The sequence below is a fragment of the Phascolarctos cinereus genome, unplaced genomic scaffold (assembly GCF_003287225.1).
Source record: "Phascolarctos cinereus isolate Bilbo 61053 unplaced genomic scaffold, phaCin_HiC Scaffold_1;HRSCAF=81, whole genome shotgun sequence".
In the NCBI taxonomy this organism is placed as follows: Eukaryota; Metazoa; Chordata; class Mammalia; order Diprotodontia; family Phascolarctidae; genus Phascolarctos; species Phascolarctos cinereus.
In genome coordinates, this window is record NW_027555514.1 from 190,688,252 (window position 1) to 190,791,756 (window position 103,505).

The 103,505-nt window shown below is 38.7% G+C and overlaps 2 protein-coding genes across 3 annotated transcripts; both read left to right on the top strand.

The window, feature by feature from the left end:
- The first annotated feature begins 26,734 nt into the window (after positions 1 to 26,734).
- On the top strand, positions 26,735 to 57,747 carry STYK1 (serine/threonine/tyrosine kinase 1). Of its 2 annotated transcripts, none has more exons than XM_021001612.2 (10): positions 26,735 to 27,121; positions 40,336 to 40,486; positions 41,263 to 41,397; positions 43,107 to 43,373; positions 44,484 to 44,665; positions 48,409 to 48,492; positions 50,145 to 50,353; positions 51,296 to 51,336; positions 53,659 to 53,755; positions 56,423 to 57,747. In XM_021001612.2, exons 2-10 carry the CDS (start codon positions 40,423 to 40,425, stop codon positions 56,625 to 56,627), a joined length of 1,284 nt encoding a protein of 427 aa, XP_020857271.1. In that variant the 5' UTR covers positions 26,735 to 27,121; positions 40,336 to 40,422; the 3' UTR covers positions 56,628 to 57,747. The 2 variants fall into 2 exon arrangements, with proteins under 2 accessions (XP_020857271.1, XP_020857272.1); XM_021001613.2 differs by lacking the exon at positions 26,735 to 27,121 and adding an exon at positions 29,854 to 30,087.
- A 15,986-nt stretch (positions 57,748 to 73,733) lies between these two features.
- LOC110218673 (killer cell lectin-like receptor 3) lies at positions 73,734 to 82,186 on the top strand. Its single transcript, XM_021001473.1, is given in 8 exon segments — positions 73,734 to 73,890; positions 74,962 to 75,066; positions 77,256 to 77,354; positions 78,012 to 78,125; positions 79,432 to 79,503; positions 79,713 to 79,864; positions 80,788 to 80,891; positions 82,054 to 82,186. Coding segments are annotated over 8 exon segments (936 nt in total).
- Positions 82,187 to 103,505: the final 21,319 nt, after the last annotated feature.

Below are 103,505 nucleotides of genomic sequence, written 5' to 3' on the forward strand. Positions count from 1 at the left end.
TCTGCTCCTATAAGATTGGCAGCAAGGAAGACCCATATCTAAATCCTGATATCATTTGGGTAGGGATTTGCCTGGAAGGCAATATGTAATTGTCCCTTTCAAAGGCATGGCAAGGCATTTGGGAAATGAGTACCACACAGCAACATTTGATTAAACCCATTTCCTTTAGGAATATCACACACACATACCACTTGCAGAGCCCTAATAGAAAACCAGCTGCAACATAAATTCATCTTTTGGGGGCCAGGAATGCATAATTTCCCATCTTAGTCATCTATACAGAGATTACAGGATGTCTCCATCCAAAGTCTCTATCTGATTTAACTGGCTCTGGAAAAGAAAATTTTTTTTTCATTTTTAAATTTATTTTTAGTTTTCAACATTTACTTTCACAAGATTTTGAGTTCCAAATTTTCACCCCATCTTGCCCCTCCCCCCACCCCAAGATGGCATGCATTCTGAACATCTCTTCCCCTAGTCTGCCCTCCCTTCTATCTCTCCCCTCCTTCTCTTATCTCCTTCCCCTTCTACTTTCCTTTAGGGCAGAACAGATTTCTGTACCCCCATTTCCTGTATTTCTCATTTCCCAGTTGCATGTGAAAACATTTTTTTAAACATGTATTTTTAAAACTTTGGGTTCCAAATTTTCTCCTTTCCTCCCTCCGTCCCCACCCATCCTCATTGAAAAGGCAAGCAACTCAATATAGGTTATACATGTGCAGTTATGCAAAACACTTCCATAGTAGTTAAGTTGTGAAAAACTAACTGTAGTTCCCTTAATCCTATCCTGCCCCTCCCCTTTATTCTATTCTTTCTTTTGACCCTGTCCCTCCTCAGAAGTGTTTGCTTCTGATTACCCCCTCCCACAACACGCCCTCCCCTCTATCATCTCCCTGCTCTCTTGTCCCCTTTCCCCCCTATTTTCCTGTAGGATAACACGTATTTCCATACCCAATTGAGTGTGTATGTTATTCCCTCCTTAAGCCAAATCCTATGAGAATAAGATTCACTCATTCCTTCTCACCTTCCCCCATTTCCCCTCCACTGTAAAAGCCTTTTCTTTTCTGTTTTTTTTTGTGAGATAAATTACCCAGTTCTACCTCTCCCTTTCTCCTTCTCCCAGTATAATCCTCTCTCACCCCTTAATTTTATTTTCCAGATATGACCACTTCATCTTCAACTCACCCTGTGCCCTCTATCTACCTGTTTATATCTATCTATCTATCTATCTATCTATCTATCTATCTATCTATCTATCTATAATTTTTCCCCTCTAACCACCTAATACTGACAAAGGTCTCATGAGTTATAAATATCATCTTTCCATGCAGGAATGGAAACAGTTCAACCTTAATAAGTCTCTTATGATTTCTCTTTCCTGTTTACCTCTTTCATGTTCCACTTGAGTCTTGTATTTGAAAGTCACAATTCCTATTCACTCTGGCTCTTTTCATTCATGCTTGGTCCTCTATTCATTCAATGACCATTGAAACCTTTGAAAGTCCTCTATTTCACTGAATGACCATTTTTCCCCTGAAGGATTATACTCAGTTTTGCTGGGTAGGTGATTCTTGGTTGTAATCCTATCTCCTTTGCCCTCCAGAATACTATATGCCAAGCCCTGTGGTCCCTTAATGTAGAAGCTGCTAAATCTTGTGTTATCCTGATTGTGCTTCCACAATACTTGAATTGTTTCTTTCTGGCTGTTTGCAATATTTTCTCCTTGACCTGGGAACTCTGGAATTTGGCTACAATATTCCTAGGAGTTTTCCTTTGGGGATCTCTTTCAGGGGAGATCTGTGGATTCTTTCAATTTCTATTTTGCCCTCTGGTTCTAAAATATCGGGAGTTTTCCTTGATAATTTCTTGAAAGATGATGTCTAGGCTCTTTTTTTGATCATGGCTTTCAGATAGTCCAATAATTTTTAAATTCTCTCTCCTGGATCTATTTTCCAGGTCAGTTGTTTTTTAATGAGATATTTCACATTGTTTTCTATTTTTTCATTCTTTTGGATTTGTTTACACTGTTTTGATTTCTCATAAAGCCACTAGCTTCCAATTGCTCCATTCTAATTTTTAAGGAAGTATTTTCTTCAGTAAGCTCTTTGACTTCCTTTTCCATTTGGCCAATTTTGCTTTTTAAGGCATTATTCTCCTCATTGGCTTTTTGGATCTCTTTTGCCATTTGGGTTAGGCTATTTTTTAAGGTGTTATTTCTTCAGTATTTTTTGGGTCTCCTTTAGCAAGCTGTTGACTTGTTTTTCACGATTTTCTTGCATCACTCTCAGTTTTTCCTCTACTTCTCTTACTTGCTTCTCAAAATCCTTCTTGAGCTCTTCCATGGCCTGGGACCAATTCATATTTTTCTTGGAGGTTGGATGGATGTAGGAGCTTTGACTTTGTTGTCTTTTCTGGTTGTATGTTTTGATCTTCTTTGTTACCAAAAAAGATACTGGTCTGACTGACACTTCTTGCGAGGTTTGCTCATGATCCCAGCCAATTACTTGAGTTATAAACTCTTTTTTAAGGTAGGGGTCTGCTTCCAATGTGGAGAATGTACTGTCCCAAGCTTCAGGGGGTTGTACAGCTGTTTTCAGAGATACTTCTAGGGACCTGTAAATTTTCAGTTCTTCTAAGGTGCTATGATCAATGGTGAGGTGTTTACTCCTTTCCTGGCCTCTGCTCTGGTCTATGAGTGACCACAAGCCCTCTTTTCTGTCTTGGAACTGTGAGGAGGATTTTCTCTAACCACCACTACAAGCTCTACCATGCCAGCGTTCCTTTTTGCCGCAGGACCACCACCCAGAACTGTGACCAAGATCCAAGTGCTGGCACCAGCAGACAGATCCCTGCAATCCCCCTCTGATCAGCCACTAAATTCCCCCTCAGTCTGTGGGCTGGAAGCTCTGGAAGCATCCATCAACCTGGGGCTGAGCTTGGGAACTGGGGCTGGGATGCTGCTTCTCTCTTACAGTAGTTACAGACTTCCTACTGATCTTGTAAGTTGTCTTTGGCATTCATGGGTTGAGCAGTCTGGAAACCACCACAGCTGCCCATGATTCAGTCCTCTGAGGCCTGCTTGAGGTTTGCTGCAGCCTGCACGCCCACACTGAACTGTGCTCCTCTCTCAGTGTGGCGCAATAGACCTTTCTGATCAACCATCCAGGTTGTCTTGGGCTAGAAATTTGTTTCACTCTGTCTTTTTGTGGGTTCTGCTGCTTTAGAATTTGTTTAGAGCCATTTTTTACAGATTTTTGGAGGGATTTGGAGGAGAGCTCAAGCCAGTCACTGCTTTTACTCTGCCATATTGACCCTGCCCCACCCCACATTGTTCTTCAAACAAGGCACTCTGTCTTCACACTCTGGACATTTTCACTGGCTATTTCCCATTCCTAGAATACTCTCCCCTCTCCCCTCAACCTCCTAGGTTCCCTGGCTTTCTTCAAATCCTGGCTAAATCCTATCTTCTATGAGTATTTTTTGATTCTCCTTAACATTAGTGCCTCCTCCTTTTTGATTATCTTTAATTTATCCTGTATTTAGACTGCTTACACATGTCTGTTTCCATGTTGTCTCTTCCATCAGAATGTGAATTCCTGGAGAGTAGGTGTTGTCTTTTGCCTTTCTTGGTATCCCCAGTCCTTAGTACAGTTCCTGGAGCATAATGGGTGTATTGACTGACTAATGGAAAGTTAAACATAGCTTACCAGGTACTGCATTTTTCACAATACAGTTCTCTTTCTATTTTCACTCCTCTTGGATTAAAATTAGTATGTATTCCCCAAGATAATGTAGAATAAAAAGTGACAGCAGTTGGGGGGTTATGGAACCTTGGCTAATCTTCAGGCAGATTGAGTAATCCAAAGTTGATGGGTAATCAAAAGAAGTTGATACAAGGTTGTGGCCTTGGTGATAGGCTATGACTGTATATGAAGATAGTGCATTAGATAAGCCTCCGTGAAAATGTAATGCTAGCTAATGTGGGGAGTAATAAAGATGTCCCAGATAGAAAAGGACTGGGTGACAATCTGGCTGTGGGCACTAACACGAGGAGGGCCCTGAATTTGGGAATTGAACTTGGTGGTTTTTCCCTTCAGCCTCTGATTAGTCCTGACCGGTAAGTGGATCAATTCACAAATAAGTATGGTATTGATAATTGATTTTGATTATATGATATTGATAATTAATCAACAAGTATGGCACATGTACATGGCTCCCAAACAGTGGCCCCAGTGATAGATCAGGAGAAACTTAGGGAGTTTACATGTTTGAGGGGACTGAGAATGGGGTTCTTTGGTCAGCTTGACTAATTACACCATTCTTTGGTCAGTACAACAGCTTAGAAGAGGTGGGAGGAGAGTAGATGGAGAGGATGGGCAGGGGTCTAATTACCTCAGCAGAACAATATGACATTTGGTAGTAGGAAACTACACTTACTTTGTATGCTGCTCTAAAATGAAGAAGGACTAGTAATGACCTGATACTCTTAGAAATATTGCCCAGGGCCTTGGCATCATGGCAATGTATTTAGCCTTGCTTTGTAAGGGATGTTTGACCCTGCTTAGGACACTTTCCCAGAGGACAGAGTATTATGTGTTCACAGTACCCAGAACTCCCAACCGACTATTTCTGAGCTTTCATTTATGATGTGTCCATTCATTCATCTTCTTGCCCCATCCATTCCATCCCTAATATTTAGTCCCCTACTTAAGATTGAAGATTTTGCAAAACAAAACAAAACAAAAACTGCTTTCAATTAAGCAATAAAAGGCTTAGAATACAAGCCTGGCCATCTTACAAAAACCTTCTAATATATTTCACTAATGATTGCAGCAGCCCTCCATCATGACTCTCAGTTCCTGTAGGGATTTCGGCAGTTCTTGATATTCTCAGAGTTTTTAGAGATTCCTCTAGTAGGCTATTCTTCAAAGAAACCTACTAGGGCTACTCAGCCCAGCTCCCATGGACACATGACAAATGAAGTAAAGAAAATGAACTGAGAAGAGGTAAGCTAGAACCCAGGACTCTGTTAACTTGTCTTATATCTTTGTAAGCCTTATTGTGTCTTCACAGGGTAGGAATAGCTGACTTGGGAGAGCAGAAAAGATCTTATTCACAAGGGAAAACTTTAAAATTCTCTGTCAGTTCATTCCTAAAGGCACAACCAGCATCTATTTTTGTTTTCCCCAAGGGACAATGTGGATAGGGTGGGAGGATTATCAGCAGTAGCATAAAAAAAAACCATTTGTTGAGACCCTACTGTGTGTAAGAGACTAGGTAGTAGCGGGAGAGAAATCAGTGTTGGGAGAGGCTGGTCTGAGAACAAACGTTTTTATGTCTGTGAACTTTAGGATCAGAGCAGGGTGGAGTCCAAGGCAGATTGTGAAAGCTTGCTTTAAAAGGCTGGACTCTGATCCCTAGAAATGAGGAAGAAAAGGGAGAGACCAAAAGGGAGAGGGAGGGAAAAAGTTTTCATCTTCCTTGATCTACTGGAAGCCCCTTTCCACTCTCTCCTTTTGCATCTTGCTGGTCCACATAGTCTAGAGGTATAGAAGTGGCAATCACAGTCGTAATTTTAGGTGAGGTTTGTTCCACGTTATCAAAACACAAGCATATTAGCTACCTAATCATCTTTTGCTCCAGATTCTTGACTCTGGGGTATTTACTGGGGCCTGAAAGATGTTCAGCATTTGGGAGGAGACAGTTTCCCAGAAATGAGTGACCTCACCTTAACTAAGACTTTTCTGCACCAGGGGAAGAACTTTCTAATTTTAGAGTGGCTGCGAGCATTTCCTTAATGTCATCATACCTTCCTAAGGTAGCCCTGTGCACAACTTTGTTAGAAGAATGAAAACATTGACAGTGACCCCTTTCTGCCACACTAATGGCTATAGAGTGAGTACAGACTACTGTCATCCATACTCAGCTCTATTTCAGGGTTCTTCCTGACTTTTCTAATTGTTTCTGTGTCTCTTTTGTTAAATTCTTGACCTCCTTCTGATCCTTTAATTGAGGTTTCCCCCTCCCAATGAGGGGGAGCTCATTGCCTAGAGAAGCAGTTCATTTCACTTTTAGTTAGAAACTCTTTCCTGACAATAAGCCTACTTTTTTCTCTTTATATTTTATACTAATTGTTCTTAGTATTGCCCTCTGGAGCCCTCCAAATACTTGAAAGCTATCATGCCCCCACTGAGTCTTCTGCTGTTCAAGCTAAACATCATCAGTTTCTCCAGCTGGTCCTTGGATGGTATGGACTTAAGAAATTTCGCCATTCTGGTTGCCTTCCTCTCAACATTCTCCAACATAGTAATATCCTTCAAAACACCCTAAATTGATACTCTGGTTGTGGGTTTGAGCAGAGCAGAGTGTACCCAAAAGGATTATTACCAATTTATTTCTGAAAGCTTTGTCTTTCTTAATGAAACCCAAGATTTCATTGACTTTTTTTTTGGCTGCCACACCACACAATTAGCTATCACTTGAAGTCCACTAAAACCCCCAGGTCATTTTTCCAGACAATCTGCTATCCAACCATAACTTCCCTATCTTTTACTTATGAAGATGAATTTTTGCAACCCAAGTGTCAGACTGTAACATTTATCTCAATGAAATTTTATCTTATTAGATTGGGCCCAATTATCTAGGTTGAAAAGATTTTTCACTTTGGATTCTGGCTGTAATCCAGGTTTTTGTCATCTGTGAATTTGACAGGCATACCATCTATGCCTTTTTCCCAGTCACTGATATGTTGAGATAGCACAGGGTAAGTACAGATCCCTGAGGTACACCAGTAGAGAGTGCTCCTTCTAAGGTGAGATGAAATTATTAAGGATTATCTGTAATCCAGCTATTCAATCAGTTTAAAATCCATTTAACTGCTCTATCATCTAGAGTTCAGCTCTCAATACTTTCTATAAGAATAGTATGCATAATCAAATACTCTGCTAAAATTTAGGTAAAGAACACAGCATTTACCTGCTCTTAGTAACCCTGACCAAAAAAAAAAAGCACATAAGGTTAGTCTCATCTGACCTATTTTTGCTGAAGCCATGTTAACTTATAATGGTCTCTCTTTCCGTTTATGGATGATCACTAACTATCCTAATAATGTGGAGCAAAGCTCACATTAGAGCATTTCCCCATGGAGATGGCAATGCACACTTTTACTCTGTGGGGGTGGACCAACCAGAATCCTCTCCTCATGCTTTAAAAAAAGACCAGATCAATATACGTCCCTCCCATGGTGTCAAAGTTTGCATGTCCAGCTTCATGGGAAGTGTTCCCATCCAACTTTCCCTCTCCTCCACCATATTTATGTTCCAGATCTTTGCCAAAGAATTGAAATCAAACTCACTGGTCTATAGCATGCAACCAAAGCAATCTTTTTATACTTCCCTGACTAACTCATTATTCAACTCAACACAGTTCTTCCAAACCTTTTCATCTGCTACTTGCTCAGCTGAGAACCTTGCCTCATATATTATTGAAAAAATTGAGGCCTTTTACTGATATCTCCCTATTCTCCCCTCCTCATCTCACATCGCCCAGAAGCCTTCTGTTCTATATCCTCTATCCTTATTTCCCATGAAGAAGTGACCATTTTCCACAGCAAGGCAAACCTCTCTACATGCACAAATGATTCATTTTATCCCACCTTTTCCAGATGGGTGCCCATTTCCTCACTTCTCCCTCTCACTTGTCTTCAGTTTCTCTTTGATGTCAAGATATTAGGAGATACTCTGTTTTTCCAGAGTTAAGGCCCAGCAAGCAGGCTGTTCCCTGAGCTTGGTATAACAACAATCCTTTGCGCTCACCCGTGGATGGTCTCGCTCTCTGGCAGAATGTATTGCTTTGATCAGCACCAGGTGTTCTCCCTATTTCCCAGGGATTTGAGAAGCAGCTGACATGCTGAAGTACAAGGTGATCAATCACACCTCCTGACACCTGTGCTTGGGCTAAGTGAACCAAACCAGAGGCTGCACTTCTGTTTCTGCCACACTAACTCTGGTTCTCTACCCTGCTAAACAATTACAATGCTCAGTGACCTTTATGCAGTGATTAAGGACTGTTCCCACAGGACTCAAGAATACATGTATTGTCCCCCAAATGCCTGCCTATATGGGCCTGCTGTGAAAACTGTTTACTTAAGCCCTGTTGGGTTCTACTTTTTTATGGTTTTCAGGTTATAAGCCCTACCCCTGCCCCAGCATGTTACATCCTCCTACTTGGGGGGTTTGGTTTGCAAACCTGTTTTCCTCACTTTGAAATCAATTAAACTGCTATTTGATCCCTGACTCTCCTATCTCTAGTCTGCTTTCTTTTGCTCTGGCCACCTACAGGTTGGAGACCACTCCAGTCCAGACTACATTTAAAATTCTTTTGTCATTATCTACTAGCTGCTTCCCTGCTGTCTTCCCACATGCCCATGTCTTCCCCATCCTCAGGAACCCATTTGATCCATGAATTTCCAATAACTCTCTTCCTATATGTCTTCTTCCTTTTGTGAATAAACTCCTTGAAAAGGTTGTCTACAATAGATTAATAGCTGACATTTATGTACGGTACTATTTACTATGTGCCAGATACTGTGCTAAGTGCTTTACAATTATTATCTCATTTGATCTTCACAACAACACTGGGAGGTAGGTACCACTATTATATGCATTTTATGGATGAGGAAACTGAGACAAACAGAGGTTAAATGAGTTGCCCAGTGTCACACAGTTAGTTAATGTCTGAGACCAAATTTGGATTCAGGTCTACCTGCTGTACCACCTAGGTGTCTCTATTTCTTTTCTCTTTTTAACTCTCTGTAGTCTGCCTTCCAACTTTATCATTCAGCTGAAACTTTTCTCTAAAATTACCAATGATGTCCTTCCTTCTGTGTGTTAAAAAAATGATGATACTCAAATGACCCTCTTTTCTTTTATGTCCTCTTCTTCTTGCTACAATATCCCTATCGCCCCTTCTTTTCTTCCACAGTCATTGAGAAAAAAAATGCATAGTAAAGCATAAACAAATTCTGAAAATGTGTCTTATTCTGCTTCTAGAACTTATAATCTCTCTGTTAAGAGGTTAGTAGCATGCTTCATCATCAGCTCTCTGGAATCATGGTTGGTTATTTCTTTGATCAAAGTTCTCAAGTCTCTCAAAGTCATTTTTCTCTATAACTTTTTTTTTTTGGTATAAATTTCAGGATAAAATTGTTCTCCTGGTTCTGTTCACCTCACTGTTGCATCAGTTCATACAAATCTTCATCTCCAGTTTCTTCTTTATCTGTTTCTTCCCTTGATATCTCTTTCTTGTTTATTGTTATAAATAACAGTTAAGTAACATTAAGCACTATGGTTAATAGTAGTGGTGATAATGGCCATGCTTGCTTTACTTCTGATTTTATTGGAAAGGCCTCTAATATTTCTCCATTACATGTAATATTTGCTCTTAGTTTTACATAGATACACTTAAAGAAAAGCCTATTTATTAATTTCTTTTCTAATGCATTTAAAAGGTACAGGTTGGATTTTGTCAAAAAGTCTTTTTAACATCCATTGATATAATCATATTGGTTTTATCATTTAGTTTGTCAAAGTAGTTTATTATTTTTATAGTCTTCCTTGTATTAAGCCAACTCTGTATTGCTGGTATAAATCCAAACTGTTTACAGAGTTAAATCTTTTTATTATGTTGTTGTAACCTGTCAATATTTTGTTGGACAATTTTGAATTCAATAGGGATAGTGGTCTATAGCTTTCTTTTTCTTCTTTGCTTCCAGTTTAGGTACCAATGGAATATTTGTATCAAAGAGATGAGAAGAGTCTCTTTTAATTCTATTTTTGCTAACATTTCATGTAATATTAAAATTATTATTCTTTGAATCTTTGAGAAAATTCATTTGTAAATCCATCTTGTCTTTTTTTTTTCTTTATGGCTTCCGCAATCTCTTTTTCTGATATTGGGTTATTTACTTTATCTATTATTTTTTTTGCTAATCTGTGTAGTTTAAGAATTTTGTTTTTTAGGTATTCATCCATTGCTCAAAGTTATCACTTTTGTTGACATAGAATTTATAAAATGGTTTTTAAAAAAACATATTTTTTTTGAACATTCATTTCCATATGATTTTGAGTTCCAAATTTTCTCTCTCTTGGTCCCCCCACCACAAGATAGCATGCAATCTGATATAGGCTCTACATATACATTCATATTAAACAAAATAAAATAGTTTTTGATCAACATATTTTCTCTTCATTTGTTGTGAATTCACCTTTTTAATTTTTTGATATGAAAATTCAGTTTTCTTCATCTTAAAATCAGATTAGTTTACTGCTTACTATTTCATAAAATTTTTAAAAAACAAGTTCCAGAGTTATTTATTAGTTCAGTAGTGTTTATGCTTTCAATTTTGTTAAATCTCTTTTTTGATTTTCAGAATTTCTAATTTTTTGCTTAGTTAGGGGTTTTTGATTTGTTGTTTTCATTTTTTAGTTTCATTCTCAATTCATTGATTTGTTCTTTTTCTCTTTTGTTGATGAAAACATTTACAGGTATAAATTTCCCCTTGTCATTGTTCAGTCATGTCTGTCCCTTCATGACCCCATGGACAATATTACACTAGTACTGTCAATATGGTTTTCTTGGCAAGATACTGGAATGGTTTGCTATTTTCTTCTCCAGTGTATTAAGGCAAACAGAAGGTAAGTGACTTGCCCAGGATAACACACCTAGTAAATGTCTGAGGCAAGATCTCAACTCAGGTCTTCTTGACTTCTTGACTTTAGGCCCACTGAGCTTAGCTGCCTCCAAATTTTCCCTAAAATCAGTTTTGCCTGCATCACATAAGTTTTGCTACATTGTTTCATTTTCACCATTTTCTTTGATTGGTTTTGCTATTCTTTTTTTACAATTTGTTATTTGACACACTGGCTCTTTAGAATTAAATTTCTTACACCAGTTTATTTTTAATTATTTCCTCTATGGCCCTTTAGTAAATATAATTTTTTATTGCATTATGATTAATAAATGATGTGTTTGATATTTCTGCTTTTCTGCATTTTTTTGGGTGAGGTTTTCATTCCTGAACATGTGGTCAGTTTATGTAATGGTGCTATGGACAGCTGAGAGTATTTAAACTCCTTTCTGCTCCTTTTTGGTAGGCCTCAGAGAATCATCATATGTAACGTTCCTAAAGTTATATTCAGGTCCTTAGTTTTTTTTGGTTAAACTTGTCTAGGTTTGAAATGGGTGCACTGCAGTTTTTCTGTTTATTTCTCCTCGACATTCTATTAACTTTTCCTTTAAGTATCAAATGTCATGCTATTTACTGAATATATATTAAGTATTAATATTAAATCTTTACCTATGGTGGCTTTAAGTATAATGTAGTTTCTCTGCATATCTCTTTTTATTGTGCCTATTTTTTATCTTAGCCTAGTCTAAAAATGTAATTACTATCCCTGCCTTTTCAAAGCATAATATAATCTGCTCCACTACTTCATCTTAATTCAATGTGAATGTTTATGTTTTGAGCATGTTTCTTATAAACAACATATTATTGGATTCTGCTTTCTGCTCTGTTCTGTTATACCATTTTATTTTATGGGTGAGTTCATCCCATTCACTTTCACCATGATGATTGTTAGTTATGTATTTCCATCTTCTGGTCTTGTCCATTTTCATCTCTTTGTCCCCACCTCCCCTCTATATAAATAAAAATAAGGTTGTAATAGAGATGGAGTTTGCTTAATGCTTGTGATCTATAAATGAAGCCATCTTTCTTCTTTTTCTTACTTAATACTTAATAGTATTTTATTTTTTCCAGTTACATGTAAAGATAGTATTCAACATTCATTTTTATAAGATTTTAAGTTCTGAATTTTTTTCTTTCCTCCCCTCCTCCCCCCTCCCCAAGATGGCAAGCAATCTGATATAGTCTATACATATACAATCATATTAAACATATTTCCAAATTAGTCATGTGAAAGAATCAGAACAAAAGGGAAAAACCATGAGAAAGAAAAAAAGACAGAATGTAATATGCTTCCATCTGCATTCAGACTCCATAGTTCTTTCTCTGGATGTGGATGGCATTTTCCATCGTGAGTCTTTTGGAATTGTCTTATATCATGGTATAATCAATCTCTTTCTACGCTGTTACTTGTCTCCTCTTCCTCTTGGCTGGCTCCTGATCCCAGGTTTTTACTCTTTGTTCCTTTCCTTTTAATCTTCCCTTTCATTCTTTCCTCTCTAACATTAGAATTTGTGTTGCTTATGATTGTTCTCTTACTTATCCTTTCCTATTGTGCCGTTTATGTTTATATTATACCCTTCTCCCCCTCCTTCTCCTTGCCCTTTCCTATTTCCCTGTGGAGTTTAACATATTTCTATACTACACTCTGACAATATATATGTTGGTGAGTGTATGTAATTATGTTCAACCTTTCTTTAGCCAGTGAAGATGAAAGTGAAGTTCATGGGATGCCTCTTTCTCTAACCTTTTCCTTCATGTTTTTACACTCTTCCTCTCATGTACCCCTATTATGCAAAATGATTCCCCTCACTTTCCTCATACTTTCTTCCCCAGCATAGTTCCCTATTCTTCTCATTTCTGTCTTCTTCTAAGTCTAACAAAACAGAATAATAACTGTCCTTGTACCTCTATCTCCCTTATTTAACTCTCTCTATGACACTTGAATACAATAAGGTTCTAAGATGAAATCCGTTTCTTGTCCCTCTATTAGTAGGTAAATAATATCCCCATGTTGTCCCTTCCAATTGAACAAATGTATATGTCTTTCCATGTTTCTCTTGACTTCTGTATTTCTATTTCAAAGTGTTAACTTTGCTCTGGCCTTTTGATCAGAAAGTCTTGAGAATCCTCTATTTTATTAAAGATTCATTTTTCTCCCGTGAAGTTATGCAGAGTTTTGTCAGATAGGTTGCTCTTGGTTTTATAAGCTTTTTTATCTTTGGCCTTTTGGAATATCACATTCTAAATTCTCTTTTCCTTTTTTAGTGGTAACTGCCAAGTCTTATGTAATTTGAATATAGTTTGTTGCTAGTCAACAAACATTAAGTGCTTTCTGTGAGCCAGGCACTGTGCTAAGCCCTGGAAATGCAAATACGAGCAGAAAGAAAGATAACTCCTGACCCGAAGGAACTTAGATTTTAATGGAGAGGGGAAAACACATAAAAGGAAACTGAAAAGTGGGGAGGAGGGTGGTGTAAGGTAAAGAGGAGCTACCAACATGGGGGGAAAATAGAGAAAATCTGGAAAGCCAGGAGTTGAATCCAGAGAGGAATGAAGACATGGCTGACATGAGCATTTTCCTTAAAATGGAATTTCTGGGAACTTACCAGTTAGAGTGAGGGCCTTCAGGGGCAGAGTGTACATCCATTGACAAGGCCAATCATCTCTTCTCCAACTTTCTTTTAGCTCTATTCCTGTGACTCCTTATTTTGCTCTAGAAATATATTTTTATGACTCATTGCTCTGCTTTCTGAGAGGGTGGGGTTGGTAACAACATTTTACTTATTAACAAATAACAATAACAAACAAACAACAACAAAAATAATGACTACATGTTTCCAAAATGCTTTCACAAGCATTATCTCATTAAACAATTGCCCTTGAGAGGTATCTTCATATATATGTAAATTGGGACATAGAGAAGTTAGGTACTTACCCCAAAGGTCCCACCAAGAGTTAATTACATATTCAAAACTAGAACCTACATCTACTATGAAAATGGTTGACAGGCTGTTGTCAGTGGAAGCAGGACTACAGGAGGGTCAGGCTGATTTATCTCAGGAGCTGGAGGAAAGGGAGACTTGGGAGAAAGCCAGACAAATGTTAGAGACCGAGACCTGAATCCTCAGGGCTTGGATGGTTAATGCTCTCTCTGCTCCCAAGGCAGATTCCCTGAAGTACGAAGAGGAGGATCTGGATTTATTGTAGTGGAGGAAGAGGAAAAGCCTTTTCTGAATTTTCCTGCACTAAAGGGAAGACCTGTGGTGCAGCAAAAGATAAAGACTCAGAAGTCACAGTTCCCTGAGGGGCAGCCATAACCCCCTACCCCTACAAGTGGTAGACCATTCTTTGTTTAGGCCTTATACTCAGGCAGAACTGGTGGATTTAGGCACCTGCTTTCACTAGTGGAGCTCTGAGCCAATGGCTGCATGGTTGTTGAGACTGTGGGATATGGGGGTGGATGGGTTTTGTTGTCTGGAATGGAGATGGCTAAGTTAGTCTTCGTAACTACCCATTCTGCCTTGCGCCAGTGTTTACAGGTACCTCAAACACACCCAAGGGAATCATTCTCTTCTGGAATGGATGATGGCAGGTCTGGGCAAATCAGGGGGACCTGTCCTCGTCCTCTAGCTAATGGTAGAGTCATGCTGACCTACAGCAGATGTTAAGGGAATTGAACATGAAGAACGCCATATATAATTTAAACACCAGAGGGCCTGATGTGAAGAGTTTTACAGCAGGCACAAGGGACCTAGTGCTGCAAACAGCCCCCTCCCAACATTTTGGGTCTGGCCCCGTATGTGGGACAGCTCATCAATGTGGTGACCTGCACTGTTGTGGATCTAGGAAAAGCTGAAAACATAAACAGTAAAAAGGGAGTCTGTACTGTAGTCACTAAGGAAAAGAAAGGGAAAGGAGTCCCAAAGGGACCTGTCAGGGTTATCTGTAATCAGATGTGGGCAGACCTGATGGAGGTTGGGGTGGACAGGAACAAGTTAGATGGGCAGACAAATAAAGTGTTGTTGGAACTGTGGCAACAGTTGAGACCTAAATAGTGGTTCAGGCCATGGAGTAAAAAGTGCCCTGAGGTGCCAGTCTGAGAGAGCTCATGATCAAGGGTGAGGGCAGTGTCATTACAGGATTTCATGAAGGACTCAACACGTTTGAGAAGACTCTCAGGAGGAAGATTGGAACCTCTGCTTCTACTGAGGGGAAGGCTGAGGGACCCGTCTTGTGGGATCAGGTGGGGACAACTTACCTGGCTTTATGTGGAGCTTGCAATCTATTGATCTCCCAAAAATGAACAAAGGGTGTTATGTTAGCATTGGTGGATACTGGGGCAGAATGTTCTTTGTTGTGTGGTAACCCTGAGTGGTTTCCTGGGGAAGCCACTGTGGTAGATGGATATGGGGAATGATCAATTCGGGTTAAGAGAACAGCCATTTCACTGGGAATAGGAAGGCTGCCTTCTAGACAATATGAGATGTATATCCCTCCAGTTCCCAAATACATCCTAGATATTTTTTCTTTTTAAAAAATTAATTATTTAATTAATGTTTAGCTTTCAACATTGACTTCCACAAGATTCTGAGTTCCAAATTTTCTTCCCATCTCTCCCTTCCCCCACCCTAAGACAGTATGCATTCTGATTATGCCTTCCCCTAATCTGCCCTCCCTTCTATCACCCCTCCCCCCCTTCTCTTATCCTCTTCCCCTTCTATTTTCCTGCAGGGCAAGATAGATTACTATACCCCATTGCCTGTATATCTTATTTCCCAGTTGCATGTAAAAACAATTTTTAACATTTGTTTTTAAAACTTTGAGTTCCAAACTCTCTCCCTTCCTCTCTCCCCACCCACCCTCATTGAGAAGGCAAGCAACTCAACACAGGTTATACGTGTGTAATCTTGCAAAACACTTCCATTATAATCACGTTGTGAAAGATTAACTGTATTTCCCTCCATCCTATCCCACTCCCATCCCTCTGTTTAATCCTATTCCCTCCTTTGACCCTGTCCCTCTTCAAAAATGTTTGCTTCTGATTACCCCCTCCATTATGATTACCCCTTCCTCTAATCTGCCCTCCTTTTTATCACCTCTCCCCTTATCCCCTTCCCTTCTACTTTCCTGTGGGATAAGATAGATTTCCATACCCAATTGAGTTGTGTATGTTATTTCCTCCTTAAGCCAAATCTGATGATAGTAAGGTTCACTCATTCCCTCTCACATCCCCCTGTTCCCCTCTACTGTAAAAGCTTTTTTCTTGCCTCTTTTAGTTGAAATAATTTACCCCATTCTACCTCTCCCTTTCTCCTTCTCCCAGTATATTCCTCTCTCACCCCTTAATTTTATTTTTTTAGATACCATCTCTTCATCTTCAACTCACCCTGTGCCCTCTGTCTATTTATATGCCCTAGAACTACCCTAATACTGAGAAAGGTCTCATGAGTTACAAATATCATCTTTCCACATAGGAATGTAAATAGTTCAACTTTAGTAAGTCCCTTATGATTTCTCTTTCCTGTTTACCTTTTCATGCTGCTCTTGAATCTTGTATTTAAAAGTAAAATTTTCTATTCAGCTCTGGCTTCTCAAGAATGCATTAAATTCCTGTACATCATTGAATGTCAATCTCCCCCCCTCAACCCCCGCCACCAGCTGATTACACTCAGTTTTGCTGGGTGGGTGATTCTTGATTTTAATCCTAGCTCTTTTGGCCTCCAGAATATCATATTCCAAGCTCTCCAATCCCTTAATGTAGAAGCTGCTAAATCTTGTGTTATCCTGATTGTGTTTCCACAGTACTTGAATTGTTTCTTTCTGGCTGCTTGCAATATTTTCTCCTTGACCTGGGAACTCTGGAATTTGGCTATAATATTCCTTTGGGAATCTCTTTCAGGAGGTGATAGGTGGATTCTTTCAATTTCTCTTTTACTCTCTGGTTCTAGAATATAAGGGCAGTTTTCCTTGATAATTTCTTGAAAGATGATGTCTAGGCTCTTTTTTTGATCATGGTTTTCAGGTAGTCCAATAATTTTTAAATTATCTCTCCTGGATCTATTTTCCAGGTCAGTTGTTTTTCCAATGAGATATTTCACATTATCTTATATATATATTTTTTCATTCTTTTGGTCTTGTTTTATAATTTCTTGATTTCTCATAGAGTCATTAGCTTCCATTTGCTCCATTCTAATTTTTAAAGAATTATTTTCTTTAGTGAGCTGTTGGCCTCCTTTTCCATTTGGCCAATTCTGCTTTTGAAAGCATTCTTTTTGGACCTCTTTTGTCATTTGGTTTAGTCTATTTTTTAAGGTGTTATTTTCTTCAATATTTTTTGGGTCTCCTTTAGTAAGCTGTTGACTAGTTTTTCATGGTTTTCTTGCATCACTCTCATTTCACTTCCCAATTTTTTCTCCACTTCTCTTACTTGATTTTCAAAATCCTTTTTGAGCTCTTCCATTGCCTGACACCAATTCATATTTTTCTTAGAGGCTTTGGATGTAGAAGCCTTGACTTTTGTTGTCTTCTTCTGGTTGTATGTTTTGATCTTCTTTGTCACCATAGTAAGAATCTGAGTTTTTTCCCATTCTTTGCTCATGTTCATAGGAAATTACTTGACTTTTTAACTCTTTGTTAAAGTAGGGGGTCTTCTTCCAGTGTGGAGAATGTAGTGTCCCAAGCTTCAGGGGTTTTGTGCAGCTGTTTTCAGAGATACTTCTAGGGACCTGTTCAGTTTTTCCAACATGGTATGATCAAAGGAGAGGTGTTTACTCCTTTCCTGGCCTGTGCTCTGGTCTATGAGTGATCACAAGCACTCTTTTCTGCCTTGGAACTGTGAGGAGGATTCCCTTTCCATCACTGCCACAAGCTCTACCAGGCCAGTGCTCCTCCTCATGCCAGGACCACCTCTCAGGACTGTGACCCAGATTTAAGCATGGGGAAAGCAAGAGAATCCTGCTTCAGAGCCAGCAAAGAGATCCCTGCAATCCCTCTCCAATCTGCCACTCGATTCCCCCACCATCTATGTCCGAGAACTCTGGAAGCAGCAGCTGCTGCCCTGGGGTTGTGCTAGGGATAAGGCTGGACCAAGCTCCTCTCTCACCCAGGTCTGACAGATCTTTCCAACTGATCTTCCAAGTTGTCTTTGGTGTTTGTGGATTGAGAAGTCTGGAAACCTCCACAGCTGCCAGTGATTCAGTCCTCTGAGGCCTGCTCTGGGTTTGCTAGGGCCTGATCTGTGCTGGCATGGCCTGTGTGGATTGCGCTCATTTTTCAGCTTTGTACAACAGACCTTTCCTGTTGACCTTCTAGGTTGTCTTGGGCTGGTAATTTGTTTCAGTCTGTTTTTTTGTGGGTTGTTCTGCTGTATAATTTGTTTAGAGTAATTTTTTACAGGTATTTGGAGGGGTTTGGGGGAGAGCTCAAGAGAGTCCCTGCGTCTTGGCTTCATATCCCCCCTCCCCATCCTAGGTATTGATATACTGCAAGGATTGTGGTTGCGGACTTCCACGGGTAAGTTTTGCCTGCATATCCATGTGGTAAAAGTGGGTTACTAATACAAAGCAGTATCATTTACCAGGAGGGCATAAGGAAATTGGAGAGACAATTTTGGAACTTGAGAAGATTGGCGTAGTTTGGCTAACACATAGTCCTTATAACTCCCCAGAATAGCCAGTGCAAAAGCCTAATGGTTCGTGGCATATGACTGTAGATTATAAGGAATTGAATAAGGTTGTACCTCCCTTGTATCAGTGGTACCTTCTGTAACAGCCCTCATGCACCAATTAAGCCATGAGCTAGGGATTTATCATGTTTTGGATTTGGCAAATGCTTTTTTCTCCATCCCTATTGCCCCAGAAAGTCAAGAACAGTTTGCCTTTTCATGGAAAGGGCTCCAATGGACATTTCAAGTGTTACTTCAGGGCTATTTGCATAGCCCCACTTTGTGTCATGGCCTCCTGGCCACTGACTTGGCCGAATGGACCAAGTAACACAACCTGTCAGAAAGTATCACTATACTGATGATATCATGTTAACCAGTAACTCTCTTGCAGACTTGGAAGCCACTGTCCCTTCCTCAGTGGCTCATCTACACGAGAAAGGATGTGCAGTTGATTAAGACAAGGTCCAAGGGCCTGGCTTATCTGTCAAATTCTTGGGTGTTGTTTGGTCAGGTAAGACAAGGTTATGCCTTCTGAGGTTATTGATAAGATATAAGCCTATCCCACCCCCACAACTGTAAAGCAATTGCAGGAATTTTTAAGTTTATTGGGATATTGGAGGGTGTTCATTCCTCACTTGGCTCAGATCCTGAAGCCTCTGTATGGTCTGAAATGCAAAGGGAGCAGTGGGACTGGGATAAGGGGTGTTTCTGAGCCTTTAGTGCTGCTGAGGTATCCATCACGGCTGTGCAGTCTTTAGCTGTCTTTGATCCTTCTCAAGCTTGTGAATTGGATATTCACATGATCCGAGAGGGATATGGATGGGGACTTTGGCAACAAAATGAAGAGAACTTGACAGCCAATAGGATTCTGGTGATTGAAAAGCAGTTGTTGGGGCAAGTAAGTGGCGTAGTGGATAGAGCACCGGCCCTGGAGTCAGGAGGACCTGAGTGCAAATTCCGCCTCAGACACATAACACTCACTAGCTGTGTGACTCTGGGAAGTCACCTAACCCCAAATGCCTCATCAAAAAAAGAAAAGAAAGAAAAGCAGTAGTCTGCTGTGTACTATGCCCTCCTCGTAACAGAACTTATCACAGAAGGGGCACTGGTAACCATGTGTGCCACTTACCCCATAGCTGGCTGGGTGTGTGATTGGACTCAAAGCCAAGAAGTGGTGTAGCACAGACCCCAACTTTGGCTAAATGGGGTTCCTACCTCCAACAGTGAAGCTCAATGTCCATCTGCTAGTCTACTGAGTGCTGAGCTTCAGGCAATTTTGGGACCTGTTACATATGTGTCTGATAAAGTGGAGGAGGTTATTGATTTGACTGTTATAAAGCCCCCATAAAGAGGATAAGGGCCCAAGATCCCCTGCCACCTGGTAAACAGATGGCTCCAGCTTGAGGCAACCCCCAAAGTGGAGGGCTGTGGCCTTCCATCCAGAGACTGAAACCATATGGATGGAGGCAGGAGAAGGACAAAGCAGTCAATGGATTAAGTTACAAGCCGCATGGCTTGCAACCATGTAACCCCTGAGAAAAGCACTTAAGCCATCTGTACTGGCAGATCGGTCTTATTCTGTGGCCTAACAGTATGGTTACCCAGCTAGTATTCTTCCCAATTGTTGGTGAGCCATTGATCACTGTGGGGCATGGACATGTGGTGGGACTTGTGGTCCATAGGACAGCAGAAGGTGGTAACCATGTATCATGTGACTGGGCATGCTCCCCTGGCTTCACCAGGGAATGATGAGGCTGATGCATTAGTTCAAGGATGATGGCTTGAAGATGCCTCAACCTCAGGTGTGGCACAATGGTTGTATTATAGATTGCAACATGATGGGCCTCACACAATGTGGGAGGCTGTTAAAAATCAATGGGGTTCACCTCTGACCTATGAAGAAGTTGTGGCTAAATGCTGTGTGGCCTGTTCCAAACAGGACCCTCAGCACATACTGCAGGAAGATGGAACCATGACACTGGGATTCCGACCCCTGGCAAGATGTCAAATTGCCTATATTGGGCCACTCTCACTTTCACAGGGGTATTGGTATGTTTTGACGTGTGTTGACATGGCTACTGGACTGTTAATGGGGTTTCCCACGCGGCATACTGACCATGCCCATACCAAGAGAGGACTTGAGTAATTATTGGCTACATATGGGCACCCCAAAGTTGTGGAAAGTGATCAGGGCGCTCACTTTTCTGATTGCACTATACGATCCTGGGTAAAAGACCAGGGCATAGACTGGTGCTTCCACATAGTCTACAACCTGCAAGGGACTGGCTTCATAGAAAGATACAATGGGCTGCTGAAGTGGACCTTGAATGTGGAACAAGGGACTATGAAAGGGTGGGTTACTCATTTGTGGTCTGTTACTTGAGCCCTTAATAAATGGCCTTGGCGAGGACAGGAGGACCCACTAGATGCGCTTTTGCAGTATGCTGCCTCCCCAATACAGCTAGAAGTATAGAATAAAGATGAGTTGTTGAAACTGGGTTTGGGACACCAAAACAATTATTGTATTAAGTATTAAAATGGGTGCCCATGTGATTCCTTGGGGTTTCCCGTGGGTTTGTGGTTTTGTGGTTAATATGGTTGGCTATACCTCCCATTTAATTGGACTGGTTGTTGCACCTGGGGAAAGCTGTATATACTAGGACTCATTTTGAAAACATTGCTGCATACATCCACTAATTGGACATATCCAGGCATTGGCACTGTGCCCCATGTACTGTATGGTGGTACTATCCTTTGGCTCTTTTTTCCCCATAAGCAACTTCCATTGTGACCCAAAATGAGCTTACTGCTGTAGAGTTACACTGCTAAGGCATTGAATTCTACCTATTGGGAGCTCTCATTACTTAATAATGAGGTTGGACAGCTGCTTACTGTAGTCTTGCAAAATCATATGGCCCTAGCCCTCCTTATTGCCTCCCAAGTAGGTTCATGTGCTACATACTGAATGTTGTGTTTATATACCTGGTGCCCAATACAATATCTCCATAGCCCTTCAAGAACTGCAACAGGAAGCCTTTTAGATCATTGCCTTTTCTCGGGATCCTGTTGCTGAGTGGGGGGCCAATACTTCTTGGGGGTGGAAAGCTACCCTTGAGTTTTCTAGGTTTTGTGGCTGCTTTGGTAGTTTGTTGCTATACTCTCTCTATTTTTTTTGGGGGGGGGCTAGGCAATGGGGTTAAGTGACTTGCCCAGGGTCATACAACTAGTAAGTATGTATCTGAGGGCGAATTTGAACTCAGGTCCTCCTGAATCCAGGGCCAGTGCTCTATCCACTGTGCCACCTAGCTGACCCATTATAGTCTATATTGTTGTTGTGGATTGTGGATGCAGTGTTCTGCATCCAGTTTCCTGGCCCAAAGATCCCAAAAGGTGTCACCTGCTTAGATTGTAAGGGCCAGGAGCATGGAAGGGTAGAGTGTATGTAACCTGACCCCTTCCTATCTTTCCAGTCTTCTTACACCTTATTCCCTACACTATGATCCAAGAATACTAGCCTCTGCTATTCCCATCACAGGAAATAACATCTCCCATCTCAGTGCCTTTTCACTGACTGTCCCCTGTGCCTGGCCTCTGCCTCCTGGATTCCCTAGCTTTTGAAAGTTTCAGCTAAAATCTCACTTTCTCCAAGAAGCCTTTCTGGATGATCCCTTTTAACATGAATGCCTTATTTCTGAGATTATCTGAAATTCATCTTGCATATACAGTCAGTCTTCTATTTGCACAGGTAACATTCCTAGAAAACACCAAGAAAGTAAAAAACACAAGTGTTGATACAATGAACCTATGGGAAAGAGGGTGTTAAGTTCCCATGACCACCGCAGACTGTAATCTTTCACTAAGAGATCGCTGAAAATACACTTCTCTGTATACAATTCTTTTTTAACAAAATATTGATTCTGATAACATGCAATTTTCTTCACACAGTAACCTTGAATTAACCCATAAAATGCATTACACAAAATGAAATTGTTAACATGCAAAACCTTTTTTCTCACTAGTAATTTCCTAGAATTCTGTAACCTTTTGTGCTAACATCCCAACACAAAACACATCGATTTCAGACAATATTCACTTTTCATAACACATGAAATCTATAGTACCATAAATACTGTACAAGTAAAATTCTTAAAACTGAAGCAATTTTTAACCTGAATCATAACTCTTACTGTGTCAGATGGTGGTGTTAGGGTATTGTACTGTACATCATATTGCTAGAAATCTTTTTTATCTTGATTTCCATCTGGAAACCAAGGGAGAGGTTGCTGGGACTTTAGTCACTGCTGTCAGAAGTTGCTGAGACTGGATGAAGTCTTGACATCACCTCTGACACCCTGTCCTTCACTGCTGGTCGATGGCATTGGAGATTTTAAAGGACACACTAGCTTGAAATAATACATCAGCGACATCTGTTTCATGTGCAGCTTGGGCTTCTTAAGGGTCTTGCAGTATGGAAACATAGCAGAAGAGACCTGACATTTAACTTTGAGTCTGCAGTCAATGATAGGATTGGCAAACAATGAAAACATGCAACAAATGCATAGGAAGCTCTTTACAATTATACTGGCATAGCTGGTGAATAAGATCAGTGAAGTGACTAGTAGAATACCAGCCACTCCACAAACTTGTGTGTATCACGCCTTTCATTTTCTCTTTATTGTACATAGCTGTGAGTGGCCAATGCAAAACTGAAAATAATAAAAATAAATAACAAAAATAACTACTAAAATCGTGGGAACTCTTGATTTCACTTTGGTTAAATGCTGGAATATTAAGGATTGACTGTATCTTGTTTATATATAGTTATTTGCATATAGTTCCTTTAGATTTTGTGCTCCTTGAGGGCAGGGACTATTTTTTCCCTTTCTTTGTCATCACAGTTGCTTGAACTTAGTGGTTGCCTAATAAATGCCTGTTGTTGATATGCCTTAAGGCTCTTATTACCCCTTACCTGGACTATATAAATCATCTCCCCATTGATGTTTCTAGTCCTTTCCATCTTCAATTCAACTTCCACAAGATGCCAAAATAATCCCCCTAAGGCACAGATCTAACCACATCACTCCCCTTCTCAAAAATCTCCAGAGACTACCTAGGTCCAGTAAGATAAAATACCTATTCCTCAGCCTTGAACTCCATAACCTGGCTCCTCCCCTTCATATTATTTCCCTTCACTCTATGTTCTGGCCAATTGGTCTACCAGCTGCTACATGAATTTGACATTCCATTTCCTGTCTCCCATCTCTTATCTTCATACTTTCATACAGACTGTCTTCTAACCCTGGAATGCTTGTCCTTCTCACCTCTGCCCCTTAGAATCTTAAGTTCATCTCAGGTGTCACCACCACCCACACAAAGCCTTTCCCTATTTACTCCTCTTACTCCACTATTTACCCTTCAATTACCTTGTATTTACTTAACAGTGGGCATGTTGTATCCTCTGCACCCCCTTGCAGAATGTAAGTTTCTTGAGGCAGGAGCTGTTCAGAAGATTATTTCTCTTTCTTTTTTGCTCAACTCTACTATTTCTCTCTCTCTCTCTCTCTCTCTCTCTCTCTCTCTCTCTCTCTCTCTCTCTCTCTCTCTCTCTCAACTTGTTACTTCTATTGTTTTATTTACCTCCAAATCTTTGTGAGTAGGTAGCACAGGGATAACTATACTTTTAAAAAAAAAAATGGGGCAAATGAGGCCCATAAAAGTGACAAGCTCTGCCCCAAATCTCCCACGTTAGAGACAGAACTAAGACTGGAAGCCAGGTCTTTTGGCTACTAGTCTAAAGCTTTGTCATGGAGTCAGGAACTGTTTTTGCTTTTTTCCCCTCACTTTGCATAAACAGTGTTTAATATGGAGCCTGGTTTGTTGATTGGTGTGATAATGGAAAAAGCATAGGATTTGGAAGGTCTGGTTTTAGCTTTGCTGTTCACCACATGCAAGGTTTGGGGAAAATTACTTCCCGTTTCTGGGTCTCCGTTTCCTCAGTTGTAAAATTCTATGGTTCTAGATGCTGCTACTTTAATAGATAATAAGAAATCGCTAATGATTAACCAATGAGGAGAGATAAGATGAAGATTTAAATTTTAGGGGGAAAAAATACAAAGTCTGCCTTCTCTACACTATGGCTTCATTTTATACCTGACTTGAGGGGAAGAAAAGCATTTGTAAGGACTCAGATATAAGCATGCCTTTTTGGTTAACATTTTTTGTTACTAAGTTTTAATTTTTCCCTCCTACCTTGGCAGATAATTAGGCAGATAATACAGGGAACAGTCAGTGAAAAGGCACTGAGATGGGAGATATTATTTCCTGTGAACTCCTAATTATATTAGGAGTTCTTTTAGAAGCTTTTAACATCCCCACCTTTCTTTCATCTGTCTTTTCCTAGAGAAATCCCCCCATTCCTTTTCCTTCTTGATAATTGTATTCAGTTGCCCTCCATGACCTCTCTGCAAAGCCAGTGGCACCAAAGGTAAATGGAAGGCCTGAAGCAAGAAGGACGAGTTCTTTTTCTCTCCTTAAAGCAAAGAGTCTTGTTTTACTGAGGGTCCAAAAAAATCTCCCCATGGAGAGAGAAAAGCTGGCTTGGCTAGGTCTAGCTGTTTCACTGGGGTTCCATCGCTGTTGATCACTTGCCTCAAAGCTCATCTCTGGCAGACTCTGCCATGCAGGTATTTCCTCTTTTGGTCAAGCATTTTTATTGAAGGCATCAGCAAAACGTACAAGTACACTGTGAGAAAAAGGAAGTGTTGTGGTCTGAGAGCTTCAGAGATCCCTCAGGGACCAAAGTACAGGATAGGGTGTCTGGAATGAATTCACAGACTCAAGCATTCTTTAAGTCAAGTTGGCAAAGATTTATTGTTACCCTTTTCAGTGGACAAAAGTTCTCAAGGAACCTGGGACCTTAGGCAGGTTCAGTTAAAGTTTATATAGGATAAACTACAGTAAAACACGTGCCAAATATGCTAACTAGGTGATTGAGGGTGGGATTAGGGTGTGGTTAAGGAGTGGTCAGTTCTTAAAGGAACGTGCACTTTTTGTATCTACTGCCCAGGCATTTTACCCAGAGTGCACCAGGAAAGGCCTAAGGGGGGACTACAAGGAGGTATGGTTTTAGGCCTGCAATGTCATCAAGTTAACTAGCGGTCAGGGCCAACTGAGGGTTGCCCAGTCTGCCACCAATCAATGTCTTGTTTGACGAGATAGATGTAGGGAGTATGTCTATGTCTTAAGTCAAGAACATACATAATGAGGAGTCCAGGATGCAAATAATGAGGTAGGGAGTTGGTATAGATAGTCCAGTGGGTACGAATATCTTTATGAGCCAGGACAAAGCCAGTTCAAACTAATAATTCCTACAGGTGTGGTTTGTAACAGCACCAGGAAGAGAGATAAGTGTGTTGCTGGGGTCCACTCATGAGTAACTTTTGGGCTGGGGAGAAACTGCTAGGCATAGTGTTTCTGACGCTAGGGAGAAACATAATCTTAGAACTGGGGTCCCAGTACAAACACCCAAGCACCCCATCATTAGCACAATGTCAAAGTTGTTTTCTCTGTAGTTGCTGTGATCCAGACTTAGTGTTTTATTATCTCTTGGGTAGATAGTTTCTGTTGACCTGTACAAATTCCCCTCAGTAGCTGTCTTTCAAGTTTTTCCTAGCGACTTAGCCTTGGTGAATTTTTTTCCCCCAGTTGCTGTTCAGTTGTTCAGTCGTGTCCAATTCTTCGTTACCCCACGGACCACAGCACGCCAGGCCCTATTATCCTCCACTATCTCTCAAAGCCTGGCCAAGTTCATGTTCATTGTTTCTGCATTACTATCTATCTTAATCCTTTCCTACTGTACCTGTGGCTCTCCTACCTGCATTAAATTATTCTGTTGTCTGATTCAGCTTCTGCCTGACAGAAATGGTCCTGGTTACTCAGAAGAGGAAGGGAAGGTATGATCAGGTCAGGTGCTGTGCCCTTGGGTGCTTATCCAGTCACCCACAAAACGAGAATTGGGAGTTAGATCTGGCAAGATGGCTGGAGTTAATGCCATCTCCTCCCATTCCCCTCAGATCTGGCTCTCCTTTGGTCACTCACACTGTCTCCAATTTGTTCTGTTTGCTCTAGGGTAAAGACCTATACTCCCATAAATGTCTCATCATCTCTCCCATACCCTAGGTGTCAGCCTTTACTGTGCAGCTGAGACCAATTTGTCCTAGGTGTAGATTCTTTGCAGTGACACACCCAGCATGACGCAGCACTCAGGTGAATGGCAGTAGCAGTAGCTTCCTGATTGCACAATCATGCTTCTGCCTTAGGGACGGAGAGGCTGTATTAGGAGAGAGACAGAGAGAAAGAGAGAGAGAGAGAGAGAGAGACAGACAGACAGACAGACAGACAGAGACACAGAGAGAGATGGAAGGAGAGAAAGGAGGGTACCTTACCTCCTGATCTTTTGCTTTGAGAGAGGGTAATTTGCATAATTATGCTAGAAAGGTAGCAAGAATTAAAATCCCTACAGAATGGAAGAAAGCTGCTGAGGATCCTTTTATGGAGCCAAAGGACAGAAGCCAAGAAGGATGAGCATCAGAGAAGGATTGATTCTTTGGAAAACTAAGGTGACTGAAGACTTCAGGTCACACAATAGTGGACAATAGGTTTGAAAGGAACTCCAAGCAGTTGGTGCTGCTGAACCTTGCCAGATCACTCAGGTAGGAAAGATAAAGTGTTGATGGATTAGCAGTATTTCTGTGTATGTGCCTGTCTCAAGTGGTGACTGGTTGTTCAGTTCTTTCCATTTCTTGTTCAAGTGGAAATGTTCTCTCTCCTTTCTTCTCCCCCCCCACTTAATGACTGGGGGGAAAAAACCCCAAAAAAGTAATGATGTTTATTAGAGGACACAATAAGAATGCATAGCAATAGAAAACAGAAAATGAGCCTTGAAGGCAGGTAAAGCTGGGCTCAAGTCTAGCTTCTGACACATATTGGCTACGTGATCCAAACCCCCAGGGAAATCATCACTTCTCAGTGCCCCAGATAATTCTCTAGTGCTGTAACTTGCAGAGGAGGTGCCAACTTGCATTGATAGCAGGAGTTCCCTTACTGGAGAGTTCCCTATACAAGTGAAATCCCTGTCCCTTAAGCAGATAAATGTCCCATTTCAGGAAAATGCCAGGTTTTTTGTATTTGAACATGGTAAGTGTGTTACATGGAATCTAGGAATGGGACAAGTAGGACTTGGTGTGTATATTTTCTATGCTGTTTGGAAAGTGTATCTTGAAAGCCTCTATCTCAGGACATGCCAATAAGCATTTATTAAGCACCTACTATGTGTTGGGTAGTGTGCTAAGCAGTGGGGTTAAGAAAAAAGGCAAAAATTAGGCCATGCTCTCAAGGAACCCACATTCTGCTGGAGGAGAGAATATATAAAGAACTATGTGTTAACAAGATAAATCCAAGATAAATTGGAGATAATAAATAATAAATAAAATAAACTTCTTTGTCTGGAAGGCATTAACATTAAGGAAGAGATGGAAAGGCTTCTAAATGTCACTGAGTTTGTCTGCCTGGCAATTGTGTTACTTCTTTGTTCAAAGTGCGCTTTCCTATGGAGTTGACAGGATACATATTAAGCATTTTCAGTATATACAACTTTGGCCATAGCGACTATGAAGACGGGCAGAGTTAAGGAACTGGAAAATTAATAAGCTTCAGTTCTACTGTCAATGGACCAGTTTTTAATCCTGGGCAGGTGTCTGCTTTCTAGTAGTCCTAAAGTACTTTTGAAACCCTGACATTCCAGAAAGGTCAAGATGATCATAATCTCTGAATAACTGCTAAGAGGGAGAGGATAAAGAACTCACTCAGGATCATTTGGACTTAGGCTATCATCTGGCTAATCCACTGACCCTGGGGAATATCACAAAATCTTAGATGTTTCAAGATCCCTGAGGCTATCCAGTTCAAACTTCACCTGAACTAGAATTCCCTCCACGACATGCTTAGTAAGTAATCATTTCACATTTACTTGAAGACTTTCAGTAAGAGGCAATTCACTATCTCAGGGTCTGTGAACTTATTTTAAAAAAATTGATAACTATTTAAATTTAATTGTTTTCATTTGGAATTTTATTTTACATATTTAAAATTTTCATTTTGGTGAAGCCCATAAGCTGCATTAGACTACCAAAGGAATCTATGACACAAAAAAGGTTAAGAACCTCTGCACTAAGGGGATAATACCCCTCAGAACATAATATAGTTATCCCTTCCACAATCATGGGGGTTTGGAGTGTGGCATTCCTATGATCTAGAAAATCCACATAAAATTTTTTGGCCCTCTCTTTGTACCAGAGAAGAGGTCTGAATTATTATGGTATTAAAAGATAAAATATGTTGATGTTATAGAATACTATACATATGTTTTATGCATTTCTGAGTTTCTAAATTTTTTCTGTATCATCTGCTGGCCTTCGCATGTCATCTGCGGCTCATGTTGACCCACTAAACAATGTGGAAAGGATAGCTGTACTGGCTAACTGCATGACAATGCATTGGATTATCAAAGATAGATGTTCAATTAATTGTGTATTTCTACCTGTATTATATTATACCTTGATGAGGATAGGGACAGTGTCTTATTCAAACTTGGTATTTCCCCCAGTGGCAAGTATAGTACTCTGTACATATAAGGTCTTTAAAAATATTTGTTGAAGTCTATGCCTACTTTCCTAGCTCTGCAAAACTTTAATGAGAATAATCAACATATGTGAAGGCTTTTTGCTTACTCAGAACTCTTACATTCAATATCCAATCCCAATTCTTTCCTATAGAAGGGAGCAATGAGGACTATTACCATCATTTCACTGTTGTTGTTACAACTGTAGTCCCAGTAATAGCTTGTGTCTGTTTTCTTAGGACCAGCCCAGCAAAATAAGGAGAGGCTTACACTAATGGGTTGTCCAGTAGGTGATGAATTCTCTGGCCTTGGCAATTCAAAAAATGAAGAAAAATACAGAGTAGCTATCAATCCTGTGCAGCACCTTTCCATTTCTGTCATTACAGTCTCAAAGACTGCTAATAATTGTAGTGGTGGGTTTTTTTTTTATTATCTACAAACATTAACTTTGCTGTTAGTACTATGGTCTCCGATGACCAGAGGGTTGACATACTATTGGAGGGAATGAATCATAACAATCTTGACTTTCTCACTATAAATGAAACCAGAAGACAAAACGAAGTTACAACTAAATAGAAAATGGCGTGCACACGTTCTCCTTGGAGTGGAACATAAAAGAGTTAATGCAGGCGCTTTTATTGTGTGTCTCAGGGTAATAAGAACATTTCCTGGATATTGGGCTCTGTCATATTGTAGGGTTCATGGTAAGCATTTGCAAAAAGATTACATTACTTTCAGTTTCTGTGCCAGAGTCTGTTGCAGAGGATAAGGAGGTGGAGAAATTCTACAAAGGATATGATAAGACCATGTAAATTCAATAAATATACTTTATCACTTAGTAACTTTAGCACAAAGGTAGCTACATAGAACAAAGACCAAAGTTATGGTTTACGATAAAGAAAGGAAGGAGGCCAAAGACTTGCAGACTTCAAAAAACATCGCATGCTTACATATTACGTGTGCTTTCTTCAAAAAGAGAGTCTGGAGTCCTTATTTATGGTGAGTAACAGATAACTTCACAAAAATAAAATCAATTATTCTTAACAGATGGGAAACTGCTAGTAGATACCAGGGGGATCATTTGCGAATCAGTTGTCAGTATATAGTCAGAATACTAACTTAATGTAAAAATAAAACCAACATCAAGTTTTAAGAATAAAAATAGGAATATATGCCACAAAATTAAGACAACTCCAATCTGACTTCTGTAAATAGTCAGCTGATGTTGAAAAAAGGGAAATGGGTTAAAAAAAACCCACAGACATCAATGTAATTTCTCAAGGACATTTGATAGGTATAAATCAATTACCACCACAGGGAAGCCAAAGGAGTCTATAAATGAACTTATATAGCATATACTTGACTACTTTGTCAAGTGAGGGCAAAAGAAGTTTAGAATATAAAATCATTTATAAAATATGATGGGGGAGGATGGAATAAGATATGAGTAGCCTGGCCTTTTAAAGAGCAAGAAATGGAGGGAAAAGAGTAAAATTCTAGAAGTTTAACTCAATTCAGATCATCTCAAAAGTATTGATGGATGGACCTGGAAAGAGAATAACAAACAGAAAATTGGAGGGGAGGAGGGAGATGGTCAAGATTTCTGTTTCTATATCAGTTTCACTGAAGTCATCACATCTATACTCTAATGTAGTCCCTGCTATTCTTCATAAGGAAGTAGAAATGACACTAAAAAACAGACAGGAAGAACAGCAGCTACACATGTTAAAATTTGTATACACAGAGGAAGTCTGTAAGGGAAGCAGCACAATATTGAGGGAATTGAGGGATTGATTTCCATGATATCTGATAGAGGGGATAATATAAATGCTTGAAAAAATAATGGAAGTTATTAATATCAAAGGCAAAAAAATAATTACTATTGGCTCATATACCTTATTTCCTATTTCTGTATTTTAAAAAATGATCATAATCTGCATATAAGAGAAAAAAAACAGATCATTTAAATAGTCCAATATCAGAAAAAGGAATTGAGCAAGCCACAAATGAACTCCCAAAGCAGAAAACTCTAGGGCCACATGGATGGATTTCCTGAGTGAATTTTATTAAATATTCAAAGAACAATTAATTCTAATACTATATAAACTGTTTGCAAAAATAAGAAATAAAGGGAGGCTTTCAATGTCTTTCTATGATACAAATATGGTCTTGACACCTAACTAGAGAAAGACAAAGCAGAGAAGAAAACTACCAATATTCCTAATGAGTACTGACGCAACTTTTTAAAATGAACAGATAGCCTACAGCAACATATTTGAAAGATTGTGTTCTATGACCAGGCTTCATTTATATCAGAAATGTAGGATTGGTTCAATATAAGAAAAAAAAACTATAAGCACAATAGACCATATTAGTACATACTATACTATAATGTAAAATAAAACCTATGTGATTATATTGATAAATACTTAAAAGGCTTCTGACAAATTCATACTCCAGTTTCTGTTAAAAACACCAGAAAGCATAAGAAGAAATAAGCTTTTCTTCAGTATGGTAAATAGTATCCATCTAAAACAGAGAGAAAACATTTTATATAATGGAGAAAAGTTAGAGACTTTCCTAATAAGTTCAGGGGTAAAGTAAGCATGCCCATTATCATTATTACTATGTAGTATAGTGCTAAAAATCCTAGCTATAGCAATAAGGGGGGAAAAAAAGAGAAATTGAGGGAAAAACATGGGCACAAAACTATCACTTTTTGTAGATGACATAACAATCTGTCTGTCTAACCCTAAGGAAAAGTCAACTAAAAGCTAAAATGAAATGAAACCATTACTTCAATTTAGCCAATTTTCAGGATAAAACTATATGTCATCAGTTTTCCTGTATGTTACCAATAAAACCTAATAGGAAGATATAGAAAAGGAAATTTAATTCAAAATAATTACAGAATGCGTAAGATATTTGGGAGGCCATCTAAAACACACCTAAGAACAACTATAAAACACTTTAAAGAAATAAAGCTGGATTTAAATAATTGGAGAAATATTTATTACTCATGGAAAGGCTGTGCTAATATAGCAAAAATGACAATAATATCTAAATTAGTTTACTTATTCAGTGCCAAACAACTAAAGGATTATTTCATAGAGGCAGAGAAAAAATAATAACAAATTTTATCTGGAAGAACAAACAAAAGGTCAAGAATTCCAAGGAATCAATGAAAAAAAAAGTGGAAAATAAGGGGGCCTAGCAGTACTGCATCTCAAACTATATTGTAAAGCAGCAATCATCAAAATGAATTGGGACTGTTTTAAAAATAGCGGGTTAATCAGTGGAACAGATTAGGTACACAATATACAGAAGCAAATAAAAAGTGGCGACCAGCCTAAAGATTCTAGTTTAAGAAAATTGGAAAACAATATGGTAGAAATTAAGGATGGACCAATGTCTCATTCCATAGATCAAGATAAATTTCAAATGGGTACGTGAAATAGACATAAAAGGTAGTACCATAAGCAAATTAGAGGAACAAGAATGAAATTACCTTTCAAATTTATGATGGAGGAAGAGTTCATGATCTAATTAGGGAAAGAAAGGATCACAGAAGATAAAAAGGACTGTTTTTGCTGATAAATAAACAAAACCAATGTAGTTAAAATTAGTAGAGGGAATGGTTCCTGGGGAACAGTGTTTGCAGCAACCTTTTGTGAGAATACTGTTTTCCAAGATAAAAAAAAAACCCAATTCAATTATATAAGAATGTCAGCCACACTCCAACAGAGAAATGATCAAAGGATATGAACAGACAGTTTAAAAAAAAAGAGTTAAAGTTACAAATAGCCTTATGAAAAAAATATTCCAAATCACCAGTAATTACAGCAGTGAAAATCGAAGCAACTCTGAGGTTCTATCTCATAGCCAGCAGATGGGTAAACATGACAAAAAGGAAAATGGCAAATGAGTGCTGGAGGGCTGTAGTTAAAATACCATAACTAATGTATTATTGGTGAAACTGTGAATTGGTCCAGCCATTCTGGAAAGTAAATTGAATAGTAGGATTGCTATCTATTTTTCTCTTCTCATTTTTCAACATTTAATTTCTTTGCTCATGTTGATAGCCAGAAGGTTCAGCAATGATCATGAACAGGTACGATCCCAGTTATTCTATTCTATTCTATTCTCAGCAGTGGATAGAGTGAGTGCTGGATCTGGGTCAGGAAGTCCTGAGTTCAAATCTAGCCTCAGACACTCACTAGTTGCAGGAACCTGGGCAGTTCATTTAACCTGTGTTGGACTTAGTTTACTCATTTGTGAAATGAGGAGAATAACAGCACCTACCTCCAAGGGTTGTTGGGAGGACCAAACAAGATAATAATTTTATAGCACAGTGCTTGGTACGTACTAAGTTCTATGTAAATGTTAGCTATCACCATCATCATCCTCATCATTATTATCTATCTCTCCATCTATTTATCCATCTCTATCCCTATCTATGGATAGGGATATGTAGATACACAGCCACACATGCACACATACTCACACATACAAACATACGCATATATGTGTTTTGTTGCTGTTGAGTCATTTCAGTTGTGTCTGATTTGGTTTGAGTTTTCTTCGCAAAGATACTGGAGTGGTTTGCCACTTCCTTCCTCATTTCATTTTACAGATGAGGAACTGAGGCAAGATTAAGTGACTTGCTCAGGGTGACACAGCTACTAAGTGTCTGAGGCCAGATTTGAACTCATGAAGATGAGTCTTCCTGATTCCAAGCGCAGTGCACTACCCACTGAGACACCTAGCTGCCCTAGCTTATATGTATATACACACATATATACATGTACAAATATATACACATCACATGCAAATGTATATAATGTGTATATAAACATATGTATTTATTTACACACATATGTGTATAGCTTTCCACGTGTGTAAATGGACTTTCACATATAGAGGAAGTAGAAGCTACCACTTATAAAGAAAGCTCTTGAGAGGATAGACACCCCCGCAAAAAGAAGCTTGGGATGAACCTCACCTATGTATAGTCTTACATGTAAAAGGGTGCTCGTCTATCATAATGATGTTCTGGTTATTAGTTGTCCTTTTTTCTCGAAGAGGACCAAAATGACATCACTTTCTTGGGGTCAAGGTACAGTGTGTTGGACTGTGACTGATCAGACCAACATGAATTCGGAAGGCTTTACCACAGGTCAGGCACAAATAGTCTGTATAACAATATGCTGGATATAATAATAATGTATAGCCTCAATGATTTCTCTTATTAGATCTAGGGGATGACAATGAAATGATCTCTCTCTCTTGGGGATTCAGAGCCTATCCTTCCCCCTTCCCTATCTCGGCTTTGTTGGGTGGGGGTGGGAGGAGAGAAAGGTTTGAATTTCGTTAGGTGCAAAACACCTCCCAGTCTTATCCTGAGCCAATATCAATAAATCGTGTCATTCGGTGTAAGCAACCATCAACTTGTCTTTCATACCAATAGTAATAAGTTTATAAGCAATAGTAAATAATCTAGGAATAAGACTACCTGCCACTTTCACTTACACTGCTTACAGCTCTGCCCCTGTATCATGCCTTGGGAAATCTGTCCTCTCTTCAGGTCTTGTGGCCTGGTGATGGTCCTAACCATTTGTTCTTTTTTTTTGGACAACCCTGGAGCATGATGGCCAGATGCTCAGCATGATAACCATACCTTTCACTCTTTCACCACCCCATGTTGTCTGTCCAATTTGGATTTTCCATGCATTGCTTCTTTTTCCCAATGTCTTCAACCAATGCCAAATTCAACACATCATGGAGCCTGTGAACTCTGGGTAAAAATATTGGCATGCCAGGCACCGTCTATAAAGCCTATGGCCAAGTCTTGCCTCTGACATATGTCAACTGTGCAAGCATGGTGCCGCTCTACCTTTTGGTGTTCAAGACAATTCTCTGAGACTGTAAAAAGGATATGAGTAGTCCATTTGCAGTGGCAGAGGTCGTTTCCATATCACGAGTTCCCTAAACTAATACGTTTGTGGTTTCAGACAAAAACAAAACCAAACAAAAAGGAACCCAGGTCTCAGCATTCAATGTAGGGTAGACAAGGGGAAGCCGGGGGGAGAGTTAGTCAAAATTCTCTGAAATGAGGCTAAGTAATATCAGAGCAAGTAGGGTTTTTCTGTTTGGGGTTTATGTCTGGGCAAGAGGGTTGGGTCTGTGGGTACCTCCTGGCTCTTGTCCTCACTGCTGAGGATCTATGGGTAAGATGCAGAGGTAAACATGTGTGTGTGAATTAAGTGTCCCTCATTGTATTCATGGGTATGTGTGTCACCATAGATGGGGGGGTAGATACAGATAGGGTGTTAAGCTTATTCTGTGAACGTGAATGTCAAAGTCGATTCCAATATTTAGCTTATGTCTATTCATGTTCATTGGTTGGATCTCCAGACAGTAGTCTAGATAAAATTTTGGTAGCCCTTTGTCATCATTCTTCACCCCAATTTTCCCCATCTTATTACATCCTTCTCATCTTGGGAGAACTGGTTCAATGAATGAATGAAGAGAATGTGAGAACAAATACAGAGCCAGAGAATCCCAGAATGGGAAGGAACCTCAGAAATCATCCAGTCCAAGCTGGACTTGAGCAGGAATTGCTTCAACTGAATGCCTTCAAACTCCCACTTGAAGTGAGAGAGAACTCATAGCTTTCCAAGGCAACACATATCACTTTTGTAAGGAAGGTTTTTTTTCCTTACATGGAAGTAAAATGAAAAAAAATCAAGAAATGACAATTGGGATAAGAACTCACTGTTTGACAAAAACTATTGGGAAAACTGTATAATAGTATGGCAGAAACTAGGCATAGGCCAACATCTTACACTGTATGTCAAAATAAAGTCAAAATGGGTACACAATTTAGAGATTATATATACATGCACACTGGGAGAGGAGGGAATAGTTTACCTGTCAGATTTATAGGGAATGGAAGAATTATGACCAAACAAGAGAAAGAGAGCATTATGAAATGCAAATGGGTAATTTTGATTGCATTAAATTGAAAAGTTTTTGGGCAAACAAAGCCAATGCAACCAGGATTAGGAGGGAAGCAGAAAACTGAGAAAGAATTTTTACAACCAGTTTCTCTGATAAGGGCCTCATTTCTAAAACATGTAGAGAACTAAGACAAATTTACAAGAATACAATTTATTCCTCAATTGATAAATGGTCAAAGGATATGAACAGGCAGTTTTCAGAGGAAGAAATCAAAGCAATCTATAGTCATATGAAAAAATGCTCTAAATCATTACTGATTAAAGAAACGCAAATAAAAACAACTCTGAGGTACCACATCACACCTATCAGATTGGCTAACATGACAAAATAGGAAGATGATGAATGCTGGAGAAGATGTGGGGAAATTAGAACACTAATGCATTGTTGGTGGAGTTGTGAACTGATCCAACCATTCTGGAGAGCAATTTGGAACTATGCCCAAAGGGCTATAAGAAATGTGCATACCCTTTGACCCAGCAATAGAACTTCTAGGGCTATATCCCAAAGAGATCATAAAAGTGGGAAAAGGACACACATGTACAAAAATATTTATAGCAGCTCTTTTTGTGATGGCAAAGAATTGGAAATTGAGGGGATGCCTATCAGTTGGGGAATGGCTGAACAAGTTGTGGTATATGAATGTAACAGAATGCTATTGTGCTATAAGAAATGATGAGCAGGTGGTCTTCAGAAAAACCTGGAAAGATTTATATGAATTGATGCTGAATGAAGTAAGCAGAACCAGGAGAACATTGTACATGGTAACAGCCACATTACGTGATGACTGATTTTGATAGACTTATCGATTCTTAGCAATGGAACTCAAAATCTTATGGAAGTGAATGCTGAAAACTAAAAATAAATAAATTAATTTTTAAAACAATCTAGGTAGGAAAAGAGATAAAATAGAAAGTATCATTAAACTGTTATGGGGAATGAAGGGAATATTGACCTATGCAAATGTACGAAATGTGTTTCGGATTTACCTACCAGAAGCTTCCTTCTGACTAGCCAGAGCTAGGATGCCAAAATAGGTAGGCTTTGAATCATCATCAAAAGACAGCTTGTTGAAGACTACTAGGCAGGATCTCGAAGGAATTGTATTAACAAGCATATGAGAAAAGGGTCCAGATACAGGAAAAAAAAAAACCCAAACACCTCTTTTTTCTGTAATGTAACCATGCATGTCTTTGAATGTCCAGGGGGTTTGATAGAGGGGTTTACATGAGCTCTGAAATGGAAGAGTTTTTACATATTTATGGTGTTCATTTCTCTTTGTACGGATAATCTTGAAACCCCAGAATCCTAGATTTGAGAAGGGACTGAGCTAGACATACAGTTCATCCCTTTACCTCCAGGCTAAATTGTCCTTAACTGTATAAACCAGCATTGTACAACTTATTTGTGGGAATATCTGTAGAAACACGTCCGGATCATGAGCTCATGGAAAGCTCTCTATCATGACATCCCCTCCGCCAATTTGCTCCCTCACTCCAGACCCTTTCCTCATTCAAGGCATTACTGCCAAAGTGAGGTTATAGGTATAGTACATAGCTAGGCACTCTACCTGGCACCACCTCATAAAAAGTCCAACTAATAGCGTGAGCTAGGATTTAGGAAGTGCTCCTCCTGATCCATTCTTAACTTTATGTTTGGATTTTGAGAGTAAGAACCTAGGTGTGAGTGTGGGAGCATATGTCTCAGAATCCTTGACATCATCATCATTATCTATAAAGTGCTTTAAGGTTTACAAATCACTTTACAAATATTATCTCATTTTATTCTCACAAGACTCCTGGAAGGTAAATACTATTATTGTCCCATTTTATGGGATGTTTGCTCATATGCATGCATTCAAATGTGGCTCCCCATACCAGTTTTGTCGGGACACATGTGACTCCAGGGCTTTTTGGTACTTATTTGGGTGTGTGTCTGTGGGTGTTTCATTTGGTTTCTGTGCAGAGTTTGAAGAGATGAGCTTCCTGTTGAATGACCCTTGGCTCCATTTGTCTTGTGAAGCAGTTGCTGGTAAGGGAAAGGGCACTGGATTTGTAGTTAGAGGACCTGGTTCAACCTTCAACTGCCCCTCGCCTTCTCCCTATTGTATATTACTTGTGTACCACTGAGAAAATCCTTGGGCCTCAGTTTCCTCATTTGCAAAGTGAGGAGGATGAATTAGATGATGACTACATCTATGAACCTTTGTCCCTCTTGTGCTCCAAGGTTTGGTCTCTAAAGGCTCAAATTCATTAAGCTGGTTATTTGAATGAACACAACTGCTTTTGGTAATAGGTTGAAAAGGAGGACTAAAGGACGTATAGGAATAAGAAAACTGACTGATATGTAGAATGATATCTCAGTAACTCCTAGGAAGTCCTTTGAATTTACATTCAAGATTCTTTCCCCCTCTGCTTCACCTTTAATTTTTCACTGACTCCCAAATGCTCTCCCTGCCTTCCCTTCTTCCTCATGCAAAGCTTCCCCTACCCACAGTCGTTTTCATCTCCAGGTCCTCTGTTAAGTCTAAAGCCCTTCAAGTTGTCTTTTTTTTATGTTTTTTTTTTTTTAATTTTAGGCTATTGGGGTTAAGTGACTTGCCCAGGGTCACACAGCTAGTACGTGTCAAATGTTTGGTCTGAGGCCGAATTTGAACTCAGGTACTCCTGACTTTAGGGGCAGTGCTCTATCCACTGCGCCACCTAGCTGCCCCCCCTTTAAGTTAAGTCTTAACTCTCCCTGCTGTCTGTATTCCTTTTCTATATTTCAGTTTGGCTGCTCTTTTTACCTGTGCCTTTGTCAACAAGCCACACACCTGAACCTCCTTTAAGATACGTGGGAATAAGCTCTATTCAATATCATAACCATTTACCAGTTCTATGCAGACCCAGAAAAATTAGTATAGGACTAGAAACTGGAGTTAGGAGCTGGTAGATTCTTTGTACTGATGATGTCTATTCTTGAGCCCTGGAAAAACTGGGTCTCAAAGTGTCACGACGGTTATTAGAATGAATAAATGAACACAACACAAAAGTATAATGTATACACTACATACAATGTATACATAACATAAAATGTTACAAGGCAAGACTATATAACTATTGTATCATCTTGATGATACAATACAATATGTTGTATAATTCAGTTGAAGGAAGCACTGTTAACTGGAAACTCCCACCAAAATAGCAATAAAATAGGTTGTGAAATCTGATATCAGTTAAAGGCAAGTGAACTGCATAATTATATTCCAGATCAGTAAGAAGTATAGCCCTTAATAGAGTAGACTTTCGTGACCTCACAGGAATGGAGATTGTACTAAGTAATCAGAGAAAGAATGTAAAATATGTTGAAATACAGACCAGAGGGCAAGCAACTCTGGATTAATTTCAATGTGGACTTTGAGGCCACACCCACTACAGGAAGAAAGATTGGAGTCGATGTATTTCATGTGAGAGGCAGGTTATATAGTATTAAGTATGACAAAGAGTAGAGAAAGTCTGGTACACTCAAGGATAATAGGGGAGAGATGTCATGTTCAGACAGCTTAAGGACAGCCTAAGCTGGGTGGGTACCTGAATGTTGGAGTAAAGACTTTGGGGAAAATGACCTTAATGTGGCATGTTACATTTAGCCCAGGGCTACAGTGATGTGGGCAGTGTGTAGCTTGATAATAAAGATGTTTGGGTATCTCTAGTGTATACCTGGATGGTGGGTAGAATACCCAGACCTGGACATTGATTGCAATGAATGCAATGAAACCCATATGATGCTTGGAATTATGGTTTGACTTATGGTCTACTTCTGCAACACTTTCTCATTGACTTAAGGATATATCTGTAAAACAGAGGTTTTAGGGTGGATAACATAGATTTTAAGTTGCTTAACGGGAAGAAGCAAAAACCTTTGGTAATACTGGTTACCGTCTTGCTAGACTGGTGGTGCACATGTTAACTTGGTCACATTTCTGTGCTTGAACGAGAATGTCTAGAACTCATTAAAAAAAAAGCTCCATATCCTCTCCACAGTGGAGAATCTTCTAAATGAGAACATATCCTCCCCACAGTGGAAAATATGAAGGGCATTGGTTACATGTCAGGCAAGAGCCTGGTAAGGAAATGTATGCTTCAAGGTTAGAGAGAGGATGATCCCGAGAAATATAGCAGACATTGATTTCATGACTACTGATCTGATTACAAAAAAAAAACCTAATCACACTCTCCTATGTTTCAGAGTCATCAAGCTCTGTGGGATTGTTCACAGATGTGAACATTCTATGCATCGTGTAGAACAGGCACTGGAGGTGGCAGCCTGATTACAATGGGAGACTCAAGGAGGATGAGAAGGATGCTACTGGAATGCAAACTCACTGACAAGCTATGCAGTAAGTTTAGGCTATCACATCACCTGATTCAACTTGAGGTTCTCAAGGACAAACAGGCTCAGGCTGGTTGGAATCATATGTTGGAAATGCAGAGGGAATGAAGGTGGTTTCTAGAAAAAGGGTCCTTGCAGTGATGTACTGGTAAATGCTTAACAATGGGCTCTCTGAGAAAAAAAATATACTCAAAAATTTTTTTGAGGCAATTGAGGTTAAGTGACTTGCCCAGGGTCACACAGCCAGTAGGTGTCTGAGGCTGGATTTGAGCTCAGATTCTCCTGACTCTGATCTGGTGCTCTCTCCACTAAGCCATCTAGCTGTCACTGCCCTCCTCCCCTTTTTTTGGATCAGAATATGTTTAATTTTAATCTATGCTGTTAACATTTTCCCCATCTCTTTATTAAATCTAGATAATCAACAAAACAGTAAATAAACCTCTGAGTTGTAGCCATGCTGATTTCTAAGGTGTAAATGCCCACAGTGAAAATTTAACAATTATTTCTTGATAGCCAGTTCTACCTGGCTCTAGCACATCCCTGATATTCTCTCTAGATGGAAAAGTGCCAATCAGAGTTTCAAACTCTGCCTCTTCTTTATCTCTGTCAATAGCTTTAACTTTCATATGGAGCAGAAGTCCAACCAGAGTGGAATTTTTGTTCATTCAATAGAAAGATTAAAGAGCAAAGCCATGGTTAGGAAAGGAGTCAAGTTGGTTATGAGATTTCTGGGCCATATTCCTTTTATGCTTCCTTTCCTTTCTCTACTACTTGCCTCTTCAGTTATACGGGAGAACCAGTACGAAGTTGTCATCGTTCCCACACTCCTCGTTGCAACCTTCCTTATCCTTCTGGGGGTGATCTTATGGCTCCATTTTCGAGGACAAAGGGTCCAGAGACAGCCACCTGGACTCCAAGGTAAAGGCCAGGGGGAAGGGACTTCAGAGCCCAGTAAAGTTTCTTCAGAAGGAATGGGAAAGTGAGATAAGATGGGCTTGTGTCTAAAGGCTCAAGGGCCTTCCCACGCTGTACTCCAAAGGTGGAAGTTGGGATGAGGATGATTTCAACTCCCAGGATTTCAAAGAAGCACAGTGTTGTGTATAATAGTAGGTGTTCAAGGCAGAGGAGGCGTTCAGTGCTATATTCCCTTTTTGTTCCATCAGAATATCAGAAAATATTCTAGAGCTGAGAAGGGAGAACTCAGACTATGCCAGCTCTATGTGTTTCCATCCTGGTATGTAGGACAGCCCAATTCCACCTTTTCTTATAAAGAGTATATAGCTGAGGTTGTGTAGATTTAATTACAGCATATGAATCTGTGAAAGGTTATTAAGCCAGAGGTGGTAGGTGACCAGCTGGTTTTTAGCTTCACTGAAGATGTAATAAGAGGAAATGAACTTACTAGAGATGTTTGAGTTAAATATATTGAATACTTTTCTGATTAGAGGCAGTGTGATGTAATGGATAGGAAGCCAGCCATGGAGTGAGGAAGACTAGGGTTCAAGTCCTGGCTCTGACACCTACCTTCTGTAAGAATGTCATCTCTTAGTGCCCCAAGCAATTCTTTAAAGCTCTAAGTTGCAGAGAGTTGTTCAGCATTGGTAGAGGGAGTTTTCTCATATAGATTTCCTATGCCAATGACATCACAGGTCTAGTCTCCCCACCCACAAAATACTTCCTGGAAAGGATGCGAGACTCCAGGGAAAGAAAAATGACAACAACCTTCCCTGGCGGTATTTAAAAATAAGGAAAAACTCAACATTTTATCTAAGTAGGACAGAGATTATCCTGCCTAGAAATAATAAGACAGCATAGAGCAGAGGTGTGTCAACACTGGCTCAGGTCCGCAACGCTCCCAAGTGTGCCTGAACCAGATTAAAATGTCATTGGAAATATTTGACAAAATAAATACAAATACAATAAGACATAAATAATATGCAGTTTTCTAAGTCATTATATGGCCCACAGAGATCCTTATGGTTTAGTGGCCTCTGTTTCACTTTGAGTTTGACATCACTGGTGTAGAGGGTCTTTATAGACTGAGGACCCTAGGGAAAGGGCATAGGTTGGAGGGTTGAAACTGGTCAGAGGGGAGAAACTGATTAAAGAGTAATTTTCTCCCCCTGATTAGAAGTCACTTAGTTTGACTTGGTTGAAGTCATTTCATTTCCTTTTGTCTCCATAATAGTTACCATGAGTACTTGGGTAACTGAGGCTCTGGGGAGATTGTTTAAGTGCGATGTCCTCATTACCCTGAAACCAAACTCCTGAAAAATTATCCTGCAATTCTAGGGAGAGCAAGTAGAAGGAGAAGAAAAGCCAGTACACTAATTAAACCAAGGATGGTGGATGACCAGGCATTCTTCATCTTCTTTCAAGACCAAATAAGAAGGAACAAGCTTGGCATTTTATTGGGGGACCCTCATGTTGGTGCAGACATTGGAGGTAGCGCCTGGCCAGGTCCTTGGAAAACAGGAGCAAGACTGGGTCTTAAGGGACATTACTGGTCAGAGGAAAAAGAATTGCAGGGATCTCTTTGACATATTCCTCCTGGACCTTCTTTTTCTGGCATCCTAGTTCAGCAAAGTCCTGAATCTCAGTTGAGGTGTTTCCTCTCTTTGCCTTAGGAATTGCCCCTATGCCTCCGTCTCGGGGCCTCAGCTGGGAAGCAGCAGGGCTTGGAGGAAACATCTTTGTGCTACAGAAGCAGACGTCAGTGGACAGCCTCTTACAGGCCACTGCACCCACCCTGGCTAAGCTGCAGGTGCCCCGAGAGCAAATCACAGAAGTCCTGGAGGAGATCCACAATGGAACTTGTGGAGCCATCTACCGGACCAAGATGAACACTGGGGACTCTACTAAGCCTAAGAGTGTTGTCCTTAAGGCTTTGCGAGGTAAGCTAAGGAGCCTCCCCTGCTCCCTCCTCTTTTTATTTCCATATCCTGTTACTTAGTTAACTTGGGAGGGGTCCCTAGACAGAACCTGTCTTTTAGATATCAGCTCAGCCTCTCTCAATCAGATAGTAGAGCCATTCTATCTATACTATGGTACATCTAATGGCCTAATTAAGTTTTCTGGTGTGACCATTGCTCTTCCTTTCCTAAATATGGCCTCATCCTAATTATGTCTCTCTCACTGGCAGTCCAAAATGGTGGGAGGAGTATAGGAAAATAGGAAAAGAAAACAAAGCAAAAATGGCAACTGAAGGGCATATGTGGTAATTACATTCTAGTGTGATAATCTCTGTCTGAAAAGCCATATGTAAACATTCCCATTTAATATAAAAACATGCATGGCTTTCCACTTTCATACTCATCCATGAAAAAAAAATGATGTAGTAAAAGGAACGCTTCACTAAGAGATAGGAAAGCAGGATTCTAGTGCTTCCTTCGTCACTTGACTAGCTTGGACCTTGGTTTCCCCATTTGTAAAAAGTCAGTTTTTAATAAAAAGAGCACGGCACTTAAAGTCTAAAGGATGTATGTTCAAGTCCCTGATCTATGAAAATGGACTAGATGACTTCTAAGTTTCCCTATAGCTTTCAATCTATGATCCTGTGAATAACACATTCACCTGAAGCAGGAGGCCATATTATCTTCCACATTTTTTACAGATGAGGAAACTGAAGGTCGGAGATGTTAAGAGACTTGCCCAAGTACATACAGCTAGCTAATGGCATAGCCAGTCCTCCAATCTGAGTCTCCTGGCTCCCCATTCAGTATTCTTTCAATATGATGATCTCTTGCAGTACCTTTCAGCTCTGAGACCTATGATTTAGTGTTTCCTTTGAGAAAATGTCAGTGAAGACCTCAGCACTATGAGTATCAGCTTCTACAAAACAACTTTTTAACTACCCAGTTCTTATCTACCTTGACCACCAACTATGGATATCCTCTTCATGGGGCCTCAGCAGAATCTTAGTCAATATTATTCTTTGCCCCATGAATTCCTCCACAGCTACAGTATTCTCTCTGCTTGCCATCTCTGTCTCCTATCTTCTACAGAACCAGCAGGATTTCATGAGATAGAAGATTTTTTGGGACGTATTCAGTTCCACCATTTTCTAGGAAAGCATAAAAACTTGGTCCAGCTTGAAGGCTGTTGCACACAGAAGCTGCCCCTCTATATGGTATTGGAAGATATGACTCACGGTGATCTGCTCAACTTTCTTTGGACTTGCCGTCGGGTAAGCTCTGTGTGTGTGTGTGTGTGTGTGTGTGTGTGTGTGTGTGTGTGTGTGTTTGTGTGTGTGTGTGAGAGAGAAGAAGTTTGGGTTTAAGGACAAAAGAAATGTGGAACTTGCATTTTCCTGATTATTTCCTAAGGCATCAAACCAAAACTGTCTTCCTTTTTCAGTTCTACCTTTAGCTTCTAGAGATGTTAATTCAGAAGAGGTGCATTTATTCCTCTATCAATTCTTCAATCTCAGTCAATGCTTCAATATTTCCATGGATTCATGATCTTAATGATGTGGGTCCTAGTGTGAATTGTAACACATCCAAGCCTTCTTATCAATTCTCTTCCATGACCTTAAATGAATCCTCTACAGGAAATCAACCCAAAAAGCTGGATGCCTTTTTCTATATTAAGTGATACTAGCTTAGCAATTAGGTTGTACCTCTATTGTCATTCTTTCTTGTTATTTGGCTGTCCTATGAAAATTTTCTGCCATACATTTATAGACTGAAACATTTTATGTCCTTTCTGAAATGCAAGCCATCGTTAGTAATATGTGGTCACCCACTTACAGCTCTCCTGGGTCCCTCCCTCTCTCTTTGAGTCACTCTTTATTTTGGTTCTTTAGAGATTCTGGTGGTCCCATGATAACAATCACCAGAAGGATACTAACGTTAAGACGTCTTTTTGGGTATCAAGAGGCAGCTTAGGATTATTGAAAGTACTACACAATTTCAAAAATGCAAGCAATGTAATTTTCTTCATTCCATTCAATTTTAGGAGCAGCTCATGGTCCATTTGTAGTGCCTGTCCAAACTATATAAAATTATAGATGGATTGCCTCACAAAACTGCATATCGGTATAAACAAAAGGCATTCTTCATTCATTTAGCTTTTCCTATGCAGACTGCTAAATCCGTCTCCCTTGAGTCATCCTAGATTACACTGAGGAGAGTGTTCTAGAGCTTGAAACACTTTGTCAGTCATGAACATGAGCATAGAGAGGGTCTGAGCATCTACGAAGAATTAATTTTTTCATTTAGATATTGTGACAGTAGTGAGCACCTTTGGTAAGCATATGTCTATCTGGTTTATGCATTGCTCGATCCTGATAAGAGAGAATTGTTGAACAAAGTTATTGCTCTTGTCTCTATCAAGAAATTTTGTGCGATCTTAACATTATCATGGAATACAGTTGGTTAGAGGGGGCTTTATTGAGTCAAATACTTTTTTTTCTTCTTGTGAAATCAACAAACAATAAACAGCATTATCTGCTATTCTGAGATGTGGTCTCTAGAAGAAAAAAAAGTTTGTATAAACCCACCTATTCTTTTCTAACATTTTCATCAAAGATACCCTTGACACACAGTTCATCATTATTAAATTTTTGCAAAGATGAGAAAGTTCAATTGGCATTTTTTAATCACTGAGTATGTGCCAGATACTGCTAAGGATGGGGGCTACTCAAATCAATATGGAAGTTTCCTCCACAATGCAAATCCAAATGCAACCTTGCCTGACCATTCCGTGTGACTTTTATCCATATCCATATGTTCACCACAGGAGGTACACCCAACGTTCTGGAGGCCTTCCTCACTATCTCCCAACACCAGTGGAATATTCTATTATTCACCTGTCATCTCTTATTCTCGCGACATGACATCTCTTTCCAGCATACAGTTCTTTGATATCTTTTTTCTTGTTCGTCTTAGTGCCTCATTGGTTATATATACAGCCTGTTTATACCCATCATTTGGATCTCCACTACCGTGTGTGTGACATTCATTTTTAATTCTTCAGAGACTGTTGGATTTCCTGTCTTACTGCCATAGAACTATACCAGAAGAATGTCAGTATTAAGAGAGAGATCTATGCTTCACGGAAAATTCTAGGTCATTACAATTTCCTTTAGGAAATTGCACTTTCTCTGTTCAACTCTGGGCTGAACTTATTACCCCTTCATACTGTCTGTATTAGACATAAAGATGGACAAGTTCCACAGGTTGTCCATCCAAAGCATACAGCAATCTGAGCAACAGATATTTTTCAATTGCTTAATCTTCCCTGTGTGGATGGTCAAGTCAAACTCTTTTGAACTGTTACACATCTCTTGTAGAAGACTCTATGCTGCTCTAGGGAAGCTAGAGGCACCCCCCCCCCATAGAAGCATCACTATTCACAGAGAAAAACTCTCTTCAATTTATATACTTTGCATTCCCTAGGGCCAAACAGAAAACATTCAACAAATCCCTTTTTCATAGGGGGGCCACTTAAAATACATCACTTAGTAGCCACCCTACTGGTGAGATCTCTTTATATGATTACCTAAGTTGATCCTCCAAGAGAAGCAGTGAGCACTTTGTACTCACCATTGTGTTGGAAGCCTTTCCAGCATTGTAGATTCTGTCAGAGTTGCGTTGTATCGGTTTAGCCTTCCTGGTCATTATATATAGGACTTTTGGGGAGAATTTCATATTATTCAGTTAAAATATCCAGACACTCTTGCTCTTCTATCTTTGATTCTTTTTTTTTCTGAAATTTCTCAAACCTCTACCTTCTTCCTTTTCAAGATTCTGCTAATTTCTTTGGTCCTCTGGTCTACCCATTCAGCTATAAAACTGAAAGAATATTTATTGATCTCCCACAATTTGCTTTTGCCCCATGATGAAAATATTCATCTCCCCTTGAGTGAGATTGCAAGCTCCTTGAAGACAGGGGATGTTTTACTTATTTATTTGTATTTCTAGTGCATCACACAGTACCTAGCACATAATAATCACTTAATGAGTCTGTGTGGATTGACTGATTAGTCCTTGTGGTCTGGGATCTAATAATCCAAAGATGCAAAATGAACAACATGTATATTTTATTTAAATACTTCTATTTATTTATTTATTTATTTGATACATCTTCACATATTCCTTGGCTTATCTGCCATAATCACTCATGCCCTTGATTTCATTTGTCTGGAGTCAGAGAGGCAACATTACATAGTCCCAGAGTCCAGGAGGACCTGAATTCAAGTTCTGCCACTGATACATGTTGGCTAAGAGCTTGGTTAAGTAACTTAATTTCTCCATACCCTAACCAATTTTCTAAGACTAGTAGTTATAATTGAGTTGCTGACCTGTATGGACAGAGAGTTTTCTTACCAGGGAGTTCCCTATGCTGATAAAATCACAGGCCTGAGTACAAAATAATCTGAGGACAGGTGGAGAATGAATGGCAAGCTAGGTGGAGGTCAGGATGATGAAGATAAGTACTTGGGCAGCTCATCCTCCTCTAATTCTCCCCCACTGACTCCCAAACTAGGTCTTATGCACTGCTTATCACCTAGACCCAAACACAAGTGTTAAAAGAAATTGCTAACCAATGGGGTAATTAAATGTACATATGATTTTTGCATGTGTTTTACTATCATTGTGATTATTTGTGTTTTTTAATCTGATTCCATCATTATCCCAATTTGTTTCCCCTAACCATTTATTTCTTCAGTGCCCTGTGTTCCATTGTCCTCTTCCTCTGTGTATATCTATCTGAAAGTCTATACTTCTATATCTCTTAATCTCTGCTCCTATTACTATATTTTTCACTTGGCCTTTATCTCTCTACTTCTAGTTTTCAATGTCTCATACCTTCCGTGTATCTTAAATTTTTTTTTCTGTATTTCCTTCTGCTGCCATGCATGGCCAGCTTGTTTTAGACCATCCTTAATGAAATGTTTTTTTCCCCTCTCTTCTTTACTCTCTTTAGGATGTGATGACAATGGATGGCCTCCTCTATGACCTTACCGAGAAGCAAGTCTATCATATTGCACAGCAGGTTCTCATGGCTTTGGTGAGACTTGGCAGACCTACTCATGGGTTTTGGAAGGGAGGGGAGAGCTATAATTAGAATGAGATGATCAAGTCAGTGCCCCAAATTTAGAGGCTTCTGACCATTTGTAGTTCTTTAGGATTGCAGAAGCAACAGAGCTTTTGCAGGCAGTCAGCAAGACTACTTAGTTAAAACAAGTTACCTGCCATGGGTATGAGGAAGCTGTTTCCACACTTGGACCTGTTCCTTCCACCTCCAACTGAGAGTTGTTGGTGCAAAAATTCCTACTTATGGATCTTGTTGCCATGCTCTTAGCCCTACATTTAACTACACAGATTTTACCTGTGTGCTCTGAAAAGAAAGAGGGTAAGAAGAAGAAAAAGATACATTGTCCATTGGAAATAAATAATATTTGCTCTATGTAACAAAGAAAGATATAGTCTTATAAACTTTATTTCATAGACTAGTCCAGTTAAGGTTCTTCAGAGGCAACAGCAGGGATTTAGAAAGGTCCCTCAGTCCTAAGAAAACAGATGGTATATAGGGGAGGCAGTCCTACTGAAGGACTAAGGTGTCCCCTTAGTATTTATGAATGGATGGGGGATAAATCAGGCAGTAAGATGAGAGAGGATATTTAGAGAGGGACTGAGTGGATGAAAGGGCACAGGAGCTGATGAAAGTATGTATTCTTAACCACTTGAAAAACAAACAAATTCCTGAAGTTCATAGTTGGCCTCCCAATGAGATTTTGTCTCTTCTTTGATGGAAGGCTAGTTATGGCCCTTTTAAAGAAATAGAGGGAGAATATAGAGTTAATGAACAACAAAAAGTGAGGAAGAATGGAGAAAAGGGCATCAGTGTACTTTGGGTCTCCACAAAAGCAGAGAAATTGAAGAAACAATTGAGAAACAAATATATACTTTTGCCTGATTTATTCAAGAAATCCTTCTGGTTTCTTTAGCCTAAATTATCTTGATAATTGTATTTGCTCTGACTGACTGATGGTTCCCTATGGATAGTCTCAAATGTCTTACTCTAACCTTGCCTTTAAATTTCTTAGAAATACCCACAATTCTGTTAGAGCTAGATAGGACCTTACAGATGACACAGTTTAACCTCATTTTACAGATGAACTCTAGGTGGCTAGCTGAGACAGACCTGGAGTCTAGGAAAACTTTTGATAGCAAAAGAGAAGAGGGAGTGAATGCTGAGACCACTAAAGGGAAATAGACACAGTTTGTTAACCATGGCATTTTGCTGGCAAGGTTGTTTTCCTACGTCAGCTCCAACATTTATCACTTTCCTTTTTTGTCATATTAGCCTAAGACTATTGTTCCTGCAGCATTTTTTTCAGGTTCAATGTTCCTAATTGCTGTAAAGTTGCTTCATCTCCAGCCCTTTAGTCATCTCATGCCAAGAGAGGAACAGGGATGAATCAACATCTAGTATATGGTTTCTGACTGCATTTCAAAACAAAACATAAATGCCTTTGGAGATTATTCATGATATTTTGTGATACACGCCATGTTTCCCTTCCCGTTAGCTTAGATAATTGGGCCATAAGTTTATTATTAGTGTAGTCGAATGGCCCAGACTGACTCAGGTGTTGTTCTCTGTGCTCTGAGTCAGTGGTCTCCAAAGCCCTGATCTCCTCTCCATTTTTATCCCAACAGGAATTTCTCCAGGGGAAGCGACTATTCCATGGAGATATAGCAGCCAGGAACGTTCTGATCCAGAATGACCTCACTGCCAAGCTCTGTGGGCTGGGTCTGGCATATGAAGTCCACGCTCGAGGTGCCATCTCCTCCAAACGAATAGTACCCCTAAAGTGGCAAGCCCCTGAGAGGCTCCTGCTGAAGCCTACAGGAATCAGAGGAGATGTGTATGGTTTGTTTCTGCTCAGTAGTCTTTTTCCTGCTGAACTAAACCCAGTGGAAGGTTTCCAAAGACCATACATGGGGCTTTAGTCTATAAAACGATAATCAAGTAACACTGAATTAGTGATGAGAATCAAACCTAAAGAAATCTGAGAAGGTGAAAAGTTTGTCTTCAGCCTCTTCTCTTTCCTTGTTCCTTCCCCCATTTTCCAGTGTCTGGTTCCCTTTTAGACACTCAGAACTCTAGCTCATATCTCTTCCACAGGAGAAAACAATCTGATAAATTAATTAACATTAAATTAAGGTGTTCAGGACTTAAGTATGTGTTGTTCTCCCTGCCTTCTTCCACTGAGGAAATTTAGAGCACTGGCAAGATTAGGTAATGCTTAACTGAATCACTAATTGTAAAATGTCCAGCATCAGTAGGAGTGGTAGCCCTTTAATTTCACCAAAAAGACTGGTTCCTCTTGTCTATAAAGTTGACTCTGCTCTCAGTTTTTCTGGGTTGGGCCAGTTGAATCTAACAAAGCAGGAAAGAGAAGTAACTAAATGGGGGTAGAAGTAGAAGAGAGACAATAAGTCGTATGGCCTCTGGAAGAAAGTGAGAGTTGGGAGAGAAGGCAAGGAAGAACAGGGGGGAAAACTGAAGAATAAATCACAATGGGAAATTTCTGCCCTTTTCTGTATTTAGAACTAAGTGGACAAACTGGGAATCCACTGGTGATGGATATAGACAAGACAGCCACTAGACTCCAAGAGCTTGAAATTGAATGGAGGAGACAAGTCAGCTCTTTCCCCCGATAGGCTATAGCTCTGGCAGGACTTACCCTTAATCCTCTTCTCTTATTCTCAGTGTTCCCCTCCATTGGATGTCTATTAATTTTGTGACATCTCTTCAAGACAGAAAAAAGTAGAGAATGAGCAGGCTTATTTTGTTTGATTTACAGATGGTCTTTTGGAATCTTGCTGTATGAGATGGTGACTTTAGGTAAGGATGAACCCTAGAAGAACCTAGAAGGTGGGGATAAACCAAAAACTTTCAGCTAAGCCAATGGGGTATGAATTCAAATTTAATTTCTAGGGAAAGGCAGCTTTGGCTATTAATCAGCTGAATCTATTGTAGTTTGCTGGTTTTTCTTTTGGGGGGATTATACACATTGTGGTATAGATCAGTGGTGTCAAACTCAAATAGAGACAAGAGCCACTAAACCCCACATAAAGATCCCTGCCTGGGGCTTACTGACTGAGAAAACCACGTGTTTAAATTATCCATATTCTACTCTATTTTTTATTTATTTTGTTAAATATTTCCCAATTACATTTTAATCTGGTTCAGTTTCACTGGAAGTGTTGCTGGCAGCAATGCTGCTCTTTTGGGCTGAGTATTTGACATATCTATTATAACTGAGACCAGTTATCACACTGATGGTAAATTCTTCAACTTGAAAAGGCTACACAAGACCAAAGTGGAGGGAATGTTGGTGGAGATTTTTTGTTTGCAGGTGATTCTGCACTCAATGCAGCCTCTGAAGCTGAGATGCAAAAAAAAAAATATGGATTGATTCTCTCCTTCTTGTGTTAGTTTTGGTCTAACAATTAACACCAAGAAATCACAGGCACTCCATCAGCTAGCACCACATTATCCATATGTGGAACTGTTGATTACAGCAAATGGAGAAGTTTTGAATACTTTGGATAAGTCCACTTACAATGGCAGTATACTTTCTAGGGAGTACACATTGACAGTGAGGTTTACACAGGCGTTGCCAGAGCTAGCTCAGTGTTGGTGAGGCTCCAAAGGCAAGTGTGGGAGAGAAGAGGTATTAAATTGACTACCAAACTGAAGATCTACAGAGCCATTGTGCTGACTTCATCAACACTGAGGTCCTTTCTTAAACTAACCTGCCAAGCATTCAAACTTTACTGCAGAGTGTAACTCCCACGGGTTGGCCATATTGTTTGAATGCCAAATGTGCACTTGCCAAAAAGACTGTTTTGTGGAGAACTCACACAGGGCGAGTGTTTACATGGTGGTCAAAAAAAGCAATACAAGGACATTTTCAAGGTCTCTCTTAAGAACTTTGGAATTGGGGCATCTAGGTGGCACAGTGGATAGAACACTGGCCCTGGATTCAGGAGGACCTGAGTTCAAATCCAGGTTTAGACACATAACACTTACTGGCTGTGTGACCCTGGGCAAGTCACTTAACCCCATTGTCCAGCCAAAAAAAAAAACTTTGGAATTGATTGTGTGACATGGGAGACACTGGCACAGAACTTCCCAGCATGCTGTGCCCTCAATGGAGAAGGTGCTATGCTTTATAAGCAAAGCAGAATTGAAGCAGCTCAAAAGAAATGCCAGATGCGCAAGTTGAGAAAATCCACCCCAAATGTTCACATGAACTATTTGTGCCAACCTGTGGTAGTGCATTCCAAGCTCATATTGATCTTATCAGCCACGGCAGGACACACCATAACTTGACTCTAACACAGTGATGTCATTTTGGTCGCCTTTGAGAATGAAGGACAGTGACCAGCCAGCCCATAGTTGATAGACAGCCCATACTGCCTCACATTCCCTCCCACCCACCCCCATCTCGAGATATGTTTTCAGACCACAGGCCTCTATAAGATAAAAGGATCAAACTTCAGGAGTTCGTAACCTTTTTTTTTACATCATGGACCCCTTTGGCAATCTTGGTAAAGACTATGGACTACTTCTCAGTATAATGCATGTAAATGTATAAAAGAAAATACACAAGATTACAAATTAATTAAATTATATTGAAATATGGTTATGCAAATATAATAAATAAATTTACTGACTTCAGATTAAGAGTCACAGGGAAACCATGTCTAAAGTTTTTCCTCATCCTACCACTCTCTGGGCCCATCCTGACTAGAGACAATGGTTATGGCCGAGTGTAGTCTTCAACCTAGGTGATTCATTTGCCTGAGGGTCCATGGCATCTGTTCCCTTTTCGGTCTTAGTTCTGACTTTGCTTGCACAGTTGCTTGGTACGGACTCATTATTATCTTTGGTTCCTAGTGTCTTCAACATGTTTCCCATCTTTTGCATGTGATACTTGCACTTGGCCATCAGGTGGCAAACAAAATCTTTTAAAAAAATTCTTACACATTGACTTTTTTTTTCTGTTTGTTTGTTTTGTTTTGTTTTTGTTTTTTAAATTAACCCAGCTAGATGGAGTGAGGTGGATGAAAATTACTACCATTGGAGAGTTCTTATTAGAGAGAAATCAGGATTCTTCCTGAAGAATCACCACTATGTTGCTTTTCCCTTCCTTTGCAGGGGCTCCACCATATCCAGAAGTCCCTCCTACTAGCATTCTACAGTATCTCCAGAGGAGAAAAATCATGAAAAGACCCTCCAGTTGCACATCCACCATGTAAGCAATTCCTTTGGTACATACTTCTCTTTCTACTCCCTCCTCCCCCAAACCCCTTGTTAGCTGCATCTCCCTCAAAGAGGACAGAGTGTTAATTTATTACTCTCTTTGTACTAACAAGTACAATCTCAGATCAGACCTTAGCAGGAATATAAATGTATCTTGTATACAGTGCAGTAATGTGTGTAAGCTCTTATCATTGTATTCATGTGAGAAATGAGAAAATAATTATGTAAGTAATATAATTGATAACAAGTAGCATTTCAACTATGTATCATGATTCTATTGCTGTAAAGGAGTGTCAGGGAAATTTAGGGTAATGAGGGAAGGGTTTGTGAAGGCAAACTTTAAATTAGATCTTGACAGAAGAGGGGGTTATGGAATGGTGGAAAGGAAGGAGAAGACATATCAGGTGTTAGAAATGGCATGACATATATAACTGATGTCATGTTGCTTGCCTTCTCAATGGGTGGGGAAAGGGCTTGAGGGAGGGAGAGAAAACTCAAAATTTTTTAAAAATGAATGTTAAAAATAAAGTAATATTACAAAAGAAAAATGTTTGTTGAATTAAATTAATTATTAATATCTGTGAGCTATTTATTACATTAAGTTGAACTCAAAGACATTAAGGTCCCCTCAAAATCCATTTTTACAAGAACTCATAACCAGTTCAAAGAAATATACAAGACAGCCTTGTTATTGAAGAATAATTTGTACTAGATAAAGGTTACTTCATGTGAATCCACTTAAAATGGGGATCAATATGTCATAGCAAATAATAAAAAAGCACTTCATGGGAATTTTATTTCAAAAAATGAAATGAAAATTATGTAAATAAGTCTGTTTTCTATTTGACAAAATTACAAAATACAGTCACAACTATGTGCTTAGAATTAAAGAAAAAAGGTTTTTTTGTATTTTTCCAACAAAATTATATGATGGAAAAGTCATAATAAAGACAGTGATCATTACAAAAAAAAAAGAAATAGCATGAAGAAAGTCATGGATATGTGAATTAGCAAATTTAAGTAAAATTAACCAGATTCACTTGATTGGAGGGGTGGGGCCAAAATAAGTTATATATGATAGAAAAATAAATACTTCTTACGTGTGAATGTCTTTAAGATTGACAAAGCAATTTCCTCACAACCACTCTATGAAATATGTAATATATTCCCCATGTTACAAATGAAGAGACAGGGGTTCAGAGAGGAGAATGGACTTATCCATGGTCTCCTGACAAGTTGCATCATAAGCTAAGATCTAGGTCTGTTCAGCCTTGTTTTCTTGAGAGTGAAGGGCAACATCTTTTGTATTCTATGCTCTGCCAGATTTAAAAGTCAGTGGAAGTGGTGCTGTTTTTCAAGAAGTTGCAAGGTATGAGTCAAAAGAATTCTGCTCTGTCCAGTGACCAAAAGTTACTCCATCTATCCTGTCAATATGACTCACCGGAGACTCCAGTTTCGAATTAAAGGAGTCCTGCCCTGTTAATAGGCAGGAAACTACCTCCTTAAATCTTGAAAACCTAAAATTCTGTAGACCATGTTTTTCCCCCTGAGGATGGAAGGGGTGGCTTATTTGTTCTACCTCAGAAACTCCCTGCCTTCCTTCCCCCCAATTTCAAGTAGCTAAAAGGTAACCTGGTGTCCAATGGTAATCTGCAATATTATTAAGGGTGGTCAAACAGGCAGATTCCTCACAGGTGAAATCTAAACTTCTTAATTACCATATTTCACTACACAATTGTTGACACTGCATAATTGTCGCACCTCATTTTTTCAGTCCAAAAATTTGTTTATTACCTTTCATCGCGTAATTGTGGCATGACATAATTCTGTTTATCACGCCACTTAAAAGGTAAACAGAGCGGCAATGTATTCACCGGTGGCATATGGATATGTATTTATCTCTTGAGCTGTGAGCCTAGAATTCTCAGCATAGGCACATTGTCAGCATTCAATTTTAAACATGTATTCATAAGTATTCTGTGCATTCTAATCTTGCACCAAAGACAGTTTAGTAACAAATGGTTTTTGTAAGTAATACTGGCACAATGTTTTAAAATCTTCACATAATGGTCACACCCCACTTCTTTTGCAAAAAAAATTTTGTCATAAAATCTGTGACAATTATGTGATGAAACAGGGTAAACTTTCCTGGAAACCTGGACATTTCATAAGATTTCAAACTAGAATCTTAGAAATCCTCTATCTAATTCCCTCATTTTAGAGATGAGGGGAAGTGACTTGCCTAAGATTTCAGGGGTGGTAAGTAGCAGAGCCGGTTTCTAATTTTCTCACTACTCTGGTTTTCAAAACTGGTTTTTATTTTTACCACTACTTTAACCCAGAAGTAACTGACAATTGACAAGACAACATAAATCCCCCTAGTCTTGCCGTCTGGGGTATTCTGTGAGACCTTTTAGAAAAGACTATCCCTATTGAGAAGGAGATGATAAAGAGAGAATCAAAAGAGAGAGAGAGAGAGGTGACAGTTGTTAACTGGCCATGCATGGCAAAAGCATAGCAAGCAGGGAGGAGATGAGAATCTGAGAGGAATGATATTTTTAGTGTTATAAGAAGGAAATGATTCAGGGAGAGGAAAAGCAGTCCGCTGATGGGTGCTGCTACTAAAGAACTAAGCTTTTCACGTTCCCCCTTCTTCCAGGTACAGCATCATGAAATCCTGCTGGAGATGGAGTGAGGATAACCGACCCTCCCCAACACAATTACGCCTTCGCCTAGAGGCTGCCAGCCAGGGTGCAGATGATAAAACTGTGCTGCGGGTACCTGAGCTGGTGGTGCCTGAGCTGTACGCAGCTGTAGCAGGCATCAGGGTAGAGAGTATTTCCTCCAGCTACACCATCCTCTGAAGCACCACTGAACTGAAAAGACACAAGTGATATGCTCGGGGCAATACAATTAGGAATTGTATTGGACATCGGGATGTTATGGGGGAAGAAAAGGGAGGGAGAGGGCATGAAGCTCTTAAGAGCTGGAAGGAACCTCAAAGGTCATTTAGTCCAATCCCCTCATTTTACAGGTGAGGGAGCTGAGCCTGGGAAAGTTAAGTAACTTGCCCAATATCAAACAGGTAGTAAGTGCTGGAGGCAGGATTTGAGTCCTGGTCAGAACCAGTGATCTTACCGCTATATTATGCTGCCTTCCAGACTTCAGACCTAGAGATTTCTTTGCATATATTCTCTGGACGTAGCTGGGTATGAATTCCTGAATCACCACTTGGGAGCTGGAGTTGGGTTTTGGGGTCATCCGGGTTGAAATTAATGGATAATATTTCAATGGAGATTTTTACAAATCCACAATGCTTCTGGGGTCAGGGGAAGTAGTTTGTCTCCCTTCAGTTGCGGCTTCCAGACAAGTTCCCTTCTGGAACATTTTCTGTCTGAATTCTGATTGTGAGACCCATGGAGATGAGAATCAAGTGAGAGTCAATATGAGAGAAATAGAGAGAAGGAGGAAATTATGGGCAATATTTGATCCGAGTAAGAATTCACTAAGGAATTCTCCTTCCAAGAGAATTAGGAGTAATCATGTGAAAATTCTTGTTTCTTAATGTGAGGCTATAAGAAGAATAGAAAAAGAAGATTCCCACTTGTCCAGTGGAGTGAGAAGGTAGAGATTTAGAAGGAGGAAGACATGGTCCTTTTATTTCTTATCAGTCCTCTTTACACTGATAGTGATGGGGAGATGGAAAAGGCTATTCTCTTTTGAGAATGCCTAGTTCCATCTGTTCACCATTGTGAAGGGTTCTCAGACCCTACAAAGCAATTAGAAAATCTTGAGCTTTACTTCCATTATTAAAACAGGCAAAAGTAGAGCTCAAGAGGAGGACTGTGTTGCTCAGAGGCACAAAGACATACACAAAGAAAATAAAATGGAATGACTGAGAAATTGAACAATGGCAATTTCTAATATTGAAGACACCATTGATTTATTATAAAACTTTCCATTAAATTAATTTTTTAATATTTATTGAGGTACTGTGATCTTTTTGTTATCTTTCTTGACACAGCGCATGCCAGTTCTATTTACTTTGCTTGACATTTTTCCTCCCACAAAAGTACTAATGCACCTTTTAGAAACAACCAGTGTATAACATTTAGATAGAGGGGTGGCACACCGTAGCCTTGAGGCCCCCTAGTCCCCTGAATCACTGGATTCAGTCAAAGGGCCACACTTGAGGACCTAGACAGCCACATGTGGCCTGGAGGCCATGGGTTCCTCACCCCTGTTCTAGAATGAAAATTATGTATTTGAAGTAGAACTTTCTTTCCCTAATAGGCAGTTTGTTCTCCTGATCTACCTAATGTTACTCAAAATCCAGTGATGACCTTCACCCACAAAGGGCCCTTAGTTCTGCATTCCTACACACCAGGTTCAGCTTGAATTTAAAGAACACAGATCAGTATTTTTCTTATCCTTTATGATTCATTATACTTCAGGGAATATATCTTAAATGATACTTAGGTATACTCATGTCTAGGGTCTTCCTAAAAGGGATTGACAGGGTCTCCCCTATAAAAGTTTATTCAGTGTAAAATTTGTAGATATTACGTAAAGGACAGCTATTCATTTCCTCCCATAAAAGAAATGCCTAAAACACGAAAGACTCATAACCACTTATTAACATACACCTAAAACACAAACTATATCTCATACTCCTCTATTACATTTTCCTGGAAGTCTGATGCTTACAACACAAAACTTTGGAGACTGCTGAGTTTCACTTTCACCTTGGATCTGAGCAGTTCATTCAGGGTCCCCATCTTCTAGCTAGCTAAGCATGCATGACTTATCCTCTTATCTGTGGTCATCTTCTCTTCTGAGATGGGTGTATTTGCACTTCCTGCTGGGCAATCAGCAGCCAGAGTTCTTAATGACCTCCAAACCTCTAGAATTTTTGAGGTAACTACCGTGGCTGAAAGTTTCCATTTTTTGGTCTTGCTGTTTGGTATTGTATACAGGGAAAGAAACACAAATTAGAAAAGGCAGCCAGAGACTTAAGATCCATTTTCAGTCTCATCTAGGTAAGCAAACACTGACTGTGCTATGCATCTAGCTACCATTTCTGTTTCTTGAAATGGGTAGAGAGGAGGGAGATTCCCTCTCTTTCCCCCTACTGGAAGTCTGAGGAAGAGCTGTCAGAGTCCCAGAGAGAACTATCCGCAGAGTCCCAAGCCACATGTTCAAAAGATAGTGAGGGAGCTAAAATAGAATTCTCCTATCATCTTTGATATATCTTTGAGTTATCCAAACAGGGAATATTGGGGATCAACCAGGAGCTACAGTTGTCCATGTCCTTTAGTATGGGGCCTAAACAGAGGGCCTACTGGAAAGGGCTAGGGCACAGACTCAGATCCATGGGAAGAGTCCGAATATAGGAGATTGGAGGTGATGGGCTCCTAGTTACACAAGGATATAAAGAAATAAAAAATTTGCGAAATTCAGTTCTGCGCTACAATACTTCAGAGAAGAGTGTTCATATCCTAGTTTGACATGGAATCATAGGCCATTAGATCTACAATTCATTTAGTTTATTCTTCCCTCTCCATCTCCCTCCTCATACCTTTTGACAGATGAAGAAACTGAGACTAGGAGAGATTAAATAACTTGCCTAAAGTCATTTGTAAAACAAAGTAGTGGCAAAATAGAAACTAGTCCCCTGAATCTCAGTCCAATGTTTTTGGCTACAACGATTATGTCTTGTCTAGGAAAATGGCATCTAGTTGTCATATGCCATACTTAGAATAGATTCTCTCATCTCTATCTTCGGACATTCTTCTTTCCAGGTCCATTTTAGGTGCTAACTTGGATAGCACCTAACTTGGATAGCAAAAACTTGGATGTTTTTGTTTTACTTCTTTTATTATTTTTTCAGCTAGAAGCAATTTATGCCTTTCTGAATCAGTATTTTTTAAGTCCCTGCCATGAGTAAGGTGCTATGCTATGTATCCCTGAGGATACAAGTACAATGAAAGAAACAATTCATACTCATAAGACACACTCTAATGGATGAGACAACAAATTCCTGTATAAATTTAAGGTGCAAAAACATAAATATATAAAAAATAATTAAACTCAAGGTAGTTTGGAAGGGAGAATCATAAGAGAGTTAGGAAAGGTGTCATGCAGAAGATGTCATTCTGACCTTTCCCATTGTCTAACTTGCATGATAATTATTTGTGTCTATGTCTCATCAGCCTACTAGTATGTAAGCTCCTTGAAGGAGCTATAATATTTTTCACTTTTGTATCCCCAGCACTCAGTACAATGCTTTCTTTTTTTTTCTTTAATCATAGCAGGCATTTAATAATGTTCAATTGAGCTATGGACAACAAGGCAATTGACCTTTTTTAGGCTATTGCCACCTTTCTGTATATAGTACGTGTAAGCTCTGAGGATCTTTATCCCAATTCCCACTCTCAAAAATGAATCTCGGGTCACAGAAAGACCTTCCCTTTGCCTTCAAGATTCAAGATTTACCCCGGGACAGTGAGGAGTAGCGAGTCTAATGCCTGTGGTTTGAGCCCCCACTGGTATGCTTACTCCCAACATAGTCAGTCAGGCAGCCTTAAAGTAGATTTTAGAAAGCTGATTGAGATTGCTTTATTGTTTTCACCTGGTTAAGGTATGTGCCTATCGTATTATATTGCATATCTTATCACTTACTTTTAATGAGGTAAGTTGACTTCATTGAGTAAATCAACCAACCCTGTTCTGACACATAAAACGGTAGAATATCGTTGCCAACCTCAGCAGCAGAGAAAGAACATGCAAGAAGAATTTACTGCTAGTGAGGATACAGAACCCTCGTGGAAGAAGGTCATACAAAGTGTCTATCATTCATCCCTCTTCTATTTTGCAATTCTCTCTCCTCCTTTGATCTCCCAAAATGGGGTATCTTATCCTTAGCTGAGGATATTTTGCTCAAAATAAGGCAAATTTTGATGGCTGAAACCTACCTAGTTGTCTTGGGGTTTACTGGCTAGATTTCTTTCTCAAACACCATGCCTTAAACCCAATTCACTCTGGATCTTATTGATAGGATAACAATAGGTCCCTACCCATGCACCACTTAATGGTTACATTTTGGGCCCTTCTGGCTCAGAATGAATGTAAATAGTAGTTGTTTCTCTTTTGTCCAGCAAGCCTGAGGGCCTTCCCTGTCCAGTTTGTTTTTTTTTTTTATTAAAGGGGTCATCCCTTGACTCACTTCTTCCACAGGCCTATTCACTGAATGGGAGTTGCCTCACTCAAAATGAGAACTGGGAAAGACCTTAGCTGAAAAAGACCAACGTCTCCCACTGCATCCTGGGCCATCTCCAGTCATCCTGATCCATATCTGGCCACTGGACCCAGATGGTTCTGGAGGAGAAAGTGAGGCTGGTGATTTTGCCCTGCCCTCCCTCCCAATCCATTTCAATGCAAGTCATGTCATCACCTCCCTGATGTCATGGTCCTCTTTGAAGAATAAACCACACACATTTTCCAATATAGCAGAGGTCATACCGATGATCATGATTTGTCAGGTCACATTGCCATGGCAGAATACTACTAATAGCAATGGCAAGGTGATATTACCATATGAGTAACATGTTAATTTCATCTCTGTTGTGAAAATACATGGACAGAGATGTGCTTTTGTCATTTCCTTATAATAAGAATGGTATGTGGAGTATTTGACCAGATGTGCTTGGTTGATGATATGACTTTTGTGAAAACATTGAGTAACCAAGGAATGATGCTTGGAGCTACTTTAAGAATGGTGACTGATAGAGGAAAGACTAACGTAAAATTAGACCCTTCCTGATTTCATAATGAATTAGCTACCAGAGTGGTGATGCAGCAGTTATGGGAGTGCCAGAGTGATGACATTTTAGGGAAACTATAGTTACCATATGGAAAAATGTCTAGTTATTGGACATTTTGAACCTGGGTTAAAATTTATTTCTCTGTCTTAAGAACTTCGAAAAGGCTTGAATTCCTAGTCCTTAGTTTTACTGTTATTAAATTTCCCATGTAGCCAAAATATATTTCTAGAAAAATGACCAAATGAAAAATCTATGGAGTTTTCCTTGGAATCATCTGGATATTTTGACACTTCTGTCTAGTGGTGGCTTCTTTTCTAAAAATAAATACTATTGTTGAGAGAAGCAGAAAATATCTGTTCAGTCATTTCTGTGGCAGCAAAACTCATAATATAGAGAGAGTGAAGGAAGCAAAATGTAAAAAATTCAGGTAAAAGAAGAAGAAAGAAGTTATTTCAATAAATTATTTTCTCTATCATGAAAAAGAAATTGAATAAATCACAAATAAATTCCTGAAGGAAAAACTCCTGAAACAGGTAGATTTACAAATAAACTAGTACAAAGAAAATGTAGTCATTAATATAAGGCGAACATTAAAAGAAGCATTAATTCAAATATTATGAAACTATTTGCAAAAATAGGAAAAGAAGGTATTGTCCAGGGAAAACTGGCTTGACTGGTATGTCCCCAGCCTACCATTTCAGTCTCTTACTCTAATGGTATCATTAGAGTTAACTTTTCTTTCTTTTAATTCTTCATTCTTACTTTCCTGCTCTGTATACCAAGATCTTATTAGGTTTAGAAATACTTTCATTGTATTGGTCCTTTAGATAATCAGACAGTCTCCTTTTGGTATCATACTGACTTTTTGTCTCAAATGACATTTAAGATTGAGCTCTGAGGTTTTGGGAGCATTCATTTGGAGTACAGATACTCCTGTGTGCTGCCCACTGGCATGGAGTTTACCCACTGAGATTGCTGTTTTCCTCCTTTTCTTGTGAGTAGCAATAAAGTTTGTTAAAGCTATCTCTGTGTGGAATGATACTTTTTATCTGAACTCCCCTGCACCACAGAAGGGACACTTCCAGTCTTTCTGTGATACAAACATTGTCCTGCTATCTAAAGTAATGAAAAGGGAAGTTGAGAAAGAAAATCTTGGATCAATAAACACTGACACAGTTTTTAAAAATAATTAATTTATTTATTTTTAGCTTTCAGCATTTACTTCCATAAGATTTTGAGTTTTGAATTTTCTCCCCTAACCTCTCCTCCTCCCTCCCTAAGACTGCTTGCAACCTAATATAGGCTCTACTTATGAATTCATTTTAAATACATCTTCACATTAGTCATGATATAAAGAAGAATTAGATCTAATGGAGGAACCATGAGAAAGAAGAAACAAAACAAAACAACAAAAGAAAAGGAGAGCAAATAGTATGCTTCCCTATGCATTCACACTCCAAAGTTCTTTCTCTGGATGTGAATAGCATTTTCCATCATGAGTATTTTGGAGTTGTCTTAGATCTTTGCATTGCTGAGAAAAGCCAAGTCTATCAAGGTCAGTCATCCCACAATATGGCTGTTACTATGTACAATGCTTCTGGTTCTGCTCATTTCACTCAGCATCAGTTCACATAAGTCTTTCCAGGTTTTTCTGAAGTCTACCTGCTCATTTCTTACAGCACAATAGTAGCCCATTACATTTATGTACTACAACTTGTTCAGCCATTCCACCAATTGATGGACATTCCCTCAATTTCCAATTCTTTGCCACCACAAAAAGAGCTGCTATAAATATTTTTGTATATGTGGGTCCTTTTCCCATTTTAATGATCTCTTTGGGATACAGACCTAGAAGTGGTATTGTTGGGTCACAGAGTACGCACAATTTTATAGCCCTTTGGGCATAGTTCCAAATTGCTCTCCAGAATGGTTGGATCAATTCACAACTCCACCAACAAGCATTAGTATTCCAATTTCCCCACATCTTCTCCAACACTTATAATTTTCCTGTTTTGTCATGTCAGGCAATCTGATAGGTGTGATATGGTACCTCAGAGTCATTTTGTTTTGCATTTCTCTAATCAATAGTGATTTAGAGCATTTTTCATATGACTATAGATTGCTTTGATTTCTTCCTCTGAAAACTGCCTGTTCATATCCTTTGACCATCTGTCAACTGGGGAATGACTTGTATTCTTATAAATTTGACTCAGTTCTCTATATATTTTAGAAATGAGGCTTTTATCAGAGACACTGATTATATACAAAAAATTTTAAATAAAATATTAGCAAATAGGCTATAGCAACAAGTTAAAAGCATTATACAGTATGACCAGGTTGTTTTTATATGAGGAATTCAAAGTTTGTTCAATATAAGGAATATTACAAAGATAATAAGTCATACTAATAACATAAAAAATAAAAACCACTTGATTTTATCAATAAATAATGAAAATAGTTTTTGACAAAATCCAATACCTGTTTCTGTTAAAAAAAAAAAAGAATGCACAGGGATAAATGTCACTCAATATAATAAAAAGTATCTATAAACTCAAGAGTAAACATCATCTGTAGTAAGAGTCCTTTCCAATAAGATCAGGGGCAAAGCAAAGATGCTCATTACTGGCACCCTATTTAGCATAGTACTAGAAATGCTAGCTATAATATTAAGACAAAAAAGAGAAATTAAAGAAATAAATATAGGCGAATAGGAAAGCATGTTATCACTTTTTACAGACGATAGCGTCCAGAGATCCCAAAAAGTCAACTAAAATTAATTGAAAAAACTAATAAATGTATTAATATTTCAGGGCAGCTAGGTGGCACAGTGGATAGAGTGCTAGGCCTGGAATCAGGAAGACTCATCTTCTTGAGTTCAAATTTGGCCTTAGACACTTACTAGCTATGTGACTCTGGGCAAGTCACTTAAGTGTTTGCCTTAGTTTCCTCATCTATAAAACGAGCAATGGCAAATCGTTCCATTATTTCTGCCAAGAAAACCCTTAATAGGGTCACAAAGAGTCAGATGTATCTGAAACGACTGAAAAATAACAACATTAATATTTTAGGACAAATCCACAAAAATCATCAGCATTCCTTAATAATAGCAAAAAAAAATCCATCAGGAAAAGACAGAAATTTCATTCAAAATAACTACAAAATGTGTGAAGTATTTGGGAGTCTGTCTACCAAGACAAATGCAGGAACTACATGAATGCAATTAAATAAATACTATTTTCAGAAATAATAATAGACCTAAATAATATTATTTGCTTATAGGTAGGACAATCTGATTCAGCAGAAATCAAAGTATTCTGTAAATTAATTTTCTTATTTGGTGATAAATAAATTAAACTGCCAAAAGATTGTTTTGTAGAGCTAGAAGGAAGAATAACAAATTTCATCTGGAGAACAAAGTTTAAGAATCTCAAGGGGGACAGCAAAAAAAAAACACAGGGGGGAAAGGGGCCCCAAAGGACCAGATCTCAAATTATACTACAAAGTTGTAATCACCAAAATGATGTTATACTGGTTAAGAAGTGAGGTTAATCAGAAGAACAGATTAGACACATAACATACAGAAGGAAATAGTAGCATAATATTTGATACGCCCAAAGACCCCAGTGACAGGGGGAAGGATATCACTATTTGACAAAAACTGCTGGGAAATTTGGAAAGGAATCTGGCAGAAATTAGGTACAATTCAGTATCTTATACCATATATCAAGATAAACTCCAAATGGATATGAGTTAGACGTAAAAAGTAACATTATAAGCAAATTAGAGGAATAAAAAAATGAAATTACCTTTCATATCTATGGAAATAGTAAGAGTTCAAGACCAAGCAAGGATAGGGAAAATAGCCAAAATTAAAATAAACAATTTTGGTTATATAAAATGTAAAAATTTTTTATGCATACACATATGTTGCAGCTAAAATTAGGAGCTAAAACGGGCAGCTAAGTGGCACAGTGGATAGAGCACCAGACCTAGAGTCAGGAGGACCTGAGTTCAAATCCAGCCTCAGACACATGATACTCACTAGCTGTGTGACCCTGGGGAAGTCACTTAACCCCAATTGCCTCACCAGAAAAAAAAGGAACTAAACAGTCCTAAGGGGAAAAATATCTTTGCAGCACAAGGTATATTAAGAAATTGATTCAAATTTGTAACCACAAGATCTATTCCAGAATAAATAAATGGTCAAAGGCAGATTTCAAAGGAAGAAATTAAAGCTATTAGTAGCTACATGAAAAAACACTTCACATCACCAATAATTAAAGAAATGAAAATTAAAATTCTGGAGTTCTACCTAATAACTGTCTGATTAACAAAGATAAGAAAAAAGCAAAATGACAGATATTGGAAGACTATAGGAAAACAGGTGCACCAATGTACACTTGGTGGAACTATGAATTGGTACAGTCATCCTTAAAACAATTTGAAATTATGCCTCCAAAGTCATTTAACTATGCATATCTTTTAATACAGTAGTATCACTACTAGGCTTATGCCCCAAAGAGATCAAAGACAGAGGAAAAGGATCCCTATCTACAAAAATAATCACATCCATTCTTTTTGTAAAATCTAGAAACTAATGCAGAGGTGAGAGATGGCAAGTATATACTTTTTGAAGAATGGTTAAAAGAACTGTGGCATTTGGGTATATGCACTCCTGATTAAAATTCTAACCTTTTCTGTGCCTCAGTTTCTTCTACCTAAATTAAAATAATAACGGCTTTGGAGACAAATCAGACAGACTGTATTGGCAACTGCATACATATATTTTCCAAGTAAAATTTATTGCTTAATTCTTTAATAGCCTAAACAGTGATGTTTCTTTTCTAATATAGTTTATTTGAAGGTTGCAATAAACCATTTTTTATGTGTTGATGAGATTACAAATTTCTGCCTATTTCTTCCTATGCCTTGTAGGAATATATGTATGTATGTATGTGTATGTAAAACTACAGTGACATCCTAAAAGTTCATAAAACACAAAAAGTTTTAGATCAATAACCCAGTAAAACTCATTGCCTTTTTTTCTTCCAGAATATTACCAACTACTTCTCTGCCTTCAAAAATGGTCAGTGATGATAACATACACTCACACTATGTTTCATTAGTATAATGGGTGACTGGCTTTTATTCAGAGTATCTCTATTGCTATTTTTGATGTGGAGGAGGCTGGGGAGCCTGCTTCCAGGAAAGTTCTCTCCCCTATTAGATTGAACTTCTTGAGAACAGGGACTATTTTTACCTTTCTTTGTATCTTTAGTGCTTAGCACAGTGCCTGACACATAGTAGGTGTTTAATAAATGCTTTACTTGACACATAATGGAAGCACTGTAGAGAGACTTTGGAGCATGTGTAGATATTCTTTACCTGACCACTGTAGTCTGCTATTTACTTCTGTTCTATAAGTTAGCTCCTATTCACATTCAAGTTATGATCACTAACTACATTTTCTTCTACCCCATTTTCCTCTGTTTATCCTTTTCTCTCTCTTTTTATCCTGTCCCTCCTTACGAGTCTGTCTTGCTTCCAACTACTGCTTCCTCCAAAATTCCCTCCCCTTATTATCCCCCTCCACCCCCATACCTCTTATCCTCTCCCCCTCCTCTTTCTCTATTGGGCAAGATAAATTTCTATACCCAACTCAGTGTGTATACATATTCCTCCTTCTTTCAACCAATTCCAGTGACAATGAGATTCAAGCACTGCTCGCCCTTCACATTTTCCTCTCCACTATAAAAGCTCTTCCGTGCACACTTCCTTTATGTGAGAAAAAATTTCCCCATTCTATTTCTCCCTTCCCCTTTCTCCTAGTGCATCCCTCTTTCTTACCCCTACATAATTTTTTTTTTTGGAGATCATCCCACCATAATCTACTCACGCTTATGCCCTCTGTCTATGCAGACTCCTTCTAACTGCCCTAATAATGACAAAATTCTTAGGAGTTACATGTATCATCTTCTCACATAGGAAGGTGAACAGTTTAACTACGTTGAATTGCTTGTGATTACTCTTTCGTGTTTATCTTTTTAAGTTTCATGTTCACATTTTTAAGCTTCTCCTGAGTCTTCTGTTTGAATGACAAATTTTCTATTGAGCTCTGGTCTTTTCATCAAGAATGCTTGGAAGGCCTTTATTTCATTGTGTCCATTTTTCCCCCTGAAAGATTATATTCAGTTTTGCTGGGTAGGTTATTCTTGGTTGTAATGCTAGATCCTTTGCCTTCTGGAATATCGTATTTCAAGCCCTCTACTCCTTTAATGTGGAAGCAGCTAAATCTTGTGTGATCCTGAAAGTGGCTCTACCATATTTGTATTGTTTCTTTCTAGCTTTTTTCAATATTTTCTCTTTATATGAGTGCTCTGGAATTTGGCTATAATATTCTTGGGAGTTTTTATTTTGGGATCTCTTTTAAAAGGTGATTTGGTGGATTCTTTCAATTTCTACTTTATACTTTGCATTTAAGATATCAGGACAATTTTCCTTTATAATTTCTTGAAATATGATGTCTAGGCTTTTGTTTTTGACCATGGCTTTCAGGTAGTCCAATAATTCTTAAATTTTTTCTTCTCAATCTATTTTCCAGGTCAGTTGTTTTTCCAATGAGATATTTCACATTTTCTTCTTCTTTTTCATTGTTTTGATCTTGTTTTTTTTTTTTAATTTTTTAGGCAATTGGGGTTAAGTGATTTTCCCAGGGTCACACAGTAAGTGTCAAGTGTTTGGTCTGAGACCAGATTTGAATTCAGGTCCTCCTGACTTCAGGGCCGGTGCTCTATCCACTGTGTCACCTACCTGCCCCTTGTTTTATTGTTTCTTGAAGTGTCATGGAGTTATTACCTCTTACTTGCCCAATTTTAATTTTTAAGGAATTATTTTCTTCCACGAGCCTTTGTTTTCCATTTGGCTTATTTTATGTTTAAAGTTCTTTTCTTCAGTGAATTTTTGTGCTCTTTTACCAAGCAGTTAATTCTCTTTTCATGATCTTCTTGCATTACTTTCATTTATTTTCTTAATTTTTCCTCTGCCACTCTTATCTCTTTCTTTAACTCTTCTAGGAATTCTTGCTGGACTTGGATCCAATTAGTACTTTTCTTTGAGCCTTTGTAGCTGTTTTCACATTGTTATCTTCTAAATTTTTGTCTTGGTCTTCCCTGCTACCATAGTAGCTTTTTATGGTCAAGTTCTTTTTCTTAGAGTTTGCTCATTTTCTCAACCAATTTCTTCACTTTGAACCTTATGTTAAAGTGGGGTTCTTCTCACTGGGGGTGGGAGGCATCGTGCCATGCCTCAGGTTTTTCTGTGCTACTATTTTCAGATCTAATTCTGGGGGTTTGTAAGTTTTCAGTGCTTCTTATCTTGGGAGAGGGGTAGTCACTGCTCTCTTGGTCTGCATTGTGGTCTATACCCAGAAAGGGCCCTTGCTCCCCTGAAGATGTAAGTACTAGTGCTTTTCTTGGGCTTGGAACCATGACCAGGTCCCCTGTTCTCCTGCAGCTGCAAGAACTGTGACCAGGGTCCCTGCTCCCTTGTGACCAACCACAAGCATGCTTTTCCAACCGTGACGCAGAACTGTGAATGGGCAATAGAGTTGCCAATCAGTGGCAGTAAAGGGTCCCTTGTAATCTCTTTCTGAAGTTGTCTGATCCCTTATCATCTCTGGGCTAAGAGCTCCCAAAGCTGCTGCTGCTGTTGTCATAGTCACCTCAAAGGCTTAATGCTCAGGCTGCACTCTGGGCCTGTGCCCACCTAGGTGTAACAGACCTCTCCTGTGGACCTCTTAAATTGTTTCTGGCAAGAAAAAAATGGCTCCTTCTGACATTTTGTTGGCTCTGCTACTCTAAAATTTGATTTGAGGAATTAAACTTGTTTGGAGGAGGATATTGGAGAATTCATCTGGGTCCTGGCCTGTGCTCTGCCATGTTGGGTCTACCTCCCTCTTTATTTCCCTACTTCTTTTCCTAATTTCCTTCTAGCACTTTGGTGAGGAGAAGGAGGAGATAACCTTAAGTTAGAATATAGCTCAGTAATAATCTATTTCTTCATATATCCCCTCTGTTTCTTAGCCAGTTGAGGACACCAAATGACACCTTACCAGCCCAGGATCTGAGCTATGGGATTGTGAGAGACAACCTTTCCCAGCTTTCTATGTAGTCAACCTATTTCATTGGAACTTCAGGGCCTAAGCACAGGTATCCTTAGCTATCATTCCTGAGATTTTCATTGTCAGGATTGCTCGTCACCATTTTTACAGGCCCATCTATAAACATTATATAAACAGTCAGGACACCTGGGATCAGCTCATAAGTGGAAGAGGAAACAGATACTTGTCATATTGGTAGATTTGAATGAAAAAATTTCTCTACTAAATAATTTGGAACTGGATTTGGGTTGGATTGTAACAGAAGCATACGAGTTCTCTTGTCCCCTCTAGTGAATGAAAATACTATTTGTCAATTTGGATTACCAAATAAACTTAATTGATTTTCATTAGATTTTATTCTGCCAGAGTATTGATGTATAAATTCTCCTTCATCAGGCTGTAGACACAAAGGAAGAAGCAGGGTTTTAAGAAGTTGATTTTTTTTCCTTTTAGGTTTATTGATTTGACTTTAAACAAAGAGAAAAAATATGCTTTTATTTGTAACCATAGTTCATCAATTCTCTATCTGGAGGTGGATTGCATTTTCCATCAGGAGTCTTTTGGAACTATTGTGGATGATTGTATTGATCACAGCTACTAAGTCTTTCATAGTTCATCAACATTATGAAATTGCTGTTATAATGTATATTATTCTCCTGGTTCTGTTCACTTCACTTTGTATCAGTTTACATAAGTCTTCAAAGGTCTTTCTGAAGCCACTCCTTTGGGAAGTAACCTTAAAGGCCATCCAGTTCAATATGTCACCTAATTCAAGAATTCCCTTTATAGGGAATTGTCCATCTCTAGAGAAAGAACTGGAGGATTCTGAATGCAGGTTGAAGAGATTATTTTTTATTTTATTTTTCTTGTTGTGTTTTGTGTCTGTGTTTTCTTTTACAACATGACTTACACGGAAACGTGGTTTGCCTGAAATTGTTTGCCTTCTCAATGAGGAGGGAAGATGAGAGAGGAAGAGAATTTGGAACTCAAAGTTTGAAAAAAGAACATTAAAATTGTTTTTACAAGTAATTGGGAAAAATAAAATATTAACACTCCTCAAAAAAATAATTCCCTTTACACCTTAGATACATTTAGTGATGGAGAGCTTGGCATCTTGTAAGGTAGGCATTCTATTGATGGGTAGTTATGATTATTATAAATGTTTTCCCTTATATTAGGCTGAAATATTTCTCTCTCTATGTCTTCTCCCCATTCCTCCTACTATGAAACAATCAGAAAACTCATCATTATCACATAGTACCAATCCCTCAGTGACTCATCGAATGAATTAGGCTCACTAAATCTCCAACATCTTAGATTGGAACCAGACAGAGTGTTTATGCTCTGTATGACCCACTAGAAAGCACAAATCCAAGCATGCCTTAAGGACTCTGCACTCACTGGATAGCTCATTAAGCCCCATTATATAGCCATTAAAAGTTGCACAAAATATTTTCTCTTCTTTCTTCCTGACATCTCTGAGGTCTACGCCTGAAAAAATGGAAATAATAAGGGTTGGCGTTTTATGCAGTATTTTCATGTTTTGTCATCTATTTCACTATAGCCTCCCAATGACCTCAATGAAAAGGTTTTGCCAGTATTATTATATTGATCTTACAATTGATTTGCCCATGGTCATATGGCTATTAAATATGAGAGGCAGGATTTGAATCCAGGTCTCACTGCTGCCAAACCCAGTACTTTATACACAACACTGTAGTTGGGAGCAGATTCTCTTGTTACTTCAATTGCTATGGCTTTGCTCCTCACCTTTCATGAAGAGAGCCTTGTGAGGGTTGCACTGACCATTACAAAAGAAAGGGCCTTTCTTCTGAACTTGACAGTAAGGGTAGTGATCTCTGCCTCTGAGGCCTTCTGTGTGGTCTGAACCTCACCAGCTCAGAGCAAATGCAGCAGGTTCCAAGGTTAGAACACCAATGAGAAAGTTGTATCTATTTTTAGGGTCTGTATAGCACTAAACATCGAATGTTTGAGGTAGAAACAATTAGCAGAAGATCTTATTTTTCCAATCCTTTTTTTTCCCCCAACAAATATCTCAGTGCTCCTGAGTTTTTAATAGCACAGAATACAGTGACTCATGAAACATGTTTGATCTGGGACACTGTTAATTTCAAGGTAGAATTTTATTTGAAGATTTCTGTTTCTTTGGGATTCCCATTCCAAATATTGAGGAATTGTTCAGCTGTGCCCAAGACACTAGGGATACCATGCCCCCCCCCTTTTTTTTGTACCCAAGTTCATTATTTGGAGTGGATTCTACTCTGTGAAAGTCTGCTTCTCCCAAAAGGGTTTAGACATCTTGCTCACACATTCTTTGGCTTGTTAAATCTTCCTTCCCAGGGATGGGATTGCTTATCGGTGCATGTGTAGGGACTTCTTGAGGCAACTGGTGGCTCAGTGGATAGAGCGCTGGGCTTGGAGTCAGGAAGACCTAACTCCAGACTCAGACCTTCCTAGCTGTGTGACCCTGGGCAAGTCACTTAACCTTTGATTGTCTGATTCACTGGAGAAAGAAATGGCAAACCACTCCAGTATCTTTGCCAAGAAAACTCCATGGAAGTTAGTCCATGAGATCATGAAGAGTTGAACATGACTGATTAACTGAACCACAACATAGACTTCTTATAAAGTAGAAATTAGGGGAAAAAAAGGTATTCAGTGTATACAATATGAATCAAGCATGGGGCAGGTAATCTACATGGAAAAGAAATGTTAAACACAGGAAACTCACTAGTGTTAATTTGACAAAGAAACAAAACAGGATTCAGTAACTTAGCTATTCTTAGAATCTTCTGGATTGATGATACTTAAACCTGATCAGAACATAAAGCAATTAACAGGACTATTGATTAGGCATTTGACAGGCCACCTCATGTCTGCACCATTACATGAATAAAAGCATTCACTGGTGCTCTCTATACACACTAAATCCTGGAGAAAGGATGTTGGAATCTTTATCAGAAACCACAGCATGGACTCAGAGAAAGAAGACCTGGGTTTAATTCTCACCTCTTTTATCTACTCTTTGCATTGTCCTGGGCTTCAATTTCCTCATTCATAAGCCTGGGATAATAGCACCTATCCTACTTTTTTCAGAATGATTTTGTGAAGATGTAGTTATAATAATAAATAATAGATCACATTTATGCAGTACTTTAAAGTTTATAAAGTGCTTTGCATGGGTTATCTCATTTTGCATGGGTTATCTCATTTGATTAAGTGAGAATGTGGATGTGAAAGTGCTTTGTAAAACATCACATTCACAGAAAGTATTAACATTAGTGGGGAGGAGCCATGGAGAAGTTAGAGAAGGAGCTAATATGAATGATAGAACGCTGGGTTTGGAATGAGAAAGACCTGAGTTCAAACTAACCTGAAACACTAACTTGCTGTGTGACCCTGAAAAAGTCATTTGACCTCTGTCTGACTCAGTTTCCTCAGCTTTAAAGTGGTGATGATAATAGCACCTACTAGTTGTTGTAAGGATCAAATGAGATAATATTTTTGAAGTGCTTAGCACTGTGCATGGCACATAGTAGGTACTATATAAGTGTTAGCTATCATCATCATCATCATCATCATCATCACCATCACCATCACTATCATCATTATTGTTAGGATAGATGTTCAATTAGGAATGATGTTAGGGTATTCAAATCCAAACAGTCTTTTCTGTCATTCCGCCTCACTTCTTTGTCTGCTTCTGTCCCCTCTATATCACTGAAACTTTAGGGTTATTCTTTCTCATTTGTTCAAGGGAGTTCATTCTAAGTCATTTCTCTTATTGCAAGCCCTGCTCTAATTGGAAACAACAAAATTGTGCACATTTCCTTTGTGGTTTTCACCACTATCATATAGCTATCACAAATGACCTTTCCTTATTGAGCTCAATCTATATATAATCCTGGACAGCTAGACAAAGTCTCTTTCTCTTTTTTATTTCCTTTTGATTCATATACAGGATCAGGATGGAGGAGTCATCATTTACAAACCCTTCCAGCATCCACGATAAATCAGAATGTCAAATCATTGACCCAGTTATTTCCACCAAACCTTTCCAGGATGTCTTTGTAAAATTTAACATTTGTTTATCCAAATCTAACACAAATCCTTCTGATAAGTTGAGTAACGAGAATATGTTTTCTTTAGTGTTTGAAGGGGGGATTTTGATATCAAGGAAAGCATATTTATAAAGGAGAAGTACATTTGGGTTCTGGTAAGATTAAAGTGATAGCCAATGAATTTCTGATTTGAATACCTAGGAGGGAATTTACTTATGGTTATTTTGAAGATGACCACATGGCTAAGTTGGGTAAAAGCTGGGTTAACTGCCTTCTGGGTTGGGTGATGTGGTCTGTAGAAGGAGTGCTTGACTTGGAGTCAAAAAGGACTGCAATTTCTTTAACTTTTCTGTTTCTTTATATGTAAAATGGGGATAATAATACCCACAGTGCTTCTCTTACATGATTCTCATGAAGATCAAATGAGAGGACATATTTGAAATGTCAAAATAAATGTTATTTGTTATTCTTACTAAAGTTTCTCTTACAGAGAAGTGGACATCCTATTTCTGCTTCTCCTTTGGTTTAACAGACCTATAGGAAAAGTAATTAAGGAGAAGGAAGCATGCTATGTTGGCAAGGCTATCAGGTGTTGTATCAGGAAGACCTGAGGGCCAGTCTTAGCCCTGGTCCTAGCCTTGTGTCACTGCCACAGTTAATTAACTCCTTCAATCCTCAATTTTGTCATTTGTAAAATGAGAGTAACTTTCATTACTCACCGAATTGTTATGAGGAAAGTACTTATAAATCTTAAAATACCATATCAATGTGCTCTCTTACTAGTGATCACCCCACTAGTGTTGTTTCCTCCACTCTATCTTATGAGATGGATGGAATTTGGAGGCATGTAGAACATTTTTCTCCTGACATTTGGAACAGGCTCTTGCTAGCACCTCACAATCTGGTCCTAACGTTTCTCTAGAGGTACATGCCAATCCACATCCTGGTGGGGCAAGACAGGGCTGATGCCAAAGGCTTCTATTTCCTTCACTTTTCCTTCTCTCTGATTCATCCTTGTTCTGTTCTGGTCTTAATTCCTAGTCCTAATTATTCAATTGTCTTTCAACTCCAATTCAAATCCCACTCATTCTCCAGTGTTTGTGTGACTAATTATAGGTTCTCTCTTAACCATCAGAAACTACAGAGCAGGAAGTAAAGATCCTGGTATCTCCTTCTCTTCCTCTTTCTGCTGCACCAGAGGAAGAAGGGGGACCAATCCCCAATGAAATCTTCATCAAAGGTATCATTTGCTTTCAGTTTTCAGTCCATATTCTTTCTTTCATGTGTTCGGTGAATGAAATTTTAGATGGACCAAAAGATGGAGGCAACATGATTAAAAAATAAATAAAAAATGTGATCATGGGACAAAAGTAAAAAATCCATGTTAGCTCACAAAAAAGGTTAAAATATGTACTTCTCTAGTAGCATAAGTGTAATGCAGAGTTCTGGACTGAGTGACATTCTGCAGGTTTGGGTTCTAGTCCTGAATCAATCACTAGATACTGGTGTGACCTGATCAAGTCACTTAACCTCTTTCACTCTGTTTTCACATGTGGAAAATAGATCATACCAGATGATCTGTTAAGATTCTTTCCAGATCTAAAATTCAATGACCTTCTAAAAATAATATGCATGACAATAGCACAATGCTTTACAGAAGGTAGGCACTTTAAAAAAATGTTTGTTGAGTTGGGTTGAATTCTATCCATATTGACAAAAATGAAGCACATTTTGATCAAACTTGACCCTCATTTCATGGAAAGAACCCAGGCCTGCAGGTTATACTAATGAAACAGTGTGTTAACAAATATTCCAGCATATTTGTTTATTTCATTAAGTCATCACATTTTATGACCAGATTCTCTGCATGGTTACTTATACCATGATTCCTTATATTATTAGGGAAATAATATTTACAAGTGTTCTAGAGAAGATAAACTTTTCTATTTGTACATAAAGGTATTGTATATTGTGAAAAATATCTATAAAGCACTATTGGACATAATAGACTTTCTGTTAGCACTGAATTAGTTCATAAATGGGTTCACTGGTGGCTAAAAAAATTGTAACCAAAGTAAAATACTTTGTGAGTCACAAGAAGTCCTCAAACTAAATATTTGTGTATGAACATTTGTACTCTCTCTTCTAAGCTATTTCAACCAATGTGTGTATATGTATATATGTATGTGTACATGTATGTATGTATGTATGTACATATGCACACATATGTCATTACTCAATTGGGACAACTGCAGAAATCCACATAAATCATGGAAATGTCAATAATTAACTAAATAATCATTTTTAACCTTACTGTAGGTCATTTTCCTGGCAGTAAATAGATATAAGCTATAGTGGAAAGAGAACTGTACCAGGACTGAGAAAATCTGGGTTCCAGCTTCAACTTTGCTAAGCTTTGTAAACCTTGTTTTTACTTTCTCTGGGCTTTAGTTTCCTCATCAGTGAAATGAGAGGGTTTCCACAGTACTCCGACCCATTCGGACAACATCTGGCATGCCATATTCAGTTTAGGGGACCACCTTGGGAGGACACTGTGGTAGTAGAATTGGCAGGGGTGGGGGACAGGGTTGGTTCAGACTAGAAAGTTCTGAAGACCCTTCCAACTCCAAAATTCTATGATTCTTAACATCATAGATTTAAGGCTGAAAGAGACCATCTAGTTCCCCTCCCTAACTTTTTTAGACTGAGTATCTCTAGCTCTCCTAAACTAGAAGTGCAGTAGCCATTCATGTGCCTGAACCTACTATTTATTGGCATTGGAGTGATGACTTTTTCCATTTCCATCCTGGGCCAGTTCATTCCTCCTTAGGTAGTTCCTGGGAGCTCACTACATTGGTACTGGGCTATGTAAGGGCAACAGGTTGACTTAACTGACTGCAACTCAGAACTCCTGTGCTCAAAAACTCCACCAGACTCAGATTCCGTGGTAGCAGAGATTACAGGAATGTGCTACTCTGTCTGTCCCTAATTTTTACAGATGAGGAAACTGAGGTCTGCAGAGATTAAGTGGTATTGTCCAGGTTTATGAACATAATAAGCATCCAGAGAAGGATTTGAATCCAAGTTCTCTGATACCAAATCGGTGTACTTTCCCTTTATTGTGCTGCCATATATTTGGTGATCTCTAAGGTGTCTTTGATCCATATCCTTTATTAAGTCGTGTGTGAATTATGAAGTCAGAATGTACAACAAATGAAGCTCCTGTCTCTGCCTCTGCCCCCTTCAAAACAAAAAACAAAAAACCTTACCCACAAGCCTCTATCCCTTTTCCTCCATTTGCTCAGTAAGTCACTTTCAAACTTTGGACAATTTGAGATAGACTATATTTAATTTTTAAAAAATTGTTTTATTCATTCATAAGACAGGAATTCACATCATTTCTAATATTTATTCACTTGTCTGTATTAGATGTTCCTGCTACCTTTTCTCCATGGGCAGTCATTGCAGTGATTCTGGGGATCTTTAGCTTATTGTTGATGATAACATCTGGATTCTTTGGTTACCAATGTAAGTGTTTCAGAGCAACATAAAGAGCAGGAATTACCCAAAATAAGCCCAAGAGTCTCATATTGCTCAATTATTGAAACACTAATTTTAATTTTTAAGCAATAGTGACTATTAGTTTACTGGGATAACAAGACAGAATCAATGAAAGATATGTGAAACAGAAGTCATTAGTGTTGTAGTTAACTTTTTTAAAAGGCCAGACTGAGTTTTTTTTAAATACTGAGATTGTTTAACAAGGGATATTGTAGAATTTACTCTTCTGCACATGATGATGATGACAGTGAAAAAGAGAGAGAAGGAGGAAGAGATGGAAAAAGAGGAGAAAATATATAATAAATATGTTTTCTAACATTATAATATTATGTACTATATACAGTAAATATAATAGATAATAAATATAGTATAATATAAGTAATATATTCACCAGGTTACTTAACTAGACTATAGGAGAGAGGGACAATTTCATGCAATGAATCTATAACTTTAAATTTCCTATCCCATATCTCTCTCATGATATCCTTTGTGGTCCCCTTTCATGTAATTCTTTGTTAGTGATATGTTGTCACCTACTTACTCTCACCATGTATCTGTATTGTAAAGCAAGAATTTGTACTGTAAGTAATCAATTACATGTATAGATTTTATATTGGTGTTTAGATTTTCAAAATATCCAGCAATCAGCTAGTAAGATGGATGACCTCACCAAAGAACTGGAGTCTTTGCTCAACACACTAGAAAACTTCACTGGAACAATGAAGAAAATACAAGAGGGTAACTTGGGGATTGGAATTTGATCTCTCGTCAGAGCTTTAGAGTTCCCTCAGTAATTCTCTGCCTATTGCTTATTGAATTCTTAACTATTCTTTAAAATTAAACTCAAATAATATCTCTTCTGTGACTCCAGCTAGTGATGTCCTTTTCTCCCTTAGGCTGCATAAAGAAATTTGTTTACACCTCTGATATTCACTTGAAAAACAAAAACTTAAAGTTTTTGCACAAATAAAGCCAATGTAGCCAAAATTATAAGAAAAGCAGGAAAAGGGAGAAATCTTTGCTTCATATTTCTCTGATTAGGTGCAGGGGTGGGTAACCTGTGGCCTTGAAGCTGCATGTGGCTCTCTAGGCCCTCAAGTGTGGCCCTGAAGGCCATATATGGCCTAGAGGCAGCAGGTTCCCCACCCCTGCATTAGGGTCTCATTTCTCAAATACATAGGGAACTAAGACAGATTTATAATACTAAGAGTTGTTCCCTAATTGGTAAATTTTTAGAGGATGTAAAAAAGGTAATTTTCAGAGGAAGAAATCAAAGCTATAGTCATTTAAAAAAGGCTCTAAGTCATTAGTACTTAGATAAATATTACATTAAAAAATTCTGAGATACTACCTTATACACATGAGAGTGGTTAAGCTGATGGAAAAGGAAAAATGACAAATGCTAGAAGGAATGTAGGAAAATAAGTACATAAATGGATTGTTGGTGGAACTGTGAACTGGTCCAGCCATCCTGGAAAGCAATTTGGAACTCTGCTCCCAAAACTGTATAGCACACTGCATATAGTAGTCACTTCATCTATATTTGCTGAATTACATAGAATCAATTATTAAATATTTGAGTGTCTCAATGAGGGGAGGGAGGAGGAGCAGACCTTTGTTAGGTGTGGGGTTCCTGAAGATTTGTTCTGCAGTTCACAGTCTTGGAGACTTGCCTTAGGCACTAAGAAATTAAGAGGTTTGTCCAGAATCGGTAGGAGTCAGAGACAGGACTTCAACCCAATTTTTCTTGACTTTGAGGCTACATATTATTTAAATTAAGTGTTTGTCCAAATATTTATTACTTAAGTGTATATATAATTATAAAGTAATCGTGTCAAAGTCTTTTGATATCTGATATTTTGAATAACTGATCATTACAGTGATAAATCCCTTTTGGTTTTTTTTTTGAGAAAGGTAAAACAAACTGACTTGGCCATTTTAGAGTATGATAATTTCTATCTTTTAGATGTTGCATTGAGCACAGCGCGCAAGTGAAATTTGTATTTTTATCTGATTTAAAATTGTTTTGATATGTACCTTATAGACATTTTAGGGAATCTTAAAATCCAGATTGAAAAGCTCTTTGGCATTCTGAAATTGCAGAAGATGAACCAAGGTAATTCGGGATGAAAAATGTTCATACCTGATGACTTTGAAATCACAGTCCCATTCTATTACAGGAACATAAAAAAAAGTAATGCTGTTTCACTGGGGAGACTCTTGGGTATGAGGTTTCTTTAAGAGTAAGAGATCTATGTCCCACTGCCTCTTGATCATTAATACACTAATTCTATAAGCCTCTGATTTAGCCCATTTTTTTTCTAGGAAACTATTCTGCACCTTGTCTGAAACACTGGAAACAGTACAAAGATAATTGCTACCACCAAACTCTCAAGGCTGTGTCTTGGTTTAACTGTTCTAATCTTTGTGTCTCCATGAATTCTACATTTTTACAATCAGGAAATGATATGCTAGTGGTAAGGAGGATGCCTTTTCATTTTGAAAAGTGAGGTTTAACTGCAAAAGGCAATAATCAAGTAAATGACTTATGGAGAGAGAAGAGATAGACAAATTAGCAAGAAGGAGAAGGGGTAGGAAAAGAGAGGAGCTTTTCCTATGGAAGGGAAGATTAGAATGGAGTTCTTATAGTGGCTTAGCCACCCATGGGAATCCAGACGATGTGAGACAATGTTTGGAGATGTCTCTCCAAATTATTTGCATCTAATAGACTTTATTTCATCCATCTTCTTGAAATGCAATAGAAATAACTCTGAAAACTTTTTCTTGAATTCATTTTTAAAGAGGAACATATATAAAACATAATCTTATTTATTTCTATGGACTGGGTCTCCCTGGCTCACCCAGGTTAGAAGCACAGGGTTTACTCATAGGCCAACCCCATCTATTCCTGATCAGCTAGAAGCTTTGACCTGCTTTGTTTGGGACCTGGTCTGGTTCACTCCTTAGGTGGTTTTGTGGTTGGTCCCCTGCTCTCAGGGGCTCACCATATTGATGCTGAACTTACTGGGGACACCCTACTGCAGCTCTGAATTCCTGACCTCAGGCCAACTACAAGCATCAGTTTCCCTGGTAACAGGGATCATAAGTCTACACCACCTCACTCAGCTCAATACAATGATAAAAACTGAGCTTAAGTCTTGACTGACACTTACTAATTGTGTAACCTTGGCCCAAGTAAATTCATTTGAACTTCAGTTATCCAACCTACAAAATATAGTAATAAAAATTGAAATACCTACCTTACAGAGTTGTTGCAAAGAAAGAACTTAAAAACACCTTAAAAGTATTATATAGATGTGCATCGTTGTTTTTATTGCTGTATTATGCCTTTATCTGTGCCAAGAAACCATTGTAAGTTGTGCATTCTGATTCATCACAGGATTCCATGAAAAAGTTTACATTAAATGATACCTGGATTGGCATCTCTTACCAAAGAGACAGTAATGAATGGAAGTGGATAGATGGCTCTTCCTATCCTTTTAGGTAAGGCTCTAGAACAAATTTCAGTTCCTAAAAACCATCTTCACTTTTTATAGCACACAGGCCTTGGGGAAATAGGAAAAAGACTCCTGGAGCTCGAGTTTAGATAGAAGGCAGACCATGAGAATGAGGGCACAGTTTTAACTTGATCTCTTGACTCATTACACTTGAAGATGATTGAATAAGGAGGAAGGTGGATTGCGGGGAAAAGGAGAATCTGTCCCCAAGGAAAGAAGTAAATAATCCCTGTTCCAAAGCTCAATATAAATTTGTAACTCCTCAGAAACCCATCAGAATAAATAGATATATAAATTTTGAGAGTCTAGATATGTGATTTCTTTGGTGGAATTCCTAGTATGGGAACTCCCTCCATCAATACATATTAACAACTCCTATCTACCATGTTAGGGAGATTTCTAAAGTAAAGAAAGTTTATTTGACTTGCCCAAGGTCGTATTGCCAGAGACAGGCCTTGAACTACCTACCATACATGCAGAAAAAGAATGTCAGGGCCAGAATTCCTCTGCCTTACTGTGGAGAGTCAATTTGTTTTGTCCAAAACTAAGAAATCCAAGTCCAGAATCTGGTAAGCCCAGAGAGCACAGAGAGGAAAAAAAAAAGATTTTTAACCAGTCCTAGAATATACTAGATACATTGACTCACTCTAGAACTGACATCCTCCTGGAGCCTTTGTACAACAGTGTGGCCTCAAAGACCAATCTGATCTAGAATGATCTCTAAAATCCTGACTCATAACCTTGAGTTAGGATCAAAACTGGAACGAGGTAGGAAGTTATGAACAAATTTTACAGTGTTTAGTTTTTGGCATTTGCCCAAATGCTGGGTTTTCAAAGTGAAGGACGGAGAAGCGGCATAGAATCAAGTGCTTCTCCTTTCAACAATATCCAAATCCTGGCAGTTATTAGAATCACTTTCTGTCACTCACAACTGACTAAGGCAATTCTCATAAGTATAAAATCTATGTCATTTGTTGCTTCTTCAGTGGCTGTGGAAAATTCCACATAGTAAAGTTTGTGGCCCCAGTTTGCAGCAGACTCATAAGGTGTTCCTCTCTCTCTCTCTCTCTCTCTCTCTCTCTCTCTCTCTCTCTCTCTCTCTCACACACACACACACACACACACACACACACACACACTTCTTACAGAGCATCACTAAAGCCAGAATAGAATTTCCGGGACTTTTGTGTATATATAAAGTTATACACCATGGATTCATATCACTGTAATAAAACTTTGCCTTGTATATGTGAGAAGAAGGCTTTCAGTGCTGAGAATTAAGATAATGTGATTCCTAAAATGTCCCAACAGCATCAAAATTCTGGGCCATCACCTTGACCTATTGTTTTTCTTGCTCTTGTGATTTCTTGTCATTTTGTGATATATCTCTCCATATAATTTTTAAAAAGATTCTGTTTCATATATTGGTGATGGAAGGAGACATATTGTGACTTCTTAAGAGAACTTCAGCCATCATATTCTGCTGTTTTAGAATGCCCTGGAACCAATAAGAGAATTCTTTTAGATATAGTGACTAATGGGATCATTTTGTTTGGATAAGGCTTTATATGACTGAGTTAAGGAAAGCATTACAATAAATGATTTTTTTCTTTGCATTCTTTCTCTCTTTTTTGGGGAAGATGGATTTACAAATTGTGCCTTTCTGTCTGTTGTTTTTCAGCACAGGTATAATAAAATGAAATTAATGACAGAATGACATTTCACAGAATCACAAAACCTCACAGTTGTAAGTATAGTCCAGCAAATATTTGACCAATAATCTCCTTTTAGAGGTTATCTTTCTAAAACTTGGATTACTTTCAGAAAGGGGAAAGGCATTACATAGAAGAATTCTCATAGATTCACAGAATCTCCAAGTCAGAAGTGTAGTATCTAAGTCAACTTATTCCTTCAAGTGGTCCCTTTTGTGTATGGGGGGGAATCAACTCCTGGTTCAAGGTACTCTGTTGGTCTGTATCCACTAAAAAACAAAAACAAAGCAACAACATAACTTGGGAGCCTATGCTAACTAATGCTTTAGCAAATCAGCCAAAGGATACAATTGGTTCAAGACAAAATTATTTAATAAAATAGCATAAGACAAAAAGTAGTAGTAAAACATTTCTTCTACAAACATGGGATACATTAATTCACAAATGTGATGTCTCTCTCTCTCTCTCTCTCTCTCACACACACACACACACACACACACACACACACACACACACTAACACAAAAATGAGTGGGAGAGTAGAAATGCTTAAGGAACATACATAGATGGAAGCCCATGTGGCCAAGCAATATGCGTGGAGGAACAGCTCACTGCTGATGTCTTCTGGTGATATTTTTGCCCTGCACCCACCCCTATAAGACTGGACAGTAGTATTCTCTGTATTGTGGTTCTCCACTGATCTTGTATTTTTGATAGGAATTGCTCAGCTGAGCATGTGATTGTAGAACCTCTCTACCTCTGGCTTCTGACTTTAGCTGGAGTGCTACCTCTTTCCCATATGAGAAAGAATAGATTCTCCCATCTCTCTTTTAGCTTAGATCTCTGTGGCGTAAGTGAGCTGTTTTAATGACTAAGGTCCTTCCAATATCACAGAAGGAAAACTTTTCAGCTTCTTTTTCCTCCTGAAACAAAAGAGATATATATCACTTCTCAGAGTCTTAGTTGTGGGTGGTTTTTCCTCTCTGGAAGAAGAGTTTGTTTCTAGGTATCAAGCTTTTCAGAAATAAAGATTGGTCAAATTAGAGAGACCATAAGAATTCAATATTTTCCCAAATCTTCCTTTCTTTTGTTTTCCATGAATATTATCTGTATCTCAAGTATTAGATTTAGGGCTAGAAAGTCTCTTTTAACTTCTGTCAATTTCTGATTGATAACCCACACTCATTTAGTATCATTCTTAGAAGTGGCTACTCAACAAACTGCCAAGGGCTATCTAATTTTCAGGCTCCTGAGTTTTTCTCTCCCAAGATTCTTTGGATCTTCTAGTCAAGTGAATATAAAGTGGTGAAAGTCCAGGAAGAACTAGGCAGGGGATTCTTCTCTCCCTCCCCAATTCTTTGTTCCAAATTCTTTCTTTATGATAACATGCATGGCCAGAAACTAACCACCCAGGCTTTTAACTTCTTTACTGCAGGGACCTCAAAGGCCCACTATTCTTATCCATACCTTACCCCAAAACCCTTCTGTAGTATAAACCTTCAAGTGGTCATCCAGACTGGGTTTGAAGACTTCCCATGAGAGTTCATTGAAGAATTCATCATTACTTGAGGAAGCCCATTCCACTTTTGCATAACTCTAATTAATAGAAAGGTTTTCTTTATATGAAGCCTAAATTTGCATCTTACGATTTCCACACTTTGCTTCTTAGTGATGCTTTCTGGGGTCATGTAGAATGAATCTAATTCATCTTCTACTGGCTAGCCCTTCAAATGCTTGTCTCTCCTTCTCTAGGCTAAGCATTCCCAATTCCTTTATCTATCCTTCATATGTGATCATCTTGGAATTCTTCACCATCCTCTGGATTCTCTCTAGCTAATCAGTGTCCTTCTCAAACTGTGGCACCAAAACCAAGCAGTATTTTCTATATGATCTGGTCATAGTAGAGGACAGTGGGACCATCAACTCCCTCCTTTGAGACATAAGGTAGAATTACTATTTTGGCTATATTATCACATAGAACTTTCAATCAACTAATACTCAGAGTTCTTTTTTTTTTGTTTGTTTGGTGAGGCGATTGGAGTTAAGTGACTGGCCCAGGGTCACACAGCTAGTAAGTATAAGTGTCTGAGGCTGGATTTGAACTCAGGTCCTCCTGACTCCAAGACCAGAACTCCATTCACTGCATCTCCTACCCGCCCCTCGGAGTTCTTTTTCAAAGAAATTATTGTCTTTAGATGATTTTCCCATCTTTTGCTTGTGAGGTTGATTTTTTGATCCCAAGTGTAAAACTATCCCTTTTTCTACTGAATTTCAGCTAATTAGATTTGTCCCATTGATCTAGCCTACAAAGATCTTTTTTAAAAAATTGAACAATTAAACAAGCTTTTATTAAGTCCTAATATGTTCTGGGCACTGTGCTAGGCACCAAAGATACAAATACAAAAAAAAATTCTTGCCCTCAAGGAGCTTACATTCTGCTGAAGGGAGGCAATGTGTAAATTTCTAATAAATCAGATGCAAAATAAGTAAAGTAATTTGTGTGTGTGTGTGTGTGTGTGTGTGTAACACTAATAACTAGGTAGGAGATGACATTTCATGTGTGGGAAACAGCAAGTATGACAGTTGACTGGAATGTAGAGTGTGTATAGCGTATAAATATGAATTAAGCCTGGAAATACAGACTGAAACCAAACTATCAGAGATGTAAATGCCAGACAGAGGAATTTGTATTTCATCTTAGAAGCACTAGAGAATCATTGAAGTTTGTTGAGCAGGAGAGTGACATTGTCAGACTCATGGTTGATGAGTATCAATATAGCAGCTATGTGGAGGTAGATGGGAGAGGGAAGAGATTGGGCACAGGAAAACTAATTAGGAGGCTATTGCAATAGTCCACTTGAGAGATGATGTGGGCAAGAACTAGAGTGATGGCTGTGTACATATAGAGAAGGGGACAAATGAGAAAAATGTTGTGGAAATAGAATCAAAAGATGTGACTAGATGGCATAAAGGGGATGAGGTAGATTGAAGAGTGCAGAATGACTCCATGAAGACTGTCACAAGACATAAAGAGATGAAGAAAAAGGATGGAGAAAAGGCCATCGGTAAACTATTAAGTGATTATTGGCAATCTTGGAGAAAAGATTTTCAGTTCAGTGGTTGGATCATGTAAAACATAGCATTTGAATTATCCTTTAAAGGATGGATAGGAATAGTACAGGCAACTATAGATAAGATTTGAAGCAGAGATCAGATGGCTTTCAGTGATGAGGAATTCAGTATCTCATCAGGCAGCCCATCTTATGTTGGAGAAAATCCAATTCTTAAGAAATTTCTCTTCATATCAACCCAACCTCTTTAGTATTCTTTTGTTTTGCTTGGTCCTAAAAGGCAGAAATAGGTAAAAAGAGGTAGATTTATGCTTTATTTAAATAAAAATTTCTAGTAATCAGAGCTATCAAAAATGAATGAATTTTCTGGAGAAATGGTGGGTTTCTCTTTTGTTGGCAATCTTCAGACAGGGACTGGGTGACCACTGGGTAGGTACATTGCAGAAAGTTTTTTTTTCTTCCAGGAGTGGCTTAGGTTAGATGGCCAGTGAGGTCGCAGAATCATAGAAACACAAGATTTAGATTTGGAGGTGACATCTGAGGACATCTAGATCAAGCGTTGTCCAGCCTTTACTTTTGGAACTCTTCAACTGGGGAGGGACCTATCCTTTTCTAGGGCATTCCCCTTCTGGTTAGCCCTAATTGTTAGGAAGTATTTCCTGACATTAAGCCTGAATTTGCCTCTTTGCAGCTTCCACCTATTGCTGTGCTGGGGCCCAGCACAAACCTAATTCTGTCTGTTATGTGACAGAATACTTGAAGACTTGAATACTTCAAATACTTGAAGACAGCTAGCCTGTCCCCACCCCCCTCAGTTTTCTCTTTTCCTTCTAGTCTAACCTGCTAATTTAACAGATGAAAAACTGTGCTACTGATGTGTTCAGTGATTTGTCTAAGGGCACACCAGTGGTAAGCAGTGGAAGTAAAGCATGTTCTTTATAGTTTGAACACAGATAAATATAAGGACTAATGCTCTTTTTAATGTTCACTTTAGTACTGAATAGAAGACCCTGGTTCTCTGGACTATGATCAGCATGAGCTGTGGGGTTTCCTGTCCCCTTTTCTTCATGTCTAGTGCAGTCACAAATTCTGAATCTTTATCCCAATTCTCTGGGTCAAACCTCTAGTGCCAATTTGCACTACAGAGGTAATACCTCCATACTTTAACAATATTTAGAGACATTTTCAAATTTTTAGATGTCTTGCTACTCATCTTCCTTTCTAACTTTTTATCTTCTTTTGATTTTTCTGCTTATGCAGGTTTTTAAATGAAATTCTTCTTGAAATCTTTGGTTTTAATCTTTTTTTTCTTATACTCCTCTGTGACTCAACTTTCTGATTCCTTCCCTTTTAGTAGCCACTGAAAGAGGCTAACCCTCAAAGGTACCTCAACCTTTTTTCATGTTGTATAATTCACTTTTTTTTTTACCAACTTCAGTCTCTGCTCCAAGTGGCTTCTTTGGGGACAGGACAGATCCCAGATGTATTCCTGTCCCCTTTTCTTCATGTCTAGTGCAGTCACAGATTCTGAATCTTTATCCCAATTTTCTGGGACAAACCTCTAGTGCCAATTTGCACTACAGAGGTAATACCTCCATACTTTAACAGGCATTTCTGTTTCTATTACTTTGGGGCATATTAAGCTTTTTGTTCATGTCCTTTGACGATTATATACTGGTATTATTTATTTATATTTATTCCTTATATATTTTGGATATCAGATTTTATTGATTATATTGATGCAAATTTTTTCCTGTATTTCCATTTCTCTTCTAATTCTCTTATCACTCATTTTATTCATGCAAATTTATTTATGTAGCCAAAATGCTCTATTTTATCTTTTGTGATCTCCTTTTCCCCTTATTTAGTTAAAAAGTCTCCCTCTCGGTGGAACCAAGATGGCGGAGTAAAAACAGTTACTAACTTGAGCTCTCCCCCCAAACCCTCAAAACACCTGTAAAAAAATGGCTCTAAATAAATTCTAGAGCAGCAGAACCCACAGAAAGAAAGAGGGAGACAAATTTCCAGCCCAAGACAACCTGTATGATTGATTGGAAAGGTCTATTGCGCTTGGCTGACAGAGAGAGAGAGAGAGGGAGAGAGAGAGAGAGAGAGAGAGAGAGAGAGAGAGAGAGAGAGAGAGAGAGAGAGAGAGAGAGGAGTACAGTTCAGCGTGGGCCATGTAGGCAAAGACCAGGCCTCAGCAAACCTGGAGCAGTACTCAGGGGATTGAATTTTAATATAATTGAGTGGTCTATTTTATCAAAGACTTTTTCTTTATCTATTGAAATTATTATATGGATTCTGTCATCTTTTTTGTTTAAATGATTATCAGGGAAATTGTTTTCTGAATGTTGATCCATAACCTGACTTGTTAATGCTGAATTATTTTGAAGATACATTTCTTCATTCTTGCAAAGACTTTATCTGATTTTTTTTGCATAAATATTCATTAGTAAGATTGGTCCTTTTTCTCTTTCTCTACTTTCCTTTACCAGACTTTAGTATCAAGGTCACAGTTGTCTCTTAAAAGGAGTTTGTTAGAATGGCTTCTCTCTTTGTTTATTCAGAATAATTTCTTTGCAACTCAAATGTTGAAAGGCATCCATGGTCTCATTGATTTGGATGCAGATTGTAATACATGCATACCTGATCATCTTGGGCACATCTATCTAATCCGTATGTCACTATAAGTTTGTTAGGGAAGATCCATTAACCATACTGAAGGTCTTCTTTATTCACTCATTTTTTCTCTCAATTCCCACCAGCAAAGAGAGAGATTTGACCTGTTCATTCCTTTTGTGTTGTTGTTCGGTCATTTCATTCCTGTCCTAGTCTTTGTGACTCCACTTGGGGCTTTCTTGGCAGATACTGGAGTGGTTTGCCATTTCCTTCTCCAGCTAATTTTGCTGATGAAGAAATTGAGGCAAACAAGGTTAAATGACTTGCTCAGGGTCACAAAGTTAGTGTCTGAGGCCAGATTTAAACTTCTTCCTGACTCCAGGCCTGGTATTCTCTCCACTACAACATCTACCTGTCTGTCATGCCTTTTCTATCTGCATTTGGTTTTAGCTTAGCAGCTACTTGGAAGGTTTCCTGTTTGTATGTTGACAAAAAGCAGTTACAGAAAATTCATATATACTCTGATATGGAAGACAGGGGCTTCTATTCTGCATTTCTGGAAGCTAGCTCTCCAAGTATCAGTGAGAGTTGCACTAGGCAGAGTGTATTGCACATGCTTGAGGGATGGGTCCCCTATTGGCTAATTCTTTGTTACACTTGGTACTTCATAGCTTTGTCTCCTTTCCAGCCATTTTGTAGCATTTAATTCAGATGTTCCATGACATGGCCTTCCCCCAAACCACATGAGGGGGCCTAATAAGGGCAGGGCTGTGATAAGTGATTCCAAAGCAAAAGCAGTCTTCATCTTAGTTCACTACGCAGAGATAATTTTAAAATGCTGGATTGTATGGTAAAGATTGTTTCCCAAAATGAAGGATTGAAAAGAAAGCTATAAGTGGAGAAGAAATTCAGATGAACTGAGAAATTTTGGTTTTGTGTAGATATTGGACATGACAACAAGAAGGGTTACATTTTTAAAGGACCCAGATTTCATGTATTCTTCCTTCTATAGACTCTGCTACTATTGCTTGTAGCTTTTCTCACTCTGCAGTTAGAAAGATGATGTGTTTGTACAAGTGATAAGTCAGGTTTCATTTCCATTTATCCATCTGTGGAAGCAGAGAAGATATGAAACAGTTTCAGATTGAGGCCAGGGCAAGTCACTTGGGTCTCCTTTCCAATGCTTTTCATGTTCTTCATTGAGTAACCAGCAGAGTGAAACAGTGGGATGCAGTATTATGGGGACTTTCAAAGATACCAGAAACATGACAAGGGCTCATCCCTAAACACCCATAAAACAGCATCCTAGAATAGATCCTGGAATAGCAGAGCCAGCAGAAAGATGGGGTGTACCAGTCTTTTGATCCAGGAGACTTAGAAGATCAGCAAATAAAGTGCATATCACTCGGGTAAAAAGGGAGTGCAGTCTAGGACAGGAAGCATATTAGCAAGCCAGCAGCAGCCTCTACTTCAAGAAACCAGTGGAAGATCTGGAGCCCCAGAATGGTGGGGCAGGTGAACTCCAACACCAGGACACCGCCCCCCACCCCCATACCTTGGCACAGCCAGGGGAACTGGCAGACTCCAGCTCAGAGAACTACCAGGTGTGGCACAGCCCCAAGCAGGCAGGCATCCTCCAGCAGTGGACCTCCCTGTGCTACAGTGCAGCCCTGGGGAAATGCAGAAAAATCCACCTGGCCTCAGCACATGCAAGACACCACAATTAGGAGCCTAGCTCAGCACCAGGTAGGCTGCCAGACACCTACAGCCTCCAGCAGCCAGCAGCTGAGGCCCCAGGGCACAAAGCTAGTGACCAGGAATCTGAATCCCAGTAAAAGAAGCTTAGAACAGTGCCCCCTGTGCTCTAGCACAAGAGCTCAACTTGGAAAGCCACAAAATAGGCTAACAAAATGAACAAAAAGTGAAAATGAACACTGACCATAGACTGATTCTATGGTGACTGGGAAGATCAAAACACAAAATCAGAAGAAGACAGCATTGTTAATGTGGCCAAATCCAAAATCTCAAAGGGAAATATGAACTGGTCTCAAGCCCAAAAAGCCTTCTTAGAAGAGCTCAAGAAGAATTTTAAAAATCAAATAAGAGAGGTAGAAGAAAATTTGGGAAAAGAAACAAGAGGCACGCAAGAGAGAGTCAACAGCTTGGAAACAGAAGAACAAAAATTAAATGTAGAAAACAATTCCTTAAAAAATAAGTTGGCCAAATGGAAAGAATAATCCACTGAAGAAAACAACTCCTTAAAAAGTAGAATTGGCTAAATAGAAATGGAGGTACAAAAACTCACCTGGGGAACTCCTTGAAAAGTAGAATTGGCCAAATGGAAAAGGAAGTACAAAAACTAACTGAAGAAAACAATTCATTAAAAATTAGAATGGGGCAAGTGGAAGCTAATGACTCTACGAGACATCAAGAATCAGTCAAACAAAATCAAAAGAATGAAAAAAATAGAAGGAAATGTAAAATACCTCACTGGAAAAACAACTGACCTGGAAAATAGATCCAAGAGACATAATTTAAGAATTATTGGTCTACCTGAAAGCCATGATAAAAAAAAAAGAGCTTGTACAGCATCTTTCAAGAAATTATCAAAGAAAACTGCCCTGACATCCTAGAACCAGAGGGTAAAATAGTCATTGAAAGAATCCACCGATCATCTCACCCAAAAATGAAAACTCCAAGGAATATTGTAGCCAAATTCCAGAATTATCAGGTCAAGGAGAAAATGCTGTAAGCAGCCGGAAAGAAACAATTCAGATATTATGGAACCACAGTCAGGATTAAGCAGGACTTAGCAGCTTCTACATTAAAGGATAGCAGGGCCTGCTATGTGACATTCTGGAAGGCAAAGGAGCTTAGATTCTGACCAAAAATCAACCACCCAGCAAAACTGAGTATAATCTTTCAGGGGAAAGGATAGACATTCAATGATGTAGGGGACTTTCAATTCTTCCTGATTAAAAAAAACTGAATAGAAAATTTGATCTTCAAATACAAGACTCAAGAGAAACATAAAAAGGTAAACAAGAAAGAAAAAAATGTTATTCAATAAAGTTAAACTGTTTACATCTCTACATGGAAAGGTAATACTTGTAACTCTTAAGGAATGTATCTTTATTACAGCATTTAGAAGGGGTATATATAGACAGAAGGTGTGGGTGTATGTTGAATTTAATATGATGATATAATTAATTAAGGGGTGGAAAAAAAGGGTTATACTGGGAGAAGAGGAAAGGGAGAGGCAGAATAAGGTAAATTACATCACAGGAAGAGGCACAAAGACCTATCAGAGTAGAGGCAAAGAAGGAAAGGGGGTGAGCATAGTTTGAACCTTACTCTCACTGAATTTGGCGCAAAGAGGCCGCTCTATATGGAAGTAGGAATGGAAAGGGGAAAGAAAAGGGAAGGGGTCTGATGGAAGGGGGAGAGATTAAGGGTGGTAGTCAGAAGCAAAACTCTGGTGAGGAGGGAAAGGGTGAAAGGAGAGAGAAAAGTATAAATGAGAGGGATAGGATGAAGAGGAAGACACAATTAATAATCATAACTGTTAACGTAAATGGGATGAGCTCTTCTATAACATAGACACAGGTAGCAGAGTAGATTTAAAACCAGAATCCTACAATATGTTGTTTACCAGAAACACATTTGAAGTAGAGAGATACACACAGAGCAAAGGTAAAGGGCCAGAGCAGAATATATTATGTGTCAGCTGAAATTTAAAAAGCAGGGGTAAAAATTCTGATCTCAGAGTAAAAGGGAAAAAATAGATCTAATTAAAAGAGTTAAAGAAGGAAACTACATCTTGCTAACAGGTACCATAGACAATGCAGTAATATCAGTACTAAACATACATGCACCAAGTGGTAAAGCATCCAGATTCTTAGAGGAGATGTTAAGGGAGTTACAGGAAGAAATAAACAGTAAAACTATACTATTGGGGGACCTTAACCTCTTCCTCTCAGAACTAGATAAATCTAATCACAAAATAAATAAAAAAGAAGGTAAGGAGGTGAATAGAACTTTAGATATGGTAGACCTCTGGAGAAATTTGAATGGGGATAGAAAGCAATGTACCTTTTTCTCAGTGGTACATGGCACCTACACAAAAATTGATCATGTACTAGGGCATAAAAACCTCACAATCCAATGTAGAAAGGCAGGGATATTAAATGCATCCTTTTCATATCATGATGCAATAAACATTACATGTAATAAAGGGCCATGAAAAGATAACTAAAAATTAACTGAAAACTAAATCTAAAGATTCTAAAGAATGAGTTGGTCAAACTACAAATCACTTTTCACACAAATAAAGTCAGATCTAGATAATTAGAAAAATATCAGTTGCTCATGGGTAGGCTGAGCTAATATAATAAAAATGACAATACTACCTAAATTAATTTGCTTATTCAGTACCATACCAGTTAAACTATCAAAATTATTTTGTAGAGCTAGAAAAAATAATAAATTTCATTTGGGAAAAGAAAAGGTCCAGAATATCAAGGGAATTAATGAAAAGAAATGCAAGGGAAGGTGGCCTGGCCATACCAGATCTTAAGTTGTATTATAAAACAGCAATCATTGAAACTACTTGATCCTGGCTAAGAAATGGAGTGGTAGATCAATGCAATAGGTTAGATAAACAAGACACAGTAGTCAATGACTATGGTAATCTAGTTTGATAAACCCAAAGACTCCAGCTTCTGGGATAAGAACTCACTATTTAACAAAAATTGCTGGGAAAACTGGAAAACAGTATGGCAGAAACTAGGCATAGACAACATCTTATACCTTACACCAAGATAAAGTCAAAATGGGTACATGATTTAGATATAAACACTAATACTATAAGCAAACTAGGGGAGCAAGGAATAGTTTACCTGTCAGATCTATGGAGAAGGAAAGAATTTATAACCAAACAAGAGATAGAGAACATTATGAAATGCAAAATGAATGATTTTGATTGCATTAAATTGAAAAGTTTTTGCATAAACAAAACCAATGTAACCAAGATTAAAAGGAAAGTAGAAAATTGGAGAATTTTTACAGCCAGTCTCTCTGATAAGGGCCTCATCTCTAAAATATATAGAGAACTAAGTCAAATTTATAAGAATACAAGTCATTCTCCAATTGATGACTGGTCAAAGGATACGAACAGGCAGTTTTCAAGGAAAGAAATTAAAACTATCTATAGTCATATGAAAAAATGCTCTAAATCACTATTGATTAGAGAAATGCAAGTCAAAACAACTCCAAGGTACCACCTCATACCTATCAAATCGACAAACATGACAAAACAGGACAATGATAAATGTTGGAGAAGTTGTGGGGAAATTGGAAAACTAATGCATTGTTGGCGGAGTTGTAAACTGATCCAACCATTCTGGAGAGCAATTTAGAACTATGCCCAAAGGGCTATAAAATTGTGCATACCCTTTGATCCAGCAATAGCACTTCTAGGGCTGTATCCCAAAGAGATCATATTCCAGAGAAAGAACTTTGGAGTCTGAATGCAGATGGAAGCTCACTATTTGCTTTCCTTTGTTGTTGTGGTTTGTTTCTCGTGGTTCCTACCATTAGTTCTAATTCTACTTTACATCATGACTAATGTGAAAATATATTTAATATAAATGTATAAGTAGAGCTATATCAGATTGTATGTTGTCTTGGGTAGGGGGGAGGAGAGTGTGGTGGAGGAAATTCAAAACTCAGAATCTTATGAAAGTGAACATTGAAAGCTAAAAATAAATTTAATAATTATAAAAAAATAAAATATATGGAGAACTGAGTCAAATTTATAAGACTACAAGTCATTCCTCAATTGATAAATGGTCAAAGGATATGAACAGGCAGTTTTCAGATGAAGAAATGAAAGCTATCTATAGTCTTATGAAAAAAATGCTCTAAGTCACTATTGATTAGAGAAATGCAAGTCACCACAACTCTGAGGTACCACCTCACACCTATTATATTGGCTAACATGACAAAACAGGAAAGTGATAAATGTTGGAGGAGATGTGGGAAAATTGGAACACTAATGCATTGTTGGTGGAGTTGTAAACTGATCCAACCATTCTGGAGAACAATTTGGTACTATGTCCAAAGGGTTATAAAACTGTGTAAACCCTTTGACCCAGCAATACCACTTCTAGGTCTGTATGCCAAAGAGATCATAAAAGAAGAGAAAAGGACACACACGTACAAAAATATTTATAGCAGCTCTTTTTATGATGGCAAAGAATTGGAAATTGAGGGGATGCCCATCAATTGGGGAATGGCTGAACAATTTGTGTATGAATGTAATGGAATACTATTGTTCCAAAAGAAATGGTGAACAGGAGGACTTCAGAAAAACCTGGAAATTCTTGCATGAACTGATGCTAAGTGAAGTTAGCAGTGAAGTGAGCAGAACCAGGAGAATGCTACACAGTAATAACAATTGTACAATGACTGACCTTGTTAGACTTAGTTCTTCTCAGCAATGCAATGATCTAAGGTAATTCCAAGAGACTCATGGTGGAAAATATTATCCACATCCAGGGAAAGAACTATGGAGTCTGAATACTGATCAAAGCATACCATTTTCTCTTTTTTGTTATTGTTTTTTGTTTTTTCTTTCTCATGGTTTATCTCTTTTGTTTTGATTCTTCTTTCACAACATGACTAACGTGGAAATATGTTTAAGATGATCACACATGTATCACCTATATCAGATTGCATGCCATCTAGGGGTTAGAGAAGTGGAGGTAGAGGGGAAAATTTAGAATTTAAAATCTTATAAAAGTGAATGTTGAAAACTAAAGATAAATAAATAAGTTTTTTTAAAAAGGAAACACGATAAGGGTGAACAAAGATGCACAGTGACAACTGAAGAGAAGCAAAATCACAGACATAATGTGTACATAGGAGCTAGTGAAACACCCACCCACACACCCACCCACCCACAAGCACTATCCAAATTGAAGTAGATTCTAAAAGAAAGAAGGGAGCTCCAAGGGTCTATTCAGTTAAAGGTCGTAGCTCCAGATCAGTTCTGTTCTTTTTTTGACCCAAAGGTTCAGTGCTGACATACACAATGAAGACTATATTAAACACTTCTTCATGTTTTGTAAGCAAGGGTATTGCTGATGCAGAAAAGGCGGCTCTGTGGCTAGAAATATTTCTTAGCATGAGATTTTCAGACTTGGCTCTGATACTACTAATGGCAGTAGGCAGAGATGTTTGCTGACCAGTGGCCCACCAAATGGCATTAAAAGGTGCAAATGAAAATGATTCCAAGCTTGACATATGTACAAAAAAATCTACAAACTGGTCAGTCACCACAATTTTGTAGTTTGGCAAGAAAGCTACAAATGAAGCTGGATGAGGAAATTCTTCGAAGTAATAAAAAGACTTGGAAAGACTAGAAGAAAGGAAGATTGGATGGGGAAAAAGGGATGAGAACCAGAGATACAGACAAAAAAGAGCCAGCATGTTACGACAGAAATGTGTTCTGGACTGCAGATAAGAGACCCAGGTTCAAGCATCGCCTCTGAAACAAGATAGCTGTGGGTCCATGGACAAATCATTTCCACTATGGGCCTTAAGACCTTTATCTATAACATGAAATGTTTGAACTAAATAATCTCTCGGATCTCTCCTAGCTCTAAAATTTTATGAGTCTATGATATTGAAGAATAGAAGCAAAAGGAAGCTGAGTTAGAAGGCAAATTGTTTAATTTATTACTCAACATATATTGATTTTCTACTAAGTGCTTAGAATTAGTTAGGTATTATGTAGTACTTACTAAATATTTAAAATGGGTGCTATGTAGTATAGTCAGTCAACTAGCGTTTATAATGCCTACTATGGCAGGTACTGTGGTATATGCTGGGGATAAAAAAAAAAGCAGTCACTGCTTTCATGGAGCACATACTGTAATGGAGTATGCTAAATATAACACCAACTAATAAATTTTTATTGAGACATTATTCATGTTCTGAGAAGCTATGCAATGGAATGGGTCTTATCTTCTTTATTTCTAAGGTACTTTTTAACTTTGTTTTGGCACTTTAACCACATCCCATGTAATTTGAAACGGAACTAATTTTTTTTTCTGAGGGTTCCTTTTTGTTGCTAAGACAACCAGATGAAAACAGCTACTATTTTGCCTCTCTAAGGAGTTACACTCAGAGCCTGGTAGGGAGAGATGAAAGAGGCCCTTACAATTCAAGTTGTGCATGGTACTTTTCTTCATTACACATGCCAGTCAATAAACATTTATTAAGTACATACTATGTGTCACACACTAAAATAATCCCTAGGAATACAAGGAAAGGCAAAAACAGTGCCTGTCCTCAAGGAGCTCACATTCTAATTGGGAAGACAATATGTATATGCTAGGTATATGCGAGATATGTACAAAGTAGATGGAAGTTAATCTTCATGGGAAAGGTGGATACCTGGGGGTACAGGGTGTGATACAGAAAGGCGACCTCTTCATCAGAGATTGGGGGAGAGGAGGGCTGATGTTAGAGATGATATGAAGGGAATTTGCGATGTGAAGAAACTGGGAGAAGCGGCAGCACATGAATAGTCTCAATGTCTTCAGCAAAGAGTCAAGGTTTCATTTAGCCTCTAGTGCCTGATTAGCACCAGGTCCTAGACATTGTAGGCATCTTTCCAACTTCTCTACTGCTACATGCTATTCACCAGTAGGATCTGACACCCTTCAGAGATCCTTTCCCCAACCCCTGTCCCAGAGAAGTTAAATCACTCTTGGAGCTAGCCCTGGAACACGGCTGTTCTAGCTACTGATTACAACATAAATAAACCAATCAATCTCTATAATTCAATCCTCTATAACCAGCCAGGTCCCAGATGAGCCTTATCCCATTCAATCTCCAGCCCTTGACCAGGACCAAAGTCTGCCCAGGCCAGGAATCTTACTCTTTGTCCTTCCATATCCTGCACCCTCTTTCTGCCACTCCCTTCCACCACTTTCCAGATCTAACTCAGGAAATAATAATTAAATCAAGCCAATTTAACCATTGTGGGATGGGAATCAATTGTCAATGATTTCTCTCAGAATCTCAGTAATTCACAGTTGTAGATTCTCTGGACAAAAATTTCCTTCCCTGCTACTATCGCTCCCTAATTCCTCACACCTATTCGTATCAGTCCTATTTCTGCCTTATTCCAATTCTAATCTATCTTCTGAAACCTCCAGTCTATCATTAACAAGTGGCCTGTCATAAGCACAGCCAAGAAAACAATACAAAGAAAAAATAATAATTTAAATGAAAAGGTCAACTATAAAACAAAAGAATGTTGAAACCCCAAAGAAGAGATATGAGAAGTCACCCCACCATCCCATTCCTTTTGTGGAGGTGGATGGTCCATGGTTGTGGAACACTGTATATATTGTAAGATTTTTTTTCAGATTTTTTCTTTTCTCTCTCACTCTCTCAAGTCTGTGTGAAAGGGATGGCTCTCTGGAAAAAGGAGGGAAAAGGACATGGGGAAACAAATTTAACAAAAGATATCAATAAAAATTTATCAAAATGGATTTCATTATTAGAACTCTTCTCTCAAACTTCTTTCATTTTCTTGCAATCATAGAAATGTGTTACCACCAGGTGTCACCTTATCCCTAGCTAACACCCACCAATACTTCTTTCATGCTCCCTGGTACACACTGAACCATGAGGAATAAATACACTCATTGTTATTCCCTGCCACCCTCTGGTCTTCTTTGTCACTCAATAGCCTTTCCTACTATGGGGCTGACTCCATTCAGACACAGTATCATCCTTTTCAGATCCTGGTGTTTTCTATTTACTGACCCTCAGGTCATTCTCTCTCCTTTCTCCAGGAGTTCAGTATCTGACTCAGTCTTCCTCTCTATCCCAATTCCTCTCCTTACACAAGGTAACTTCAATTTACGAGTTGATAACTCAAAATCTTTGCTTCCACAGTATACTTTCATTGAGCTACATTCAGAAAGGGTCATACTTTTGTGTGCTGGGTGCAACATCCTAAGAGTACAAGGTACTGTCTCCCTTTAATGGTTTTTTTTTCCTTAAAAAAAGCAATGAAACTGTCTTCAATATATAATTGGCTCAGGGGAATAAGGTTCCAGCCACTGATCTAGCTGCCAAAATGTCCTTTTTCCACTGTGACCCAGAGAAATTAAAAGACTTGCCCAGGATCACAGAGCTAATAAATGTCAGAGGTGGGATCTAAAGCTATGACTTCTTGACTCCAAGTGCAATGCTCTATCCTTTGCGTAATGCTATAATTCAGAGATGGGGTTTACCAAGGCATAAACAGGGATAGGACAAGAGAGAAAGGGATCAAATTGGAGATGACAGTGGAGAGTTTACCCCTTCTGCTTGCCAAGGCCACCCCTTCTACACGTAAACTGAATCCCCCCTCACCATCTTCTACAACTTGCCTCTATTTTCCTCCTCCTGTCTGCCCCTCTCTGTGTCTCTTTGTCTGTGTTACACTCTAGAATTTGTCCCTGAGAAAATGAATGTGGACTCTGTTTGTGATTATACTGATTGACCTAAATAAGTTGAGTATTGACTAGAGTGAGAGTCACTACTGATTATTAGAAAGCATAAATCTTAATATCTTCACGAACATGGAAGCACTCAGCTGATCTTTTCATGAGATACATTTCTCTGTGTCAATGTGAATTTTAGGTGAAAAAAGTCAATACAACAAAATGGAGGCCTTTAATCAGAGGTAAGTGCTTTAGGTGACAGCTCGGGGTGCCACACAGAAAGTTCTGGGGTACCCCAGGAGGGGGCTGGGAACAGGGTTATTATAGGGTACTAAGGCAGAGGGAATGCGTAGGCTGCAGGTGGGAGGGGTTAGGCATCTCACAGTTCCACCAGGTAAGTTTTGCATAACAAGCAAAAGTCCATAAAGGAAGCTTGGGAATCATCAGCATAGAGATAGTGATTAACTCCATGGAAACTGATGAGATCACCAAGTGAAGTAGTACAGAGGGAGAAGAGAGGAGGGTCCAGGACAGAACCCTGAGAAACACCTATAGTTAGAGGGCATGATCTGGAAGAGCAGCAAAGGAAACAGAAGGAGCAGTAAGAGAGGAAGGAGGAGAACCAGGAGAGAGTGGTGTCCTGAAAACTGAGAGAGAAAAGAGTATTGAGGAAGAGAGCGTGACCAACGGTGTCAAAGGCTGCAGAGAGGTCAAGGGGAATGGAGATTGGGAAAAAGCCATTAGGTTTGGCAACTAAGAGATCATTAATAACTTTAGAGAGAGCAGTTTTGGTGAAATGATGAAGTCAGAAGCCAAATTGTAAAGGGTTAAGAAGGGAGAAAAAGGAGAGAAAGTGGAGGCAGCTACTTTAGATGGCCTTTTTGAGGAATTTAGCTACAAAGGGCAGAAGAGATAAAAGAAGGTAGTTGGCAGGGGTGGAAGGACCAAATGAGGGTTTTTTCAGGATGAGAGAGACATGATTATGTTTGTACATAGTAGGGAATGAGCCAGTAGAAAGACAGATTGAAAAGAAGTGAAAAGGTGCTCATGATATAGAAGGCAACCTGCTGGAAGAGATAAGACTGAATAGGATTTCTTGAATAAGTAGAGAGATTAGCTTTGGCAAGGAGTAAGGCCGCAAGAGACAGGGATGAAGGAGGAGATAGTGGTAGAAGGCATCTGAGTGTAAGGAGGTAAGAAGAGGGAGCTAATAGTGAACATCATCAATTGTATCTATAAAATATGAGGCAAAGGGGCAGCTAGGTGGTGCAGTGGATAGAGCACTGGCCCTGAATTTGGAGTACCTCAGTTCAAATCTGGCCTCAAACACATAACACTTACTGGCTGTGTGACCCTGGGCAAGTCACTTAACTCCATTGCCTAGCCAAAAAAAAAATAACAAAATAAAATAAAATAAAATATGAGTCAACCTATTTAAATTATTCAACCTATAATAAAAGAGACTGAGCAGAGCTCTGAGCCAATGGTACTTTATTAAAGAGTCCATGGTCCCCTCCAATGAAGTGGACCTCAGATCTTCCTCATGATCCAAGATGCCCTGTTCTTCCAGGGCCTTATTTTAACAAGGCTTGATACCAAACATTCTAAAGGGCCCACACAAAATAGAGAATCCCATTAGTTGACAGACCTTGCTTCTTGGGCCAAAAATGATACATCAGCTAGAAATGGTATGTCAGTGGGGGTGGGGTAGGGAGGGTGTCTCAGGTTGTCATAGGGCATCTCCACTGACTAAGCGGTCATAAGATGGCTACTTGCTCATGTTGGACAAGAAAGAGTGGTCCAGAGGTACAAAAATAAGTTGGGGAACTTTCCATGTTACCTTTGCCAGGCTGGACTTGGTCACCTCACCATAATAAGGAAAAACAAGGGTAGAGGGCCTCTAATTAGCTTCCTATGATTAAGTAAGTGAACTTACAACCTGCAGTTCACAGTTCTGGGGCCCAATATACAGAACTTATAATCACTATCCTTATGGAATCATATCAAACTGATTAGTACTAATTGGAATAGAGAAGGGGTCCAAATGAATCATTTCTTAACAGTTCTCAGTTGAGAAGGTAGGGGAAATGAGAGCCATGGGAAGTGTGAAGAGGGATAAAAAGGTTTAGAAGTGCTGCTGGGGAGAGTGGGATAGTGAGTTGATAAGGTAATATAGTAGAATTGCAATGAAGGCCCAGTCGTCAATTCAATAGAAAAGTTGCATGATTTCTTTCTGTCTTTATTCAGCAGTGTGTGTGTGTAGGAGTGAAAGCGACAAATAGTAGGAGTGATCCAGGACTGAGGCTTGGTTGGACAGAATGTGAGAAAGATTAAGGGGGCTAGGGAGAGAGGAAAGGAAGATAGTATAGATGTGAATTGATTCACCAAAGGGTCAAGATGGGGAAAAGAGCAAAGAGCGGTTAGTGCAGCAGAGAAAATAGGCCAAAGAAGAGGAGAGGATTGAGGGGTCAAAGGACTGGGGGTCATGGTGTGGAATGTGAAGGGAATTGCGATTTTCATATTAATCGATGTGATACGTGTAGTGAAGATAATAGATGAGATTCCCAGAATTGCCTCTTCCAGTTTGAGTCAGACAACACAGCTTGAAATGATCAATCAAACCTTGACAGTGCTCACAATCACTGCATTCTTGTGCTTGTGTACTTTGAGTGAAATGAATCAAAATACAAGACTTAAGAGAAGCATAAAAAGGTAAACAAGGAAGGGAACTCATGAAGGACTTAGTAAGATTAAACTGTTTACATTCTTACATGGGAAGATGATGTTTGTAACTCATAAGACCTTTCTCATTATTAGGGTAGTTAGAAGGACAGAGGGCATAGATGTGAATTGAATATGAAAGGATGATATGTTAAAAATAAAATTTAGGGGTGAGAGTAATGTACTGGGAGAAAGAGAATTATCTCATATAAAAGAGCCAGGAAAAAGCTTTTACAGTAGAGAGGAAGGGGTGGGGGAGGTGAGGGGAAGTGAGTGAACCTTACATACTCTCATCAGAATTGGCTCAAAGAGGGAATAACATACATAATCAATTGGGTATAGAAATCTATCTTACACTACAGGAAAATGGGAGGGGAAGGGGATAATGGAAGTGGGGGGGTGATAAAAGGGAAGGCAGATTGAGGGAGGGGGTAGTCAGAAGCAAAACACTTTTGAGGAGGGACAATGTGAAAGGAGACAATAGAATAAACAGGGAGGGGGCAATGGGATGGAGGGAAATACAGTTAGCAATAGTAAGTGTGAAAAAAAATTTTGAAGCAAGTTTCTCTGATAAAGGTCTCATTTCTTAAACATATAGAGAACTGAGTCAAATTTATAAAAATGGTAGCCATTCCCCAATTGATAAATGGTTAAAAGATATGATCAGTTTTCAGATGAAGTAATCAAAGCTCTCTACAGCCATATGAAAAAATACTCTAACTCACTATTGACTGGAGAAATGCAAATTAAAACAATTCTGAGATACTACCTCATACCTATTAGATTGGCTACTAGGAGAGAAAAGGTAAATGACAAATGTTGGAGGTGATGTGGGAAAAATAAGACATTAACGCAGTGTTGTAAGAGTTGTGAACTGATTCAACTATTCTGCAGAGCAGTTTGGACCTATGCCTAAAAGGCTATAAAACGATGCATTCCTTTTAACCTAGTAATACCACTACTAGGTCTGTATCCCAAAAGAGATTTTTAAAAAAGTAACAGAAAAGAAAAGGACCTATATTTATAGCAGCTCTTTTCTAGGGGCAAAGAATTAGAAATTGAGGGGACAGCCATCAATTGGGGAATGGCTAAATATGTTGTGGTGTATGATTGTGATGGAATACTATTTTACTATAAAAAATGATGAGCAGGATACTCTCAGAAAAACCTGGACTTGCATGGGCTGATGCAAAATGAAATGTACTGTGTACAAAGTAACAGTAACATTATAAGCTGATCAGCTGTGAATGACTTAGCTATTCTCAGCAATACAATGATCTAAGATAACTTTGAAGGACTTATGATCAAAAATGTTATCCATCCCCAGAGAAAGAGCTGATGATGTCTGAATGCAGACTGAGGTATACTTTTTTTTAACTTTATTTTTCTTGAGGTTTTTTTTTTGGCCTATGTTTCCTTTCACAACATGACTAATATTTTGCATGACTACACACATATAACTTATATTGAATCACCTGCCTTCTCAATGAGGGGGATGGGGAGGGAAGAAGAGAGAGAATTTGGGACTCAAAGTTTTAAAAATGAATGTTAAAAATTGTTTTTACATGTAACTGGGGAAAAATAAAATACTAAATTAAAAAAGAAAGGGGAAACTCATACACACACACACACACACACACACACACACACACAGAGTGAAATGAATCAAAGATTGTAGAATCTGTTCCTGTCATAGAACTCTGGTCCTGTGATTCACCGAGTAACAACCCCCAAAGACTTGAGCAATATTGTTCCTGAAGTACTCTGGAATTGTATTTTCTTCCACTTGTCGACTTTTCATGGGAAACCACTCTGACCCTGAGAAATGACTGTTTGTAATCCACCTTCCCCCCTTCCTTCCTACTTGTGATTTATGTATAAAATCTCTGACTTCACTTCTGCAAGGTAGAATTTTTTTTATTTTAGGCAATTGGGGTTAAGTAACTTGCCCAGGGTCACACAGCTGG

Excerpts from the sequence above, each read along its gene's own strand:
- STYK1 (XM_021001612.2), top strand. The coding sequence starts at position 40,423 with ATGGGAGACTCAAGGAGGATGAGAAGGATGCTACTGGAATGCAAACTC. Across the intron at positions 41,398-43,106 it reads ACAGCCACCTGGACTCCAAG|GAATTGCCCCTATGCCTCCG; the intron begins GTAAAGGCCAGG and ends TCTTTGCCTTAG. Across the intron at positions 53,756-56,422 it reads TCCAGTTGCACATCCACCAT|GTACAGCATCATGAAATCCT; the intron begins GTAAGCAATTCC and ends CCCTTCTTCCAG.